Below are 122,467 nucleotides of genomic sequence, written 5' to 3'. Positions count from 1 at the left end.
GCAGCTATTTTTTCTCCCCTTCCAATAGTGTTACTTTGTTCATGGAGGAGTGTCAAAGCCGTCAAGGAAAATATTTTCATATGATGGAATATAGAACTTGGCTAGTGATGCGGCACTTAATGCACAACATCTGTTCGAGCTCTTTGCTTTCCCCATTAACTTATTTTCCTTCACAGAGGTCACTTTATTGGTTACTGGTGCTTTCAGAATTGAAAAAGAGACCACCCCTGGATATGTTACTTTTATGATTTGCTGCAGAATAGAGCCGACCACTGAAAGACTCCCTGCTTTATTCTCTCTCTCTCTCTCTCTCTCTCTCTCTCTCTCTCTCTCTCTCTCTCTCTCTCCTGTGTCCTGTGTACCTAAAGTAAAACACACATTGTGGGGGGGCCACCTAGAGACCCTTTAATGACCTGATGTGAACCTGCTGGTCAAGACTGACATTCAGAGCCTCTCTCTGATTTGAACAGCCGAGTTTATTTATAGAGTGAAGACAGTACTGTATGTGTGTGTGTGTGTGTGTGTGTGTGTGTGTGTGTGTGTGTGTGTGTGTGTGTGTGTGTGTGTGTGTGTGTGTGTGTGTGTGTGTGTGTGTGTGTGTGTGTGTGTCTGTGTGTGTGTGTGTGTCTGTGCGTGTGTGTGGGGAGGGGGGGTTCTCTGCTACACATGTGCCCCTGAACCACAAGACTGGTGCGGGGGTCACCTCAAGGTTAGCCCCTTCAAAGAGCTGTCTCCATTGGCCCACCGTAACAAGGGAGTGAAACTGGAAACGCTCGCCCCACCCTCCCCAAATAACACACCAGACTTTGCAGGCCGGCCTTGCCCCCCCCCCCCCCCCCTGCTCTCCCACAGCCATTGTCAACTGCGACCCGGCCGTCTGCTAGCCTTCTGAGTCAGGTCAGCCAGAGGGGGGGGCAACCCAGACACACACACACAAACATACAACCCATGCCCCATCCCTACTCTGATGATGCCTTCATGTCCTCCTAGTACAACTCTATATCCTAGTTGTAAATATGTATGTCAATGCACATTCAGGTGCTTTTAATGACAGTATGGACCTTACAATAACAGTACATTCATTTTGGTAAACTTTAACTTTAAAAATAATTGATGCTTTTATTCATTCTGCAGGGAAACAGTACACGCTATGGCTTAAACCTTTTGTTTTCATTGAGATTTGAAGCTGCTTCAAGCAATAATAATAATAAAATAACGGTGATAGACAGTTGCAGCCCTATCAGTTGTATAAATTGCAATTGTACGAATAGTCAGGCAGTAAAATAGCCAATTAATGCAATCTGCAACTAATTTATGCAAGGGCCTCATGAATATTTACTACTCTCTCCAGACAGCACCACAACAAACTTGACTGAAACGGGCCCCCTGCACAAACAAAAACAGTATTTTACTCATTTAAAGACAGTAACTTGTTGTGATTTGCTAAACCCTGTTTTTTGGTGAGTTAATTTAAGCCTCCATAACAACAATATTTGTTACATTTTGTATGAGATATTCCTATAGTATATCCACAATAATTAATTTATTAAATGCTAAAATGTTGGATCTCTATTTGCATCATCCAACCCATATTTCCCCTTTAATGTTAACAACAAAAATGTATTTATGTGTTCCATCAACTCTCAGAAGGCATTTACACGCCCTGTCACATGATGCCTGTATTTGAAATCAAGACACTTCCAGTTTATATTTTCTGTCAGTCTGAGATTAAAGCCTATTTGGTATTTCATAAAAATGGTCACCGGTTTAGAATTGCTGTATTTCTGTCCGCTCCTGAAGGCAGCACGTCTCTTTCCCCCTGTCTGTGCCTCCTCTGAAGCCCTCTGATTGGCCAGAGTGTCAGTCTGTCAGTGTGTGGGCGCCGCCTCAGCCCGCTGTGTGCTCTGCTGTAGTAGAGGAAGGACAGCTGCTCTCGGCGGCGGAGGAAGGAACGGAAAATACTCTACAATGCGTTAGCCCGTGGCAATGGCAATGGCCCGTCCCCAAATCTCCTTCTAATTCACTCTGTGAGCCGCTTCGAGTCCAACATGGCGTGAGAATAACCGTGGAAAATAAGTGCGAAACTGTCGGGAGTTACTGTAGCGGCGGACTGTGCTGCCGCTGCCGGGAAGTTTTTTGTTGTTTTCCAGTCGTGGGGCCCCGACGGTGGCGGCGGCGGCGGCTCTCTCTCCGGAGCGGTGTCCCGGTCCGCCCAGCCCCATGCAAAACCTAACGGCCCCTGGCGGCCCCGGCAACTCCAATGTCACCTGCTCCTGCAACTGCACCGCTTCCCAGCCACAGGGAATGGAGATATGTGAGTAACATTTGTTGCGTTTCTCCTCAACGTGAAAAAGATACCAGGACTCTTGAGTGCCTAATCCCTGTTATACAGTGTAGCAGAACAAGGACCCCTATCAGACAGAAGTTACTCTGCCGCTGACTCGCTGCTGGCCGTACCCTCCACGCACTGATAGGCTTTTCCTTATGAAAAGTAGCCTATTCGTCTAATACTACTGTATGTTTGCTGTCTAATATAAACTTCATGGTGACATGAGAGTACTAACTCGTGTTTATAGTCTCTTTTCTTGTTTTTATTTCACTTAATGCCCTACAATAATGACTTTATAGTTGTTATCAAACTTAATTGTTGAGCTCTTTTAATTGGCTAGCCATTAACATTGGTCTAGTACTCCTGCATGTCTATGTCGATGTCAAAATCATAGAGCATTAACATTGCACATACAGCTACTTGCATGATTTACTCTTTCATTGCTAGTTTCCTTTATTATTTCTTCCTACTTTAAGTTTTCTGCTTTTTTCTACCAGTGGTTTTCTGCCAAATGTTGTATTAAAACTTGGGGATTCAGCCTTGTAGGCCTGCTGGGCTGTGCATATGCTCTGGGAGATCACCACAGAGGGTTAAATAGTTTGCCTGTCAGCATAGACAGGAAACGCTGGAATGCTATGTTATGTCTGTCTGCCTTGTGAGCAGCCCAGAGAGAAACTATCATTATCAGCTCTGCTCTAACGCTGCTGTCTGCTCGATCCACTGCAGATGTTCTTCTTTATGACTGAGGCACAGACAGACGCACACAAGAGTAGGCACAGACAGACAGACAGACAGACAGACAGACAGACAGACAGACAGACAGACAGACAGACAAAAATGCAGAGGACAGACAGACAGTGTATCCCGTCTGATATAAATGCAGACAGACACATCAGAAGCTAGACAGGCAGACATATTGACAGACAGACATGCAGACACACAGAGCAGCTACAGACGGACGGACAGAGTTACAGTGATGTGTAATTTCTATTGGGGCCGAGGCCAGGCCTGGGCAAATTGAGGTGAACGCAGGATATTAGATGTAGATTTGGCAGCAGAGTGTGGTTGCGCTGATGCCACATTGTATCCAAGAAGTGTATGTGTTTTTCTGGCTCACTGGCTGGTGTCCTACGATTCGTTTTCAGCAAGGAAAAACATATGGTCAGGCATGAACCGGTACATCTACAGACACACTGATACAGCAGGGAGCCTAATTGGATAATCCAGTTGAATTGACTGAGACTTCTTAACTTAGCTGCAAAAAGTCATGCAATTGTGTGGATAAATACTAGCAGTGCACACACTAAACAGTAAAGCGAATTTAAGAGGTATCTGTGTGTGGTACTATAAATGCTGGCCTGGTATGTTTCACTGCATTTCTCATCATCTGAACTAGTTGGAGGGAGCTCAATTCACAAGTGGTCTGAAATAGCTGTGTCCTACTGTAGTGGCCGTCTGGTTTGAAAAGAGCTCTTGTTTGTCGGCTGTGTTGTCATGCAGACTCGGCAAGGCTGAATAATGTAGCTCATGCTTTGATGATTTCTCTGGCTGGAGAAAAGAGCTACAGTCTGCCGTTTTTTTTTTTTAAAGCAGAGCGGGCGGTCTCACTGGTGTGTTTCCTCTTTATTCAGAGGAAGAGGAAAATTGAAAGGGACTACGAACATAGAGGGATCACAGTTCAGACAGTGTGTCACAGCCAGGAATCGAACCTCTGCCTACACACTGGAATTCATGCTTGAATTTGTGTTAGTCTCTAGCCATTGCTGTTCTTGGATTCATTGAGTGGTTATCTCATATGTAGGTGTAGTATTATAAAGTCCGAAACTGAAACGGCTTCATGTAGACTTGCTCTGTTTGAGCATATTCTTAAGCCTACAGTTAGCAGTCAGAAACATGTTTAACCCACAGTGATAAGCCATGATGCATGTAATTGCAAATGAAATGTTATAGGAGGTTAGACTTGAAGATGAAGTCCCTGCAGGGTGACACCATGTTTCCTCTGCAAACATGTTCCACTCTTAAGTCATTTATTCCATCATGACTTTTATCAGTCCTGTCTTTCTTTAACAAGTGGGGAAATACCATGTTCCTGCTGCACCAGGTCATTACACTTGTACCTAATGCAAATAAACTGTGGGCTTTCCATTCAAGAGACCTCATGATAGTGCTGGTTGTTTTGTCATATGGATTCCAGAAGATTCTTTCACAAAGTCAATGTGAACCGACAATAAGGAACATTTCCAGGTAAAAAAAACAAAACAAGAGAAGATCAAAAAGATTTTAAATGATATAGTATTTAGTTTAATGTGTAGACACTCCCAAAAAATATTCCTTTTATTTTTCAAATCATGCCTGAAAATAAAAATAACGATTATATGTATAACCAAAATGTATCTATAGCGCTGAGCACATTAAACGAAAAAGTACAGAAAACTGGCATTTAAAGTTTGTTAGCCAATCTCAACAAATATCAAGCTGTTTAAATATGTCTCAAGGGACCAGAACGAACAACGTGTAGAATATATTATCATAGAGAATATCCTCTATCATCCTCCCGGTTCTGTAGGGGTGCATATAGCTCATGCACTTGGCCTCTGGAAAAGGTCTGTGTGTGTGTGTGTGTGTGTGTGTGTGTGTGTGTGTGTGTGTGTGTGTGTGTGTGTGTGTGTGTGTGTGTGTGTGTGTGTGTGTGTGTGTGTGTGTGTGTGTGTGTGTGTGTGTGTGTGTGTGTGTGACAGTGAGCCTGCAGCGGGGGCCGGCCAGCCAGACGGATGTAAACGGCCTGATCTGTAATCCTGTGTGTGAGTGCTGTTAGTGTGTAGGTGGTAGCAGGGTCATCTGTCAACTACCTCAGGCCAAACACACACACGCTCACTTGTTGACTCTCAATCAGACACATACACAAAGATGTACACATAGGCACACACATTTACACCTAGCTATAGGTTCACATACAGAGACACACACACACACATACACACAGACACACAGACAGACAGGCACTCTCAGGCTCAGCCAATATTTACCCTGCAGTCTCCCGCCAGACAGCCAATCCAATCTCTCACTAAGCTCTTTGTTGTTTGTTTGGGGTTGGTTTTTGCCTCTTTTTTTTGTTTGTAGAGGTGTTGTTCATTTGGAATTAGTTTGTTTTTTATTTAGTTTTATTATTAATGGATTTCAATAATGAGCCCTGGAATAAAAGAGACTTCAAACTCCGAGTCTGAGATGTGAAACGCAGAGACCTTGGGGAGGGGAGTGGCAGAGACAACCAAACAAGGTTTAAAGAAAAAAGGGCGTTTTGGGTTTTTCCTCCCAGACAGATTTATTCTGCGATCACTACTCCTATAATTAATTTCTGAGGGAATTTATACACTTGGTTAGTGTGTCTCAGTGGAGCCTTATGTAGTCTGCCACCTCTCCTGAGCGGAGGGTTATGGCGGTGAACAGTGGTGCTCAACATGCGGGGGTTAAGAAAGGGCTCCTTGTTTCAGTCAGAGGGTCCCAAGACCCTGTTTTTACACTGTGGAGCTGAACTGTTCACGCACTCTGCGGGCGCCAGCAACTTCAGCACATGTTCTAGAGTGCTGCAAAAATATCCAGATTGTAAAGTCATCTGAGAGGATATTGGTTTTCTCAGTAACATTAATATAGCAGACCCAGGAATCAGAAATCTTTTATTAGTCCCGCAGCGGGGACATACTACTACAGACTACTTCAACTCCGGATGCTGAAATATTTAACTAGCCAAAACTATGTCAGTGTAAGTGAGTATTAATTTTGCACCAACAATCCAACCACCCAAAATAAAATCTATTTACTATTGCACAGTGAGGACATATTCACATAGGGGAAGATGGGACCAGTTCATTTGTCAAATGTTTAATTTAACTATTAATTAAATGGTGAATCAATTCAATTATCAGCCAATTTAGTTTCTATCAATTATCTAATTGATTATTTTGGAATCTCTATATTGGAATATTTTAATAACGATTATATGTCCATTAAATAGAAACATTCTAGAGGTGTAATTCATCATTTTACACCCAAAATTCAGCCTTACAGCCTTTTTAAAACTTTGTTTATTCCACCAGAAAATAAACAACATGTACTGATGTAAACACTGTTGGGTCAATGAGGTTAACATTACCTTAAGATAAATGAAAAAAGGAAAGAAAGATCATCTAAGGATTGTGGTAGTCATTGTGTTTTGACAGATTTTAATTTTTTATTTAATGTGAGCAAAAACTTAATTGACAGGTTTTCATGGAATCATTTTGATTACCTTTTAGTGCTATGGGCCAATGTTTTGGGAGTAGTTCTTGTTTGTTTCTTAGTGATCATCCTGAGGCCTGTATGACGAAGCCAGTCCAACAGACCCTGGATATCTCTGAGTTATCTGGCTTAACTAAACCTATCAACCGAGATCTCGCTAAGCGGTCCTACGACGCTGGTTATCAACTCAGTCAACCCAGGGTTTCTCTCTCCGGCTGAGAGCGTGTTCACGTAAAAGGGGCGGGGTTAGCAACATTTTACCATCACAAACCTGGAGAAGCCTACTGACAGCGGAGCGTCAAACTTCATGAAGTATGACTATGTAAATAATGTCCTGCCTTATATTTTGCTAACCCCAATAGTGCTTTCTTGTCCGACTGATTATTTATGTTCATAGTCCAACTGTATATATCTGTACATACAGCCCTGGAAAAAATGAAGAGACCACAGCATTATCATTTGCTCTTGTTTTATTATTTATAGGTATGTCTTTGAGTTAAATGATTTTTTTTGTTGTTATTGTGTTCTATAAACTACTGACAACATTTCTCTGTGTTGGAATTCAACAGACTCTGGAGTGGCTGCCATACATGTAGAGATACAGATTTAAGAAACATTTGGAGTGGTCTCTTTATTTTTTCCGGAGCTGTATATACATATAATACTGGTACATTTTTATTTCTATTTCTTCTTTATGTTAATACTTTAGAATTGTTTATTTCTTATTTTATTGTTTACTTGTACAATGAGTTGTATTGTATTATGCTGTTGCAACACAAACATTTCCCAGTCTGGGATGAATAAAGTAATTCTTATCTTATCCCGAGACACAAGTGGATCTGACTTTAATTACACTTGAATGTTTCCTCAACTTAATGTGTTGTTTTCAATAATACTTCTGCATACAGTATGGTACAATTTAAGTGTTGCACAGCCAGATCTGGCTCGAGACACAGATCAGGAAATAAATAATATTTAATGATCTGATTGATGATGTGATATGAATGATAAGTGTGACTGTATCGGCGTCTGTACTCGCAGTACCGTGGACTGAACGCAATGCTCTGAGTTACTTTGCTTCGGTTACTTATGTTGTGGCAGATATTTCAGTAAACTTGCTAACTGCAAAGGCAATAATAGTCAGACTACTCTGAAGATGGGCAACTATAAATGTTGATGTTCACACAGTCTGTGATTTTTGCCGGCCGTCTTTCCTGCAGACGGCAGTTTAAACTGTATTTCCTTTATCCTGTAATATGACTTGATAGCTTTAAACTCCGCACACAGAGCTCTGATTGGTCAACAGGTGGTAAGCTCTTATTGGTCAGCAGGCGGGGCTTTCACTGAGTTGATTTCTTATCTGGAACTTAACTGGCCCCGGAGCAGGTTAGGTGTTCAGCATAAGTTACCATGGAGATTTACTCCGGTAAGAAGTGAACAATCGTTGTAGGACCGAAAACCCAGAGTTCACCCTGAAGTGACCTCGCTAACCCCAATGCTGCTCTGTCGTACAGGCTTCTGCTCTGTTTTTTTTATCATGTTTGTTGGGCTTGTGGGATACTGGCAGTGCGGTTTGTGTGTAGCTCTGACATTTGTTTACTTACAAGAATCACCCAAGGGCCCTTTAAAATGAATATTTCTGTTGTGCAGAGCAGATAGCAGGTGTGGAGTTGGTGTTTTTTTTGTGCTGAAGGTGTCTCTGTCTCTGACCCTCACACCTGTCTGCTATATATCCTGTTTTATGGCTTTGGATAAAAGCGTCTAACAAGTAATGATAGCACAACGGGATATTTTTTCCTGTCCTTCCTGGTATACTTTTGTTTGTTTTGTTTTTGTTGAATCATCATCATCATCATCATCATCATCATCATCATCATCATCATCATCATCATCATCATCATTCATCCTCTTTCCCCTCACATTCTTATACTGTGGCCGTGCAGCACTGTGTTCTGAGGCTCCAAGCATTGTGGGAAATTCAACCCAGAGCAGGTCAAGTTCAGGCAGCGACTTCAGAACTCCAAAGCAGCACAAAGGTCAATGCTCGTCCTTCCACTTGTCCTGACAGCACCTTCACTGTTCAGCGCTGCACTCCCCCCCCAGCAGCATTCACAACCTCCTCACTAGCGACTGGGGCTCCCTTTGTGTCTAGATATTGCACCCCCAACACCGACACACACAACCACATTAGACCTCCTCCATTGGTTCCCAAAATGCCCTTGGGACCAGGACAGATTTGTAGTCCTAGTGTGTTTTAGACAGGCCATCCGTCAAGTGTGTGTGTGTGTGTGTGTGTGTGTGTGTGTGTGAATGGTGGTGGCAGGGGTGGTTCGGCTGTCTCGGTCAACATGTATTTACACACAGTTTGAGATGGTACAGAGTTCCAGTGAGTGAATGAGGCGCACAGTGTGCTGCGTCTCATGACTGCAGGTCTGCAGACATGGACGGGACGTATTCAGTCAGACAAACAAACTGTCTTTTGGGCGTTGCAGCAGGTTTGTTTTTCCCAGCATTCAGACAAATAAAATGCTTGGCATGTTTATTACCCTTTGTGAGCCCAGCCTCTCTGTACGTCTCGTCTCTCCTTACATGAAACAAAGCAGCGGTTATTGCTTTGAAATTACAAATGCTGTTTTGCGTCCTATGAAACAAAACGGGGAAAAAACAAGGCAGAAACACGGAGCCGCCCGCTGCCCGTCAGTATTTGGGTAATCCATTTGTTTGTGTGTGCAGGAACACCCAGACAGTGGAATAATGACATGTCTCTTCAAGTGGTGTGCAGGATTTTCCTTGGATTTTTGAAGAGGCTTATTTCAAAGGGGTGTCACTGGTGTGGGCGTTATAGATGCCGCTACAAGATTACTTCAGTGGGGGGGGGGGACTTTAGTGCCTAAGTTGCTTTTATAATCCCTACTGTAAAAAAATAAATGTTGTCATTACCATTTTCATTCAATATCACACAAAGAAAGATATTTTCTCACAAGCAGAAGAAAAGAGAGAATGGAGTTTTAGTTTCAGGAGGTGTATAGGTGTTCACTCACTCTGCATACAAATGTAAAATAAGTTCATTAGAGCTAATGTGTCTCCAGAGGAAGCTGTTTGGAGCCTGATGAAGTGCCACAGGCAGGGTCTGTTAGGGCTTCTAGAGGCATGAGTCGTCCTAGCAGTGTAATGCTAGTCAGTGCAGGAGGGTGGATTTAAACTCTTTCTGCATGTGCATTGTGTTATCCAAATTAACATGAGTTATAACTAAACTCCCATCTTACCTGTAGCATCACATCCCCACCCCCCCACTATCTTTTCAAAGGGGCCTGGCTGTGCTCTGCGTCCCACCTTCTCACAGGAAGTTGGAAGGACTGCACTTTTTAAAAAACTTTTTGGGATTGTGAATGCAGGACTCTTACATTGCTCCTTTTTGCTAAGGTTCAATATCTTCTACCTCTTCCAGCCCTGCATCGAGGGGCCAACCTCTTCTCCCACAGTGTGTGATTTTATATGAAGCCCCCCCCCCCGTTGATATGTATCATATTCGAGCAGTACCGTCTGGCGGTACCGCAGCATCCGGACCAAGACCACCAGACTCAGAGACAGTTTTATACCACAGGCTATAAGACTGCTGAACTCCTGAGCTCTGTGAATGTCTACTCACATCTGTTTATAGTACTCATATCTATATATTATACATATCTGCCATATACATCTGTTATACGTAATATATGCATCTGTCCATACCTCCTCATTCAACAGTGTAAAGTATTTAAATACTTCAATGTATTCCACATATGTATATATTTCACATCCTCAAATCTTTATTGTTGTTATTGTAAATATTCTTCTCTCTTTTTGCACTATTTTATTTATCTTATTCGCACCATGTATGTTGAGTTGTTGGAGGAGCATGGGATATAAGATTTCCATTGCCAACATATACGCTGTATCTGCTGTGCATATGACCAATAAAACCTTGAAACCTTGAAACCTTGAAACCAGTAGGCTTTTGAACATTGTGCAGTGAGCAGTGCTGTCTGCTCTTTACATTTTAACCCAGTTTAACCTCACAGCCTGGAGTCAAGTAGTAAAGGAAGTGTGTGGGTGTCAGATCCTCTTCCTCCTCTCCTCTTCCTCCTCTCCTCACTGCTCCATGGTGTTTGCTGATGATTCAGAGTGCTCTCTGATTTTTAGTCGCTCTCTCTCTCTTTCAATCCAGACACACGAGTCAGACAGTGGTGTCTGATACCTACCTCCCCCCCACCCCAACCTGCCGCCCCTCCTCCCCTTCCCTCGGCACCCACCAGCTGACCCCAATCAGGCACAGGGGCTGCTCTATTGTCTGGCTGGGGAGAGGACACACACACACACACACACACACACACACACACACACACATCCATAGACTCAGACAGGGGGTCAGGGGGAGATAGAGGATGTCTGGTCTGGTCTGCCTCTGACTCCCACCCCCCAACCATAACACAGCATCTTTCCTCTCCTCTCCCCTCCTCCTCCTCCTCCTCCTCCTCCTCCTCCGCCTGCAGACTCTGGCAGGCCCAGATGTATGCAGTGTGTTTAGGATTGGCATTGTCTTGCTCACTAAGTCATCGAGCGACAGTATCTGAATGAATGAGTCTGCAGGGTGAGCGGTGCAGACATATGGCATGCAGTTGTGTTTTGGTCAAAGAAATAACATTTTAAAAGCAAAGGTTGTGGGCCCATGAAAGAGCAAGGGGTCCCCATGTGTGTGTCCAGGGCCGAGACCTGTTGGTGATCAGGCAGACTTCCTCCCCATGCTGACAGCTCCTCTCCATCTATTGCAAACTGCTTCCTGCTGAAATGTGTTTGCTGTGGGGGGGGGGGCCCTCAGGGTAGAGGATGTGCTAGTTATTGCAACTTTATTTTAATACGGACATTATGTGCAACGCCCCGCTCGCTCACCAGAGTAACGGTAGTTTGTGAATGCGTTCATTGACCTATCAGAGGTCCTTCAGTGTTGGGGCTATTACTCATAGCGTAACCAATCAGATGAGATCATAGCATTGAGCGAGACCACAGAGCGGTTACTTGGGACACAGGCGGCTGCTTTAGAGCGCAATTAGGAATTAGTTTGTTTCATTAGCAATCTGATATATATATTTTTAAAAAAGGTATTTTGTGTGCCATAGAGCTCCATTCTTTTCCAAAAAGTACCATTAAACACATCACTGAGCTACACTGTTGCACTATGGGTGACCCTGAGCTCTCGCTCTGTGTACTGTTATTTGATGAAAGTCTTCTAAAAATCTAAAGAGACTTGTCTATAACGTAAGTGTTTTTATATCTTTAGTATGATGGGCTTGCTGTTGAGTGCCAACATACAGCTCCGGAAAAAATGAAGAGACCACTCCAAATGTTTCTTAAACCTTTATCTCTACATGTATGGCAGCCATTCCAGTGTCTGTTGAATTCCAACACAGAGAAACATTGTCAGTTGTTTATAGAATACAATAAAGAAAAAATAAATCATTTAACTCAAAGACATACCTATAAGTAATAAAATAAAAGAAACTGATAATGCTGAAGTAGTCTTTTCATTTTTTCCGCAGCTGTATTTACTGCAACACAACCCTTATGCTCTAATGTACTTTGATCAAATTTACAGAGCTTTTTTTTATAAAATCTGTTTCTACAGACAGATGTTCACCAGACTTCTGTGCTGGAATTTATACAGTAAACTGGTTAGTCTGGTCTCTTTGCTAACTTAACTATGGATGTCAAAGTATTTTAAATCACAAAGCTCACTAAATTGCTCCTATTAAACTTAAAATGATGTTTAGATAAACGGACGGACAGAGAAATCTGAAGAGGTGAATGCATCATGTCGGCTAACTGAAAGTATCTGACTCATGACGTACATATTATGACAGATTGAAAAGCCACTGGCCATTTGTTTTAACTTTTATAAGTTCAGCCACTCACCACACACAGCCTCACTATATTTAGGAGGTTTTTTGGTTTGAATCGAGATGATCACATGGATGGCACGCTCTCCACCTGTCCCCCTCTCTGATCTTCATGCTTGGCGTTCTGCTGGAAGCTAGCGTGGCTCCTGGCTAGCGTTGGTAATGATGATTAGGGCTCCTTCTCATGCATCATGGAGATCCTGCATGTGAATTATTAATATAGGTCATAGTCACAGCATCCGGCTCGGCCCTGCCCAGTGCCGTCCCAACACTATCACAGTACATGGCCCCTGCTTACCCACAGCCGCCCCATCTGTCACACAGATTAACCCCCCCGGATCAGCTGCACCCAGGTCTGCACCAGGTGAAACAGCATGAAAAGGCCCCACCAAAAATCAGCCACATCATTCAGAAAATATCACTTCCTAATCCTTCAAAGCAGTCGAGCATTCTGTGCAGTTGCGCTCATGATGCCTCCATAAACACGCAGCCCCCCAGCAGTGAAGTGGCACCTGCTGCTCATTTACAGCCATTATATTTTCATGAGACAGGAGTTTTAATGGGAAGAGTTTATAGTTTCTCATATCTCCTTTCTTCCCATGACGACTGGCATCTCTTTATGTGTGTGAGTAATTGTTGGGGAGTCCCATTTTTAGAAGCAAATTGCTTTCCCTCAGTTAATATGTGACTGTTGCTGCGTTGAATGCCTGCTGAATGTCTAGGAGCTGGAGCAGTGTGTGTGTGTGTGTGTGTGTGTGTGTGTGTCTGTCTGTCTGTCTGTCTGTCTGTCTGTCTGTCTGTCTGTCTCTCTGTCTCTGTCTCTGTCTCTGTATGCGTATGTGTGCCCTAAACAGAGACAGACATGCCCTCTCAGCTGTTTTTGGTCTGCAGAAGCACACACACAGACTGCAGCTCCAGCACTGAATGTCAGTGAATCAGCCTCAATATTTTCTGATCCTTCTTAAAAAGACTCGTTTTTTTTTACACAACTTCTGCCCTCTAAAAAGAAAGAGTTAGCACAATAACTACTGAAAAGATTACTCAAAAGCTATAAAGTGTGCGTGGGTGTTGCTTAGTTGTCGATATCCGTGGTTACACTCCGTCGCCCAAAAGAGTTCTACCTCGTCGAGTCAGAAGCTGCTTTTCATTCTGCAGTACTCCCCGTCAGCTGAACTCCCCAAGTGCTGCTTCTACAGAGAGACGGAGAAGAAAAGGAAGGAAGAAGTCAGTGTGGGTGGAAAAAATAAGTGTGAGAGAGAACACAAGAAAGGTATAAAAAAGGGAGGAAAGAAAGAGAATGAAGGAGATGTGAAGTTAGTGTTGTTTTAGTAAAATTACTTCTAATCCAATCAAACTTTGTCCAAGTGTTTTATCGTCTTGACAGGCTTGAATTCCTCCTGAAGCAGTCAGAGTGAAGGAGAGGCTGCTGCAGTATCCGGCTACTCCTGCCCAGAGCATTTCTTTATCGTTAAGACACAAGCATCTCTCCACATTTAACTATCCTCCCCTCTGTTTGAACCCCCCACCCCCGCTGCCCCAGGTCTATTTTTACTTCCTTCCCTCTCTCAGCAAGCCTAAAACATCCTGGTCATCTCCAAAACACCACCACTATTACTTAGAGAAAGATGCTCCGCACTCCGCCTGCCTGCTTCTTCTTCAGCTTCTTTCCTTTTTTGTCGTTTCCTCTGTGCTCTGCAGCTGTTGCTCAGCACCGCTCTGAAGTTCAGCCCGCGGTCACGGCCAAGTGTTCTAGGGAGGAAAAAAGTTTTTTTGATAGGGCTTTTTTTTCTCCACGCACTTCCCTTTATCTTGCAGATTTCACTTCATGTACAAATCGTCCCCTGACGTTGCACCCCCCCCCCCCCCTCTCCTGCATCCTTTATCACTGATACACTTTCCCTGTCTTTTTTCTCTCTGTCTCCATCTCTCTTTCCTGTGTAATCCTGCCTGCCAGGCATTTCTTCATGGGGAGGGGGGATTTGCTCTGTTAGGAGCACCCATTTGGAAGGTACGTTAACAGCTCATAATGTGAGAATCAGAGGGAGTGGGAGGGAAGGTGGGAGACAGAATGAGGTGGGACAAGAGAGAGGGAGGCAGACATGACTAGAGTATATTTGGTATAGTAAAAAAGAAGAGGTGGAGGTTGAAATTTCAATAAATAATGAAAGAAAAAGCATGGATTAAAAATGAGAAGGATGAATAGAGACTGGAGGAGAGTGAGAGGAGGAGACGTAATGAGAGAGAAACATAGAGAAGGAGCCGGTCCATGGAGCGACAGCAGCTCCAGCACTGAGTCATAGCAGAAGAAAACGCCACGCAAGCATATGCTGCTGTGGAGGAGCCATCTTTCTCAAAATGGAAACCAGTTATGATTTGCAGGAAGAGATGAAAGTGAGTTACACAAACAGAAGGGGTGTAATTACACACCAGAGGAGGAGGCAGTTGGTCTCTGCCGCTTTGTGTCCTAATGTTTTCATTTATATGTTTTATGGGTACCACCGAATGAGATCTGGTGACGTGTGAAAAGGGAGTGCAACTTCTGCTGCTCATATGTCCATTTTTATCAGCTAATTTTTGGTCATAAGAATGGTAAACATTTCCCAGAAAGTTTGACATGTCTCTTTAGTTAGTTTAAGTAAGAGAAATGTAAGTGTACCTGCATGCAACTTAAAATATATGACGACCATTATTTTCTATATCTGCCAATCTGCACAGGATTTCATTTGTTTCATCAAATGATAAAAAAACTGAATGAATACTATTTACATAATCCCCAATGGTGTGTGTGTGTGTGTGTGTGTGTGTGTGTGTGTGTGTGTGTGTGTGTGTGTGTGTGTGTGTGTGTGTGTGTGTGTGTGTGTGTGTGTGTGTGTGTGTGTGTGTGTGTGTGTGTGTGTGTGTGTGTGTGTGTGTGTGTGTGTGTGTGTGTGTGTGTGTGTGTCAGAGCTTCCTGTGTCCCCCCCCCCCCCCCCCCCCCCCCACTGTCCCTACTCCATTCACTTATGAGCCTGACCCCACTGTTGTTGAAACCATACTTTACAGTTGCATGGTGGAGTGGCCTCTCTTGGTGAGGGGTGAAGGGGGGGGGGGCTGGCTGTGCTATCAAATGAACATGTGCCAGGCAGAATGCAGACAGACAGAAGCCCTCTCATTTCCTCCTCTCTCTCTGTCCTGTGTTGTTGTTCAGTCTCAGAGATGATACGCAGACGCCACACTTTGTAGTTTGTCTCCCTGAAACATCTGTCTGCCTTTACCACGCTCTCCCCGAACCTATCTCCCCCTCTCCTGACTCCTCTCCCCTCCTCCGTCCTTCCCCCGTCTTATCTTTGTTCCTCCCTGTGTCCAATGTCTCTTTTTTCAGCCGGAGCTTTATTTTCTTTCCTTCCCTCAGCTCTGTGCTTCTTCGTTCTTATCCCTTATCTCCCTTGTTTTGTTCAGCTAGACCTCAGCATGACTTTACCTTTTTCAGCCTCCTGTGATGTTGACCTAAAACAAAATGAGCACTGCAGGATAATTTTTATAACCCCCCCCCCTCATTTTTAGTTAACAAAGACCTATGTGTCTGTGATGCAGGCAGAGAGGCTGGTAGGAGCCAGCGTGGTGAGATGTGTTCATGTGCATGTCCATTAATGTCGGCTTTATTTATTGTCTTGTTTTCCTTCTGTTCAGTTGAGCTCGCAGTGGATTTTGCTATGTAAGTTCCTCACTGCCAACAACATGTGGAACATGTATTCAAGTATTTTATTGGTTGTATAAACTATATTTGTCATATTGTCATACCTCTCCACGTTCTGATCTTCTCATGGTTAGTTGACGCTAAGGAAAACATTGCGGGACCTGTCCTTTAGTATTGTGTAGACTGTCAGGATGATGTGCTGTGCGTCAGTAGAACCTTATCTTTCCCCCCGGTTGTATTTGTGTGTCTCCTCTGACAGGGGTTGGACAGCTTGATGATGATGATGTCATTGATGATGTGTATGTTAGCAATGTTGCTAACGAAGCCCAATGCTGCCAGTCGCTGTTCAAGCTTGGCTTCAGGTTAAAAGACACTAGTACATTTTATTATGGTCTGTAGGACATCTGCCTGCCAACCCAACCAATTGTTAGTATTATTAGTTCATAAAATGTAGCCCTCTGTGGATATGGAATTACAAAGTTTTTCAGGGCATAAGCAAGGATCTGTTACCTTTATGACTATGTACGCACAAACACACACACACACACACCACACACACACCCCTGTATTGAGCAGCATGCTAAGCACAGGCTGAATTCTAGTTAAGAGAAAATGTACCTCTACCCCCTCCACACCCTCAAACTTATTCACATGCTGACCCTGGCTGACCCCAGTCAACATGTATACACACACATGCACACACTCACTTTAACCCTGACATTACTGACCCTGGACTCTGGTTCAATCACTCAGAGAGTGTAGTCAGTCTTGCTTTAGGCAGGGGGAGGGAGGGGGAGGGGTGTCTAGACGCTATCCTGTCTGTCTGGCTCCGATAAGTACACACACACACACACCTGAGGGACTGCAGACCAGCTCTGACAGCAGGACTGTGAGTGTGACAATGTTGAGCCACCTCTTCACTGCATAGTTAAACACTGCTACCCTCTGCTTTACTGCGCTCCATGAATAGTGCATCATTGGAATATTGATAATATTGGACTAAATTGTAATATTTATGATCTGTTATCACGAGCGCGGCGCTACTCGTTTCCTCGTTCATGTTATATTCATGCAGATGGAGATGATATGGCTACATGTAGAGAAGTGGGGATTTATTGCTCTCTCACCAGTGGGTCCCATCATTATGGACTACCTCAGCAATAATGAGACTTTATCTATGATCAAAGAAAAAGGTAAAAGGAAGTGAAGGGGTAATGCATATGCCTTTAGAGTCAGGATAACACTGAGAAACAACCCGTCTAATATCATAGAGAAGGTCATCAAGTGAACACAGACTGAGGGCATACATCATGTTTGCATCGAGTCAAACATATAGCAGCACTCTTCTGTCCTTCTACAGCACATACACATCATTTTTCAAAATCTTTAAAAAACAATATTTGCAGACATGGCACTTTCAGCACATTAAACAAAGTACGGAACAATTTGTCTGTTAAGAGAGAATAATTAAAAAACATCCCCTACCTCCCACCCCTACCCCATTAGGTCTTAAGATTACTGCAAGTTCACAATAATAAAGTAAAATAATAAATAACTAAATAAGGATTAAGACAGGGGAGAACAATAAAGGATATACAAAGTAATGCTCATTATGTGTATTATATATTAACATGAACATTAGTAAGGGGTTCCAAGTGTCATGGAAGTGTTTTAAGGATTCTTTCAGCGAGAACCTTAGATGAATGCAGTTCAGAAGTTCCTGTATCCACCTAGAAGCATGTTTCCATTTGAGAAATATGGAACGTCTGGCCAGCAGGGTCGTGAAGGCAATGACACGTGGAGTCGCAGAGGGAATACCCTGAGTTGGGGAGGACACCGAACAGAGCAGTCAAGGGATTAAGGGCTATAGGTGTGTTGAGGGCCTGTACATGCACATAATTAAAATAAAGCCTGAAAAACTCAGAGTCTTATTTATTTAGTATTGTTGTAAACACATCATCGTACTCGATATGTTTTGACCGCTGAATATGAGTGTGATGACATCACTGAAAGTCCAAGAGTTCTTCGCTGTTGAGACACCTGCGATCCAAGTTCTACACTCCATAATGACACCGTAGTTGTGTATATGTTATGACACTAAACCTTTGAATCTTGAATCTTGAAAAGAGCTTCGAGTGGATTTAACCAGACCCTATGTTATTCTAACTCAGTGGTGTCCAAACTACGCCCCGGGGGCCAAATGCGGCCCTCAGCAATTTCTAAAAGTATAATGGAATATGGCCCACACATTAAACTAGTGCTTGTCTTATATTGTATGTTAACATTTATTCATATGTTCATAAATTCAGTCAAAATAAGTTGAAAACATATTTTTTAACAAATCTAAGTTGATTAAAGAATGCCAAATCACTTATTTACATAAGAAGCTTAAAATATAGCCTTCATATTTCCTCTTATTTTAAGCAATCTGAGGCTTCAGTTTTAAGGAAGGAGCTGCCAACTAAATAAATGAACCCCTACGGAGAGCTGTGTAGGCTGCTTTTTTCTTAAAGCATATTCAATTATCAATAATAATTTACCTACATTTGATTAATTTTGCTATATCATAACTTCACTTATGAGGCAATGTACCTCTCCTCTAGTGAGGGGCCTAGCTTTTCTATATTTTTCTGTATGTGGCCCTCTGGGAAAAAAGTTTGGACACCCCTGGTCTAACTATAAGGAACAGAAAATAAATGCAAGATTATATTTGTACAGGCCGTCTCCCTGGTTCTTACTGAGCTGCTGTGTTATATTATATATATTATAACCCACGGGGTAGCGATGAAGCCTCGCAGAATGTCCTGTCCCAGCGGCCAGGTTAGAAGTAGCCATCCTGTGTGAGTCCTGCTCTAAAACCCCATTTAGTCACTGCTGTGAAACACAGACAGGCTGTCTGCTGTTTGAGCTAGAGAAGAAGGGGGAGATGGATGGAGAGAAAAGAGAGGCAGAGGAGAGGAGAGACAGAGCTGTAATTGTTTGTTCTCTTGTTGTTGCCCTGAGTCCCCATAGCTTGTCTGGCACCTCTCTCTCTCGCTCACTCTCACTCTGTCTCCCTCCATCTCTGGTACTCGTCACACCCCCCACTCCCCTCTCCTTCTTTATCCCTCTCTTCCACTTTCTTTCTTGTACTCATCCCTGTCTCCGTGTCTGTCCTGACCCAGAGGTACCTGTGTGATGGGCTATGTACACGCACACACACAAACAGACAGACATACACACACACACACACACACACACACACACACACACACACACACACACACACACACACACACACACACACACTAAAAGGCTAAACTAGTTCATTTATTTCCACGGAGAGACTGTAATAGAGGGAGGGTAGGCTATAACTAGGTTCATATCCACTACATGTCACACACACACACACACACACACACACACACACACACACACACACACACACACACACACACACACACACACACACACACACACACACACACAGTGGGGTTACGAGAGACTGTAGCTGCCAGGCTAATGCAGCCGTCTAGACGTTACAGTGCACTTCTCCTAAGGGAGGTAGAGGTGTGTGTGTGTGTGTGTGTGTGTGTGTGTGTGTGTGTGTGTCTCTCTCTCTTTCTGTCCCTTCATCACTAAACTCTTTCTCTTCCTTCTGTGTGTGTGTGTGTGTGTGTGTGTGTGTGTGTGTGTGTGTGTGTGTGTGTGTGTGTGTGTGTGTGTGTGTGTGTGTGTGTATATGCGTGTGTGCGCATGCCAACCAGGTCCCTGCAATGCCGCCCCAGCAGCTTCGGGCCTTGTTGATCACGGCACTGTGCCCAAGGGTTACCATAGCAACGGCAGTGGCAGCAGACAGGGCTCTATGCGTTTGTGTGTGTCGAAGGGTGTGTGTGTGTGTGTGTGTGTGTGTGTGTGTGTCTGCCCTGTGTGGAGGGCAGCAGGCCTGTAGCTGTGCAGGAGCTCTCTGGGCCGCAGGAGGATGAGCAGAGAGAAGATGGACCATTATTTTGGTGGTTCTGTCACGTTACTGATATCACTGTCACTGTGACTGAAGGGAGCAGCTCTTCCTCACTCAGTCGAGTAGGGAGAGCTTCATTTCCAAGTAAAGTGCAGTTTGGATTGCCAGCTGTCACTGTGGGAATGCTAATTTCTCCTGGCTGAGAGGTCGCTGTGCATTGCAGCAGGACACAGTTAGAGCCCGCAGAGGGAAAGTCCTCTGGAGGGTATTTGGAGCCCAGTTAAAGGTTAAAAAAAGCACTGTGCTGCCTCCATGTTTTGCCAAACATTTAGGTGTTTGGGACATGCAATTAGTGGTTTCACTGTCATGTCAGTGTCCTACTTTCCTGTCCTTCACCACAGCAGCTCCCAGTCCGGCTGTGTGTTCATAATTGCAGCGATTCCATAAACTGCTGCTGTAGCTCTTTGTGCTGCTTGGCTGCAAGATAGGATTCCTAACAGCTGAAGCTCAGGGTCTCTAGTCTGAGAGGAAAGGCATTTCCCCTGCTGGTGGGATCAGCTCTCCCACTCTGAATTAGCAAGCAGCTAGCGAGCCGTTCCCTGCACGCTCACGCTCCACTGTCAGCATACATCCACTTTCAAACCTGAGCCTAGAATACATTGTGGTGCTTTTGGACAGGCTTTGCTCCTTTGTGCAAACTAAAGCAGACAGGCCTGGTTTTCTCACAGAACCGTCTAAGGTCACCTGAGCTCAAATGTTAAGTATATTGAGCAATAACAATGTTAGAGGCCCCGGCTGAGTGTAAGTAGTCTCTATGGATAGTCATTAGCCTGATTTTTATAGAGCCAAACAGAGTAAGCCTGTACTCTCATCTGCAGAAGTGAGCTTCTCCCAGCATGAGTTATTTCGTGTTGCTGTAAGAATGACTTTCTGCTGTGTGAGTCGGTCCAAGGTAATGTGCACTTAAACATGCTGTTGCTAAGCTAGCAAAGAACAGAAGACAGACAGATAGTTTTAAGCATGTTAGAAAGCTGACTAAGAAAGTGTTGTACTTTTTCAATGAATACACTACCTGACAGACGTGTGTTATAATCACAGTTAGCATGTGTCCTCAGTGTGTGCTGTGACCACGGCTGCTGGGTCTGACAGCTTCTTTTCTCTGGCATGTCCACTGAACTGTATGAACTCACATTGGCCTCTCACTCACACACACAGTCAAATGTCCGTCATTGGGTCACTGTGTGTGCATGCTGTGTTCTCTCTCTTTGAGTGTTTGGATTTTTCCATGGACATTGGGACAAACTCCTGCTGGTTGGGTTGGGTAAGGCTAGGTATCAAACCTCAGGATATTTCAGTAATGATCAAAATGCTGTATAGACAAAAAAGACACAAGCATTCCTCAAAGGTATGACGAATGTTTTTCCTGGTCTCAAAACTGAAGTATTATATCAACACAACTTTCATATTATACCCAGCCTAGTCTCTAACAACAATAATATGATGTTAGTACTTCTACTTTTACACTGTGGCTGAATAAGGGAGACGCGCTATACAAAGGAGAGGAAAGAGCCTGTTCACTGGTATTTAGCCTATTATTGGCGGGAAACACAATTTGCATCCATCCAATAGATAAAAAGTAGTTTGCTTGGGCAGGAGGCCAACTCTTCTGGGAACACTGCTTTTAAAAAAGGTTCATGTAAACTTGTAAGCGATGTCTGTACAGATGCCTGAAAGAGTGATGCTCCGGTGCTTTGCGGACGGTCACGTTCACATGATTGAAACAAACTCAGTGGCCTCTCTTCAGCAGAGCGCAGCGATGGGACGGCTGGCTGCGATGCAAATGATTCATCCTGCTGAAGGAGTAAGGGTGCTGCAGACGCCAGGCTCATAGTGTTTAGACAAGTGGATTACTGTTGTAATAACATCAGCCTGGTGCTGGTAATGCAGACTGCAGGCACACACTGATCTGTGGCCTGTGTGAGAGTCAGAGCTGTACACTGTGTTCTGGAGCCTGGGTTCATTCCTCCCGTCTCAACTCCTCCTCTCGTTTCCTTCCTCCCTCATGTTCTGACCAGAGGCTTGCAGCCTTTTCTTTTCTTTAGCTTCAACTGTAAAAACAGCCCCGCCTGCGCTTCAGAAGACAGCTCTGAGCCCGCTGTCTGGTTGGTGAGGCTCTCACAACAGCAGTTTGTGGTATTTACTGTATAAGGTAGGCTTATACAGTGGCCTGGTTGACTTGGTTTCCCAGAAGGCTGTTCTCTGAATGAAATCCTCCCCCCTGTCCCCTCCCTGTGGCGGCTGTGGTGAGCGAACAGGCCTGAGCTGGTTGTGGCTCAAGCTCCCAAATAAGACGGTAAGCTTAGCAACGTAGCTAGCAGAATGACTCTCAGGATGTCAGTGTTTCCACCAGTCTTAGGTCCAGAAAGGAATAAAGGAGTATCAGCGCCGGTGTAAAACTGAAGTTCTATACATTTTACAGATCAACTAAAGAACCACCTCCTATTCATATTTTACGATCACCAGAGGGATATGTAGACGTTTACCATTTGAAATCATAATAACATCACATCTGCTATTCTAAAACCTGTGGTTGGTTGGTTTGCCGTCCCACCTCAAACCCTCCGCAGTAGAGTCCACCTGCAGGAGGACACCTGTTCAGTTCATTGGTCAGCAACAGGGTTTCTATTGATAACGTTAACACCTTCACAACTGATCTGTGCTAGCCGGGCTAACAGACCTGAACCAGGACTCTTAATAGGGTCATGAGAGGGCTTTGCTTGGCTTTAAGGGTTCACCAGACACACAGTTAGGGGACCAGTGATATGGGGCTCCAGCAGACCTGAAGGAAACCATGTGTAAGGGCTTTCCAGAAGCCTGGTTCCTGGAATGTAACTTTACCTCAGCCCCTCTCCCTCACGGCGTGTTGGAGGATCATGGCTCTCCTAGCTTGCTGCTTTTCTCCAGAACATTCTACTTCTTTGCTATTATGTGTGTGTGATGACATTGCCAGTGCCGTTTGGATTCTTCATCTTCACTTTCAGCATTTTGTTCCCTCATTTCGCATTAGGTGAGTCATTTTGTGATGAATAGCTTTACAACTCCATCCCAAAGTCTGGGGAGATCATACTGCTTTGTTGCTTCACTTCTGATACAGTCATTATTACGGTGGGCTTCAGTTATTTGTTTAACACTTCACTCATCGTCTTCCAAAAGTGAGGTCTCTGAGTGTGCCAGTGTTGTTTTTCACCTTGCTCTTGTGTCGGTTGGTTTTACTGGCTTGGGTTTCGTTCTTAGCAGCGTTTTTTTTTTTACGCCTCCCTGTGGTTTGTGCTAGTTGGCCCTCTTGCTCTCAGTCTTACCCCACCCCTCCCCCTGTGGCGGCTGTGGTGTGGGCAGAGGCAGGTTTGGGTGGGTTTACGTTTCAGCTCAGGCTCCACATTAACCCACCCTAATACTGATGAATAAGCCAGGGAGGATTACTGAGGCTGGGAACACTGGGAGAGGTTGGGATTTACTGGACTGGGCTGGTCTCTGCTTTAACTTTTGGTGTGTTTCCTCAGCTGTCGGTTCAAATCCATACGTTACTTACTTTGAATTATTATTAAGGTACTTTTTCCGGGGGTAATCGAATCTCTGTCAGTTTCTTCTTTTAGTTTTTGGAAATTTCCCATGCGGTTTTCTTGTCTTAACCTGATCCCTCCCCTGCTGTTTCAAAAACTGCCAAAGTGGATTGTGGGTAGTAAACTCTAAAAATTGTGATTTGTGGAGGATCTTTCCGCCAGAATGGAGGCATTGTAGCTGAAATAGCTGAGTGTACATTGTGTCATTGTTCTAACAGAGCTACACACAAGAACACAAACTGTATACACACACACACACACACACACACACACACACACACACACACACACACACACACACACACACACACACACACACACACACACACACACACACGTAAGTAAGTGAGTGTCCAGCAGTGAGTAAGATGTGAGTCAGAGGTCCGACTGGGTGCCAGCACCAGCCAAGGTCAAGACTTCTGCTCAGAAAGAGTCAGACTGCAGACAGGGACCAAGAGGAAGGAGGGATGCCAGAGGACGAGAGAAACTGAAAGTGGGAGACAATGGATGATAAGGAACACAGAGAAGGAATGACAGCGGGTGAGGGAGGAATGCAAGAAGAAAGACTGATAAAGGCAGACTACAGGACGAGGGTTGTTGTTCAGAAGGAGGAAGGGCGAGAGTTAGTGGAAAGATGGAGAGAGCGATAGGAGTCAAGGAAGGGAAGAAAGAAACAGAGTGGGAGGAGAAAAAAAAAGATGAAACAATGAACAAGAGACAGACGTGACTGTTAGGCAGCGATCACTGTCTCCCAGCTGTGTGTGTGTGTGTGTGTGTGTGTGTGTGTGTGTGTGTGTGTGTGTGTGTGTGTGTGTGTGTGTGTGTGTGTGTGTGTGTGTGTGTGTGTGTGTGTGTGCGTGTGTGCGTGTGCGTGTGCGTGTGTGTTTCTCCACAAAGACACCACTGTACACTGGGACAGTCGACACTCTTCTCCTGTGTTTTGAAGCTTTTCTTTGTGGAATGCTTCAGGACTTTGCCCTTTGCTGCCCTCTGCTGGGGAGCTCAGGTTATAACAGGTGGTGCTCAGTCGGAATCTGTAAACACCTGCAGGTACATCTTTAAACATTGTTTATTACCGCTCCTAAACAGCTGCTGTTTTGGAGCGTTTGCAGCATTATTTTCTGGGATTTGTGGTCGCACTTTTCTCTTTTTTTAAGTGTACTGTATGTTGCATCGTGGAGGAGCATGGGATTTGGGGATTTTCATTGCCAACTTCTTGCTGTAGCAATATTGTTCATATGATGATCAATTGAATTGAATCACATGATTTTCATTAGCTCATGGACTTTTCACTGTTTATATATTTTGAATACGTTTAAGCTTTTGGGGAAATATTGAATATACATGTCACTATTCTAAACTGGAAAAAAGTAGAAAAAGCTCCCTTAGCAGAAAGAGCTGCGAGGAATGCATTATATTCGAATTGCAAACTCCCACTTGAACAAAACCTTAGTACATCGTGTGAATAATGCGTCTTAAACGTTTACTGCATGGTTTAAATAGTTTTACTGTTAAAACTTAACATTTTCAATAGCCTCCTTCTTCTACCAAGTCCTATAGCAACATTCCAAGTAAAAACATTGGGATAAAAGTAAAGCAAGAGGAGGATGTCGCTCCTGTCAAACAAACTCAAGTGTCATAAACAAGTACACTAAATTGATAAATGTATTCCCAAATAGTTGCTTTAACTAACTGCTGATTCCAGGGAAGTCCAGAAGAGGTTAGTTATAGCGTTAGCATATCCAGCATCCATGCAATGTTAGTTTATCCAGAGTCTATGTAATGGTGGTATATCCACTGCAGAGACTTGTAGGACTCAGTCTGTAGAGCCTTGAACTATAAAGGACCCTTTTCAAACGTTATTAATATTGAAGTCCAAGCTGCACTAACATCGACTGTGCACATCCTTGCGTCCACCGAAATAACATCTGCAGCTGAGAGGTACATGGGGGACATAGTCACATAGCCACAGATGGACATTCCTTGCTTAACAGTTGGATGTAATAGATGTTAATTTAATGGTCTGAAGTTATTTTGAACCGTGTCTGTTTGTATATGTTGGATGCTAACCCCTCTTTCCCCTTCTGTGTGTTGGTGCAGCTGAACTGGAGTTTGTTCAGATCGTCATCATCATCGTGGTGATGACAGTCATGGTGGTGGTGATCATCTGCCTGCTCAACCACTACAAGCTCTCCACCTGGTCCTTCATCACGAGGCAGAGCCAGGCCCGCAGGCATGAGCACGCCCTGCAGCAGGTCAGTACCACGCAGCTGCTGTCAGAGGCTCTCTGGTTAATACAACCTTACAAGATGTTTGGATCTATTATGCAACATGAAATACGTCAGTAAATACCCCACCGGGCTGCCTCAAAACAGCTGTTGCTAACAAGTGGCTAAATGAGACAACTAAATGTCCTCCGTTAGCTTAGCAGCGGAACTGCACAGCCATGCGCCATTCCTGCATAGCCTGACGTTAGCTTTTTACTTCTAGCAATCACGTTTATGCTTCACCTTTAATAAAAGTTGAGATTACCCTGCTGAGCAAAAGGTGTAAGTATCATAAAGGTGTGTGCCACCAAGAGTATTGTGTGCAATAATCCATCCCTTTTTGTCCGGTGAGCCTTTGCTGTGCTAACTTTCAGGCCAGCCTACAAACATGTCCTCACTGCACCACTCTGGTGGGTTGTATTAAGTTGCTCTGGCAGTGCTGTACTTTCAGCATCCATGCCAGTAGCATTTTGATCCGAACTGATAGTGTGTGTGTGTGTGTGTGTGTGTGTGTGTGTGTGTGTGTGTGTGTGTGTGTGTGTGTGTGTGTGTGTGTGTGTGTGTGTGTGTGTGTGTGTGTGTGTGTGTGTGTGTGTGTGTGTGTGTGTGTGTGTGTGTGTGTGTGTGTCTGGCCGTTCATCTGTTCTCGCTGAATGTCCCAGCATAGTCATTGTGACAGTACATTTCTTACAGAGCTCACCAGTTTGTTCCCAGTTTGTCTGCACTGAGCTCAATGACTGTTAGTCTCGGCCTGGTCTGCGCTCCAGTTTCACTCAGCTACCCGCCCGCTCTGTCTGTGAGGGGAACTTGCTGAATTGGATTCTTGGGAGCCAGACTATGTCAGGCCTTGATGTTTAATTCACTACAGTGCCGTCTAGACAGCTCTGCCCCCATGCTGACATGCCGACATTCTGGCACAAACACACACTCGCATACAAACCTGCCTTTACGCACATCATAGGAATGGACCCATAGAAGTTGGCATAGTGCAGAATTATAGGTCCATTGATATTTTCAGCACTAGATCAGTATCTGAAAATCAGATAAAAGCTTTTGCATGCCTCGGTGTCCCATTACTGATTACTCATTTTCCAGTAATAACCTCTCATCTTGTCTGTTTCATCTCTGCTCTCTGTGTGCGCTCCGATGAAAATAAAGATTATGCAAACAGAAGCGGACACATAGCAAAGAGATGCCATTAATGCAGCCTCAGAGAGCAGACCATGAACCAGCAGAATGTGCATTCTGCTCTGCCTTTTCATGTTTCTGTTTTTCTAAATATCTGAAAGTATCATAGATATAAAAAAAATCTAAATAAATCTCCCACATGAAATAGCTTACAGGCTTCAGAGGAGTGCGTAACATTATCAAACCCAAATCTTACTCTTCGTGTTTTCTTGTGTTTGTCCCGATGTGTAGGAGGGGTGTCTGTGGCCTTCAGAAAGCAGCTCTCGACAAGGTGCCTCAGAGGTAAGCCCCCCACACTGACCCCTATTAAACCCAAGCCAGCCACACCCTGTTACTGTGAGGGGCCGATGGAGGTGGACTTCACATTACAGCCAATGAAATATTGTATCTAGGGTCAGATCTCTAGGACAGCTGTCCTTTACTGCTCTCATTGTGGTGACCGTCTCTTTCCAAATACTGATGGAGAAAAAATGAGTATGCCATACGTCTGCCCGGTTAACGTTGTGCCACGTGGAGCCTAACAGGATGTGTTGGAACTATCTAAGGATTTATGTTATTTGGTAATTCAACATTTATTTTCTAGCTGTTTTTGTTTGTATTATATAAATCCTTATTAATCATAGTTACTTTTGTTTCAGTAATTCTTTATACTTTTATTTTGAAGGAGGTTTTGGGCACTGGGTTAGTTGGGCACCTGGTGATTAGTGTATGTATTGGACACAGGTGGTGGGGGCATTTGTACCGGATGAGCAATGTTTTTTTGACCAGGAGAAACACAGCAGGAGAGTCCGCATGAAAGCTTTGTTCATGTTTGTATCTTTGGAATACAACCAAATAAAAGAACGAAACGGTATTCCTGGACATTGGACATTATTTCTGCGTATGATTCGCTTTCTGGTGCCCCAGCGGCAGATCAGTTTGAAGTTTTCCATTTTATGTCTTTGTTTAGCCGTTGTGATTGCATTTAGCACACTAAAAACAAAACAAATACTCTTAGTAAGTTGTCTCTAGATCTGGTTATTGATGAGTCAACATCATTCATGTAATGTAAGAGAGGAACTTCAAACGATGCAACGCTTTATTTACATCGATATGTTGCCACACACACACACACACACACACACACACACACACACAAACACTCACTCAAATGACCACCACTGAGCATTAGAGACTCTGAAAAAGGCTTGGTGAGTAAATGCTGGATGTGAGGAGAAAGAATAGTTTATAATCTCTTATTTTTGAAGTGGCTGTCCTCTAAACTCCCCCAGACATAAGGACTCAGACAGACCCCTGACCGTGGACCCCATAGACATCTAAATCAGACTGCATCGCTGAGAGCTCCCCAATTCCATGTCATTTCTATTCAAAGCCAGCAAGTGTGTGTGTGTGTGTGTGTGTGTGTGTGTGTGTGTGTGTGTGTGTGTGTGTGTGTGTGTGTGTGTGTGTGTGTGTGTGTGTGTGTGTGTGTGTGTGTGTGTGTGTGTGTGTGTGTGTGTGTGTGTGTGTGTGTGTGTGTGTGTGTGTGTGTGTGTGTGTGTGTGTGTTTCCAGACAAAGACCCTGACACTTGTAACTTTATCATCCAGGAATTGGAGCTTGTATGTTTCAAATGCTATGACTGGCACGACACACACATACATGTGGCATGTTTTCAAAGAACTTATAATACAGGACCCACAACTAGAGCCAGCCTTCTCCCTGTCGTCCCTTCTGCTGGATTGATGGTGATCCTGCCAGGTGGAGGTGGGGGGAGAAGCACTGGGGAAAAAGTAGAAACACACAACTAGAAAATACTTTGAAACACAACCAATCCCGTGAAAGGATTGATAACTAGCGCATGGTATATTTCTGTGTGAGAAGTGCACTAAACATGTCTCCATTATCCTGCTGAAAGTGTTGTGTGTAAACAGAAAGGATAAGAGGGAGAAACTGAATGAGAGGTGGAGGGATGGGATGGGAGGTAAAAGCAGAGTCAGCACCCCGAGAGCTGTAGAGAAAAGGAAAGGCCATGGAGAGACACACACAGGGACACACAGCACTGAGTGTGGGAGGCTGATAGATGCAGGGGAGGGGGCTGAGTGTGTGTGAGGCGGGGGGGGGGGGGGGGGGTTTGGTGCGTCATTAATCAGCAACACCTCCCCTGACACTGTCTAGACAGCCGTCTGAGAGCTGCCCTGCTCTGCTGGCTCTCTCTATCAGCTGTACACCTCCCCCCCCTCTCTCTGTCTGACTTCATACTTTCTCTCTCTTCCATTTCTTTCTGCCATTATCGTCCTAGCTCTCCTTCCTCTCATTATCTGCACGGCTCTTTCTTCCTCTGTCCTCTCGTCTCCTCTCTCCTTATCTCAGCAGCTTTCTGTTTAATCCTTTCACTTCACTCTCTCTGTCTCTCCCCCCATTTCAATTGCCATGATCCCCCCCCAGGGTTTTTCCACTGAGACTGCCTTCTTAGTGAGGGTTGACTATTAGAGCCACAGCCACTAATTGAAACGAGTCCTCTCTGATAATGCCACAGTAGAGAGGTGTTGCACTGGACAGAGACGAAGAAATGGATCATAGAGTCACAGTCTGAAGAGTTAATGGAGGTGAAGATCTCCTGACAAAAGCTTGGGGGGGGCATGTTTTTTATCAGACACTTTGGTTCTTTTTGATCCGTCACTCTCATTACATGGTTATGTCTTTAATCATGAAATGTATAAAACATTGGTGAGGGCTGCAACAGGATGAAGTGTTTGCTTTAGACTGGTTAACTTTATTTCTATACATATATATATATATATATATATATATATATATATATATATATATGCCTGTAATATTACAGGCATATGGATGACAAATGAATGTCATTGATTCTAGTCAGAGTTCTTGTGATCCTCGGGCACATATTGTAATAACCTGATGGCAGCAGCTGTCTCCATACAAAAGCACACTGAGGCCAGGCAGGAAGTTATTGATCATTAAAAAGAAGGTTAATTTTTTTACTTGATTCATCTTTCACTGGTTTTGTCCTCTGCTGATATGTTTGTTTTAGTAGACAAAGCCTTATTGTTGTTATTGTTATTCTGATCAACATGAATCCCACTTCATCAGTTGGGTTTTATATCCATCTGCCGTACTGTGGTACATATATCAGATAAATAACAGTTTTCTCTTTCCTCCCTCAACCCCCCCTTCTCTCAGGTGTTATACGCCCCCCAGGCCAGGGACCGCTTCACTGCTCCCTCCTTCATGCAGCGCGACCGCTTCAGTCGCTTCCAGCCCACCTACCCCTACCTGCAGCACCAGATCGACCTGCCACCCACCATCTCGCTGTCGGACGGCGAGGAGCCCCCACCGTACCAGGGGCCCTGCACCCTGCAGCTCCGGGACCCCGAGCAGCAGATGGAGCTGAACCGTGAGTCGGTGAGGGCCCCGCCCAATCGGACCATCTACGACAGTGACTTGATCGACATGGGAGGAGGGGGGGGCCTGGGAGGGGTTGGGGGAATAGGGGGAGGAATGGGAGGGGGCGGGCCGAGGCCCCCCAGCAGTAACTCGGGCATCAGCGCGGCCAACTCCAGCAGCCATGGGCGCATGGAGGGGCCCCCGCCGGCGTACAGCGAGGTGATGGGCCACTACCCCGGCTCAGCGTTCTTTCTACACCAGCACAGCAATAACCAGAGGGTGGGGGGGCTGGGGGGCAGGACGATCCAGCAGCAGAGCCAATCAGAAAGCACAATAGTACCTGCCAAGGCCAAGGATGGCCAACCGGAGGACCTGGTGTGAAGAAAAGGGCAGCGGCAGGGGGCCACACACGCCGGACTGAACGCTGTCTGTCTTCTCCACCTGGTCCCTGTAAGCAGTGATCTCTGTCACTCTGTCTCATGTCCTCTCCACACTCCCATGCACAAAGAATATCACCCTGAGCTCGAGAGAGGAACCCTGAGTCCCTTCCTTCCTGTGAGTGGCAGTGAGCAGCGAGCAGGATGTATGCACTGCGTGGAGACTTCCTGTCCTCTACATGAAAAAACACTGCTAGCACAGATTGGAAGGATATGCTTTTTTGTCCCCTCAGGAGACGGCGCTATCCCTGGGAACTGAGGGCGATGTTTTCCTTTTTTTGTTTCTTTTTTTCGGACCGGGATCTGTGCACAAAGCGAGAACTGAGAATCAAGGACCTACAGAGAACACAACAAAACAAGAGACTTACAAACCCAAGTCTTAGTGCCAAGGTTCAAGAGGAAGCAAAGCAGAGGGGGACAAACAGCTCGTTCTAACATTCAACACACAAAAAAGAAATGTTATCTAAAAGTTGCACTATCTTTTGTTGTAAAGAGAAGAGGGGAATGATGCTATGTTGATGATGATGATGATGATGATGATGATGATGTGTTTGTTTTTCTGTTTTCTTCTTCTGTTGTCCTTTTCATGAATGGACTGATTGACTGAACCTTGCCTCCAAAGTTCTTTAAACAGTTGGGAGCAAAACAAGTATTATAAGCTTATGTCCTTCCTTTTTTGAAAACAGCTTGAAATACTCGTACCCAGCCTACAACATGTGCTTACCCACAGTGAGACAGCAACAAGTAACCTGTGACCAGCGGCTGGGCGGACCACACCTGTCCTACTTTACTAGTGTGTTACAGGATGGACGTAGTAGCAGCAGCAGCATGCTCCATGCTCACTGAAGCTGGTTTGATATCAAGCAAACCCAGCATCACATTATTCCGTAATGAAAAGACATATCCAGTCTCCGTCCAGCCGCCTGGTCACAGCAGTTTCTCCACTTCTCACCTCTGAGCACCTGACACTGACTCTTTCCTGTTTCCTGCGTCCATACCCCCCACCCTTAACCTTTCCCCCCCCTCACCGCTCATCTTTACATGCACAGTTCATTCTGCCAACAGCCATACTGAACACCAACCCCGCCAATGAAAACACAAAACAAAAAAAAACCAAGGCTCGGCTCTCCGTCTTCACGTTTCTAAAGCCACAAAAAAACAGGACGACACAAAATGAAGATTCATGTCTGCATCCGCCAGCACAGCGATCAGGTTTAATGAAGACTGTCTGTGGTCGAAGTCAAAGGGCTATGGGAGGGTCCTTTTTGTAAAAGAAAACCTTTTTGAAAATTGAGCCTTTTACTCTGCTCATTGTTGCCTTCTCCTCAGCTCTTGCGCTTCCTGTCTCTTTATCTTGTTTGCTCTCAACACCAGTGCCCCCCCCCCCCGACCCCCCGCCCCAGTGTGTTTACAGTGTCTCTGCTAAACACTGTTCATCATACATCCCTCCATCTGTGTGCAGAAACATGTGTTCAAATGATGCAGAGTCCGCCAAGCCCTTTAAAGTGGAGTCTGGAGTGGAGCCCTTGTTAGTGTGTGTGTGTGTGTGTGTGTGTGTGTGTGTGTGTGTGTGTGTGTGTGTGTGTGTGTGTGTGTGTGTGTGTGTGTGTGTGTGTGTGTGTGTGTGTGTGTGTGTGTGTGTGTGTGTGTGTGTGTGTGTGTGTGTGTGTGTGTGTGTGTGTGTGTGTGTGTGTGTGTGTGTGTGTGTGTGTGTGTGTGTGTGTGTGTGTGTGTGTGTGTGTGTGTGTGTCCTTCAATGCAATGCACCAGGAAATGCTTTTTGTTTCAAAATATGAACACAAATAGAAGATCTGACCAAACAAAATATATCTCTTACTAACTCTTTTAAAAAGTGCTTTGTCTCTGATGAGGTCCCAGGAGGAGGCTGGTGTTATTCAATCATCTTTTTACGTCAACAAATCTCGTACAAAAACCAAACTACAGGGTACCTGACCATTTGGTAGTGTTTCCTGTCTTTGGCACAAGCGTCCCGGTCTCGAACCCCACCTGTAGTCACAGGATGTCTTTAATATGAGGGACAGTTAGTTGATCCTGGGTCATTTTATTCTTTCATTGCCACAGAAAAGCTAACATGTGAGCGGGTTACTTTTCTAGATGATAGTCAATCATTTGATAAAACAGCTGTGCAATATAATTTTTAGCAGAGGGGAGGAAGTTTAGCATTTACAGCAGTTAATTAATCAATATATATGTTATGTGTGGGGGTGAAATGAACTACAGTGTTTGTGTTCACAGTAGGGAAGGTGGTACATCAGGGTGGCTCGCTGATGTCACAGAGGGAAGGCAGTCCAGCTCTAACGCACACGCTGTGGTTTTTTCTGTGGGATTTGTTGGCGAAAACAGAAATATCACCAGCCTTATTTTTGAATCAGCTGTGGCATTCCAAAGTCTCATTTGGAGCTGTTCACATTTTAAATGAGTTACTGTTCAAACAGAGCTGCACACCTTCAGAAGTGATGAAGGAGGGGGGCTATTGGTCAGTTTGTACGAAGGCGTTGTGATTGCATCGGTGTGTTTGAATGTATTTGTGTGTGTGCGTGTGCGTGCGTGCGCGTGCATGTTACTACATCGCTGCTGCTATTGCTGTTGCTGCTAATATTGTTGCTACTGCTGCTTCTCATGCACCCCCTCCCACCCCCATGTCTTCTGTCCATCCACTCATACAAAAACCTACCAGGAGAGAAATCTGACTCTCTGCAGTCAAAAGCACAAGTATTGAGACAAAGCGGGGTCTTGTTTCCTGTGAGACCCACTTTAAATGTTCATGTTGTTCCACACCCCCCTGGGTGAGTCCGAGGTGAGAGGATTGTCCCAACACTTCAGCCTTTGACTGACCCGCTCCAAACGGCGTTTCCTTCCTCTCTCTTCCTCCTCTCTGTTGTTTTCTCGCCTTGTTCTGTCTGCGCAGTCAGCTTGTAAATTGAGGATATAAAGATGAATTTTATGTTTTCTACAAGGAGGTTTGCATGTTACTATTATGTGAGTAAATAAGGTGCCTAATGTTCATGTTTGAGCAGACCACACCTCAGTCAAACTGCTGCTCGGGACCCCCCCAGCTGCTCCATCTCCCAAAGACTCCTGACTGGCTCAGTGGAACAGGAAGCTGTGGGAAAGTTAGCGAGGTTAGCCCGAAAATCATCCTGGTGGACAGATGTCACAGTGGTGATCCAGGCCTCAGACTGAATCTGATCTATACATTTGGTGACACGCTTCCATTGTGCCAGACAGATGTGGTCACTCGTGAGAACCCAGCTGGAGCCGTTCCAACCAGCCATTTGTCCAGCGTGTGGAGCAGACATAGGAACCCACTTGCACTCAAAAAGCTCCCACCTTCGTTGTGCCTCACTTCCAACGGTGCTTTTTTCAGTAGTCTGTCTTTCTTTGTTTGTTTGTAAGGTGCTGTATATAACTTGAATATATTATGCACATATCCTACCCAATGGGTAGAAACCACAAAAAATGTTGTGAATAATGTAATATAATGTATAGACAATATAAGAATTTTAAGAAGGCAGCATCAAATTTGTAAATGGCCTACAGTTTAAAATGTGCTTTGTCTTTTTTTATGAGAAAACATGGTTTGCAAATATGCTTACAATATGGTTGCAACACAAATACAAATTACTACTTATAATATTTTGCTATAAATAATAGTCTGTTATGAAAAGGATGAGATAACCTCTGTATAAGGAACAGTTGAGATGGATATTATTCACTTGTTTATTGGATTACTCCTCTAAGAACAAGCTCTCATGTCTCTCCATCATGTGGGATCAGCCGATGCTTTGCTTCACCCCTTACAAGCGTCCGGCTGATCCACAGGTCTTACAGAGACACTCATCAGTCTCTGTTTATGCCACGACTTCAGCCGGGCTCTGGTTGAATTTCTACTCGATTTGTAAATTGATGAACAAAAACCTGAGGCTCTCTGGTTTAGGATCACATGACCAATGCACATGAGAGTAGTCAGCACTTCAGATGTGGAAGAATACTCATAGATGTTAACTACTCTTTAGTTCAGCTGTCATTTTGTATATCTGCCAAATAAATCTGTGGAGCACACTGTGGCTCCGGTTCAAGCATTTCAGCTCCGTTACAGGAGGCCCCTGACTTCAGATGGTGAGCAGGAGGAGTGTGGAACATTCAAGGAGAACTGGTCATTCCTTTTTCACTCGAGATTGGGAGTGTTGCACCAGTGCTAGATGAGTGAAAATGCCGTTATTTATCTTTTTTTCTCTTTTATTATTTGTTTTATTTTCTACATTACAATGTTATATGTGGCACAGTATATTGAAACGAAGGTCATGTTTAATCTGTAGTCATTTATTTACAGTTTGTACTGAAAATAACTCCACTGTACAATAACCGCAGAGCATGTTCATTCTTATCTATAGACGATGTACATAGCAACGCGCCATCCTCTCAAAGCACCAGGTCAGTGGCAGTGTGCAGGTTCATCTGGAAAAGTCTCTATTGTACCTTCGGCTGGAGCCCCGCTCGGCTTTCTTAACACACTTTTCATTTCCTGCACTAGCTTGAAGAACTAACTGGGGCTCAGACCCCCCCCCCCCCCACACACACACACACACACACACACACAGCGTGCTCCCTCTTTCCACTTATCAGAAGTCTGTACGCAACTGCTGACAACAAGTAGCTGTTTCTAATAATAATAATACTCACATGATAACGTCTCAACAGTTGGGTATTCTCTGTCTCAACAGTTACCATAGGACTGCTTCCATCATGGGTTTTGTAACATCCGTTTGCTTTATTTACAAAATGAATCCTTCTTGTTGCCCCCCCTCCCCTCTGTGTTCAAATGGAGATATATATGACTGTATCCAGTAACCATACAGTGTATATATGTCTAAACACCGAGGTTAAAATCGTTGTGTATTTTTGCCTCTTTTTATTTAAGCAATTGTGATGTAATAGGTTTTAGGCCTAAGGTCTGTTATTGCAATACTTTTACAGAAAAGAAGAAAAAAAATCAAAAAATGTTGCTCTAAGTGCTGTTGTAGTCAAAGATTTTATGCTTGTACTTATGCTGTAGTCAAACTGCAGCGTAATGAATAAACTTTAAAAGTGATTACTCTGGTGTTCTCTCTCTCCCCCCGCCTTATATAGATAATGAGTTTGTGTAATGTGATTAGAGCTGGTGCCACTCAGCTCCTTATCCTCCCTGCTGCTGGTAAATGGCTGATCTGTGTATTATACAGACCACCAGGACAGGAGACCCTCACCTGCATTTAGTGAGTCGAAACGATGGTTTTTAACAAGTGGCTGAATGTTGTCGAACACGTAAATACCCCCATTAAGTTTGTTTTCCCCTGTTCTGCTTGAAATACTTCTAGTTAAATTCAGTGTGGCTAATAGGAAAAGCTTTGTTAAAATATGCAAGCGCACGAAAGTCATTTGAAAGGATCTTAAGTTGGCGGGACGTTGAAGTCGTGCGACCCTGCTGTACTCTTAGTTTGTTTATAGCATAACGTTAGCATTTTGCTTCTGGAGATTAGATTTATGATTAGAAAATGATAAAAGTAGGTTAGACGTGGAGATTATCCGGCTGAACAAAACGTGCATTTTTCCACAGATCTTATTTTATACAATATTCCAAAAGCCTAACGAGAAATCGCATTGCTTTTTGTCAAGGGAACACATGTGCAGCTTACTTCCGGGTCGTGCTACAAAAATATGTCATCCCTGTGGCGCTCTATTGGCATGGTCTCAGCGGGGGTTCTGGGGCAAAGACAAGTTCATAATGTTACGATTTATTGGCTAAAGCGCTCGCTCATTAGGTTGAGTTAATGTAACCCAGCGTTCTAGTCGGACCCCAGCGGTACACTGACCGGCTGAAGCGTGCAAAACAACAACATCTCCGCACAGAGGCTGTTCCCTTTTTACTTCAAGCAAGATTCAAACCTAGATGCTGAGAGACTAAACATCAGAAGAAACGCAGGATGTTGTTCCTGTAATGTGAGAGAAGAAGAAACCTCAGCCTGGGATGCACAGACCCTGGTGTACAGAGGAGACTGGAGTGATCCTAATATTCAGTGTAGCAGCAACTGATTATGTGATTTAATATTAACTTAGTTACTAAAACAAGTTCTGTAAATGAAACGAATAACAAATAACTTTTACTTAATGTTACAGAAACAAATACCAATTATTGTGTTTTATGTTTATTCCACGCAATTACTTTACTGTCTTAACCCGTGTTTATTGTGCCCCTCTCGATAAAATAACTGGCCCCAGCCTGCCCCCCCCCCCTCCCCCCCATGGGTGCCGCCAGGGGGGGGAGGTTAGGACTATTCTAAGGGCCCAGCACTGACAGGGGCCCTTTGAGGGCTATCAATATTATTTTAATAGTATTGTCTTGTTTAAGTTTTTGAAATGAAATAAATCATTTGTGATTTGCTATAAAAAAAAATCCTCGAATTATGTATGATATTATCATTTCACCCCTCTCCCTTTTTACTGAATGGTATAGTCTGATTCTGGCAGCGGGACACGCGAAATGTGTATGCTCTGCCTCCGTGAATGAACAGATTGGTTCAAATGCGGTGCCGTGCAGTGTAGAAGTTTAGAAGTGCAGTCCAGTAAATGATGAAGTCCGGCTATCAAAAACGAAAGGAGAAAGAGCATTTTCATTTTAAGTCTATTCAATGTAATTCAGACAGTTGTGGATTTTTTTTTTGTGGAGGGGGGCCTAAATTGAAATCTTTCATGGGGCCCAAGATTTCTGGCGGCGCCCCTGCCCCCCCCCCACACCAGTAATATTGGTCTAGAACTGCCACTGCATGCTCTGCTGCTCGTCACATCAGAGCTGAGGCTGATGTGATGTCCTCAGCTCTGCAGGTGATGTGGTGATGGAGCTGGAGGAAAAGTCAGAGGACCACTAAAGCGATGAGTCATCGTGAGTGGATTGTGGAATATAATGGCAGTCCATGTTACTGAGATATCCTGCCGTGTCCACACATTCTCGTATACTGCAATGATGTTCATTTCACTGAGCCATTCAGTTTGCAGTGTAAAGTAATGGTTCGGGTTCTACACACAGCTTTGACTGACCTGTGTCCGTTTACATCCTCAGACTCCTGTGTGATGATGTGAACACTGTTAAACAGTAACTTCAATATGACAAGTGCAGCCCTACGAATCAAGCTCATCATTAGACCCTGTCTTTCTGGTAAATACCCCTAGCTCTGTGCACAGTTTGTTAATAATGTATTTTTGGCAAAATATTATAAAAACTAAACTGAGATAACTGGTTTCGAAAAACACAGAGAATCTCCTCCACGCTTTTGGAGACATTAAAAAACGTATTTTAATGTGAAATAATACAAATGATTAACCTGAGTGTGCCCTTGATCTAATCGAACGTTGCCATTTGAAACGTTCTCAGTCTACTGTGGAGAAAATAACTGTTCTAAAAGTTGTAACTCCTCTTTCAGAGAAACAGAGAATAGGCAACATCACATCCTGTGTTCATTCAGTCCGTTCCTTCCTTCATGTGTGAGAGATAGCTCTCCGGTGGGCTTCAGCTGAGGTGTTAACCCGCGTTCATCAGATGGAGCTTCCTCTTGTTCCAGCACCAGGTCAGATCCAGGTCGCTCAGAACTTCTCCCTCGTCCGCCTTTGATTCTTTGTGAAACAGTAGTTGGCAAAGATCGTCCTGAGCCAGAAGCAAATGACTCACCCAGCCCCGTAAAGTAATGGAATGTATAAAACATAATATTCTGTCTTTTTCAGAAGACCGTTTATTTATAGACAGACCCCATCTGGCAAGATGTCATAACATTCACCGGAGTGAAACCAAGCTAATGTTCAAAGCACTTAGCCTCACAAGAGCTGCTGTCCTCCCCGTGAACTCCTGCTGACTCACTGTGTTCACACGCACGCACGCACGCACGCACACACACACACGCACACACACACACACTAGCTGCAGTCTGTTCAGAGATGAGACACGGTGCAGTCTGAACCTCTGCATGTCAGACAGGAAACAGAAGAGGAGGAAGTACTTCCTCGTTTGATCAGGAAGCAGTGCAAAAAATGATGACTCGTGTTTGAAAACTGGTTTGAAGGAAATGTAAACATTTAACAGCTGTAACTGAGGCAACAACCTCACTTTGAAATCAGATCTAACAGATGTGTATTAGTGAGCTGCTCGACATGGAGTCCCTGTTTACTGAGTGGAGAAACGAAGCACATACATGAGACAGACATGAGCTCCACAGAATAGCCTATATATATATATTATATATAATGTATCACTTTTTTCATATTTTTAGAAATACTATGAATGTTTTACAATATTATTTGACAGACTATATTATGTATTTTTCATATTTTAAACGGCTTATATTATTTATTTTTATCAATTTTTGTGGAAAAGAACGCTACACACCTATTTTTTTCATACTTTACTGTGACTTTGTTCATGATATTTTCAACGTATCATACTATGATTTGTTTCCACATTTTTCAACATACAATCCTATCAAGTTTTCCAGATAATAAACATATTATACTCTTACTTTTTGCATATTTAATGAGGTACAAAAGGTTTTCTTTAAATATCAACATATGACTTCCTGTTATATATTTAGACATACTATACTATGACTTGGTTCACATTTAAACAAATAATACACTATGACCTTTATTTAAAATTTGATTTGCTATGGTATGACTTCTTCCTAATTTGTTTTACTTGGAGCGCAGCCTGTGGAGGACATGATGAAGATACACTGATCTTCCTCTTGAGGAAGTTGGCACTGTATCTGCCTTAATTACTGGAGTCTCTGAGATGTGAGCCTTTATCTTTTGTTGATGAAGATGAAAGAAAATGACATTAAGATGGGACTAAGGTGGTCCCAGTACAACCTCCGGGCAGTCAGATTGTTTAATTAACAAGGAGTCACGATAAATCATTAACCAATTCAAATCATTGGTTCTCCCTCCATGCATTTCATTATTGAGCAAAGCTCTACACTCCGGTCCCTTCAGGACAACTTGGCCAACGGACCATGAAGAGAGACCATGGGAATAAAAAATAAAAAAAGTAATAAATGTTTGGTAAAACGTTTGTTTCTAATGTGACAATTTTGATGTTGTTGCTTACTGACTACATGATCTGAAAACAACTTGAGCTTTGTCCCATTCAAAGAACCAAACTCCTGTGACCTCCAACATTTTGCACAGTCTGTCAGCTACATCACAGATCCAGCCTGACCTTTGTAAAAACATGTAAAGTGGAGAAAATCCCAGACTTTGGACAACTCGGACAGCTTTCCTCCTGACCCGCGCTTCACCCCAGGCTTCACAGAGGCATCTTGACACTTGAGTCGTGTTTGGCACCCGACTCACACCTGAGGAACACAGATTGTCGTTACACTGAAATGATTTCAGGACTCACATCCCCCTGTCCTCTGTGTCATCGTCCCTTTGGGAGAACAGACAGGTGTGTGTGTGTGTGTGTGTGTGTGTGTGTGTGTGTGTGTGTGTGTGTGTGTGTGTGTGTGTGTGTGAGAGAGTGTGTGAGAGAGAGAGAGAGAGAGAGAGGCTGTGGACTGCATAAACAGTAGTTCATTAGTTTGGACAGCAGAGGTCCTTGTATCTCACACAGAGCAACACTTTCATATTTACATAGATTATTTAATCGTTTCCTTATGTGAAAAAATAAAGAATGTTGGTAATGGAAATTGTCAACGAGGGAAGGGCGATGCACAGGTGGAGAACAATTATTTAACATTAATTAACAACCTTTACATTCAATCAGCTGATTGAGGCAGTGATTCTCTCTGCTGGGATAAACAAGTCCTTATATAAGGCAAGTGTATATACTGTATATATATATATAAACTCACCTTGGGTCTATTGTTTGTTCTTTTGGTTTCAAGATGCACCTTTTTTTGACCGTTGTGCAAAGTAAAAGTACATTTAAATTGTTTTTTTTATTTCACTTCACTGTCTGCCTGAGCCAACATCATCTGCTTCATTTGTCTGTAAAAAAGAGAACTGTAAATAAAGGAGTTTTACCGAAAAAAGCTAAATAAAATTGAGGTAACAAAGAAAATAATATGCGTGTAAGCCCTTCAGCCCAGGCGCACAACAGAGGACAAGAAGGGGCTTGGAGAAATTACGGATTAACTGTTCAGTACTGTGACGGAAAAGCATGGGGTGTCTTTTAAAACTACATCTGAAGGTCGAGCGTTTGATAAGCCTTTAGATGCTAATTATTAAACAAGAGAGGTGGGAAGCTCGATTACTGTACCTACTCAGCTACATTTAAGGGATCATTATTCCACTTTACTTTACCTTTTTATGGACAGAAGTATAGTCAAAATAATTGTTGATCTGTTCCATCAACACAGGGGTCAGAGCGGGGGGCTCTAAGTGGTGTTCTTTAGATTCCTCCGTCCAAAGGGGAAATGGTCCCGACTTCATCAAACCCACAAATGTGAGAGCCAGAATATGGGATAATCCCTGCATGTATCCGACAGCTATTCAGAATATGGTTTAGCCCAATATATCACTACGATTAGCTTAGTATTAGTTATGATCCACTTAATCTACCCAGCAACATTTGAAAGTGTTCAACCTATCCTCAAAACCATTTGTATGATATCTTATAAAAATATATGTCTTTTCCCTCACCTGTCGAGGAAAGTTTTGAGCACTATAACTTTGAATATTGTAAAGCTGCAGGCAGTTGTTTTGAGCACTCAGGGGCAGAATTTAAACTGACATCACACACATCTGTCCTACTGTACTATGTCACAGTGGAACATTCACTTTCCATTTGGTTCTGGTCTCTCGAGTTAAATGACTTGGTCTTCAGCTGCTAAATGCTCCACTGTGTTCACCACAGCTAATCGCTAACTTTCTCTGATGAAAAACTGCTACAGCTGGAAAATACACTGATGAAAGCAGGACGAGTGAACCAAAAGGAATGTCCAGGGATGCGAAACCAAAACTTGGAGCAAAAACACTAAAAGCTGCAGCTGCAGTGGTATCTGTCATTATCACACGACGTAGAAAAAGCTGCGTACAAACTGTGATGATTTGCTTTTCACTTTATTCAGTGGTGATTTTAACCAGACTTTTATTTGAACCTCGGACGAGAACACGTGCATTAATACCCTAGACATCTCACGGCACACTGACAACACCTCTGCCCAGCTGTCACAGTGAGCTGCTGCTGTACATGTGTACATGACGGAGAGCTCATGACGTGTGCTGTTGGAGGAGAAGCTCTCAGGTTCATACACATATTTCAGTTAACACTTGAAATGACAGACACCTCAATTATATAATATATTAGCTTGGACTATGGGATAAAAAGACATTAGAAAAACTTAATTTATTTCTAATTACATTAGAAAAGAATGTAGCATTGCTGGGAGTCTGCGGTCTAGACTTACAGTGCCGTGTGGCAGCGTTTGGACAATTAGGGACTGAATAAGACATTTAAAGAGACACCATCTGATAACTGGGATGTGTGAGGGGGTATTTTAGGACAAGGATAGTGCAAGTCTCTCTCTTCTCACTGATTACTTTTGAAATCAAAAATGGATCATTTATTTAAAAAAGATGCAGTCTGTATACGGGACACACTAATCGTTTTTCTTTCTAAAAAATGATTTTCGTTCCGAGACTCTGTCTTTGGTTTCTTGCAGTTTCTCAGAAAACTTGTCCTTGGTTTCTTCCATTTTCTCAGAGAAACGCTCTTTTGTTTCCTCCATTCTCTCAGAAAATCTCTCTTTTGTCTCTTCCATCTTTTCCGACAGTTTGTCCTTTGTCTCTTCCATTTTGTCCTGGATGTAGTCTTTAACTGGCGGTGGTGTGGACAAATAGCCATGCTTGCGGAGATACTGAACAGATAGTGACGTGCCGCCTAGAGTCACTGTATATCTGGCAGGGGTTGCAATCTGTGCAGAACAAAGGAAACAATGATAAATCACTTACTGGATATCATGTGTATGCTTTTGACTGAGAAAATTAGACTTATGCTGGGGTTCAGTAGACGTGTTTAATGCTGATCAATGAGTACAGGTGTTTAATGTTTTTAATTTCAATAAGAACCCAGAGGATGCCAGGTTGAATTACCTTGTACATGGCATATGCAGTCAGAGCATATCCACTCGTAGAGCCTCTTAAAAGGCCAACTATTTTCTCTGGTAGACCAATCATCTCCAGGAAGGGCACTACATTCACACCTCTGAGGAGAAGGTAGACACAGGGAAGATTCTTATTAGCTGCCAACAAACTGTGCTCTGTTAAATCAGCATGACATTTATAACCATGATTTGTTAACTTTGAGGATAAATCAAATCATTTTAACAAACTCAGAACCCCACGACTCACTTCATAGCAGCGTAATAGAAGGTTCCAAACCAGACGGAGGACGTCAGGAGATGCACAGGGATCATCACCTTCCCGTACTGTTTGAAGGTCCTCTTAAACCTCTGCACCAGACCAATGGACTTGTCCTGCAGGGGGTCCAGGTCTACAGCATCTGCAGCTTCCTGTGTTTGAGGTGTGGAGCTGGCCTGTGGCTCCTCCTGGTGTTTGGGCTGATGTGCTGCATGGCTGGCAGCCGAGGTGGACAGCCAGCAGTGGGCTGTGGGGGGTTGAAGTGACAGGCGGAGGACACAGCAACAAGGTGCTACTGGTGTCGGATGCGCGGTGACGCCCAGCAGGAAGTGGCGTGCTGCTGCCACCCGACGCAGTGTACCACGAAGGAGAAGGCTCTGCATTATCATCCTGCTTCTCTCTCTGCGATGAGACAACACAGACTACAGGAGGAGACCAGACAGAAACGGTTACCTCCACTTCTATGCAGTGACACATTCCATTCAATTCTTGTTTAGTGCGGCAACCAACAGTTCTCCCAATTATTGGATTAAGGTAATCAGTTTCTGATTAACTTTGTAAAACGGAGGAACAATACAAAATGTCCATCATAAAGTCTATGCATCTAAGGTAACATGTTTAAATTATTTGGACCACGAAGCTCCACCTAAAACCTTAAAATACTGAGGTTATCAAAGTCTTACTGCCAACAGACTAACTGTTTAAGCTGTATTAACCTTCCTTATTCACTCTGATTAAAGTCTGTGGAACAAGACCAAATGAGCCATGATGAGTATGACATAATCATTGAACTATTTTTCCATTTTTCTCTCAAATTTGACATTAATGTGGCAAAAATAAATGGAATTGAAATGCACACTTTCATTTGTATAAACTCCTAACATTGATCTTCCCTGCATGGATAACCTGCAGGATATCCATTTTGATTTGTGCTACAAAATGTTATCCTTAGAATACATTTGACATATCTGCAGTCCATTCTGTGGACACTGGACATTGTGTGACCTCATCAACTGGCTTTACACTGTACATAAGTTACTATTCCATAGTAAAGTTAACTTTTAGATGAATATATATTATGATAAAAAGCCCTGACACCAAGACAACTCCAATATTCAGGAAAGAACCAGACATTCCCTACATTTCCCCCTGCTTTACTATGACGTTATCTCGTTGCTTTAAGTGATTAAACAGGTTTAATGGAGGATTACAGTTCCAGGACATACCTGTGTTAGGATTGCACAACCATAAATTAGCTCCTGAAGCAAATAAACGAGTGGGTGAGTTTCAGGAACAAAGTCCCAGAATGTTCATCACACAGACCCAACTCCATCTCAACTATTGATTAAATAAATGTAAACGTTGGCCGATCCGCCTGTTGCTATACAAGGTACGGTTTACAAGGGGACTAAACTTCTGGTTAAAACTACAAGCAGCTAACATTAGCAAAACTTTGAGCTAGTGCTAGGCAAAGTTTTCCACAACATGACCGGAAGTGCTTGGATGTATCTTCACAATAAAAGTGCTGAAATCGACAAGGGGGGGAGAAGGCAGTCGGCATTTGTCCTGGCCAATTATGGAAGTTCCGACCGGATGTATATACCTACACTCCTGTTAGCTTTACAGAGAGAGCTATCCTAGGCTAGTTGACATTGGCCAGTGTTGTCTGGAGGACAGGAGGAGCCACGTTTTACTTCCTAGATTGCCAGGGCACTTTTTAGCAGGAGGAAATGTAGAGAGCCTTTTCTAATTAAAGCAGACAGAGTTTATTCTTTAGACACGGACTAACGGGCGGCCTTGTTAAGGCCAGACTCTGAACAGCTGCCAACTTTGGCTTCTGACGCCCAACGTTAGCTTGTTAGCTGTTAGCTAGCTGCACTGCTAACCATCACGGGAAGAACACAAGTGGTCACTTTATAAGTATAACATGCTGAAGCAGAGGACAGAGAACAGTCTACACTTACGTGTAAAGGTCAACACCAAACTGTACTCTTAATCCTGAGGGCCATGAAAATGTTCCTGGGCTATGAGTCGTCCAAGAACCACATTTCTCACCGCCACAGAACAGACTGCGTGAATAGCAGCACGCAAAGAGCCATGGGAAATGTAGTTGTAATTGGTCCGAACGTAAAACGCTGCAGAGACGAGCTAGAACTTCATTTCCCAGACTGCCTAGAGCAAAGTCACCTTCTCTGGCTTTCAATGTGCCCTTTACAACCTTTACATTTGTTTGATTTTCCAATAAATAATTAGATAGCATTCACTTTTATTTCGTTTTATTTTAAAGGTTAAATGCAGATGTCAATTTTACTCAACAACACCAAAGAAGGCCAAATGTACAATGCAAATTTACTGGCTACCATGTTCAATAGACAGCAATACATATTTGGATTTAACATGGCTTGTGTACTTCCGCCATTCTCATTACTAACAAGATAACACTGGCCTTCTTTTTTTACACAGCCACACAAGTGCAGTACATGGGTTCCATCAGCAGAGGGCAATGTGCTCACATTCTTAAAGTAAGACTACTTTCAGTACTGGGCTATAAAAGGTGCTGTATAGAGCTCCTGCAGATGATGTCATATATGCTGGTCACGTGACGAGATACGACAGGGGCAGCCATTTTGGCAGTCATCGCGGCAGTAAATTGACAGGCACTGGCAGACTGTCAAGGATGGTGGATAACTGCTGTGCACCAGGTTGCACAAATAGGCGTGGGAAAAAGAAAGGTGTATCGTATTATCGCATTCCTAAAGACGCGGAGAGGAGGGAGAAGTGGATTGGAGCGATTAAAAGAGCCAGGAGCCTTCAGAAAAAGACTGAAAGATGGGACCCCCCGGCCGTTGGCTTTCGCTTATGCAGTGATCACTTCATATCAGGTGGGTGAAGGAATACAGTACAATGCTACAAAAAGTTTCTGGTCAGTTTAATTAAATTTAATTAGTTTAATTTAAGAAGTAGCACCCAGTTATTATAGCTAACGGACACTGTGATGTCCCTTTTTAACTCAACAAGTGTGGCTCTGGCGCAGCCTAGCCAGTTAGCAAGTTAGCTTGTAGCAAGCTAGTGGTAAACAAACCCGTGTTGAAATATTCCTTCTTATTTTGTAGGGAGAAAGAGTGATAATCTCTCGCACTGCAGTAGCTATCCAAGCTAAAAAACATGCTAACGTGACACTTCCGTAGCTAGCCAAGCTAATAAACAAACAATGCTAACGTGACACTGCCTATCAAACTGGAATAATTTAATACTTACCCTTGCAGTGATGATGCCGAAGTTTTTGGATGTAAGACTCCACAGTTGAATGTTGTTTACGAAGCCGGACTGACACCATTTGTAAGCCTCCAAGCTTTTGTACGCTCTGAGGGAGTCTCCTGAGTACACTGATGGAAAGCTTACAAGATAGCTGTGGATGTCTGCGTAGCGCAAGTCGGGTACATCGTCTTCAGAGCAGGAGGTTATGCTCTTGAAAAGCACACCGGGTGAATTATATGGGTCGCTTATATTTAATCTCTCTAATTTTGTACTATAAAGCCGAATTTCACTTGAATTAAAATGAGAAGTATACTCGCTCGGTAAGAAAACACTGGCACCGGTGGTCATGTTGACTGCCAAAATGGTGGCTCCCAACCAAAAGTCACGTGACCGCAGGAGCTCTATACCACCGTTGCTATACAAAGTTAAAATGTTCATTGCATTGTGTTTTAATAAAAAACACTTATTTTTTAGATCATTATGAAACTTGTATGACAGATCTTCCCTGAAGCTGAGCAGATTGAGATCCATGGTCAGGTTCTTTGGATGCTCAGAGGGTACATTCTGACAGAGGGGTTCAAACCAAACCCTCTAGTTAACGAAGGGCCTGCTAAACCTTCATGAAATTCTGTTCCGCCATTCCTCTTAATGTTGGTCTGCACACGTTTGTATAAATATGAATCTGTAACAGAGCTCCATCCACACCCAAGACCTGGCATACAGCAGACCTGTTTGAGACTCACCAGCACAGCTCAACGTTGATCTATTGACAGGTTAATCCAACCTGAGTACAGATCAGATCAATCCTGAATGACAGTTTTGAATTCCATCGATGAAACACATTGCAATGTCGGTTTTGATCTTATACATGATGTTTCCATGGAACATGAAAACATTAAGGCTCTCTCAATATAGCTTACCTATTCAAAACAGGGACAGGATGTATCAACTGAATACAAAAAATGACAGAAAGTAGTTATAACCAGGATACTAGCGTACATGTAAACACTCTGTGATGTTTGTGTTTGTGTCAACTGTGTTGATTATGAACATTCACAGTGCTGGTGGAAAATGTGAACCCCTTGTATGTATAACTTGTCGAACTTTCTTTGGCAGCAATAGCCTCAAACAAACACTTCAGTAACTCAGGATCAGACCTGCACAACGTTAAGGAGAAACTTTGGATCGCTGTTCCTCACAGAACTGCTTCAGCTCAGCTATATTCTCAGGATGTCTGGCGGCTCTCTTGAGGTCATTCCACAGCTTCTCTATTGGGATATGGTCTGGGCTCTGACTGAACTACTCTAATTTTTCTTTGTAGTAAGCCATTCTGTATTACATTTACCTCTAGGTGTAGGGCCATTGTCCTTCTGTATCACCCAACCTGACAGTCACTCTGACATTATCCTTAGGATATCTAAATAATGATGGTAGCAGGCTGTCCAGGCGGCCAGACAGCAAAGTAGCCCCAAATCATGATGCTCCGTCCACTGTACTTCATCGATGACATGAGGTTTTGATACTGGTAGGCAGTGCTGTTTTTATGCCATTTAAAGTGCTTTGTGTTATTCCAATATAGTTCAACCTTAGCTTCATCAGTTGACAAAACAATTGTGCGGTATTATAGATTCAGATTCAAGATTCAACTTTTATTGTCATTGCACAGAGTACAAGTACTAGGACAACGAAATGTGGTCTCTGCATTTGACCCATCCTAGTGTTAGGAGCAGTGGGCTGCCATTATGTACGGCGCCCGGGGAGCAGTGTAGGTAACCAGTGTCTTGCTCAGGGACACCACGGTGGCACTTGGTCTTTCGGGGACTTGAACTGGTGACCTTCCAGTTCCCAGGCCAAGCCCCTATGGACTTTGCCACCACCGCCCCTATAGTGGAGTGTTGAGGTGCTCTTCAGGCGCACTGTGGTGGGATTTTGGAGATTTAATGTTCTGCCATAGACACCAAGCCTGATCCATGTTTTATGTGTAGTACACAGAGGTGGAAGAAGTACTCAGATCTTGTACTTGAGTAAAGTAGAAGTACTCAGGTCTTGTACTTGAGTAAAGTAGAAGTACCAGAGTGTAGGAATACTCTGTCACAGTAAAAGTATTCTAAATGTTCCTCCAGTAAAAGTAGAAAGTACTCTCATCTAAATGTACTTAAAGTAGCGACAGTAAAAGTAGTCATTGTTTGATTGGTCCATTTCAGAATAATATCTCTGATATGTTTTATAATTATTGATCATTAAAGTGTTCTCAGAGCTGGTAAAGGTGCAGCTAGTTTGAATGGCTTTGTATACTGCAGGGTAGCTGCTGGATTTACTCCAGGTGAACTACAGTCTGATTTAAGGGCTGATTATATTTACCATCATTAATCCAGATCTGTAAAGAAACTAAAGGGATTAAATACATGTAGTGGAGTAAAAGTACACCATTTACCTCTGAATTGTAGTTAAAATACTCAAGTAATGTACAAGTACCTCAAAATTGTATTTAAATAACGTACTTGAGTAAATCTACTATACTTTACACCACTGGTGGTAGAATCCTGAACTGAGATGTTAACTGGTTCCATTGACACATACATGCAGATACAGCTGTTTCTCTAAAGTCCTTTTTTACCTCATTGACCTCAAACTGTTGACTGATGAACATCTAAACTCTTGGAGATTACTTTGTAACCCTCTCAAGCTTTAAGCAAATCAACAATTCTAGAGAGATCCTTTTTTTTGCAAGGCACGGTTCACATCAGAAGATGCCTCTCTGCAGTCTAATGGGTTACAGTCAGTGGTTAATTTGAGCCGGATCCTGCCGGAACAGGATCCGGCACCTCTTCATTTTGGCCACCCTGTGTTCCGGCACCTATTTGGGCAGATCCGGTACCTCTCACAAAAAATAAAAATAAAAAAAATGGTTAAAATGAAAAAAAATATACAGATATTAATTTACAGAAAAAAATCCCAAGAATTTCATGTCGTTTATTAAGATTAAGATTTGAAAGAGTCGGAGATCTGTGTTGACGCACTGAAAAGCTGGACCAACGGACAAACGCGTTCACTTTTGAAATTCGCCACATGAGGAGCACTTCGCAGAGAGGAAGAAACTAATTAAATGCAAGCATGTCAAAAAGACAGTTAAATTTACTGTCTTTCTTCAAAAAGAAGGAAGAGGTAATAGACACTTCAAAACGAGTCAGAAAAGCCTCCACAAGCAGCGACGAGGGCAGCTGCAGCGGTCATGTTGATGGTCAAAACCAGGAGGAGGTTAGCGCCGCAACAGCTAGCCAGCTAGCTAACCGACAGCTAGCCAAGCCCGGGCAGGAGGCTGGCACCGTGTCAGCAGCGGGTCAGGTTCACCGCCAGCCGGAGCAGGAGCCAGCTACCGTCGGCCAGGTGGACCACCAACAGCAACCGGTGGGTACCCTGGCATCAACTAGCCCGGTACAACAGCTGGAGCAGGCAAGTGGAACCGCGACATCAGGCTTACAGCAGGAAGAGTCAGTAGGAGAGGAGAGCGTAGAGGAGTGTGGGACGTCCAGCGACAGGTCAGGGATGGGATGCACAACTGCTTGGACAGAAGCTCAGCTAAAAGTGAAGCAGACTTACTATCCCTGGCTTTTTAGGGGAAAATCAGGTTTGGGTTGCACAACGTGTAAGGCGGTGGGGACTTTGGGGGCAGAGAAGACGTCGGGGATGAAACTGGCAAAAGAGTGGGTTTTATGCACAGTAACCTCATCTGCTTCAGATATTATAAAACAGCAACGCGCACTTAGAAAAAAGGTATTTGAACATGCCCGTACCAAGGCTCACCTAGCAGCAGCAAACATTCTCGAAAAGGCAAAAGTGGACACTTTAGGACAATCTATAATTAATAGTCAGTCTGAACAGATGGCCACTACAGCTCGCGTATTTCGCATGGCGTACAAGGAGGCTAAACGCCACCGTCCCGCATATGGCTTCGAACAGTGAGATTGATTGCCAAGAATTAAATGGACTCGATATGGGGAGAATTTTACATTCCAATGTTGCATGTGGAAACATACAGAAACATATTTCTGAAGAAATGAAAAGAAAACTGTTTGAAAAAATAGTACAGTGCACTCCTAAAATCAGTGTAATGCTGGATGAGTCAACCAGTTTAAGCAAAAAGAGCTGCTTGATAATATACATTAGGGCTCAGTTGCCCGATATGGACAAGCCTACAAACATTTTTACTGAACTCGTAGAGCTAGATGATCTAACTGCTCAAGGTATTGTCCACAAACTGTTGTCTGCTCTGGAGCGCCTGCATTTGACACAGGATTTTCTCTCTAAGACCCTCATTGGAGTAACTTGTGATGGTGCTTCGGTTATGTTAGGGCGTAAAAGCGGAGTGGCGAGTCGGCTCCAGGCCATGTTTCCCAACATTACTGTGTGGCACTGCTCAGCCCACAGGCTTGAGCTTGCAGTCGCAGACGTAGTGAAAGAGATGGGTGCTATAAATCACTTTAAAATATTGATGGACAAGATATATGCACTGTATAGCACATCTAACAAAAATCGAATGGAGCTGAGAGAGTCAGCTGAGAGCTTGGATGTCCAGCTATGCAAAATAGGTCGTATTTTAGACGCTAGATGGGTGGCATCAAGTTTTAGAACCGTTGAAGCAGTGTGGAAGAACTACCCAGCACTTTACAAGCATTTCAAAACTGCATCAGAAGATCCCTCCCGTAACAGTGTCACAAAGCAAACATACAGTGGGCTTGCTATGCGCTTATCTTCGCATGCGTTTGTGAACAATTTAGGCATAATGTGCGATGCATTGCAAGAATTATCTGAGCTCTCAGTCGAGCTTCAAAAACGAGACATTACCATCATTTCAGCACACAAGTCAATTTGTCGGGAAATCAGGGTACTTGAGGCCATGTCGGATCGGCCAGGTCGCTACACTGAACTGAGCCAAAGGGGAATTGAGGAAAACTCTTTCCATGGCATCACGCTGAATGGAGGAAAATCAAGCGACAGATCACTCGACCCCAAGCAGTTTTTTCTAACTGTGGCCAAGAACTTGGAGGACCGTATGTTATCTCAAGGAGGCCGGATGCCAGATAAAACTGGATATAACAAGTTCATTGAGGAGTTGAAGGTGCAGGGGCGTAGCCAGGACATTATTTCTGGGGGGGCCAGCTCTGGCCAGTCTTTTATTTGGGGTGGCACTTGATTGTCAAAAACTACTATTTTAAAACTCACGCACTGCATCACTCAGAGCAGCAGTTTTTCTAACAGCTCATCTAGCCATAAACAATGGATTGAACCTTCTTATGGACACTAATGATGTCTTACTGTTAGTGATAATCCCATGTTATTGGAATGGGTGCTTAGATAATGTGCGAGTGCGATGTGTCATGATTATGTGAGGGGGTTCAGGACTTTAACATGAGAAGGGGAAGCTTTTAGTGCAAATGACAGAAAGACACGATATGAATTGTCATTTTAGGCGATCATTTATTAAAGTAAACTGTAGCCTTTTAAGTGCAATATTCATTTTATTTGCGATAATAAACATATGTATATATAAAGAGTAAAAAATAAACGTCACACACACACATGTCCCATAAAACATAAAGAAAAACAAATATCAACAATGTGTAAAATGTACATTGAATTGTGTGTGTGTGTGTGTGTGTGTGTGTGTGTGTGTGTGTGTGTGTGTGTGTGTGTGTGTGTGTGTGTGTGTGTGTGTGTGTGTGTGTGTGTGTGTGTGTGTGTGTGTGTGAGTGTGAGTGAGTGAGTGAGTGAGTGAGTGAGTGAGTGAGTGAGTGAGTGAGTGAGTGAGTGAGTGAGTGAGTGAGTGAGTGAGTGAGTGAGTGAGTGAGTGAGTGAGTGAGTGAGTGAGTGAGTGTAGATCCATGTAAATAATTTGACAATTGTATTTTTTTGTAATTCTTGAGAACATATCTGAGAGTGTCTGTCTGGGAAGCTGACCAGATAAGTCTAAATAGAACAGACATGTACTAACATTGCAATACCCATGTCACATAATACACTTTAGGAAAAACAAAAGAATGTTGGGGCTGTTAATGATGCAGAATTGGCAGGTATAACAGACAGATGCTGGTTACTTAGCTGTTAGTTTACAGCAGCTGTATTCTTCGGTTGTGATGATTTCTAGCAAATCGATCAACAAACTCATCTAAATTTAAAGACGCTGCCCTCCTGTGTTCTATGCTCAACACCCCTAGATCACTCAGCCTATCCTCTCCCATTGTAGTTCTCAGGTGTGTTTTGACAAGCTTCAAGCAGGAAAAACTGCGTTCACAAGCAGCTGTGCTGACAGGTATTGCCAATGCAATTTTACAAAGCCTGGAGAAAACATCAAAGACATCCTGGTATGGTTCAATAAAAGCTGCCAGCTCTACAATTGTAGGTGGTCTCTGCATCCCTTGCTTTATCTTACGATCTAAAACTCTTTTAATTTGGTAGAGCTCATGCTCAAGGTCCACAAGGTCACACCCATACAATTTGGCAAATGCAAAAAGGCTATCTTTGTCACAGAAGCTTCTGCTACTTGGATTTAAAGCTTGTATTCCACGCATTATGTCACAATTCTGATTGGAGAATCTGTTCCTGAGCTCAATGAGCATCCGGTCCAATACCAGATTAAAGATTCCTGTCCTGTAATAATCTTTGCCATCGCCTGTTTCTTGTCTGCCCACAGTAGACAGAACATGGTATCCCTGTAGCTTTGAACTTAGTGTTCTCTTACGTTTTGGAGCAGTGTCTACAGAGACATCACATTGCTTTGCAAGCTCCAAAACAGTGTCCCACAAATCACCAAACACCTGCTGCTCACTCCTGTAAGATTCAAAAGTACTAATAAGTGCCTCCACAAGATCCACTGCTTTGGCCAAATCAAGAGAGGAAGACTGGAGCATGTCTGACAGTAATTTTGCATCTCCCAGAAGTTTCTTAAATATGGCAAGAAACACAATGAACTGGAAATCAATCTGAGGCAAAAGGCCTCTGGCACCTACTGACCTCTCGCCACTGTTCTCATCACCCAGTTCCTCAAGAACTTTCACAACTGCTGGCAACCTATCCCACAAATTACGGCAAGCATAATATCTGGAGGCCCACCGTGTGTCACTCAACATTTGCAACTCTCTGGGTGCACCTGCATACATCTCCTGTTGCACCTGTAACCATTTGGGATGCACTGCCGATCCAGACATGTAGACGTACAGCTGTTTTAATAAGGAAAAGAAGCAATCAGCCTCTGGGATCCCTCTCACAGTGTCCACCAGCACCAGATTAAGGCAATGCGCATTACAGTGAACGTAGAAAGCCAGCTTCGCTACTTCCTTAATTCGGGCCTGCACACCACTGTGCTTGCCACTCATGACTGCAGCCCCGTCATAAGACTGCCCAACAAGGTTAGTCTTATATTCTAGACCATATTTGGACAAGAGGTGAATTATTTTTATTGTCAAGCTCTCCGCATCTAGCTTCTCTGCTACCTCGAATTCCAGAAAACTTTCAAGGATTTCACCATTGTAATAGTATCTCAAAACAAAAGACATTTGTTCCATTTTTTTTTTTGTCTTTAGTCTCATCCACAAGTATGCTAAAAGCACCACTTTCCTTGACTTCTTTGATTATTGATGTGCGCACCATCTCTGCTAAGCATGACAAAATCTCATTTTGTATGTCAGGACTTGTATATTTAGCATTCCTGGGACCATCCATCTTTTTCAAAATCTTGTCGTCATGGTTTGCTATGATATTCAACATACCCAAAAAGTTCCCTTTCCTGCTTGAGGCCTCAGATTCACGATGCCCTCGCAGAGCAATGTTCTCGGTTGCACAATGAAGAACCACTTCAGCAAGAGTTTTGATGTACCCCCTGTTCTCTTCAACAGTTTTGTTGTACTCTTTATTTAATTGCCCCATTAGAGATCCCTGATTTTTTTCTGCAATTTGGTATTCTTTCCATGCTAGCATGGCATTCTTGTGATGCTCAGATCTACTATGTGCAGCATACCCTCCGTCTGTATAGGTAGCTTTCTTCCAGTTTTTGAAACCGGAACCTGAATTAAACGTAGACTCATGGCCAGGTAAGCTGAAATGCCTGCAGGCAAAGCAAAAGGTGGAGTCTTCACATATTGAGTACTCCAACCAGGGGTGAACTTCATACCACTCACCCTTGAAGCTCCTGCTTCTGTCTCCCTGGAGTGTCTTGGGGAAATTAACTTTAGGTTGAGCTGGAGCTTCACCCCTGGACTTGGAAATGTCTGTAAAACACCAAAGAATCCCATTAATATCAGCTTTTAACATAAATGCTATCCACTTCCAATTACATGTTGTTCTTTAGTTGTTTTTTAAGACTAAACATGCAATCATTAACATTTTACAGATTTAATAAATACATGTTTATTATATGGCCAGCCTTTAAATTATTGTTGTTTGCCATAACCCGACCGAACATGTCCCATTATTCAGCTACTGATAACCACTCACCTGGAGGGCAGACTTTGTAATTAAATTCTCTTCTCCTAGTATCAGTCTCCTCCTCCTGCTCTGTCTCTGTCAACTTGTCTGCTGAATATTCACTGCCACTTGCTTCCCTTTCTGTACTTGTCATGCTTTCGCAACTAGCTCCTTCTGTTTCCCTTTCTCTGTCTGCAACATTCTCTGTCGTGCTAGCTTGCTGGTCTCTGGTGCTGGCAAAAAAAGCGCTGATTTTTCTGTCTCCCCCTGAGGCACTTATCCTTTTCATTGTGTCCTTTTTAAAGAAAAGTTTTACACAACATTAACTTTAGATTGCTTTTATTCCATTTCAAGTGTAAACTAGCGACAGTGCGTTATCTATGACTTAGTGACACCTGGGAATGGACTTAAGCTAACTAGCTAGCGATAGCTCGCTAGCCATAGATCATTTTACAAGTTTGCAAAAATAACAGCAGCAGCCTTACTCAACTCACTCTGCCACAAATCCTTAATGTCGAGACATCATGACACATTTAATTGAGTGTGAAGATAACTAAATGATCTTATCATTTCAATGATCCTTTCAAGTATCACCAACTTACTCACCTGTTAGTTACAGTGGTATATCCAGCGCGTTCGTCTCCAGTGCTAGTCTCTCCACTGAAGCGCTGTCAGAATGCAGGCACGTTGGAGGGGGCGTGGCCCAACATGTTGCGAATATGGGGCTTGTAGCAGAAGTGACGAATGACAATATAAAACGACTTGATAAAAAAAAAATACTAATGCATTTATTTCAGCTTTATACCATTTCTGTTCATGAGGGTTTGTTGTATTTTTTTTTTTTTTTTCGTGCCGTGAGGTTGGGGGGGCCGGCAGGGTGGCCATACTCTGACCAATGGTGGCCGTGGCCCCCCCTGGCCACCACGTGGCCACGCCCCTGTGAAGGTGCTTTACGCACAATACTGGCCCGAGGACGCAGGTGCGCTGTATGGAGAGACTGAGGTCGAGTCACTGTGTCAGCGCTTCAACATTGCCAACCCGCGCGCAGTCATACGGGCCTACAGAAGGTACAGAGACTCAGATGGCAAAGACCCCCCCGATGAGCTGATGGAGTTACTTGTTGCTGTCAACAGCATTCCAATTGCAAGTGCTGAATGTGAGCGCGGATTTTCACAAATGAACTTGATTTGCACTCCCAACCGTAGCTCTTTGCTCACATCCACCATGTCATCTTTACTCTTCCTAAATCTTGTTGGACCCCCCCTGGCTAAATTCAATCCAGTCCCGTACGTGAGGTCCTGGGTGGCCAAAGGACACAGAACTGCCACAGACACACGCAGTAAAAGTAGAAAAAAAGAGATGGAGGACAATCCGGACATGCTCGTGATGTGGGGTGTTTTAAACAACTAAATATGGTGAGCAAACATACTGTCTATTAATAGGCCGCCGTGCCAATCTTTGAATAATACATATTTTTTTTACACGTTAAACCTGTTGAGAAATTGATTGCTGGCTGTATACTGAAGTCCCACCTGTGGTGATGTGTTGTTGTTGTGCGTTGTGCGTACTATCCTAAAATAATTGTAAATTATCGTCATAACATTTATACCATGGATACTATTTGAAATCGAGGCTTGTATGTCCCACAGCGTTGCAAGTGGACATGTTCATGTTGTTTTCAGCACCTTTTATGTATACGTTCCGGGACCTGTACGCGTCTCGTCATCCCTGAGCTGTCATGTACTTTGCGTTCCGGCACCTTATGATTTACAAATTAAGCACTGGTTACAGTTCAGTGAAGACCAAGGATACGCTGTGTGTTTGTCAAAGTCAAAGAGTGTTCTGATTCATCTGTGACATGAGCGTCAGCAGCATTAGCAGGCAGAGTGTGAGCGGCACAGAGAATGGGCGAACCCAGATATTAAAAATATTTCTTGATTAATGTCTTCACATCACTAGCATGTAGCCTGGCATTGACTTCAGCAGCACAATACAATTATTTCTCTGCCATGAATGTCATATAAAAGTCATGTTTTGTGCTTTAGCAAGCAGAGAATACTACATTGTGCAACAATTACACAAGTAGAACACCTGTAAAAAAAAACTTGCAAGGCATGTGGGTGGCAGCAGGGAAAGGAACAAAGGAATAACAAGAATAGTTCATTTGAAGAAGTGACCATAAATAAGCTAAAGAGGTAGGCAGGTTCAGAAGGCTCAATAGCAAAACTCAAAGCAACATTGACCAGGCCGGAAGTGATTGGATATAGGCCAGTAATATATTCTTCTGCAATGCTAATGAAGGGAAAGTTAAAACAGGGCAGCAGGTGGGTCGAAGTAAGGGTCAGGGAACGTGTCAACGTTCAACGAGAATGGTAATGCATTAGGCTGGGGAATGACTCTTCTCTCAGTCCCACCATTGTGTTACTGACCGGCCAACATATTGTAGCATCAGCCAGATCCAACTAGAGTTCAACAAATAAACAGCGCTGCTCCATAAACTGTCAATTCTGCAATCATGTCAGATGTTCTTAATTTCAGCCAGGTTTTGTTGATTGAATACAAACATATATTTTTAGTGTTAGTGACATGGGTTCCTCTGTAGTTTCAACATTTTGATGGTGGGGGGCATGGGGGCTTAGCAAAGAGTCAATTTACTGATGGATTAAAGCTTTTCAAAGATATTTGATGATGTATCCTGCTTTATATTTTATTGTCCGGCTTTATATTTTATATCCTGCTTTATAATTTTTTTTTTTTTTCCTGCATTATATTTTATATTTTGTATTTTGTATTTTCTGTACATTTTTTGTCTTAAATGTATATTTTTTACTTTGTTTTTAAATGCTATTTTATTGTAATTACATTGCCTTGTTTTTATTTTATGTTGCTGCAACGAAAAACAAAATTAAGTAATTCTATCTATCTATCTTTGTCCCGATCCATGTATTAGAAACTGAAAACTGCTGTTCATTCCTACAAAGCTCCACAGTCTTTGGAAAACTCAGGTAAACATAGTAAATTAATAAGTGAAAAGATTATAAAACTGATGGCAACAATAAATGATGGAAAAATTATAAATATTGGCCAAGTATTATGGCCTTTAATATTCGTAAATAAACCATGTTCAACAATTTTACAAAGCTGGGCTGAGCCTAAACCTAAACTGAAACATTTCTTAAGTGGAAGATTGTACTTTTTCCATCATCAAATTTAAGCAAACAAAATCCAGTCTTTTTTTTCAAGTTGTTTACAGATGCAGTTGGACATCACAACGAGCTATAACACAACATTAACATATCAGCCCAGAGTAAGGATGAGTGTGCAGACTGTTGTCAATGTTCTGGTGCTGCAGACACACAGCAACATTGGCATTCATTTGGAAATTTGTGTTTTTAATGGGGCAAGTAGTTTGAAATAAATCTAATCAGTAAGCAGGGAGGGTCTAACAAAAAACCCACATGCTGGGAACCGCTCAGTACAGGATTTTTGGAGATTGACCCATACTGGGGACTTAAAATTCTACATTTTATCATTTATAACATTTATACATTTGAATTTTTTTTCTTCAAATCTGTCTCTCACAAGCCCCAAATATAAAAAACTACAATATAGATCTCAAAATGACCAAGAAGAGGATTAATTGGGTCAATTTTTTAAAATAGATTTTTGTAGTTGGAATAGAACTGCTCCATCACATTGAAAGGAATCAGTTTTTGTTTTGGTGCCTCCTGTGGACGCACATGCCAACAAGCTGTAGGAATTTGATATCCGATTTGTCCTGGAAACACCTTGTTATTCTGCAGGAAGAGCTGGAGAACATAGTTGTGCAGAGAAATGTCAGGGCCACCTTATTAAGCCTGCTGAAATACAGACTCACGTACGTACGGCAGCAGATGGATGGATGATGGACAGACTAGTATCTAGCTTCTAGTTGTGGTACTGCATGTTCTTGCTTTGCATTTGGGATCAGTAACCAGTGAAGCAAGGTCAGCTGCAGCACACTCAAGAGATACCTGGAGCTGTAAGTGGGTAGGTTATGGCTGAGGAGTGATGTGATGTACAACTTGAAATTGAAAAGGATCTATGTGAATGGCAGTCTATTGTATCTCAGACGAGTCTTTTAGTCTCATTTTATGTGCACATTGTTGTCGAGGTTGTTCAGGCAGCAGTATGCAGACAACAATGCACAATAGGGCCAATATTGGTCTGTGAGGAGCCCTCCACCTCATTTAATACAAACTGCAGCGGGCCTGCGTATGCCACATTTGTCTGAGATCAAATTCAGAATTGAAGATGGCTTATTTGCTGATATTAACCCATAAGAATTCAGGAGTTTTCATGGTTATTCACTGACACAGCAAGCTGCAGTTTAGGATTGGAATACAATTTGTTTTCACTTTTATTATTCAGTTTGTCTGATTCCCTGCTGGATCAGGCTTCTGCCTTCAGTGTGTTTATAAGTACCACTATAACCCAGACTGGCCTTTAAAAGGTGTGAATGATCACTAGGTCCATCGTCACTTTAACCTGAACAATTTCAGTCTGACAGCGTTGATTCCTCCACTAAGTGTCATTATCACTGTGGACCCCCCCGTTGCTCCCCCCTCCTCTGTTTTGTATGTAAATAGAAGTCTCAGGATGCTCTAACAGACCCGTGTTCTCGTTTTGAAGATCATTTATGAGAACAGACTGAAAATAAATCTCCACACATACAATATAAACATAAACTGAATCAGTCTCAAACTATGCCATACCAACAAGTGATTCTGTTCAATGCAGCAGTGAGACACAAGCTGTTTCCATGGTGATCACAACAGCTTCAGGGGCTGACTCATTATTTTCTGATATTTCTGTCCCGTAAAGTTCTATGGCTCACAGTTGCCTGTAAACACATCCTTCAGACAAATAAACATAAGCATTATTTGGAGTCATGGTACATATTCCCTCTCCTTTTATCTTTCCTCCTGCAACTCCTGAGAAGAATATCTGACATTTTAGCTGCTAAATGTGCACATATGCTCTTCTCTAGCTGTGGGTAATGTGCAGTGGCTTTCTCAGAGCTATTTCATTGAAAACCGCTGCGACTGCTGCTGGAGTTGGCACTGATGAGTGAGAGCAAAGGAGCAGCCAGAGCATCAGGTGTGGGGAAACAAAAGGGGAGTGGTCTCAGCTCTTTGGAGTTCCCAAGGGCCAGCCCGACTCTGGCCTTACCCAGAGTTCACAGGGTTTTACTGTGGAGGGTGCCGGTACATGGACAAAGTTAAATGCATGATTCTGTTGCACCTTGAGAAGAAAACAAAAAGTTAAGATTTAACTTCTTGCTTTTGTAAACAATTCAATCATAACACATTCGGTTTGCAGTCCCGAAAGGCAAAAATATCAACTTCCAAAAAGTATGATAAATGAAACAGGGGGTTTCAAAACTGGCAGGCCTACAGACAGGCAGTCATGCCAGGAGCAGGCACCCCATTCCTTCCCCACAGATAGAGCAGTGAGCAAGTTGCTTCTGTAGAACCAAAACAATTCAAACAAAAATAAATAGAAGAGCAGAGGGGAACTAAGTTGTATTCTCTCGAGTTTGTCATCAGCCAACCAGACAAGTTGCAGCATGATTCTATTCCTTAAACACTTGTATCTAGAGAACGCATTCTTGAGTTATGGCTAAAAACCTTTTTTGTGAGGTCAGAGTGACCCTAAAAATGTAATTGGTTAATCTCTGAGAAGAGAACATTTGTGCTGAATTTAAAGAAATGACCTTTTCTGGAATAACTCGTTCATGCCCCCTGGCCTTTTGGCAACCAAAATCTAAGTGGATGTTTCTGCCCTGAAGGCATACAGTGTCCTTTGTCCACCGAATTGAAATAGGTTCATTATTGAGTAAAGTGGAATTTCCTCAATGGATCCTGAGTCACTGTCAGCTGGACCGCCCACAGGAAGCTCTGGGTTGCTGTGCAGAGGAAACTCTGGGCAGGATGGTGACAGCTGGTGGCTAAAAGACTGGGTTATGGCAGGCCGAGGAGCAGACAGAAAGCTAGCAGGCTGGATGCTAGCATGGCGAAGCCCAGGGTGGAATCCTGCTGGCTAGTGGCCAGGTGCTTGGTCTCTGGGACAGTATAGCATGTTGGTACCATGGCCCAGAGAAACAGTGGGTTATTCTTCACTAAACAAGACAGGCATTCAGGGTGGGGGTATGGTTGAAAAAGTAACAGCAACAAAAGAAAACACTGTAAATGATGCAAGCATTGATAACAAAGCACAAGAAAACCTCAAAATAATAATGTTTAAAACCAGTATACCTGTATCCAAACAGAGTTCATCAACCTTAACATCTACATCAAGCAAGCCTAAAGAAAACTTGCATAAAGTCAAATACTATCAGTGGTACCAATGTTCCGAACATCATAAATATTGGTGAGAAAATGTGGGCCTGTCAAGAGCACAACAGTTGCTTGAGTACAAAACCCAGCCCAGCCACAGCCTGTAGCTCTGGAAAATGATCAGAAGGATCCACTGCCATACATCAGATCACAGGGCAGCTTCTTACCCTAGCCTTTAAAACTCATAAACTCACCATCTTCATAAAATATAAAATAACAGTTGTTTTTCTTGATTGTAATGGCTTGCACAACACTGTGTTGCACAATGACAGTAAATTCACCATGAGTCCTTGGAAGACCCTTGTGATGTGAGGATGATTGCTGTTTTTCACTCCTGAAAATCGACCTTTCATCATGGGAGCATACTTTTCATTTCATGTTCATTAGTTTCTAATGTCAGCTGAAAGCATTAGTAATTTCACAGTGTAACAAAATGTTCTGTGAATAAAAGGCTCAATGATTCCTTGTTTAAGCTCTGATTTCTCCTAAGTCACAAGAGATATAATGCATTATGTATGTCATTTGGAGAATTGTGTGGTATGTAGTGCTTCTGATGAAACTGGATTTTTTCTTACTTTGTACCAATACCAGAGGTGGAAAGTAACTAAGTACATTTACTGAAGTACTCTACTTAAATTTTGAGATACTTGTACTTTACTTGAGTATTTTCATTTTATGCTACAGTTAAGAGGTAAATGGTGTACTTTTGTTCCGCTATAATTCAGAGGTAAATGGTGTACTTTAACTCCACTACATGTATTTAATCCCTTTAGTTACTTTACAGATCTGGATTAATGATGGTAAATATAATCAGCCCTTAAATCAGACTTTAGTTCACCTGGAGTAAAGTCAGCAGCTACCCTGCAGTATACAAAGCCATTCAAACTAGCTGCACCTTTACCAGCTCTGATTTAGTTGAGGGGGAAGATAGCAGAGTAATTTATGTCATGACACTTTTAGATGTGCCGGATGGAGTAGTGAAGGAAATAGATAGGTTAGTAAGTGAGTTTATACGGGATGGGAGGTGGGTTAGCATAGCTAAGGAAGTTTTAGAAAATGAGTATAGGGACAGGGGTTTGAATCAAATTAATATAACAAGGAACATTAAAGCAATGGTAAGGTACCTGAAGAATAAATAAGACCGACTTTGGAAGGTTTTCTTGACGGATCAAATAAAGAAATTTGCAGGTTGTGGTGAAAGTGTCATTTTCATGGTATTGAAAAGGGGGATGAATGGGAGCAGCCACTCTTCCTTAACCCTAAGATCACTCAAGAGCAGTGTTCCTTATTCAGTATGTCGATGTGGAGGGCAGGGATGAAGAGGGTTAGGGTTTGTACCGGCGTTTATGAGGGCACAGTTGATAGTTGATGAGGTTATGTGGTTAGGGAAAACTGAAAGTATGATTGAGAAAGTTCATGAGGGAATGCAGAGTGGTTAAAATCTATTGAGAGTGAGATTTAATAGAGGGGGAGAGTATGGTTGAGAGGCATGTGGGAGAAGGGGAAGCGAGGGTTAAAATAGAGAATGTTAAAACGAAAAGTATATTTAAATGTTTGAGAGGGAGTGTTATTAGGAGGCCTGCATCTGAGAAAGTGTGGATGAGTGTAGTGAGCACATTGAGTGGCAGGAGGATGTGGGTGAATGTGAAGACACTATTGTACTTTTACTCAATGTAAGATCTGAGTACTTCTACTTTTACTCAAGTACAAGATCTGAGTACTTATACTTTTACTCAAGTACAAGATCTGAGTACTTCTTCTTTTACTCAATATAAGATCTGAGTACTTCTACTTTTACTCAAGTACAAGATCTGAGTACTTATTCCACCTCTGACCATTACATTTTTGTCATGGCTTTCAATCCTCTCTAGCCTGCACTCCCCCCCCCCCCCCCTGTGTGTGTGTGTGTGTGTGTGTGTGTGTGTGTGTGTGTGTGTGTGTGTGTGTGTGTGTGTGTGTGTGTGTGTGTGTGTGTGTGTGTGTGTGTGTGTGTGTGTGTGTGTGTGTGTGTGTGTGTGTGTGTGTGTGTGTGTGTGTGTGTGTGTGTGTATGTGTGTGTGTAGGTGTGTGTGTGTGTGTGTGTGTGTGTGTGCGTGTGTGTGTGTGTGTGTGTGTGTGTGTGTGTGTGTGTGTGTCTGATTGCAGAAGTGAAGACAGGTGAGCAGGAGCCAGGCTGCCAACTGCAAACAATCCAATCTACTCTGCCAAAAAACTCCAGTCCTGACTCCTCCACAGCGCCAGATCTTAGACTCTGTTAACACAGTCAGTTATTACCTACCTGTTATTCCGTGTACTATAGTCCTCTGCCGCTGCCTTCACTGCTCCCTTGCTACCCTCTGCCCTGACCCCCCAGCAGTTCTACTCTCTTGATTAAACGTATTATTTACCAGCATTTTGCCTCCTGTCTCTGCTCTGCACCTGGGTTCTAAGCCTTAACAATCTTAGTTGTATTAGTAGAAGGGTTTGCAAACCATTTCAAACCAATTAACTTGCATTGAAGGTATGTTCTAATTAATTGATAAATGTCTCAAACAAAAGACAATGAAGTGTTAAGACAACAATGGTAGAATGGGATGGTTGTCAGTTTAGATGCTGCAGTTCTCTCTGAACTGGAGAGTTCTTAATTGAAAGAAGAACTGCACAGCACGCTGTTCTCCAGGGAAAACGGGTTTTGGTTTTCTCCAAACTACCTCTGGCAAGAGTTTGATTTACCGACTGGCTCTGCCTGTAGGGAAAACTTTCGGATTGCTAGTTGAAATCAGCCTGTAATTCAAATATAGTTCATCCAATCACCTGCCAAGTACTTTTGCCATTTTCTGTGTCACTGCTGTACATCTGCAAGGCAACCCTTGGGATCTGAGATAATGAGAACCTCTAAGTGTCGTCAAGATATGCAGCCAAGTCGGAGCTTCCTAAGCCATGGTGAGATGAGCATGACATGACATGCTTTGTGTTGCTGATTCCCTGGACAACCTCTTCATGCCCCATGAAGTGCTTCATCAAGTGGCAGGTGCTCTACAGACACAAACTTACGCATCGGAGTTTGAGCGCTGCAGGGTTTTGAATAAGCACTGAGTGAGAGAGATTTTCTTTTGATTATATTTGGCATCACCCTCAATATATATCCAAACAACTACTTACACCAACAATAACTTTAATGACATTTGCCATACATTCAAAAACACATGGATTCATTTCATCACACCATTAACCAGTGACCGACCAGTCAGCCCAGCCTGAATAATGATGCAGTGCTTTAATGAGTGTGAGACGTGCAGGAGTGTACGGTCACACTCTGTCCTTTCCCACATACTGTTGTCTCTACTCTCCTCTTCCTCCTAACTCTGCTGACAAAAAAGACATCAGCTTTCAAATCATTTCATCTTTTAGTGAAATTCAATGTGAACAGTAAGGTAAACTTTTTTAAATGACCAGTAATATCCAGTTGAGAAACAGAGGAAAATATAAAGATAACGATTTAACACTAATTACCATATATTTTTCTTTTACCTGCAACAATCTAGCTGAGTCTGATTGTAGCTATGTTTTCCTCTGTCTGTCTCTTGCTCACTTGTCCCTCTGTCATCCAGACTCATAGACAGTGCAAATGATGAGTTAAGGTGGTCCTCAATGGACTCCTAATCAACAGTGGTGAAAAAAGAAAAAGATCCACATTTGAAGGACAAGTTGTGACTCACATCACATGAACCGCTTTTCCATTATCTAAATCCTACAGTGGCTTTCAGTTCATGTGATGTACTTACAAGTAACTCATGACCACCTAAAGGCAAACGTCCTGCAAATGTTGAGAATGATTATCCATGCATCATGCATCTGAGCTACCAGCACTCAGTAGATTGTGGCATTTACAGTTTTGTTCGTGAATGCAATGTTAAAAAGAGCATCAGGGATAACACAAGCAAGTCTCAAGGGTTTTCCCATTCCGGTGCTGATTGTAATAACATGGCGTTGAGATGTGTGGACCTCGTGCTAAGACATAATCTTCCTTATACTAAAAGTGGTCCATTAAATGCACTCTGTTAACACACGTGTTTAACTGTGGCCTTTAATGCGTTGCCTTAAACGTAACAGGTATTCTGGTAATCGCTATTAATAACCCTATTACCTTATTTCATGTTGCACCTAAATATCTGAATTAACTTTAACCCAACAAACTACTCATTCTTACCAACTCCAGATTTCCTACAGAGCGGTGTCACTCTGACGCACAGCAGGCCAGTTTAGCATGAATTGGATTATCCTGTTCTCTTGTATCAAGACCTTCAACCCTCTCATTCATTTATTTTTGGAGACATGAAGTTTTATCTTCCATAGCTCGGGAAAACCACAGTACCAGGATGTGCTAGCATAATCTAAGTAGCATTGGATTTGACTGAATTGCATCAACCCTCTGACTTTCCGTCTCCAGGAAAGTCAGAAAGTTGTACCATCCATGGATTTTAAGATCTGCAACGGATACACTGTTTATGGTGACCTAAGGCGGATGCATGTGTTCCTCATCCTTAACTCTTGACTTCAGTAAATGATGCCCTGGAGCTTAAAAGCCCCCAATACTTAATTGAGACAAAGAACAGTGCTCAAAAATAAAAGAACCAACATTCCCACACAAACTCACACAGAGCCGGACACAGCAAAGTACAGTGGTCAGGCATTGGTGACTCTCCCAGACACATTGAAACATTGAAAGGACATAAGTAACAGATAAACATCAATGTCAGTAAGTCAAATGGAGTGCCTTTAGCTCAAAATGAGTAATTACCACCATATTTAACCTGCTCACAATTAGGGCTTACTCCTGAGAGCAGTCCAGGTTACCAATAGAAACGTGCTGGAGGAATAGAGACATTTTAAATGTTATTAGATTATTAGCCAAGCTGAGTCCTGAGGGCAGCTAAGGGAAGGGAAGCCTTAGTTGGATCAGGTAGCAAGCAGCCCCAGCTTAATTCCTGGACCAAGATGAGGTCTTTCTCTGGATCAAGTGGCTACTATTACATGCAGATCCTGTTCTGGGTCTTCACAGAGCTCCTTTAACCAAACTCAAACAGAAGGGGATTTTGAGACAGCTAATTAGCACTTCGGAAACATCTGTGTTCATTCACCTGCGGAGCTGCTGAGGACAGATTTGCAGCAGCAGTGGTTGGCCTTCACAGGGGCGTTGCAATGGGGTAGGTAAACTAGGCAATTGCCTAGGGCGCCGAGCGGGAAGGGGGCCCCCAAAGAAGGTTGATTACATTGGTCCACAGCAACGGAAACATTGAAATGGCTATGTAAAACTCACTGCAATGACATCTCCAGCACCCCCCTAAAAGAGTCCCTTTGCTACTTGGGTATCATTGGTAGACAGCAGCGACAACATGAAACCACCTTAAATTCCTTGCCATGAAGAAACACTGCAATGACACATCGGGAATCCCCCTAAAGGGGGCCCCATGCTACGAGCGCACTGTCAAATGCTTCGTAATTTCAGCGCGGCCTGAAGATGAGGAGAAATTACCCTTCAGGGCATAATAAAAGAAAACAGAAGCAAGAGGAAGAGTAAAAGAAAAAACGCGACTGTGGTAAGTGAGAATATGTTACACTGAATACATTTGTTATGCTAATGTTTTCATTTGTCCCATTAAGCATCAGAAAAGTTGGTTCTCATTAAATTGTTAACAACAGCCAGCTAACCAGCTAACCAGTAAACGCATTTACTGTGTCTAAAAGCATGCTGTATCTCTCAGAATGTGTTGGTACAGGTATATAAAAGGTAAACAAAAGCTATTTTGTTGCAGCCAGTGACTACAAAGAATAAGTTAGTAAGTGATTCCTTTCCCCGATTAGCAGAATAATCAATTGCTAACAATACAACAACAACAACAACAACAACAACAACAACAACAACAACAACAACAACAACAATGCTTACAACAGTTTGGCTACTCTGTCAGTAGACTAGCTTGTTCGGTCCAAACTGTTAAGACATTATATATCTCCTTGAATTTGCTTGTAAAAGTGTTACAGTATATAACAGAAGCCGAAGTGATGTCAACAGCTGTGAATGATTTCATATAGATCTTAAGTAATGGGTGTTTGTGCACTTTGTTTGATTGAAATTGTTCTGCCCTCTACCCCCAACGCCCTGCCAGGGTCGACAGATGCTTTCAAAGGCCAACTTGAAGTTGGAGATCATGTAAACGAGAAGAGTGCGGAGCACCCTGCTTTCCGATCCAGTGTTAGTCAGTGTAACGATAACTGAGTCCAAAGTGTATGACGTCATCAAGACGGACGTATTTCCGAAACACTACCAACCTTCTCCGCTAGATAGCATTAGTGGACCATTAATAAACCTAAAACATGAAATTACATTTGGGGACACGGGAAAATACGTGTAACAGAACACTCTCTGCCTGATACCCAGTAAAGTGGGTTTCACCTTTCTTTTTTTTCTTTTTTGTCTTTACATATCGTTTTTCAACATTAATAAGTCTGTTTTAAGCATTCATTCATGTTGTCTGATATTCAAAGATTTTCTAATCAAATACATTCAAACCATTGCAGAATTATTTATCTGGGAAAATGAGCAACACTATTTCATGAACGGGTCTGAGAAGCACTTTTACTCCGTCCTTTCTGGAAACTCTCAGTTGAACTTTCCGCACCGTCCGTCTTTGCTGGGGTAAACATCTGTGATGATACCTAGGGGCCAGTCATTCCTTTTGCACTGAGTGTCCCTGAGAAGTACCACACTTCCCTCCTTAAGATTGGGCTGGTCGGATGACCACTTCCTGCGGGGTTGCAGTGTCGCCGGGTACTGTTTGCGCCACCTGTCCCAGAATGTGTTGGACAGGCTTTTTACTCTGCGCCACTGCTGTGGCTGAGTACTTCGTCTAATTCTTTGAACACGTTTACTCACGTTCATGTAGAATCTACTTTTCTCATCGAAAATGTACCTGAGCACAATCTTGCTGTCCGTGTAGAATGTAACTGCATCAAAAGTGATGTCTATTTCAGACATGATGGCCTCTGCCAGATCACCGCCATAGCTGCTCCACACATCTCCAGATTGGGTATGGTGTGTTCTGGGTGTGGAGCGAGTCTGGCTTTGCTTGAGATCAGTCCTGTGAAGCATGTTCCATCTAGATCGACAGTCTTTAAATAGGCAACGCAGCGACTGCCCTCTCTGATGCGTCTGAGAAGACACATAGTTCAGTTCGTTCAGCTACAGACAATGACTCACCTGTGTAAGCCCTGGGGATTCTTAGGTTTTGCAGTTCCTGAAGAGAATCTCTCTCGCTGTCCCACAACTTATCCTTTTCTGCAGGCAGCGGGGCGTCCCAGGCAGGAGAGTCACTGGTGAGTTTTCGGAGGAGTGTTTTACCTTGGACTGTCACGAGAGAGATGAATCCGAGTGGATCATACAAGCTGTTCACTGTGGAGAGGACTCCTCGTCGTGTGAACGGCTTCCTATCATCCTCATCCATTCTTCTCAAACCGTCTGAGTCCAGGTCCCAGTGTAGCCCCAGGCTCTGCTGTACTGGTAGGCTGTCAGCAGCAAAGTCCAGGTCTTTTAGGTCTGTGGCGCGGTCTTCACAGGGGAAGGCCTCCATAACCTCTTTGCTGTTGGAGACCAGGTTGTGCAGCCTGAGGTTGGAGCACGCCAGCATGTTTTGAGTCCTTTTAAGCAGATTGATCACCTGCTCTGCTGCAGGGAGGGACTTCATCCCATCGTCCACATACAAATCATGTGCCACAAACTGTTGCGCATCCTCTCCATACTCACTCGGAGGGGCTATTTCCAAAGACATGGACATTCATGCGATACTCGGATATCCCTTTCTCTGGGTCGTTATCCTTAAACCAAAGGAATCTGAGGAAGTTGCGATCCTCTGGCTTGACCTTGAAGCAGTGGAACATTTGTTGTATGTCTACATAGAAAGCGACAAGTTATTTTCTGAAACGGAGGAGGACCCCCATGAGGCTGTTGTTGAGGTCCGGTCCGGTTAACAGCACTTGGTTCAGAGACAGTCCCTTGTGCTGTGCATGGGAGTAAAAAATGACTCTTATCTGAGTGGGCTTTTTCGGGTGATACACACCAAAGCAAGGTAAGTACCAGTGTTCCTCTCCAGGATTCAGTGTGGGGGCTCCCTCAGCGTGTCCAGATATGTTCCATGAATGTGATGAACTGTTCTTTCATTTCAGGCTGCCTTCTGAAAGCGCAAACCAGTGAGTTGAGGTGTTCCATTGCTTGTGCGCGGTTGTTGGACAGCCGTGGCCGGTGAGCTCTGAAGGGCAGGGGAGCCACCCAGCTGTTTCCCTCTTCATTGTAGACTCCACAGTCCATGATGCTTAGAAACTGCATGTCCTCAATGGAAGGAGCCTCTTTGTCGTCATCCTTTGTTGTCTGAAAAAAATCACAGTTCAAAGTTTAGTATAGACTTTTCTCTAAACCCACGGCATTTCTGGAGGGGGTGAGCTTTGTTGTGCTGCAGGTAATGTTTCGCTGGATCCTCTTTGTTGGTGAACTTACTTGTAGCTGGGAAGTCAGACGGTGTGGGTGAGGTGTTGGGAGACACACCGGTCTTGAGAACGGCCACTGCCCTCTGACTGTCAGATTTAAAGATTGGCTTGCTATTAACAGGATATTCATTACTGGACGCTGCCAGCATAAAGCCAGGATCATTTCGCCTTCTTGCATGCTGGCATACAAAGTTCACAAAGAAACTGAATGGGGGATAGGGGATTCTATGTTCTTATTTAAATGTAAACCCTAGTGTGAGCCACTTTTCCTGCATGTAAAAAGGCAGTCTCTGTACGATAGGGTTAACCCCACGGGGTGTGTCTAAGTAACTAAGTCCAAGCAGGTCCCCATCAACCTTAGCCGCTTGTATTTCCAGAAGTAAGTCCCCTAGTAGTGTTGTCATGATACCAACATTTTCGTTTCGATACTGATAACCAAGTCAAGAATTGCGATTTCGATACTTTCTCGATACTCTTCTTTAAAAAAGGGAAACCGTCTTAATGTCATTATTGTGCTTTATTTCGAACCTGGGGAAAAAATCAATCAAAAACTACCTATAGTAGATGAACTACACTATTCAAAAGTTTACATTAACTTTGGATAATGACACAGGAGAAATAAATAAAGTGCTCTCTTTTCCCCTCTCCCTCTCCTGACAGCCAGTCGTATCCGTCTCATGCAGCTCAATGATCCAGTAATGAGTGACTCGACAGTGAAGAATAACCATATATTCATAACTAGTTTAGCTAGTTCCAGATGTCGATAAGATAGTTAAGTGTGTTAGGTCTTTAACTTGAAGTACGTGTTTTGCTCGCACCGGTCCCGTCACAACCGGCGGAGCTGCAACGGTTATCATAGAGCTGCGTGTTTTCAGTCAGCAGAGATGTAACCAAAATATTTCCAACTTTTGTTTCTTGCGTCTTTTTTGTAAACAAGCCGAGGCGCATCGGCAATAGCACTTGCAGCAGTGTTGTAGTCAAGTCACTATGCCTTGAGTCCAAGTCCAGGTTCAAGTCTCCAGTGTTCAAGTCCGAGTGAAGTCCAAGTCATTAAAAAAATGTCCAAGTCGAGTCCACTACTCATCCAAGTCAAGTCCGAGTCAAGTCCCTATTGATCAAGTCCGAGTCCAAGTCCAGCACTAAAGTAAGCATATGTATGTTGTTAAACTTTTAAAAAACACAACTGTGGTCCCGCAGCTCATAGGCGTGTCCTAATGGCGGGCGCTTTGAGCTTTCATATGCATTTTAGCGTTTAATGCACTCTAGTGCTCATAACTACACTCCTGTCGTCTTGACAATAACACTCACAAAAATGTAACTCTAATGTGTTTTATTTGCACATACATAACCATGTATTTAATCATGAATAGCTTATTTACAAAAAGGCTGGCAGCACCAATGTTAAGCATAGATCTTGTTAAACTTGAAAAACATAACACTCACAGAAATGCAAAACTCTAATGCGCTTTATTTAATGTACTTTTAACACAAATAAAGCAGGAAAAATAAGTATTGAACGCATCAATTTAACATGCAACTAGTTTATCCATGTAAGAGTGAGAGACAGTAAGTGTAAGCGAGAGAGACAGCAGCTGACAAAGAGAGACAGTTAGTGTAAGAGAGAAAGACAGCAGGTGACAAAGAGAGACAGTTAGTGTAAGAGAGAAAGACAGCAGGTGACAGGGAGAGACAGTAAGTGTAAGAGAGAGAGACAGTAAGTGTAAGAGAGAGACAGCAAGTGACAGAGACAGTAAGTGTAAGAGAGAGAGAGACAGTAAGTGTAAGAGAGAGAGACAGTAAGTGTAAGCGAGAGAGACAGTTAGTGTAAGAGTGAGAGACAGCAGGTGACAGAGGCAGTAAGTGTAAGAGAGAGAGACAGTAAGTGTAAGCGAGAGAGACAGTAAGTGTAAGAGAGAGAGACGGTAAGTGTAAGAGAGAGAGACGGTAAGTGTAAGAGAGAGAGACAGTAAGTGTAAGCGAGAGAGACAGTAAGTGTAAGAGAGAGAGACGGTAAGTGTAAGAGAGAGAGACAGTAAGTGTAAGAGAGAGAGACAGTAAGTGTAAGCGAGAGAGACAGTAAGTGTAAGAGAGAGAGACGGTTAGTGTAAGAGAGAGAGTGTCGGTAAGTGTAAGACAGAGAGAGACAGTAAGTGTAAGAGAGAGAGACAGTAAGTGTAAGAGAGAGAGATACAATAAGTGTAAGAGAGAGAGACAGTAAGTGTAAGAGAGAGAGATACAGTAAGTGTAAGAGAGAGAGAGACAGTACGTGTAAGAGAGAGAGAGAGACAGTAAGTGTTAGAGAGAGAGAGAGACAGTAAGTGTAAGAGAGAGAGAAAGTAAGTGTAAGAGAGAGAGACAGTAAGTGTAAGCGAGAGAGAGAGACAGTAAGTGTAAGAGAGAGAGAAAGTAAGTGTAAGAGAGAGACAGTAAGTGTAAGAGAGAGAGAAAGTAAGTGTAAGAGAGAGACAGTAAGTGTAAGCGAGAGAGAGAGCAGTTGACAGAGAGAGACAGTAAGTGTAAGAGAGAGAGACAGTAAGTGTAAGAGAGAGAGACAGTAAGTGTAACAGAGAAAGACAGTAAGTGTAAGAGAGAGAGACAGTAAGTGTAAGAGAGAGAGAAAGTAAGTGTAAGAGAGAGAGACAGTAAGTGTAAGAGAGAGAGACAGCAGGTGTAAGAGAGAGAGACAGTAAGTGTAAGAGAGAGAGAGACAGTAAGTGTAAGAGAGAGAGTCAGTAAGTGTAAGAGAGAGAGAAACAGTAAGTGTAAGAGAGAGAGACAGTAAGTGTAAGAGACAGTAAGTGTAAGAGAGAGAGAGAAACAGTAAGTGTAAGAGAGAGAAACAGTAAGTGTAAGCGAGAGAGAGCAGTTGACCGAGAGAGACAGTAAGTGTAAGAGAGAGAGACAGTAAGTGTAAGAGAGAGAAACAGTAAGTGTAAGCGAGAGAGAGCAGTTGACAGAGAGAGACAGTAAGTGTAAGAGAGAGAGACAGTAAGTGTAAGAGAGAGAGAGACAGTAAGTGTAAGAGAGAGAGTCAGTAAGTGTAAGAGAGAGAGACAGTAAGTGTAAGAGAGAGAGACAGTGAGTGTAAGAGAAAGAGACAGTAAGTGTAAGAGAGAGAGAGAAACAGTAAGTGTAAGCGAGAGAGAGAGCAGTTGACAGAGAGAGACAGTAAGTGTAAGAGAGAGAGACAGTAAGTGTAAGAGAGAGAGACAGCAGGTTGAAATTCGAGGTAGTCCCCGCTGTCTCCTCAATCGACTTCGAGGGAACATTTTGCGTTCCATTTTTTGCCATGGCACGTGAAGTCTTTGAACGCTAAACGAACAATCTCCGGGGCATTGGGTCATTGTTGTTCGCGGTTAAACTTGAGTTCATGTTAGTTTCTTTTTTTAATGAGAACATGACATGACGTCATGTGCGATGTATGAAATGGAAGCAGAAAAACGTTCCCTTGCACCAGAGCTAGAGGGCAAAAGAGAGAGCTCGACACACACATCATTCACAAAGATGTATGTGTCAAGCTCTATTATTGGCCCCCTAGCTCTGGCTGTGAATCACGCGGGAGAATGCATCGGACAAGAAGAGTCTACCGATTCCGGCAACATTTCTACACCATATTATGGCATAAATGTTAATAGAAACGTATCGAAAACATTGCCAAAATGCACCGGCGTGTTCGTTGACCTCAGGGTTTTAATGACAATGTTGAGTTCTTTGGAGTCATCGCGAGTCCGAATGCATGAGTCCAAGTCCGAGTTCAAGTCATTAGTGCTCGAGTTGGACTCGAGTCCGGGAACACTGACTTGCAGCCATGCTCTCGTTTTGTCACATGATATGACAGCTAGAGCGTGCATGAGAGAGGGAAGGCACTGCACGCGCTGAACACACACAGGAAATACGGCTCTTATTAAAACAATGTCATTCTTAAAGTACTGATACTAATGAAATGGGGGAATCGTTGCGTTTTTAACGGCAGGGTATCGCGATACCTTTCTAGTACCGGTGCACCTTGCAACACTAACCCCTATTTCTCTCAACTTACGTCCATCTTTGTTCTGGATCTTGGGGAAGTTCTCTAGCCTCTTGAACATCGAAGCTCTCGATGACCTCTGGTGCACCGTAGTACTCGTTAAGCTGGTCCCATATAGCTCTGAGTCCATGTTCTGGATAATTGACATGCACAGTCCTTATCCGTTTGGCGCGTTCAGATGAGTCTTTGCCTAACTATTTCAGAAGGAGGTCGACTTGCTCGCTAGCTGAGAGGTTAAGATCCCTGATAGAGTTCATGAAAGATGCTCTCCAAGCCTTAAAGCATTCAGGGCGGTCATTAAACTGCATAAGTGGAGATTAGCTCACGCCGAGCCATGAATCTGACAAGGTCTGTCATGCCTCAGTTGTCATCTGCATCACGACTATGCACAGGGCCATTCTAGTGGTAAGCAGCATCAGGTGGCACATTGGGGTTGCCTGACAGTCTGTTATAATCAGCGCCGCTGTAGCCTTTGCCTAAATGCTGTACAAAGTCAGTGTGTGGTAGGGTTTGGGGGCATGTAATCAGTGTGGCGTTGCACAAACTGCTCTATATAATGTCTCCCTCCATAGCCAGATGTTGGGTTGGGGTGTGCTGTGCATATGGGGTTTCAGAGTGCTGTTGAGGGGGTAATTTACCTGCGTCGTGTAGCTTGTATGGTAAGAGGCGATGGTGTGGTTATATTCAGAGGTCTCTCCCTCTGGAATGCGAACAGGAGCATGTTCAATGTTCGTGGTCGGAGTGCGCCGAATGACTCCTTCACAACGTAGTATAGATGGCAAATCCGGATCTTTTTACGGACTCAAGGTCTTCTACGTCAGTCATTGAAGAGATCCGGATCGTATGAGTCCTTTGAGTCATTTGAGTCAGCATCACCAAGAGCGTACAAATCCTACCGGTGAAACAGGGAGCCAGTCAGTGTTTTCTGTCTTAATGCTTGTTTATTGTTTGTTTATTATATATTATTATTTGGCTTCTCACACTTGACTGGGTGAAATTGTTAAATTATCTGTGCAAAGTATGCATCTACGTTATCATAAACAGAGCTGACACTCACTGAAAACCAAGACGAGTCCGACCGACGAGTTTGCTGTTTCGAGCGGTGTGGAATAGTCCACTCATTCAGTACGCTCACCGAATCTGTGTCTGTGAAGTTCCGCTGACTCACTCGTAGGCTACTGTTCTGGATCATTGATCTGGATCCACGGATCCCGCGAGTCCACTATGTTTCCGGCTCTAAAGGAAGTTTAAGTGTGGATCTCTGGATCTGCTATGGTTAGGGCTCTGAGTCTGACGAGTCTGCAGGAAGTGTGTCTGATCCGCTTCCCCTGAGCCAAGCGATGACTTGTGGTGGCAAGTGGATCCAAACCCTTATCTATGATAAACTATGGACCTTCTGTTCTGGTAGCTACTTGCTAAAGGCTAGGCATTTGGATGGGGATATGTTGTAATGTGGTTTTACATGTTATAGGGAGCATACTGAATGACGCAATTTATAGTTTTAATTTGTATGTCACCAGGTGTAGGACTCAAAGTATTCAGGTTAATGGAGAGGGGAGACTTGTGACTCCCGGGTCCTTATTAGGATCCGGGTTAATGATCCGGAGGAATCAGGACTCGTCCATCTCTACAACGTAGTTCTTTGCAGAGGTGGGACCAAGTCATTGTTTTGCAAGTCACAAGTTAGTCTCAAGTCTTTGCTTTCAAGTCCCGAGTCAAGACAAGCAAGTCTCGAGTCAAGTCCCAAGTCACGACCGACAAGTCTCAAGTCAAGTCCCAAGTCCTACCGTTTGAGTTTCAAGTCCTTTCGAGTCCTTTTAACAGCGGAGAAATAATATTTACACAGATCGTGTATGCTTTTAAGATCTGTATATATTTATCAAACCAAGAACATTGTTCAAACACATTTGAAATAAACAAAGGCAAATGTAATTTCCACAGAAAGTGCTGACATTGTATTTCCATTGCTTATTGCACTATAACTGTCTCAAAAGATCCTCATTTTTGCAAAACACTCTTCACCTTAAAACTTCAATCTAGCCTTGAACTAAAAAACATGTCTTCACCCTCAAACAGGTATTTGGGGGATCACATATCAGTTGAATGTAACTTTTCCAAATGTGTTACCACTTTATAAACAATATTTTCAGTCTTTTTAACTCATTTCAAAACCTAAGTGTAACCTTAACCTTTTCAAACATGTCACCACTTTATACAAGATATGCTCACTCCCAAAAAAGTGTGTGTGTGTATGTGTGTGTGTGTGTGTCTATGCGTGCATGTGTGTGTGTGTGCGTGTGTGTGTGTGTGTGTGTGTGTGTGTGTGTGTGTGTGTGTGTGTGTGTGTGTGTGTGTGTGTGTGTGTGTGTGTGTGTGTGTGTGTGTGTGTGTGTGCGTGCATGCGTGTGTGTGTGTGTGTGTCTGGAAGGGGACTAGATGTGAAGTGTCATGAACATGACAATTGAACAGAGTTGTGCTTTTCTATGTCAGGGCCCTATGCTGCATTGCATTTGCAAAAGATCAAATTGGCCAAAAGTCTGTCAGTCATTTGTGCACGATGGGGACGTAGTATGATGCCACCATGGCTGAAAACTCGCTCCACTGGAGCACTAGAGGCAGCCACTGCCAAGACTCTGGTGGCCACTCGGAAGAGTGAAGGAAGAGACTTCATGTTCAGTGCCCAGAACAAAAGGGCCTTCTGTCCTTCGGCTGTGTCTAGGTAGTGACTTAGCTGTAGTGCTGGAGTGGTCCCAACATCCTTCTTCTGCCTCTTATGGTATGCAGCAAACAGCCCTTCTCCTTGTCCAAGGTCCTCTTGCTCTTTTTCATCAACCAGAGGCACAGGTTGCTCAGTCTCTGCAGCATCTTGCAGGATCAATTCTGGAAAAACTGAAAAATGCAATTACTGATGCTGTCAATAAGATCAGACTACGAGAAAAAAAGTTGCATTGAAGTCAATAATATTTACCTTTAACTTGTTGTGCCACCTCTGCCTTGATGTCACGATTGACCAGTACATGGTGCTCCACCCACAGCAGAGAAAAGACTGGATCCAAGGCGGCTGCTTTGAGGTAGACTGGGTCTGAAAAGGGGGCAGTGATCCCATCTTGAGTCCCGGCCATTTTCACGTTAATGAAGATCCCAAGAAATCTTTTGTTCAGGGATGCCTGGAGACTTCCGACCAGGCCGCTCAGGAAACGAACTTGAGGCTTCAGCTTGTCAAGGTGATGATTGAGGGACAAGACGGATGGAACAACTGCACTGATTGTGAAGACCTTCTCTCCCTGTGTCAAATCAGTTGCTTCTCCAAACTTCTCCTTCAACAGATTCCACTCTTGTGGTGTGAATGACAACTTCTTCTTATTATTGGATAAGTTCACTATTTTGCACTTTGAGCCCCATTTCTGGTTTGTCTAGGATGAAATAGTGTGTTTGACACCGACATTTTAACGATTGGTCCCCCATGCTTCATGTACAGGCATTCATAAAGCGGTCCTTTAATCAACCTTAAACGTTCGTTTTCAAAGATGTGCAGCTCACCGAGTGGTCACTGGTTAGTGGTGATGCTCCAAAACGAGTGTCTTAGCGAAATACAGTTTCTGTCGTGTTTAATTTGCCATTTTGTATTCCAAATATCAAGCGGAAGTTAATAGCCTACTCAGCGAGGTATCTGAAAACATAGCTAGTTCCACAATAGTAAATAACAGGATGGAAACCAAATATTTCGCCGATATATTTTTTTTAAAACAACTACGAACACCACTTACCACTCGGTGAGTTGCTCATCTTTGAAAGCGAATGTTTAGGGTTGTTTTAAGGACAATGTTATGAATGCCTGTAGCCAACCATTCTGAAGCAGGGGGTGATTCCAAATTAGCCAAAAGCTGGAGACTGGACCAATCGTCATTACATTTCTATTTCATCCAAGACGACCCAGAAAGGGGGCTCAAAGTGCAAAATAGTGAACTTGTCCATTAATGAACCCACAGGAGATACCGTTTAGCGTGTTCGTAAGCTAAGGTGACGTTTACAGTCTCATTGATATGTAGCTAGCTAGCAATTAGCCAGTAAGCTAGTGTGGGCTTTCATTCAAAACTTACAATTCTTTGTGCAACTTCAAATGTCCAACGAAGTTGGAAGTTGTAGCGTCTCCGTCTGTTATCTTTGTCCCGCATGTTTTACAGACTGCAGTTCTTTTTTTGTTGACCACCTCAAAGTTTTTAAATCCAAACGAAACTACCCGTGGTATCATTGTTGCCTACTTGGCGCCTTATAGTTTGTTCCGCCTCATTGGTTGTCCAGTACTTTGATTGGTTGGATGCTGTCCGATCAAAACAACGTGGATCTAATACACACACATACGTTACGCACACAGATGCACACAGGTGCAAAGAGAGATAGCGCGGTCCATGTCAACATACTTTTTAATCTTTGGGTTTGGGGAAAGTAGCAAGTCTTTTCGAGTCAAAAGGGGCAAGTCCAAGTCCAAATGCGAGTCACTGATGTTAAAGTCCAAATTAAAGTGCAAGTCTTTTTAGATTTTGTCAAGTCTAAAGTCATCAAATTCATGACTCAAGTCTGACTCGAGTCCAAGTCATGTGACTCGATTCCACAACTCTGGTATTTAATAAAAGGATGCAGTAGTAGGTTTTACAAAAGTTTCACAGCTGTGGCTCAATAGCCCAGAACTGCCGCTGAATGAGTGGAGCTCATCAGTAGTTACTGTCTGGCGGTCCCGAACAAAACACAGATCGATTTCACAATACAAACATGTTTTATAGAACCACCCCTTTCCGGTCAAAAAAATAAACAACTTCAAAATAAGATGTGCTCGGGTCTCGTACGCTCATTGGTTGGTAGCGGGGGGCTGGATCCTATTGGCCGCTTGTCGTCACATGGGGTTCTCCGGACCCTTGTATTGGCTGACGTCGTCGGGGGCGGGTCCTCCTATGACATCACCATCGCCATCTTTTTAACGTAGTCATGAAGCTCTCACCTACGATATTCTATTATGAAATCCTGAAGTTTATCAGTTATTAAACACGCAATAGTATCATTGCAGCATCAATGAGTGAGAGGTAGAGGCGGTGTGTTTAGTATGTAACTCCACGCGCCCTCCCTCTACTCATATATACAATACAATATTAGCTGTATGCTATCTGAGGCTAAAAACAACATCCGGTTACAAAATAAACAGTTTCAAAGTAAAACGGTTTTCAGAAGACAGTGTTGGAGTTACACATAATATTGATTATTATTTCTTACAATTCCATCCTTACACACCTTTTAAGGTGTGTAAACAATACTACAATCAATATGTTCTTTATCCGAACCTTGCATAATACATAAACCTATGGAAAAATTATACATGATCATACAATCCTTTATTATTGAATACTTGTGGTTGAGATCCCGGAATGGCACCTAGGAAAATAGCAGCAATTTCCTAAATGCGTAAAATCTTCAATTCCCTCCTTTCACATCTTTTTATGAGGTAAACAAATCATTTAGGATTCTAGTCCTGTGTAAAGGCACTTATTAAATATGATCATGTAACCATAAATGAACTGTGTGTAAAATCATAACAGAAATCAACTCTATAATAATACCAAGTTGTATCAAGAGGCACTTCCTTTAGACAAACTCATCTTCCTCATGGTCTGAATAAGGGATCAAAACATCTTTCATCAGTGGTTCTACCTGTTCCTTTAAAAGGAATTGACCTTGAACAAACTCCTTGCAGTCTAAAGTTAATTTTTTAATTGTATTTTGGCTGGTTGGTTACTGTCTCTTATTACTCTCCTTAGGTCAAATGTGTCTATAATATATTATAATAATATACATTTTTATTGAGTTATAGCCCTGCAATTTTGATTATATCATGTAATACCATTGCATACTTTCACAGTACCAAACACACACTCTGTCATTTACCCTTTTCTCTTATTTCATGTTTTTCAGGAAACAACACATTCTCTTACCCAACATTGTAACTGCAAGCTTTCTCTTCTTTGTATCCTATCCAGTTACATAATCAACATACTTTGACTTTCACCACTTACTCAAACCATCCTCTGGATCGTTGAAACGACCTGTATGTTTCTTATCTGTTTCAAAACACTAAATAATTAAATTATGAATGTTATCCTCATCATTTCCAATCCCCATCTAGTATTATCTGTTATGCAACATTTGTTCCTGTCATTGAAAAACCCCTTATGGTCTGACGTAGCTTCAAAATGTTATTAATTGGCTTGTGCCATAATTACATTCAAGATGAAACTCCAACTTCTTTTGGTAAATGATGTTACATATTTCAATTAGCTTTGAATTTCCAATGAGTATCTAAGTTATTCCTACATTTTAAAATCCCTATTTAAAGTCAAAATGTACTAGTTAACAACCGCTCTCATTTCTGGAGAAGGAAACATTGACTGTGTAGATAGAATAAAACCAGTGAAACCCAGTGGCGGCTGGTGAACATTTTTTTGGGGGGGGCGCAGTTGGGCGGCACGGTTTAAATAGCACTTTTTTAGAGGTTTAGCTTAAGACAGTTGGTTAGGTGGCTGCGGCCACATTCGTGCTTCTTACATTTTTGTGTGAAGTGCTTTAGATCCTTCATCCCGGTTGTAGTCCGTAGCAAAGTGTTTCAGTCCCAGGACTTTGAAATAACAGACAAGGGAAACAAAAAAAGGCATTGCTCACTGTACAACCAGCTAACCAATTCCGCTTAGCATACAAGTTTGAGGAGAAAGTCCGAGTGTAGGTTCTCCCGCGATCAGTGGTCGTCTGTTGAATGTTTAAATCCGGACGCTCGGGTCCCAAGTCTTTCAATTTCTTCTTTTCGACATCTGATAGTCGATGAAACGGTGTTTTAAGTAGAGCTTGCACGGAGTTCTCAGCCATCGATGTCGCCATATTCACTCAATCTAAGTTTCAGCTAGCTACGGTGCTGCTCTTTACGCTTGTGGTTAGGGAATGATAACGATGCTGATTCGCCGAAATAGTCCAATCGCGTATCTAAGAATGTCACATTGAACTAAGAAACAATGCCATTGGCTGTGGGCGCAAAGATTTGCGCCCACAGATCTAAGTTTCATCCTCCAATGAAAAGCTATCCTTGCTAAAATGACTGAGAAAAGTATAAGCTCTCCTATAGACTCCCATGTTATCGGCGCCCACGGACGGTAGCCGACCTGCCTATTCTCAGAAAAGGCGAATGGCAATATATTATGTCCGGACACATTTTAGCGGTTCTTGACAGTGGTCTCCCATACACATTTAACCCATAAACACGGTACATTTCTTATTTCAATTATGTTGTATATATAAAGTTTTTTAACTCAAAAAGTCAGGGTGGGCGGCGCCCAAGCGCCCACTATTGACGCACCGCCACTGGTGAAACCATGATGCAGGCAGAATGAGTGAATTTCCTGGCTGTTGTTCCTGAAAAGGTGTGCATGAAAAATACTTCTGGATCAGAATCAATTAACCAAGTCTTCCCTTCCTGCCAATCACATAACCTCCTTAGATGTAACTGTAATGACTCTTCTGGGATTTGGTAAACAGTTTTCGCCGTGTGGCAACTGCTTTCTGTTGTGCCAAACTCCATTCAACAACCCCATGTCAATCTCTGCCTGAATCGTGTGCAGAAATCCCTCCTTAAGCACCAGACAAAAATGCTTCCACCTGTTAGTGTTTAGAAGTCAGAGAGCTGGAACAGGAATTCAGAATTCCAACATAATGTCATCACATTTTTCCTAGGAACTTAGATTACTTCTGTGAAATTATTGTTGTGTTTATCACCCTCCTTATACTCATAATCTCCAACTGTCTGTAGTTGACCCTTACCTTTTCTCCACTATTTTATTCATCTTATTTGCACCATGTATATCGAGTTGTTGAAGGAGCCTGGGATATAAGATTTACATTGCCAACATTTACTCTGCATCTGCTGTGCATATGACAAATAAAACCTCTGAACCTTTGATACTTCTCAGTCTCTACTAGAGAAAGGGCGCTGACTAACTTAGCTCCCGTTTCATCACATACTATTACATACTTAACTTTAACTGTTCTTATTATCTCCACACTTACTAACCCCAGGTATTATATCTGTTAAAAAACCCATTTACAAATTCAATATCATTATCACAGGTGAACTTCTTTCATGATTCCACTCTGGAATTAGATATATATATCTCTCTCAGCAGCCGCAACTGATTCTGCCTTTCCTGTAAAGAATGTAAAGAAAATGCAAACCATATCATCATTTAAAAAAAATGGAATTGTTAATTATGGAATTTTATTATGGAATTTTAATTTGAGCAAACATGTTGCCACTCCCCCTTTTTACACATCTTAACAAAAATGTGTAAGAAAAACCTGTTCAAGAAAAAGAACTTCAGTTAAGCAAAGGTTAAAAAACACATCAATCATTATTCAGACACTTCAAATCATTATTGTCTAGACATCAAACGCTCCAGTTAAAGAGTGTCTCTCTCCTTCCTTCAGTCCTGGAAGAAACGAAATCTCTGGATTTAGCTTGTGTTAGTTCAGAACATGCTCAGTTATTCTCTGTTCCTCTCTAAACTCATGCAATTGCATTGATCAGATGCAAACATTCATTCTCACTCACACAGTCGGGTCTGGTCGGGTTCAACCCAGAGTCAGTCATCAACAGTGCTGTTGTAAAATAACACTGTCAGTCCAGGTCAAAGGTCATTTGGTCTCAGTCTTATGGTCACGTCATGCTCTGCAGAGTCTTTAATTATTCCGTCATACCCTTCATTTACAAAAAGAGTGTCATCACATGTTTCCTTTTAATTACTACTATTTTAAAAATATGTCTAATCATTCTATTAGGACAGTATCGTGGTTATATAGAGAGATGTCCCGGACGTACGCACATTCCAATCTACATAAATTAACCTGTCCAATGAACATATGCCAGATGTGTAGGTCACTGCCTTTTGACCTTCTAAGGCGTCAGTTTTATTCCCACAATATACAGTGGGGCAAAAAAGTATTTAGTCAGCCACCAATTGTGCAAGTTCTCCCATTTAAAAAGATGAGAGAGGCCTGTAATTTTTATCATAGGTACACTTCAACTATGAGAGACAGAATGAGAAAAGAAAATCCAGGAAATCACATTGTAGGATTTTTAATGAATTTATTTTCAAATGATTGTGGAAAATAAGTATTTGGTCAATAACAAAAGTTCATCTCAATACTTTGTTATATACCCTTTGTTGGCAATGACAGAGGTCAAACGTTTTCTGTAAGTCTTCACAAGGTTTTCACACACTGTTGCTGGTATTTTGGCCCATTCCTCCATGCAGATCTCCTCTAAAGCAGTGATGTTTTGGGGCTGTCGCTGGTCAACACGGACTTTCAACTCCCTCCAAAGATTTTCTATGGGGTTGAGATCTGGACACTGGCTAGGCCACTCCAGGACCTTGAAATGCTTCTTACGAAGCCACTCCTTCGTTGCCCTGGCGGTGTGTTTGGGATCATTGTCATGCTGAAAGACCCAGCCACGCTTCATCTTCAGTGCCCTTGCTGATGGAAGGAGGTTTTCACTCAAAATCTCACGACACATGGCCCCATTCATTCTTTCCTTTACACAGATCAGTCGTCCTGGTCCCTTTGCAGAAAAACAGCCCCAAAGCATGATGTGTCCACCCCCATGCTTCACAGTAGGTATGGTGTTCTTTGGATGCAACTCTGCATTCTTTCTCCTCCAAACACGACGAGTTGAGTTTTTACCAAAAAGTTCTATTTTGGTTTCATCTGACCATATGACATTCTCCCAATCCTCTTCTGGATCATCCAAATGCCCTCTAGCAAACTTCAGACGGGCCTGGACATGTACTGGCTTAAGCAGGGGGACACGTCTGGAACTGCAGGATTGAAGTCCCTGGCGGCGTAGTGTGTTACTGATGGTAGCCTCTGTTACTTTGGTCCCAGCTCTCTGCAGGTCATTCACTAGGTCCCCCCGTGTGGTTCTGGCATTTTTGCTCACCGTTCTTGTGATCATTTTGATCCCACGGGGTGAGATCTTGCGTGGAGCCCCAGATCGAGGGAGATTAGCAGTGGTCTTGTATGTCTTCCATTTTCTAATAATTGCTCCCACAGTTGATTTCTTCACACCAGGCTGCTTACCTATTGCAGATTCAGTTTTCCCAGCCTGGTGCAGGTCTACAATTTTGTCTCTGGTCTCCTTTGACAGCTCTTTGGTCTTGGCCATAGTGGAGTTTGGAGTATGACTGTTTGAGGTTGTGGACAGGTGTCTTTTATACTGATAACGAGTTCAAAAAGGTGCCATTAATACAGGTAACGAGTGGAGGACAGAGGAGCCTCTTAAAGAAGAAGTTACAGGTGTGTGAGAGCCAGAAATCTTGCTTGTTTGTAGGTGACCAAATACTTATTTTACCGAGGAATTTACCAATTAATTCATTAAAAATCCTACAATGTGATTTCCTGGATTTTCTTTTCTCATTCTGTCTCTCATAGTTGAGGTATACCTATGATAAAAATTACAGGCCTCTCTCATCTTTTTAAATGGGAGAACTTGCACAATTGGTGGCTGACTAAATACTTTTTTGCCCCACTGTATAATGTCAAAACTGTCGAGATATTGCACACATCTGGTGTCGCCCCTTGTGTGAAACCTTCTAAAGAATCTCAGTCCCTTCCTACTTCTATATACTTTACTTAGATTGCATTAACAAAAACTGCTTCCCTCATGTTAAATTAAATAATTATAAAGATATCACTTTGTTTTTCTCCCACTGGAGTTTTATCACCCCCTAATTCATACCAAAATATCTAATAGATCTTATTTCCAATACTTTTCACATACTCACTATCTTAAATCAGAACATTATTAGGATCTGTATGACTCTGCTCGATTCTCTTAATATACTTCATTATTTATTATCAATTCTAGTCTTCTTGAAAAATATTTCAAGTCTTTAATCGGGAAAATAATGTGTGAAACTATGAGACCTCTGACATGTTATAATTACACCTTCAATCAATCCTAATTTTTAAAACAGGAGTGACTTTAATAATGGTTTCCATCCATGTGGTTAATTATATTTGACATGGTCTGTTATCTAATGTTGGAGTTATCACTATGACAAGTTTGTTTCAATTAAGTATCATATCTGAGATCAAGTGTGTACTGAATCTCTCCCTCCTTCTGTAGATCAAAACTCCCACAATTTAACTTTACCAAAGTCACACCCCAATACGGGCTCTGAAATAATAATAGGTTAACATGATTAAAATGTTCCTACCCTGTTCTCCTGACTCCTGAACAGGTTCTACCAAAAGTGTAGTGGATCTTGCTTATCTCTATAATTTCCCCCTATAATAATGTGTTTCAGATTTATTTACTCCTTCACTTTAATAACTTCCCTTTTTTAATTATCATTTACTAATCAATAAAACCTTGTGTAACAAAACATTTTTATATTTGATCTTAAATTTAAAAAGTCAATTCAAATTCTTTAATGTGTTCCACTTATGTGTTTACGTGAGTGAATGTGTTTTCACAAACTCACCCATTCCAGCTCCCCTTCCTGCCACCTCTGCTCTTTAGCTTGATGACCCCGACCTCCTCACATTCTGCCTATTGACCTTTTCGCCCCTTCCTCTGCATGTGGTTATTGACAGCCTTTGACTTTTTGAACCCGCATTCCACATTAAGCTTCTCTCCTTGTACTGATTTTCATTTCAGCTTTAGTCTGCTCAATCACCGTCTCTGGATGTCTTTCATGGGAGACGGAACCCCGTTTTCATGTGTCTCATTATTGTCCATCAGAATCTGTGCTCTGAATCAAACCTGGTTGCTCTGGATCTCTGTGCTCTTATCAGAGGGACTGGTGATGAGTTGATCTCTGTCAGTCAGCATGATGCGTGTTTGTAGCTGACCCAGGTGGAGATGCAGACGAATGCAGTTCTAGACAAAGCCCTGCTTTTGCCTTCCATCTCTGTTGAATAGTGAGGAAATCGCTGCGGGGGTTGGCCTTTCGCATTGCTCAGGGGGGTCGGGGGTCAGTCACCAGATTGCAGAGGGACAGTCCAGGTTGCAGCTCACTTTAACCTATGAATCTCAACACACTGGTTAAATAAATCCACTTAATTTTCACTTTTTCAACTAAACATGTGTTCTGTCTTGCATATTAAATGCCATCTACTGTAATCAACTAAATTAATGTCTTCTAATAACATATCTCTCAAATGCATTTAAATTAACTCCTTTAGGGAACTATTTTCTCCCATAATTTAAATATTCACGCCCAAAAACCATATTCCCACACTTATTATCTTATTACGGCCTCTGTTTTCTCTATTTTCTTTTCCTCTACAATAAGAACATTCCAATGTTTTCTTCAAAAAGATAAAATCCCTGTAACTTAACCTGTACAACCCAGCAGAGCATGTTAGCAGATCACTAACATGTAAATTGACTCAAGTCTAGTGATATGATTCACTCTTGTATGTATTTTTATAATTACTAGTGTTAACACTTTTATATATATTAATAATCGCTAAACTTCTTTTAACAGCACTTTCTTATAAGTAATCCCTGTTCTTTAAACTGTTTCTCTTCTCTTGTTTAATGCTTATAGACAGATGACTCCTGAGTCTCCTCTCTGTGTGTGAGAAACATCAAAGTTAATTTACATGATAATATCATTTGGGCTCACAAGATGTCTCCCCATTCACAAAACTCACACAGGAACAATTGGGTGTCGCCTGCACCACCCTATGCAGTTTACTTCCTTTTCCCCCTTTATTGTCTTAACCCCCTCCCTTACTTATACAGGCTTTATCTTTATGGTTATTACTTAAACTACTTCACCCCATGTTCTGTCCTCTCTCTTATTTGAGAGCTGTCTCTCTTCTCTGTTGTCTTAGTATCCTTTCATCCTTTAACCTCTGGCAACCCCCCACCATCTGCTTCTTGTTTGTAGGGAATTCACTATTCCTCGACCAACTGCTATGCACTGCACCGACGGCGTAGTCCGACGCGTCAGTGGTAATGGAAATCGGGGCAGTGGATGACGGATGCGCCAAAAGGGTCGCCTGAGCCAGCGCCATCTCGACCTCCTTGAAGGCAACCTCAGCTTCCGCCGTCCAGCTGATCTCCTGGTTGGGGCCTTACCCTTCAATGCCTCGTACAGTGGCCGCATAATGTGGACAGCCCGGGCGATGAAACGGTGGTAAAAGGTCACCATACCGAGGAACTCACGGAGCGACCGGGCCATGTGCGGGCGAGGAAAAGCTGCCACAGCTTCAACCTTTGACGGCAGGAGTGCCGCGCCGGCCTTGGTGACGCGGTGCCCAAGGAAGTCAATTTCGCAAACAGACACTTTACAGCGTGGATTATCAACCCGTGTTGGCTGAGCCTTGTTTAAAGGGTTCGGAGGTGGGACAGGTGTTCTTCTGCTGAAGTGCTGGCGACCAGTATATCGTCCAGGTAGACGAACAGAAATTGCAAGTCTCGCAGCTCTGAATCCATCAGGTGCTGCAATGATTAAGCAGCGTTCTTGAGCCCGAACGGCATCCACAGGAACTCAAACAACAGTCCAGAGGATGTATGGGCACCTGGTGGTAACCACGTACCAGGTACACCTTAGCAAACACGACCTTACCCGCCAGGTGCGCCGAAAAGTCCTGAATGTGCAGAACCGGGTAGCGGTCAGGTAGCATTGCATCGTTGAGGCGGCGGTAGTCCCCACACGGGCAACAACCACCATTTGGCTTGGGGACTATGTGCAGACTGTCAGACCGGCGGATGATACCCAGGCGTTTCATGGTCGAAAACTCTGCCTACGCTACTGCGAGTTTGGAAGGGTTCGACCGCCGGTCCCTGGCGTAGACTGGCGTCAACTATATGTGCTTAGGTAACTTTAAGCGTATATATTCATGTTTGTAATGTGTAAAGTGTAAGTGAACTGGCCCTTTGTTTAGCGTAAATTAAAGAGCGTAATGCAAGAATAGGTAAACAATGAAAGTGGGTTGAAACATGTCTTTATTTTGTATTTTTCAGTTTCACAAAATTCTACTGTGTCAAGTAAACGCTCTGAAAGCCTCATCAGACTCCTCGACCAGTTTGTTTAGCTCGCTGTCTAGGCTGTGTAGTGCCACATAGCTGAGGGCAGAAGAGTGAAAAGATTAGTCAACACATCAAGTTATTCACCAAGAGCTACATCTCTAACCAGTCAAGATGTCCGATGCAGATAACACCCCTTCCATCTCCCAATTGGAAGTTAGGTCAGAGTGTGGATCAGCCAAAACGTCAGCTTCACACCGGTCAAGCAAGTCAAGTGCAAGCCTGGCTGCAGTCTGAGCACGGGCTGTAGCTGAAGCTGCCCGCGCCAAAGCCGAGTTTGCCAAACGCCAAATCGATATTGAGGTTGAGAAGGCACGGATTGAAGCAAGGCTGAATGCTGTAAAGCAGAAGGGGGAGGCTGAAGCAGCCCTCGCTGCAGCAAGAGTCCTTGAGGCGGCAGCTGAAGGCCCAGATGACCGCAAATTGACCACTCCAGCTATCCCAGTAACAACGCATGAGCCAGTCAAACGCGTTGCAGAATACATCAAAACTCACTTTAAAGATGAGCCTGAACCTGAGATGGAAGAAAGGCCTAGGTACAGTGTGCCACAACCAGTGACTCAGTACACACCTGGGTGGGCTACAGGGACCCCAGCTGGATGGCATCCTTATCGAGCCCCACCTGTCTTTAACATAGGTACCAGAACAGACAACACACATTCACAAAGCAGATCAATGTCCAGAACAACAGAAATCTCAGATCTCGCCACTTACCTTGCACGCCGTGATCTTCTAACCACTGGGTTCAAGGTCTTTGACAACAAACCAGAGACTTATATGTCTTGGAAGTCTATGTTTTGCAATGGCATCGAAGGACTAAACCTCAAAGCCAGCGAGGAGCTCAATCTACTCACAAAGTGGCTTGACGGGGAGTCGCTTCAACATGCCCTGAGGATTAGAGCAGTTCATGTGAACAATCCAGAGACAGGCCTCTGGCATCTGTGGCAGCGGCTGGACAAGAATTACGGCTCATCAGAAGCCATTGAGGCGTCCCTGTTTAAGCATCTGGAAAGTTTCCCCCGGATCTTCTACAAACACAACCACCTACTGCAAGAGCTCGCTGACCTCCTTCTTGAGCTACAAGAACGAAGGCTAACTACCAGGCCTCAGTTTTCTTGATACGTCGAGAGGAATAAACTAGTTGAAAAGCTACCGAATAATATCCAAGAGGCTTGGATCAAGCAAGGAACAAGATATAAGAAAGAACATAATGCTTTATATCCACCCTTTTCTTATTTTGTTGAGTTTCTGAACAGTCATGCTGAAATTAAAACAGACCCCAGCTTTATGTTACAAAGCTACAACACGCCACATCCCAAAGCAGAAAAAACACTAGTGAAGCAGACAAAGATTAGAACACCCATCACAGCAAACAAAACAGAAATTGACACGCCTAATGCAAATGCTAATACACCACCTCTTGATCCAGATAAACAATGTCCCATTCATAAGAAGCCACATTCTCTTTCTAAATGTTGGAGCTTTAAAATGAAGACGTTGGACGAGAGAAAAGGTTTACTCAAAGAGCATTCCATCTGCTACAAATGTTGCATATCGACAAGGCACAGGGCCAAAGACTGCAAAGCAGTGATTCACTGTTCAGAGTGCAACAGCAACAGTCACGTGTCAGCACTGCATGCTGGCCCACTGCCCTGGTCAGTGAAAGATTCAAAGACACCTACAGAGGGTCAAGGCAGGGAGCCAGACAACCCAAACTCCATTGAAACCTCGTCCAGTTGCACAGAGGTATGTGGAAAGGGGCTACAGGGAAAGTCATGCTCGAAGATTTGCCTGGTCTATGTTTATCCAACCAAGTTCCCTGAAAAGAAGAAGAAAATGTATGCAATGTTAGATGACCAGAGCAATGTATCACTGGCAAGGTCTTCCTTTTTTGATATGTTTGACGTACAAAGTGAAGCTCTACCATATACATGAAGACATGCTCTGGCATAACGAACACCAGCGGAAGAAGAGTCAACGGCTTCACCATTGAGGGGATGGATGGGAAAACATCCATGGCATTACCGACACTCACTGAATGTAACCAGATTCCTGATAATAGGAAAGAAATACCTACTCCTGAGGCTGCAGCTCATCACCCTCATCTGAAGTCCATCGCGTCTCTGATACCTCCACTGGATCCCTCTGCAGAGATCCTTCTCCTCCTAGGCAGGGATATCATCAGGGCACACAACGGCCCACATGACGCACCTTACGCTCAATATCTTGATCTAGGGTGGGTGATCATAGGGGACGTTTGGCTCAGAGGAGCTCACAAACCCACTGTGAGTTCTTTCAAGACAAGCATACTTGAAAATGGGCGCCTCAGTTTTCTCACCCCCTGTGATAGCAGAATTCACGTCAGGGAGAGGTACACAGACACCTGCCCCCTACGTGAAAAGACGCAGACCAAGGAGGATGTAGATAAACACATATTCGAGCAAACAGTAGATGATGATAAACTGGCACTTTCTGTAGAAGACCAGACATTTCTGGATATCATGAACAGAGAATTCCACAAAGATGAGGCAAATAGTTGGATGGCTCCACTCCCCTTTCGTTCCACTCGACAGCGCCTGCCCAACAACAGAGGTCAAGCTGTCCATCGTCTAATGTCCCTCCATCGGACGCTGAAAAAGAACACAGAGATGAAAGATCATTTTGTGGAGTTTATGGAGAAGATGTTTAAGAAGAACCATGCAGAACACGCTCCTCCCATTAGTGCTGATCAAGAATGCTGGTATCTCCTGAGCTTTGGCATTTACCATCCGCAAAAGCCTGGAAAAATCTGGATAGTCTTCGACTCCAGCGCTCAATGCAATAACGTATCCCTTAATGATGTGCTGCTCAAGGGCCCAGATTTCAACAACACCTTGGTCGGTGTGCTCATCCGATTCAGACTCGAACCTTATGCAGTGATAGCAGATGTGGAGCAAATGTTCCACAACTTCATCGTCAAAGAGGAACACCGGGATTACCTTCGGTTCTTGTGGTTTCAGAACCACGACCTGGATGGAGACATTGCAGAGTTTCGAATGAGGGTCCATGTATTTGGAAATTGTCCATCACCATCAGTCGCCATCTATGGGCTAAAAAGGACAGCCATCGAAGGCGAGGAAAGACTATGGATGTGATGCAAGGATGTTCATCGAACGCCATTTCTATGTGGATGATGGATTGAAATCCTTCTCTTCAGAGACCGAGGCTATTGATGTGCTGCGCAGAACTCAGAAAATGCTGGCACAATCAAATATACGCCTGCACAAGATCTCATCCAACAGTTCGACTATCACAAGCGCCTTTCCAGATGAAGATCTGGCCACCGGGCTACAGGGCCTGGATCTTGGACAAAGTACACCATCTGTGCAGCGTACCCTAGGATTAGGATGGGACTTGTCCACAGACCTGTTCATGTTTCAGGTGACCACCAATGAGAAGCCATTTACAAAGCGTGGAGTGCTATCAGTCATCAACAGCCTGTTTGACCCCCTCGGCTTTGCGGTGCCTGTCAGCATTGAAGGTCGTGTCATTCTGAGAGACATCTCTTATGATGTCTGTGACTGGGACGAACAGCTGCCAGAAGAAAAGCAGGGTATGTGGGAAAGATGGAAAGATTCTTTAAAACACTTACAGCAGCTGAGCATCCCAAGGATGTACACCTCAATCCCTTCGTCCGCAGCACAGAGGAAAGAGGTAATCATTTTCTGTGATGCATCCATAAAAGCAGTGGGTGCTGTTGCTTATTTGAAGCTTACCAACGCTGATGGTGACAGTGAAATGGGCTTCCTCTTCGGTAGAGCGAAACTCGCTCCAAAACCAGACATCACCATCCCGAGACTGGAGCTCTGCGCTGCAGTGCTGGCTGTGGAAGTAGCAGAATTAGTTCAAGAAGAGCTATACATTGATTTGGATGAAGTGAACTTTTTTACAGATTCAAAAGTGGTGCTGGGCTACATCTTTAATGAGAAGAGACGGTTTTATGTCTATGTCCATAACCGAGTAGAACGTATCAGGCGATCCACACAGGTGCGCCGGTGGCATTTTGTGCCAACTCATCTGAAACCAGCTGATCATGCGACGAGAGCACTACCTGCTGAACAGCTCTCTCTCTCTACATGGCTGAGTGGAACTGCTTTCCTCACAAGCCCGAGGCAAAGTCAAAGACAGGGGGAGCCCTTCAGCCTTGTCGAACCTGACGTGGATCCAGAACTGCGACCAGATGTTGTGACCTGTACCACCATTCTGTCAGAAGGAAGACATCATGTGACTGAGCTAATAGTCAGGCACTTCCATGAAAAAGTGTACCACCAGGGCAGACATTTCACTGAAGGGGCGGTTAGAGCCGCTGGATTTTGGATTGTGGGAGGAAAGAGAGTGGTGAGCAGCACAATCTTCAATTGTGTCACATGCCGCAGGCTAAGAGGCAAGCAAGAAGAGCAGCTCATGGCTGACCTGCCTAAAGACAGACTACGTTCAGACCCTCCATTCACATATGTGGGTCTGGATGTGTTCGGGCCATGGACCGTCACAGCAAGGAAGACAAGGGGAGGTTACGCGGAGGCCAAAAGATGGGCGGTCATCTTCGCTTGTATGAGTTTACGTACCATACATATTGAAATCATAGAATCAATGGACACATCATCATTCATAAATGCTCTGCGCCGGTTCTTAGCGATCAGAGGTGCTGCGAAGCTGCTCAGATCTGATTGTGGAACCAACTTTGTGAGCGCCTGCAAAGAGATTGACAAGAACGGATGCCACAACAAAAACATTGACACTTACCTTGAAGACAACGGTTGCCAGTGGCTGTTTAATCCTCCTCATGCGTCACACATGGCCGGATCCTGGGAACGCATGATTGGAGTTGCCCGCAGAATCCTGGATGCGATGCTACTGCAACATGGGCATGCAAAGCTAACTCAGGAGGTGTTAGTAACATTCATGGCTGAAGTAACAGCAATAGTGAACGCAAGGCCCCTTACGACAGTTTCCACAGATCCAGAGCACCCTGTGATTCTCACCCCTGCCATGCTTCTCACACAAAAGTATGGCACGCAACCAGTACCACCAGGCCAGTTTGAAAGCCGTGACCTCTTCAGAGGGCAGTGGCGGCGCGTGCAGTACATGGCTGAGGTCTTCTGGGCACGATGGCGAAAAGATTACATCAGTGGGCTCCAAGACCGACGGAAATGGCGGACACCGAGACCGAACCTACAAGAAGGAGACGTGGTCCTGCTGAAGGATGGTCAGGAGAAGAGGAATGACTGGCCCATCGCACTCGTCAACAAAACCTTTTCCAGTGAGGATGGCAGAGTCAGGAAAATAGAGGTCAAAGTCATTCGGATGGGCGAACAGAGACTCTTCCTACGGCCTATAAGTGAAGTCGTCCTTCTGGTTTCTAAGGACACTGCTTAAGAGACTGTGGACTAATTTGATATCCTTTTCAAATATTTTACATAAGTTTGTTTGGGTGACATCCTGAAGATGTCAGGCGGGGAGTATTCTGTCCCTAGGTTTGTTGCTAACATCACCTTTTATGTGGTAACATACTGCCATCTAGTGGCCAAGTTAGGTATCGTTTTTAATTGTCAGTAAGTTACGTTCTGTGTAGTCAGTGTGCAAACGGTAAAAGAGGGAAAAAGACGTGCTGTTTCTGTTGCTCGCGTATGCACTTGATACAGGACAATCTGTAAGTAGTTATCTTGCAACTAGGTCAACTATATGTGCTTAGGTAACTTTAAGCGTATATTTTCATGTTTGTAATGTGTAAAGTGTAATTGTGCATTTAGTTTGAAACATGTTGTGCTAGCTTGCAATTCTGTGAAGCTTAGCATTGAACTGGCCCTTTGTTTAGCGTAAATTAAATAGCGTAATGCAAGAATAGGTAAACAATGAAAGTGGGTTGAAACATGTCTTTATTTTGTATTTTTCAGTTTCACAAAATTCTACTGTGTCAAGTAAACGCTCTGAAAGCCTCTTCAGACTCCTCGACCAGCTTGTTTAGCTCGCTGTCTAGGCTGTGTAGCGCCACATAGCTGAGGGCAGAAGAGGCAAGGTAAGTCCTTAGGCTGAATATACATCAAGCCAGGTGTTTGTGGCGGTTAGTGCAGGGTAGTGCTGTGATGTGAAAGTGTCATCGGCCTGTTTAAGTTACATTCAATTGAATTGACTCATTTTATTTGAAAGGCACATTGATTCGTTCTACTAGTTCCTCGTTGGGGGATCTGCAGTGATTGCCACCATTCAGTGCTCACCCTCCCATGGGTTCAAGCACATCTCCTCTCAGCAAGAGGGATTTCTGTTGCCAACCCCAAACTACAAACTGCTTCTTTTTTTTTTGTTGTCCTACTGGTTATTCCCAGAGGATGGAACATCTTACACACAGTTGCACCTGGAATCCCCTGCAGCCGATCCTACCTGGGTATAGCCAGGTCCCTCTGTCCCTGCTTTGATAGATCAAGTGTCAGGGTTGGGTGACAGGACCCAAGCGCAGAGTGAACAAAGGGAGGCAGGTATGGGGGTTTGAACTAAAAGCGAGCTTTATTAAATAAAAGCTGTTAACAAACACAACAAAGGCAACGTACCAAAAATAGAAAAGTAGCAAAAGAAAACTATGATGAACCAATGAGAAGAGACAAAAGGGGAACAAACATTAAATATACAAGGGTAATCACAAGACAAGACACAGCTGCAGAGGGAAGGAGAAACATAGGGGCAACAGGTGAACACAATGACACGATCAGGCACAGGAATGAAACGCAGACAGGAAGTGAATCTAAACATGACACAAGAGGGGAAAACATCTCAAAATAAAACATGAAACAGAAACAAAACAAAGATCAAGACACCAAGTTCTGGTTCTAGGTGGCTTTTCGTCCCAAGGCCTCTTCATACCTGATTCCCAAGGGATTGTCCGCTCAGTTAGGAGGATTTTCTTCGCCTCCAGAAAATCCACTATATCAGTTGACACATCGAGCTGGAGAGAAAATGTCCATCTTGTAACACTAATATAGAATATCTGCACACCCTTTAAGCAGCAAAGATATTGATTATATTCTTGAATTCACTAGGCTGTATTTGTAGTCCCAACAGATACTTTACTTCACTCTTTGAAAGATTTCTTGTGTTTAGCAAACTTGACTGGTGCAAAAAGATGCTGTCATAGCAGCCGGACCCTGGGTGTTGTTCCTGTTAAAAATGGACTGCGACTAACTGAGCATTTTACTTTCACCTTTGCAGTAAGTAGTGCCCCTACTTTGTAAAGGGCATATTGTCCTTGTTTGGTAAGGCCACACTCACATTACATTGGCCAGACACATTTTTATTTTAATGAAAACAAATAATCCATCTTCCAGTCTAAATGAAAGTGATACACACAAAGTAAAACCAAACCACTCAGGCACTCTTAAACTCAGTAATAACCAATCATGTCTGGTTTGTTTAATCCATAACGAAGTGTAAAAGGAGAAGTTGTGGTTGTACAATGTGTGCTGGATAAATGATTCGCTCTGAGTACTTGCCCATGAAGTCTTTGATTGGGCGGTGGTGGCAAAGTGGTTAGGGGCTTGGCCTGGGAACTGGAAAGTCCCTGAAAAACCAAGTGCTACCGTGGTGTCCCTGAGCAAGGCACCGTTCCATACACTGCTCCCCAGGTGCTGTACATATGGCAGCCCACTGCTCCTAACATTAGGATGGGTCAAATGTGGAATTCTCAAATTTCCCCACAGGGATTAATAAAAGTACATCTTTCTTTTTTATTTTCTTTCTTTGTTGTTGTTCAACTTAAGGTGGAGTTATTGTGTACTCTTAGACTGAGACAGTTTCCCCCTCTTTCTTTAAGCTAAGCTTTGCAATATCCCCATGTAACTCTGGGGAAAACAAGAATATTACCAACAGTTTGGAACTCTTTCTTTAAATGCATACTATGTCCTCATTGGAATTTCAAACCCTCTTTCCTAAACTTTAAAGATTACATTTAAAATGCCTCTTCACAGGAAGCTGTGATTGTAATGGAGAGGAGTTTTCACAAGTGATCAAAAGAAATGTCGGGTGAGAGCGAGAAAGGTATGTTAAGGACAAGAGGGATTTACAGAGACGTTTGAAAAAAAGCAATGGCTAAGATTAAACTGTCATTACTGGTACTGTGCAACATGATGCAGATGTGCTGATTTGATTTTGTTTCTGTGATACAAAATGCAAAGAGAAAATTAGGTTTGATCGCAAACTGAAAAGCCTGAGGAAAAAAGAAAAACATTAACAGTTCTTCACTATTAGATAATGAAATTGCTCCAGTGGTTCTTTGGAGCTTGAAGTAATTAAAAAAATAAACAGATTAGTGGGAGGTCTGCCTGAAGACTGCTTTCACATCCTCTGCTTTGATTGCCACCCAAAGTGCTCCTTAATACTTAATGTATTCTCCAATGAGAATCTTTTAAATGCCATTTTTATTTGGTATAATGAATTTGAGTCTGGAACTCACACGCTATTTTACTATTACTAACCACAGAAGCTCTTTAATATCATTGTGACGTCACCATCGACATTGACTATTCATTGTTCAAGCCTCATTTCCCGCTAATGCTGTGAGGGTAAATGAATGAGAAAGGGGTGTGTGCTGCAGAAACTGTTCTTTACATAATGTGTTGTTATTCAAAAGACCTTCTGCAAGACGTTGAAGGTTAGAGATTAAGTAATTCTAAGATGGAATGGACATCGTGCCATAATTATTATTTTTATGAGTGGCAAAAGTATCAATATCCCAAAACAAGATTCAAGATTCAAGAAGCTTTATTAATCCCGAGGGAAATTGAGGTGCAACAGTTCAATACAAAGAAGGAAGGAGAAATATACACTAAATATAACTAAATATAAACTAGAATAAATACAATAGGCCTGCTTACTACTCCAACAGTATATTACAAATTACAGCCTAATAATAACAGCTTTATGTGACCTTCTCTATATCGCTCGTTCACACATTAAATCAACAATACAAATACAACTACGGATTCTACAAGCATTTCGTTCACATGCGATTTAAACGGTAAATGCTGATATATTTTACACATCATATGAAACATAGACTACATTTATTACTGAGTTTATGTCCGAGCGAACAGAGAGATACGCAAAATGCACCTCATTTAGTACGACACAAACTTCTGCTGTGTATTTTCAAAAATAAAATACAGTAAAACTCTGGTTGCAGGCCCAAGTTTAACAAGAATTTAACAATAAACTCAAGGTAATTATTTACACTGTTACATTTACAAATAGCATTGTTTACTCACTCATACACTGCGTGTCTCTGTTGCTACCTAATGGGAGGAATGGTGCTGCTTGTGCTGAGACATCAGTGAAACAATGTCTGGATCCAAACTGGAGAGTTTTAGTCTCATATCACAGTCCACATTGATCCTGTTACGCTGCTTTGTTTTCAGACCAACAAGTGTAGAAAAACCAACTTCACAGTTGTAGGTGGTTGGAAACGGCATCAACAGTTTCAGAGCAGCGTCAGCCAGCTCTGGGTGCTCAGGCTGGACGTGGACCCAAAAGTCCGTCAAGCTTTTCTCTCTGAAAGTCGTCCTCAGTGTCCCATCAGATGCGATGTCCACAAGGCTGTCAACCTGTCTTGATGGGAGCTTGGAACTGACGTGTTCGATGTGCGTTTTGTCCCCAAATGGATTCCTGATCCACTCATAGCCTGCATCTTGTTCTGGGAAATACTTTCCCAGCTGAAAGTGAAGGGGTTGCAGATGTTCCTTGAAGGCTGCAACTGTGCCGCTGTCCAGCTCTTCATCTGCAGCGAGGAGAAAATCCACAAGCGCCGGAAAACAGTCAAACTCCTGGCGATCCAGACGGACACACCACAATTCCACCTTGAGGCATGCTGCTTTAATTTTGTCCTGCACATTGAAGGCGGTGACGGCTTTTCCCTGCAGCGCTAAGTTCAAAGCATTGAGTGCGCTAAAGACGTCGGCCAGGTATGCCAATTTTGAGAGCCACTGGAAATCATGCAGTCTGTCATACAGTTCATCAGTATGATGCAAGAATAACATCACCTCATCGCGCAGTTCAAAGAGACGGGTGAGAACTTTCCCACGCCAGCGAACTTCAGTATGGAAAAGCAGTTTTGTGTGTTCACTTCCCATTTCATCACACAGAGCTTTAAAAAGACGTGTGTTCAGTGCTTTGGTTTTTATTGTATTAACAATTTTCACAGACTCGTCCAGTACTGATTTGAGGCATGGTGGCATTTTTTTCACAGCCAGCTGTTCTCTGTGAATGCAACAGTGTGTTGCTGTGGCGCAAGGTGCAACTGCGCGTTCGCGCGCTGCCAGTCCCTTGCGTTTCCCAGTCATTGCAGTTGCACCATCTGTGCAAATACCAACACATCGTGTCCAGTCGATATTATTCTGCAGGATGAAATCGTTGACTGAGTCAAAAATGGCTTCCCCTGTGGTGTTGGTCGGCAGGGAACGACAAAACAGAAATTCATCCTGCACACCGCCATCATAAATGTACCTTACAAAACACAGCAGATTTGCCTCATTCACGATATCAGTTGACTCGTCCAGTTGCAGTGTGAAAAACTGGCTTTGGCGTAAACGTGTGATCAGCTGATCTTTCACATTTTCGGCCATGGCTGTTATTCACCGCTGGACCGTATCATTGGAGAGGGGGACCCTGTTAATTTCGTCGCTTGCTTTCTCCCCAAACAATACATTAGCCATAACCTTAGCAGCTGGTTTGACTAAATTCTCACCTATTGAATGAGGTTTCCCTGTTTTTGCGATGAGAAGGGATACCCTGTATGATGCCTCTAGCCTTCGCATTTTCCCCCGTCGCAAAAAAAATGTGAGGGCGCCTTCGTCATGTGTTTTTTAAGTTCATCACGTTTTCTCTCAAACAATGCTAAAGGTTTCCCGATGTAATCCTTGTGTTTGCTCTTAAAATGACGCTTGAGCTTGGCGGGTTTCATAGCCTCGTAGCACAAACCACAGTGTGGATTGGGATCCTCTTCATCTCTAGTCCAGAAAAATCCGAATTTTATGTAGTCGCTGTGATATTTTCTCTTCACTTTAGCGCTGGACTTTCCGCGATCAAGCCAAGTTTCACAGCTTTCAGCCGGGTGGTGGTTAGACAGGGAACCGCTCTCCTGGGACTCAGTAACGCACACAAAATCACTTGTCGCTGCGGCTGAACCACTTGTAGTTGCTGGATCTCCTGCATCAGGACGATGCACCTTGACTGTCACGTCAGATTTGTCATTTAATTTTCTTTTAACTGACCCTGTCTTTAGCCATCGATCCATCTTGTCAGTTGACAGCTCAAATTGACCGCGCAAATCATTTATGACGTAAGTTCGTAACCTATGTAGCTACGCTACATCTATGCTACACTCTATACTAGTCATTTTAAGACAGTTTGAGAAACACTTTAAACTTATAATATATTAATTTCAAATGTGACATTTTACCAAAGTACTCACGGACCACCAGTGGACCACTCTTTGAGAAAGACTGCTCTATAGTCATTGCGGGGGAAGTAATTATGGAAAAAGCACTCAAGTGATCGAAGTGATTAAGCAACACACTTTTATAATATTCAATGTCAACCTTTGTCATCCTGAGACTCGCATAATGCAGGCCAGCAGGGTTCTTCTTGGTGTTTCTGTAACTGTGTCATTTATGTATCTTCAAGGGACTTTTTGTTCCACGAAATGTTCTGACTTAAAGCCAACCTCAGGCTGCTTCTTGGAGATACATATGTAGAAACTGCATAAAGACAGAGCAGATTTTCATCAGGCTATAATGTCGGCACTGTGTGTGAAACCAGTTAGCCTTGCGGCAATGCAAATATTTACTGGAGACCCTGACTGTCACGTTAAAGCAAATATAGAAAGCACAAAGAGATCTAAGATAAAAGGAAACAAAGGCGGAGGTAAAGCAGAAAAAGTCTGATGTATTGAGCCGGATCTCAGCTCCTGGATTGATGAGAACAAGGAACACTTTTACATTTACTCTCAGCTGAAATGCTAGACATGTGAACAATAAATGCAGCATGTCCTAAAAGCAGAGAACATGTGAAAGGGACTGGAATAGAACTGTGTTTTTGCTAAATTCTTATCACATCGTTGCCTCTTTGTTCTTATATTTAAAGCCCGTTTGCTGCACTTGGAAGATAAAAATTGTCTTTGGTGTAAAAGTTATAAAAAGCAGAGCACAGTCAAGCTAAATGCCTCTGAGACATCATTCCAAACCTCAGTTTGTAGGTTCATGAGTTTATAGTGAAGCAATCATTTATTTCTTTGAACTTAGGTATTGACTATCTGAACAGACTATTGCTCTGGCAGGTTCGCTGTGAATTATAACCTATTTAGATGGTATGTTGACCGCTTCCACAATCCAAAGCTGGACAGGTTGGTTGTGTATGAAGGTAATATAGTGTAGTTTTACTACCTTGGTATTACTGTGGGGGAGGGGGGCACAAGGATTACATTCTGGTTTTGTTTTACTAAGGCACAAAAAAACACTGCCGCTCAAAGATTCCCTCTTATCTGTTTGAAACACCAGGGTTAGTTAACTTGCCACAGGGAGAACTCCTCAGCTCCTCTTGGCTGTGTAAGAGGCGAGAAAATAACCTGAGGGATGTGATTGTGATTTCATCAGTTATCTTGGTTTTCGCTCACATTCAGATTTATAAATTACAAAGTGAGTGTTTGCAGTTTGATAGACAGAGTGGAAAGCGTTGACTAAAATGATGCTGTCAAATTCTATCATGGAAATTGTTTGCTTGGTTTCTATGGACTAAGAGTCAAGGTAACTTGGCCTCGATTGCATTCATTTGGAACAGTCTTGCATTAACGTCTGTTATGAGTCCCCCACCTTGATGTTAGAGGGTTATCTTTACATATAAAAAAATATTGAAATTGACATAACATTGGCTTAACTAGTATTCCCACCTGGTGTTTTTACAGGGAGAGAGGGATGAGATGTGGGTAAGTTGAAGCATCCCCTGTATCTAGGGAACTGTGCACAACTGTTGTCATTTGTCAAATGAAGGAAGCAGAAATGAAAACAGTTCAATGGAACAGCAGAGACTGAGAGGGTCTACACACAGGAGAGAGAAGGAGCTTCAGACCAGATAAAAAAAACTGGCCGACCAGTTCCATGGCTTTACTCCAGAGAAATGCTGGGAACTGGCCTTTGACAGACAGAAGCAACATTCCTGAACCAAACACCTCAGGTTTAATCTTGAAAAAGTAAATTGGTCACTTTACCCCTTGAAGCGGATCAATTTACCCCTTAGAAGGGGCAAATTAAAACACAAGACCACTTTTTTTCATATTTTCATGGCCCTTTGTGATAGATGCATTATTTTCATTTTGATTGACAGAAGACATCCTGAAGTAAAGGTTGTTGTTGTCATTTGACTTTTATCTCATTCTGCCTTCCCTAGAGACACAACATAGGTAAAATTTGCTCATCTTACCCCACTCTCCCCTAATACCATTTATCTACCTTAAACCAAGGTTGGTTAAAATCCAACTTAACTATTTTACTAAACGTGTGTGGTTTTCCATTAAGAATACAGTAGGTCATTCAACCTTTTTCACCCTCTAAGCCATTGGCTTCATCAACATGTTCTGTGACCCCACTGAAAAAAATTCTACATCTCCCATAGACACTACACATTAGATAAACATAAGCATAACATATTATTAAATATTATATATGTCAGATTAATGAAGACATGTGATATCATTGTGTCCTTCCTGATACTCTGCACCCTGAACCTTACACATTCCTTTCACTCTTTTACACATTTCTGCTCACTGACACCTCTTTGAAACGGCACATTATCTTCCCTTTTTAAAGTCATATAAACTGTATATCAAGCAAAATCTCAAGCAGACAAAGGGTTTAGTTGAGTCTTTAATCGAAAAAGGCAAAAGAATATAGGTAAAATCAATATGAAACAGTTTTTTACATAGCCAGTCCGGCTAAAGTCACCAGGATGTACATCGACCGTTGAAGCAGATTTTTGGAATGACCATTGTGGCCAAACACTTATACTACACTCCCGTTGTAGTTTGCGACATCATTTTGACCCAAAAGTACTTTTCCCATTGACTCACATTGGGAAAGGAATGTTTGTAAATCAGTGTATCGATTTTTTGAGCTAAATAAACTAGCCAGCCTAAACATTTTAACAGCCCTATGATCGGTACTTTCTGAACACAGTCGCTTCAATTTGGGCTTCATGCGCCACTGATCCACTTTCATAGGAATAAATGGTGCTGGCTTCCGATGCTGTATCCAGTTCTCTTTATACATCCATGGTCTGGCAGTGTGTGTATGTTAATGGATGTCAGGCTAGCTTATTGCCGCAGCTTTGCACTGCCCGGGTGACCAGGTGCCAACCAGCGACATGTGGGACATAGAGTGCGTTTGTTTGGGGAAATGCAGGACTTGTTACTGCAATGATAAAAGATAGTTTGATTTAAATTATGTCCACCCAATCCTTCAAAATAAATACTTCTATTGAAACCCTTAGCTTAATATTAACAATGGTTTACTATAACAGTTTGCACAAACTATGCAAGTAAAGGACTTATATTTGCCCCCACTCACCCCCTACCAACCCTAACGGTCCCTCAGATCCACTTCAGCCGGTCTGCTATCCATCCCGAAATCTCATCCACGCAGCTTCAGGGACAGAGCCTTTTCTGTGGCAGCTGTAAGGCTCTGGAATTCCCTTCCCCAAGATATCCTCGACTCCGAGTTCCTCAAACTGTTCCAGTCCCGCCTAAAAACTCATCTCTTCTCCTCTCCCTACCCATGCCCCCCCCCCCCCTTATCAATCCATGCCCATTGATCGTCTTTGTTTTTCCTTGTTTTGTTTGTATTCCCTCCACCCCAACACTCCCTTATATTGTGAAGGGACTTTGAGTCTGAGAAAAGCGCTATCGAAATATATATATGTATTATTATCATTAGTAGCCTACTATCCACAAACACATCCATATTATATATGAGCCTGCCACTCCACCCACACGTTGCTACATTTCTTTGATGATTGATTGACATCTGACAAAGATAATGGTGAAAGCCCTCTCTTTCTGTACAGCTTGCGGGAAAAAACCGAATATTTTCAAGATATTAAAGGTGCCATAGAATGGAAAACTGTATTTACCTCGGCATAGTCGAATAAGGGGAGTTCGGTACATTGGACTGACATACCGTGAACCTCAAACACCATTGGTTCCTCCTTCACGTGCAAATCATGAATATGCATATCACAGCGGGAAAACGGGCAAATTACAACAATCCCTGTGTGTGATGTCACACACGGTAGTCCAGTCCCAACATTTGCATACAGCAGCTGCTGGAAACACTAACGCTAACACTTACCACTCCGTAACGTTGCTCTCCAATCTCCGACCAAATGGCTGTTCTTCAAATTCATTGGTCTCCTCCTCCGATAAAGTCTCCAACATGTAAGGTTGGATGCCAATAGCCTCCATAGTGCATCTCTCAAAGTTTCGCATACTTCACTTACTTCTGTGGACTCTGAGGCAGCCATGGATTGCTCCTTATAAACCAGCCAATCAGAGCAGAGTATGTCATCATTATTTAAATGAGCCCCAAATAAGGCAATTCAGCTTGTCTCATTCTAGGACCAAATCATAGGGTTGTAAATGGGCCTGTAAAACAGCATCTGTACATCTTTTAGATCAACCAAAGTTATATACCTTCTTTGTAGACATCAGAGAACACTTTAGAATACCAGATAGATGCTTTCTATGGCCATTTTAAGCACTGATTCATAAGTTTTAGACGAGTGACTCTCAGTCAAACTAACTCCCTTAGCTGGTAGCCGCCACAACTATGTTAAGTAACATGCTGGTTTAAAAATAGAAATGCAATTAACAACAACACTGTTATACTTTTTGGGGGAAATATCCTTTAACTAACAGCCTTATTTGACAGTGAGGCATTGAGTAGTTTTTGTTCAAAACAATCGTTGAAACCAGTCGTAATGTTGTCTTCAGTCAGGTAGCCTAGCTGCATGTATGTATGTATATACAGCATCTCAGAGTCTTTGGGACCAAACAAAATCACATTAGAAAGTCTATGGAGTTGTCTTACAATATCTGTTATTCATCTTGTTGCTCTTTCTATTTTTCACTGCAGGGTATGCAGTTTATGCACAACTTCACATGTAACAGCTACATTTTTAAGGTGGAGTTTCTCAAAGCCGGAGTGTTTTCAACAGGAGAAACAGAAGCTCTGCTCTTTTGGCTTCAGCTTCCTTCAGCCGATATGAGGGGGTGGTTAAAAATCGCTGGCAGTAGCTGCATGTCGTGTCCACACTGTCAGATCTGAGGAGGGAGTTCCTCTCCCTCCCTCCATTTCTCTCCCCCTCTCTCTCTCTCCTTCTCTCTCTCTCTCTCTCTCTCTCTCTCTCTCTCTCTCTCTCTCTCTCTCTCTCTCTCTCTCTGTCTGTCTCTCTCCCTTGATGCATGCACCGGTCTGATGCTCCTACGAGGCTTCATCCAGTCCATCTGAGCCACTTGTGGGAAAGATTTGAGTCACAGCTCCTACGAGAGGTGAGTCATTCTTTTTCTCCATCTCCCTACTCATGATAAATTTCACAATTTCACCACCTCTTTGCGTTGTTACATTGATTGTGGTAAAAACTGTAACTAATAGAAAAGCTGGTATTAATGGCCAGACTTCAATATTGTGTGTGTTACTGTAAAGTGTAACGATCATTATTCATTATCGTTTTTGTCCCCATGATATTTGTATAGAAACTCCATGTTTCTCTCTGTTATTAAAACAGAGTTTGTATTGAATTTACAGTTAGGGTCACATGGATGACATTCATGGGTGTTTTACAATGCAATGGATTTTCTACTTGTAGTTTTTTTTTAATGCACTTTCAATTTATTTGCTCATACTAATAATAATTGAAGATTAACAACTGACAGATTTTTCAAAAAATATAAATCATATTAATATTATTATATCAATATTTGAATGTAAACGTTTAAATCCTAAATCGTCTGTTGAGAATAAGATCAACTGGACAACCAACAGTTTTTTGCTCAGAACCAATGATGTCTACTGAATAAAAGGATATTTTATGTGTTACGAAACTGTTTTAATATAAGTGTTTATACAGGAGCTGTGTAGAATGTATTGTATCTGAAACATTTTTACCTTTATCATCAGTCTTGACGCGTGTTAAGAAATGAGGTCACCATGGTAATATGCATGCATTATGCTTCTGAAGATATGATTTCACACTGCAGTTAGAGAGAGCCCCGATCAGGGAGAGCCTCCCTCTGAGCCGCTCTGCTACTTCGTCTGGAAACACAAACACAGAGTTACTGATGCTGCACACTGTGGCTCACAAACTGAGCAGAGCAAAAGCTGATCACACATCACACATTTAACAGATTTTACCCCAATTTTGCAGAAATGCTCTTCTTGCTCAGTGAAGTGTCTCTCTGATAATAGTCTGGAGAAAATTACAGTATGCTTCTTCAATATAATTGTCACTATAATGATAGCCTGGAGAAAAGGAGTGAAAACAGCAGCTGTGAGTATCACAGTGAGAGAGGAGCTAGTTCCTGATGAACACATCTCCTGCTGAGGGAACATTAAAGTGGCAACATTTTTGCTTTTATCATTAGCAGCATTTAGATCTCACAGCTTATTTCCAATGGAAAATAAAAAATGTAGCTATCCAGGGGTAGAGTTAAAACCACAGGAATATTAACAACGGAGGGCCCGTTAAAGGAGGAGGCAAAACAGGCAAAGAGGGAGAGTGATTTAAAAAAAACAACGCAGTGTGTCTGCTGTTGTGAAAGAGATCCTAAAGCGGACACTACAAAAAGACCTCTTGGTGGGGGGAAATAAATCAGTTGGTGCTTTAACATAATTTAAAAAATAATAATAATACTGTGATATAAAATGTTCTTTAATTCATCTTGTGATTTAGTTTTAAAATAAAATACAAATATTATTTCCTGCTGTTTTGCATGATTGGTCTCTGATATGATACAATGTAGAGTTCAGTATCACAGGCTGACACTAGGTTTACTACAATTCAAATCAATGTATTATTTATTTCTGTGATGATTTCCAGTGAAATATTGGCAACTATTCTACAACCTATTTGAATAAACCTGCAGGTGAATCTTTTGGTGGAAAAGAGAACGCTTGAATGGTGATTTTGCTTATTTTTGGGGTGTCTGGGAGGCCATGAGACACTGTTTGTCATGAGTTGTCATGGCAACCTTTGAAGAGCTGCTCATGACCATAATTATTTGCTATCTTCCATGTCATTTTATTGGACTCAGTCACATCAGGAGATCAGCTGCAGATAGAGATCTTCTTCTGGTGCTAAACACGCAGGTCTGCTGAGAGGAGGCTGAGCAGCAGCATGCAGGCATTCAGCAGGACTGCTACAGTGCACACTGAGGACATATGCACACTGAGGACAGATGCACACTGAGGACATATGCACACTGAGGACATATGCACACTGAGGACATATGCACACTGAGGACATATGCACACTGAGGACAGATGCACACTGAGGACATATGCACACTGAGGACATATGCACACTGAGGACATATGCACACTGAGGACATATGCACACTGAGGACATATGCACACTGAGGACAGATGCACACTGAGGACAGATGCACACTGAGGACATATGCACACTGAGGACAGATGCACACTGAGGACATATGCACACTGAGGACATATGCACACTGAGGACATATGCACACTGAGGACAGAAGATGCACACTGAGGACAGAATCACACTGAGGACAGAAGATGCACACTGAGGACAGATGCACACTGAGGACAGAAGAGGCACACTGAGGACAGATGCACACTGAGGACAGAAGAGGCACACTGAGGACAGAAGAGGCACACTGAGGACATATGCACACTGAGGACAGATGCACACTGAGGACAGATGCACACTGAGGACAGAAGAGGCACACTGAGGACAGATGCACTAGATACTTTACCTGGTTATCAGAACAATTGTCATAAAGTATTAGTTAAACAAATAAGTGTGTGTGACAGTGTGTGTGTAGGGATTGAATATGCACACGATCATTTGCTATAATTCTTACTGTTGCAGTTAAGGCACGTAAATACTGTTTCACTAGCAGGGACCATGCCACAACGATGGTATGTTTGTAGGTGTATTGAAAATAGTGACAGTGAATTGATATGGGGGGAGGTGAGGGTGATATGATTATGATCGATGCCGCTTGTTGGTCTGGTCTGGGAGGACGTGCTGTGTTGTCCGTGCAGATGGAGACTCAGGGTGGGGGATCCGTCTCCAGCACGGTTCCGCTCGGGATGAGTACGCCCCCCCCCCCCAGATGATTCCTAGAATTAGAAGTAGAAATTATACACAAGTTAAATATGGATGGAGACAGGCAGATGATGGGGGGATGTAGGGATAAAGGGAGGCGGGATGAAGGGATGTAAGGATATAGGGGTTTATCGTCAAACGGGGTCGATGGATGAAAAGATGAAGGAGTGTTTCTAATGTTTCAAGTGCTAAAGCTGCTGTTGAAAGTGTTTGTAAAGTGTCCATGATGAATAGTACACGTACTGACTAGCCTAGCAGTGTAGCTAGCTGAAAGGGCTTGGGGTCAGTGTTTATATTTGATTAATGAAATGTAATAGCTATTCATGTATTCAACCGCTTCCCACAATGTAAGCCCTTGCGGTATCAGTATCTTACATTAGCTCATGCAACCAAATAGGCTTCCTTTGATCACTCATTTTAACAGTTAAGAGCTAAAAACATGTCCTATCTTGCTTATAGTCTGCATCCATGGTGGGGATTTGAGTTCAGAAATCATTAGCCGTCAAAATCTTCAACATGAATCTATTCATTCTAGGTGTTGGAATTGCATTCCTTGTTGTGACACATAGTTGATGTCAATAAATAATCCTCTGGGGTTGAAGGAAGATGGAGTGTACCTGAGAAACAACACAGGGATTAAAGGATCACAGCTGTGCATTGACAGAGGAGTCGCAAAGGAACTACAGATATCAGTATGTCAGCACACCACATCAGAGAACGCAGGGGGCTACAGCCCGCACATAAACCAAAGGTATAGGTATTGTGTGGGTTATCCTATTTTAAGGCTCGTCCAGTCAGCCTGGGCCCTGCTGTTGACTTTCTAATACCAAAAATGTTGAAGTATGGTTTTCCTTATGCAGCATCATACAAAACTTGATCCAAACTTTCTAAAAGTCTAACTTCCAGAACCTAGATCTCGAAATGAATTGGTGGGGAAGACACTTTTAGAATGAGACCTCTTGACATCTGCCACCATGCTCTGATGAGTCATATGAATGTGAAATGTCAAAAATGTTAATGGAGGGGATTCATAGATTACTTTGATATTTTAGCATGAGCAAGTCTGAATAAAAGATGGGAATTGGGAACAGCAGAAGCAGAGTTGTGTTGCTCTTAGTCAGCATGTTTGACATTTTGCTGGATAATTTCCTCCGTGTTTGAGCTGCAGACTGGATTTTGTAATCAATTTAAAGCTCAATGTTTCCTTGGTGCTGATGTGCAAACCTTAACTAAATAGATGAAGTTGTAGTCACTTTGAGTAAATTAGTGTGAGGGTGCATATTTTGTAAGAAAGAAAAGAGTTGTCAGTGAACATTAAACTCAAACATTCAGTGATATTTAACACAACGGCAGATAACTATTTTCTCCATAGTCTCTCCTGGATAACTGGACTTAAACTCACATTTATATTCAATGTAATATTCCATTCCTTACACACTTAATGTATATATAATATCCTGCTTTATATTTTGTGTACATTTTTATTCCAACATGTATATTTTCTACTTTTTTTAATGCTATTTTATTTCTATTGAGATGTTTACATTTGGAATTGTTTATTTCTAGTCTTTAAATTTGACTGTGTACAATGCCTTGCCTTTTTACGCTGCTGCAATGCAAACATTTCCCAAACTGGGATCAATAAAGAACTTGTCTGTCTGTCTGTCTGTCTTGTCTGTCTGTCTGTCTTGTCTGTCTGTCTGTCTGTCTGTCTGTCTGTCTGTCTGTCTGTCTGTCTGTCTGTCTGTCTGTCTGTCTGTCTGTCTGTCTGTCTGTCTGTCTGTCTGTCTGTCTGTCTGTCAATCTATCACCATTAATATTAATTCACAAATTCCTCACAGTATTAAAGATAGTGTAACTTGTGAGGAGTGTTTAATGTACTAATGCCTTTCCCTAGAATTTCAGAACCAGTGCTGTTGACGCAACACAGTAGCTGCTGTGATTTATGCCGACTCATATCTCAATCTGACACCTCTTGATATAACAATTTGAAGAAAGTCTTTAGAGATGTTTATAAATACCTTGGATAACAGAGTGCATATAGGCATGCTTGTAAACTAACGTAGCATCTAAATAAATCATTGTGCTCATTAACCAATTTTGTCAAAGCAAATATTCTTGATATCTCATGCAGTCCGACCCCTGCCACAATGTTCGCACTTTGTTCCTTTTTGTAAAACAGAGAGCATCAAATGGTTTGAATGTGTGTGCTTGCTGCTTTGAATGTGAGATATAGAGCCAACCTAAATATATTTTCATCAGTGTGTGAAAGTATGACAACGGTGAAATGTGATATTCTTTCATTCATATATGGAAACCAACAAAGGGTAGGATTTAATTATAGACACTTCAGTCATGACAACAGGACAGATCTTTTTGCAAGTTCTGCATATTTGAGATTATCCCATGATACTGATATGAATTGAAAATAAACAAGTGTGAGAAAATGGAAACGGAAAGACAGCTATAAATTGAATGACTGAAATAGAATTGCTCCAGTGACTGGGAATTGCTTGACATTTGCACTTATAAATAGTTTGAACAATTATTACTGGTAAAATGTAATTCCAAGTAGATTGATAAAATGTGAATTACCTTCAATTACTGTGTTCTAACAGCAATAAAATCAAACTTAACTGGCATGGTTTTTTCATTTAGCCAAGCAGCAGAGATGAATTGTGTCGTTGTGTTCTGTTGTTATGGGATTTGAATAATTAGCATTCTGCTCAAATGAGTCAGACTGCAGTCCACACAGAGGCTACGATAGGCACAATGGAGCATTAAGTTTATCTCTTAACTAAGCTGAAATGGCTTTGTTTTCCCACCAGTGTGTTTGCTTTCTGTGTACACCTTTTTCAGGGTCCATACTTTTCTGTGGGGTGTGGTTTGAGGGGGGGGGGGTTCCAGTCAGATCTCATCACTTATAATCAGCTGAAACAGGATGAGGCTCTGTGTCTCAGTCACAGTGTGATGGCAGGGCCCCTCATCTCTTCCCTTTCATAACCTCCAGGGCTCCTCTGTCTTAATTTTAGCTGAGATTACATCCCATTATGGCCAAACTGTCTCACTGATGTACAGATGGGATCTAATTAGAATGCCCTGTTTAGATTATTGTGACTGTATGAAATAATTTCACTTTGCGCTTTAACCAGAAAACAAATCCTCAACCATCTCAACCAATTTACTGAAGCACTTATTATTTGAGGCTGACTGATTTATATTTTTAACAGGAAACAATTGAATCATCTTAAGAGTAACCCAGTACATGTTTAGTCTTAAAGGAACAGAGAAGAAGACTTATCTATTCCATGTTTGTAATGTAAATAGAGTATGCATGTTACATTCAGCAGGAGCTGGGCTTAAACAGGGGGAAATATGTAGGCTGCTTCTATTTAAGGTAACAGAGTATGACTTCCAGCACCTCTGAGTCACATTAACACTTTACAATGAGACAGTATGTGTGACAGTGAGGTTGCTCTGTCCACAGTTCTGAAGAAGTCCTAAAGCTTGGTGTGAAGGCCCTGTAGTTATCCTCCTGTATGTGTATTTGATTTACTGCTTGATGGCACAATCCCTAACGTTTCTTCTCTTCAGTACTGTGGTTGATCTTCAATACTTTTAAATAATGTTCCTAAGACATTAAGAGCATTAAGAGAAACACATTATAAAATGGCATTTAAAAACACAGGTATGAATAATGCAGGTACAAGATACCAGAATAAGAGTTACAGTGCAGTGTGAGATATGAAGAGTTCAATTAAAAGCAGTGGCAAAATTAAAAGTCTTCAGCCTGGAGTCAAAGTGTAGCCGCAGACCTGCAGGGTTCTGGTAGTTTGTTCCAGATATTTGGAGCATAATAACTGAACTTCTCCTTGTTTAGTTCTGAATCTGGGGACAGAAAGCAGACCCCAGAACACCTGAGAGTTCTGGATGGTTCATGGTTTAGCAGGGGATCAGAATAAACCATTCAGTGCTTTATAAACCAGCTGCAGAACTTTGAAGTCTCTGAAAGGAAGCCAGAGTAAAGACTTCAGAACTGGAGTGATGTGATCCACTCTCTCAGTGTTAGTGAGGATTCGACCCGCAGCGTTCTGAATCAGCTGCAGCTTTCTAATGGATTTCTTAGTGAGACCTGTAAAGACACCGTTACAGTAGTCCACTCTACTGAAGATAAAAGCATGGACACGTTTTTCCAGATCCTGCTGAGACATTAGTCCTTTAATCCTAGATATGTTCTTCAGGTGATAGTAGGCGGACTTAGTAACTGTTTTAATGTGACTGTTGAGGTTCAGGTCAGAGTCCAGGACTACACCTAGATTTCTGGCGTTATCTGTTGTTCTAGTGCCGACTGAAGCTCATCGCTCACTTTTATTCCTTCCTCCTGGGCACCTGAAGGTCACTAGTTTGAACTGCTTATGACACAAACACTTTAATCAAAGTTGCTTCAAGGGAAAACAATTCCATTTGGGCGTTTTAACAAAAGAAAAAACATATAGGCCTTTATACACATATATGTAAAGTGAAAACGCTGAACACATCGCACTGTGAACATTGTGACATTGTCCTTTGCAGCCTGCTTGGAAAATGTCCCCCACAAAACAGCAGCAATGATCTGGAGCAGAGCCGCAGCAGGCATGAATCTGTCTGATGAGTCCTCCTACCAAGAGGAGGAGATGCTGGGCAACTCCTCCTGGGGTTACTCCTATTATCACCAGAACTACACCCTGCCCCCCCCACTGCTACAAGGCAAGACCAGCACCTCCAAACCTGCAGCCTGTGAGCAGGTCCACATCGCAGTAGAGGTATGGACAGCGGGTGCTACTGAACACCATTATGCTTTTTTTGATCTACACTATTTAATTCATCCTCTGGGGAACATGACTATCAGTGTTTCCTTAACTTTTTTGGCATGAAAGTGTTTTCGCTGACACGTGAATTCATTTTAATATGTTCCGATGAGGTGAACACTCCTAATTTTTTTTTTTTGCGTATTGGCATTTTTCCGTACTCTGCTGTTTCCTCTTTTTTTTTTTTTTTGCTTTTCTGCAACTACTCTAACATCCCTCTCTGTTACACTGTATTCTACTCTCATCAGGTCTTCCTGATCCTGGGTATCATCTCCCTGCTGGAAAACATCCTGGTCATCACAGCCATAGTAAAGAACAAGAACCTTCACTCACCCATGTACTTCTTCGTCTGCAGGTGAATGTTTCAGTACATCAAAACCTTCTTTTTTTTTTACATGTGCCAGGTCTTCATCATTATACTAGGTAGACTATTCAATGTGCACCATTCTCCAGTGTTTGGATAAACATTTGAATAGAGAAATTGTTTCATGAATTCAAATGGGTTCTCAGCAGTGCTATGCTCTTATGTGGGCGCCGATAAATCCATGAAATGTTTGATCTTTCAACAGTAGCCTTAGTTTGTTTGTGTTTATCCTCTCTGAAGCTTTTGCATAGTTAAATAAATCATTAAACAGTTTCACTTCTTCTGGTGCCTGACATGATTTGGGTCAACGGGAAAAATCATCTGTTTCCCCCGAGTGAACCCCTGCTTTTCGATCACTTTTGAATTGTTTTGTAATACACCGATATCAATAAAAATGTATATACAATGAGAGAACAACACAAAGTGAGACAATGAGGGTCTTAAATTAAACCCTAACTCATTGAACATTGGGTAATATGTGGGAGTTCCTTCAGACCATGATCATTTCAGAAGTATTGAATGTACATGGTGATTTTTCATCTTTTCTTTATTGCCAATACTTTTCAGTGGGCAGTGTTGAAGCTCAGTCTGTCAGTCAGTCACTTGGTCTGTAACGTCTCACTAACTGTTCAATAGTCTGCTTTGACATTTTGTAGCAATATAGGAAGTATAGGGAGCATAAATATAAATATCTTGAGCCCTTGCAGTTTCCTCTAGCGCACCAGCACGCCAATTAAACGTGCCCAATACTTTGATTTGTTACGAAATACAAACAAATAGATACATATCCCATCAGCCTCATCTGTTGCCACTTAATTCCGCTGTTGTGGATTTGTAATTTCAAGAGAGCTGCACGAAGGTAGAAGCTGTGCCTTGTTACTCTTGATAACGAGTCAACGTTTAAAACCACCTTTTTATGTTGAAGACCTGAATGAAAACTTGAAATATTAAAATAGATAACTCAATAACAAAATAAAGTGTTGAGTCTCAAGCTTAACAGAAGCAGATTTCTCAAATAAATTGTGAGGAAGGATCTGTCCATTAGTTCTCACAATGTCACACATTGTGATGCAAGAGGAAACACGTTACATCCTGAAACTGACATGAACCACATTTTTAGAATGTAGTACAGACAGTCATTTTCCACTAGAGGATGAATCTTTTAAAAGAAATCGGCATTCTGCTTTAATTTGACCTAGTCCGACACAAATTATGGAATGTTGGCATGCTATCATGGCATAGCTTGTTTCCTCACCGCAAGAAAGTTCAAAAATTCCATCTGCCAGCCGTTGTTCTATTATTTTAGGTATGTTCAAAGATGTGCTGGAGAAGTCCAAACAGCTGGACAGCACATGCTTTGAGGCTGACACCTTCATTCACATTGACTGAATGGTGTCTGTGAGGTTCTATTCACCTGCCATGTTGTGCAGCAGGTGTGCAGTGTGATGGACGTCGTACTGTTGTCTGTGAGACTTGATGTGGGGTTAAAAACAGCTGGCGGAGTGTTGTTAATGGAGGAACGCTAGTAGAGGTAAGATCGGGTTTTTGTTCCAGATTCTATTGTAGCTTTCTGCTGAATCCTCTTCTTCAGCTCTCGCTGTACTTCAGTATCCGCATAGAAGTTTACGTTCCCTTTTATGAAGTCTCTGAGATCATGTTGTACTGTGTCAGCGTGGTTTCAGCTTAGATCACATGTCCACACAGCTTGTGATAACCGCAAGGTCAGAGGTTCTGCAGTGGAATGCATTTCTGTTTAAGATTTTGCAAGCAGCTTTTACCATGAAATGCATTTTCTAGTTAAGTTGTTGTTTTACACTCTGAAATGAATATGTTGACACGAAGGGGGCAACTATGACTTCTACGCTGCAGGCTCCTGGATTCATGTGCATCTTTAAAAACATCTATGCTTCCATGTTCTTCTAAACTTAAGCTACCCTGTTTGGTTGTTGCAGTCTGGCAGTAGCGGACATGCTGGTGAGTGTCTCCAACGCCTCGGAGACCATCATCATTTACCTCCTCAACAACAGACAGCTGGTGGTGGAGGATCACTTCATCCGGCAGATGGACAATGTGTTTGACTCCATGATCTGCATCTCTGTGGTGGCCTCAATGTGCAGCCTGCTGGCCATCGCTGTAGACAGGTAATGATGGAAAGAATCAAGCACTTTTATTTCATGAATAACACAAGTCCTTGTGCGTAATTACTTTACTCTGCTTTTTCCAAAACAAGTCACTCTTCTTTAGTTCAGTTAATAAATGTGTTTTATAAGAAAGTCAGTAGATCTTTTGGTATATTTCAGTCATTAACATTTTATGAGCTCTTTGTTTTGCTGAGACACTCCAGGAAATCATCAACCTCTCTCTAATTTCTGCCCAATATGTAATTACTGATCCTGTTAGTGGAGTTCAGGGAGTAAAAGTCAGAATATCCTTGCTAGGAGGAGCTGCAATACCCAGTTCCTGGAGTAGATCTTTAAAACTGAAATACATATATTACATACTATGTGTAAGGTTGTTTCACAAAAAGCTTATAGCAAATGATACAGATTAACCATAAAAGCAATCAAAATAAATGTCCATCATTAGTTTATTCAAAATCTCAGTGGCTTAAAGGTTCTCAATTTGAAATTCAAAGCATTGCAAGGCAGCAAACACATGTGTTCTATGTTAGGATAGTGGAGTAGCAGAGAAACATATTCAGGTGTATCTGCTTTTCTCATGCTAGCATTACATTCATTTTACATGAAGCTTGTGAGTCTGTGTGAGTGTGTCTAGCTAACAGTTATATCGCGTTTACCGCTGACAAAGCAGAAGGCCTACCCTCTGACAGCATTGTCACAGATATTGTAATGGTATCCCTTCTGTTCTGGATCACACTGTTAGCTTTGTAAGCACTGTTAGCAGCTAGCAGTCGGCTAAGCTGTCGCTACGTTGAAAGTTCTATGAAGGTAATACCGCTGTTCTGAATTTGGCATGACAAAGGTTTCTAGGAAATCGTAGGTGACTTGGTTGTGGTTTATAATCTACAGGTATGTCACTATTTTCTATGCACTGAGATACCACAACATCATGACAGTGAGGAGAGCTGGCTGCATCATCGGGGGAATCTGGACCTTCTGCACGGGCTGCGGGATCGTCTTCATCATCTACTCAGACACAACCCCGGTCATCATCTGCCTGGTCTCCATGTTCTTTGCTATGCTGGTCATCATGGCCTCACTCTACAGCCACATGTTCATGTTGGCACGTTCACATGTGAAACGCATCGCTGCGCTCCCTGGCTACAATTCTATCCACCAGCGGGCCAGCATGAAGGGGGCCATCACGCTCACCATCCTGTTGGGGATCTTCATCGTCTGCTGGGCTCCCTTCTTCCTCCACCTGATCCTGATGATCTCATGTCCACGGAACCTCTACTGCGTGTGCTTTATGTCCCACTTCAACATGTACCTCATCCTCATCATGTGCAACTCTGTGATTGACCCACTGATCTATGCCTTCAGGAGTCAGGAGATGAGGAAGACTTTTAAAGAAATAATCTGTTGTTACAGCCTGAAAAACGCCTGCACCAACATCTGCGCTCTAACAGGTAAGTACTGAGGGACACAGACTAAGAAACCAATGACAGGATTTGTAGGATGAACTGCTGAGTCTGACACTGGAGCATAACCATACGAGAGTATCAAAAATACACTTTGTGAAATGGTTCATTGCACTTCTCAGAAAGTACAGTCTTTGATGAAGACCATTTTTGTTTTCTCTCAGGATTACCTGGAGATGGGTCCCTCACAGTAGGAAGGCTACACTACTTTCTAATATATCCTCCATGTAAACAAAGAGTTGCCATTTCAGTATTTGAACATACACAGCAGGACCATTTGAAATGAGGATTTCTGGAAACTGCATTACAAAAAAACAGTTTGTGTCCTACATTTCATTTTAGAGGAAATGTACTATCACAAGTAAACCCTACCGTAATTGCTGTTGTATAGGACAAGTGCGTAGGATATGCTGGCTTTTAATTACTGTATGTATTCATTGGGGGATTTAGGAAACTATTGGAAACGTTTTGTAGGGAATAATAATAGTTAGTTGCCTCAGGAGATGTCGCCTGGGTCAGCGTAAGCCGAGGATAATTCATTTGAGTTGGGGGGATGTGGCTGGAGGTAATTCAAAACAAATTGCTAAATATACAGTGGGGCAAAAAAGTATTTAGTCAGCCACCAATTGTGCAAGTTCTCCCATTTAAAAAGATGAGAGAGGCCTGTAATTCTTATCATAGGTATACCTCAACTATGAGAGACAGAATGAGAAAAAAAAATCCAGAAAATCACATTGTAGGATTTTTAAAGAATTTATTTTCAAATGATTGTGGAAAATAAGTATTTGGTCAATAACAAAAGTTCATCTCAATACTTTGTTATATACCCTTTGTTGGCAATGACAGAGGTCAAACGTTTTCTGTAAGTCTTCACAAGGTTTTCACACACTGTTGCTGGTATGTTGGCCCATTCCTCCATGCAGATCTCCTCTAAAGCAGTGATGTTTTGGGGCTGTCGCTGGGCAACACGGACTTTCAACTCCCTCCAAAGATTTTCTATGGGGTTGAGATCTGGAGACTGGCTAGGCCACTCCAGGACCTTGAAATGCTTCTTACGAAGCCACTCCTTCGTTGCCCTGGCGGTGTGTTTGGGATCATTGTCATGCTGAAAGACCCAGCCACGCTTCATCTTCAGTGCCCTTGCTGATGGAAGGAGGTTTTCACTCAAAATCTCACGATACATGGCCCCATTCATTCTTTCCTTTACACGGATCAGTCGTCCTGGTCCCTTTGCAGAAAAACAGCCCCAAAGCATGATGTTTCCACCCCCATGCTTCACAGTAGGTATGGTGTTCTTTGGATGCAACTCTGCATTCTTTCTCTTCCAAACACGACGAGTTGAGTTTTTACCAAAAAGTTCTATTTTGGTTTCATCTGACCATATGACATTCTCCCAATCCTCTTCTGGATCATCCAAATGCCCTCTAGCAAACTTCAGACGGGCCTGGACATGTACTGGCTTAAGCAGGGGGACACGTCTGGAACTGCAGGATTTAAGTCCCTGGCGGCGTAGTGTGTTACTGATGGTAGCCTCTGTTACTTTGATCCCAGCTCTCTGCAGGTCATTCACTAGGTCCCCCCGTGTGGTTCTGGGATTTTTGCTCACCGTTCTTGTGATCATTTTGACCCCACGGGGTGAGATCTTGCGTGGAGCCCCAGATCGAGGGAGATTAGCAGTGGTCTTGTATGTCTTCCATTTTCTAATAATTGCTCCCACAGTTGATTTCTTCACACCAAGCTGCTTACCTATTGCAGATTCAGTTTTCCCAGCCTGGTGCAGGTCTACAATTTTGTCTCTGGTCTCCTTTGACAGCTCTTTGGTCTTGGCCATAGTGGAGTTTGGAGTATGACTGTTTGAGGTTGTGGACAGGTGTCTTTTATACTGATAACGAGTTCAAAAAGGTGCCATTAATACAGGTAACGAGTGGGGGACAGAGGAGCCTCTTGAAGAAGAAGTTCTGTCTGTGAGAGCCAGAAATCTTGCTTGTTTGTAGGTGACCAAATACTTATTTTACCGAGGAATTTACCAATTAATTCATTAAAAATCCTACAATGTGATTTCCTGGATTGTTTCCCTCATTCTGTCTCTCATAGTTGAAGTGTACATGTGATAAAAATTACAGGCCTCTCTCATCTTTTTAAATGGGAGAACTTGCACAATTGGTGGCTGACTAAATACTTTTTTGCCCCACTGTATCTGTATGGATGAGGCTTACTTGGTCAGTGGTGAAAAGTCATGTGCTGTTGAACCTTTGGATGTTATCGCCTGTCAACAGATAGTATGCTGAACTACATTTGTCCTGCCTCCACCTGCTGCTGAATAAACTCAGAGTTAATGAACAACTTCCTTAAATCTGCTAACGCTCATATTAGAACAGCCATTTTCTGCTATGATTATGTGGATGCTCTTCTGCATATATCTTGTATCTTCATATTATTTATAGCTGCTATATTCTGTCAGTGTGCCGCCTATGATCTCTTCATGACACATTCCTGCCTTTGATTGTATGAAACAATGTAACATGTCATAAGTTTACACTTTAAATGTCGACTGTTTGTAGCTTCAAAGTGCTATCTGTAAGTGTTTGTAAGTCGCGCCCACCACCCAACTAAGAAGCTAAATAGATCTTTGCTATGAAATGCAACCTTCTGAAACTGCTTTTCATGACAAAAGATAAGCATCTCCTGTAAGTGCTAGAAGCTAAACATTTCTTTAGTGTTTTATTGTAATTTGTATTCCAAAAAGAGCAAGCCATTTGTATTAGTTGTGTCTTTGATTGATCTGTGGCATATCTTAGAGTATGCATAAAGGCTGTGGGACAAGAAATGTTTTTGCATCAAAATCATGTTGTAATGGTCTTACTGTATTCCCCATGCATTGTAGTTGTGAGATCTAAAGAATTGCATATGAATATGCAAACAGCTGTACACGCCCACAGGATGAAGTGCTTTTATTAGAACCCAATGATATCATCATTCATCATTTGGTTATCTGTAGGAGAAAAGCAGAGATTGTTGCATTTTGCTTCTCGACATGACATATATTTGGAATGATTCAAAATGATTTATTGTTATTTTTCATTGGGAAGTAGTTATTTGGCCCGACAGAAACAGCAGCAAGAACACTGAATGTAATATTACATTAGACAGAGGTGAAGCCCACTTAGTAAGTGCATGATCAGTCCTATGTTATGTACAGTGAGAGCATATAACAGTTACATCAGTCATGTAAGATATGGTAAATTCATGGCATGCAAAAATATAAATGTGAACTGCAAGAGAAACGACTGATGTCAGTGTTGGCGATGTTGCTTAACATGATGTATTTTATTATTGTGTGAATAAAAGCAAAAGGTAAAGTTATATAATTGTTTGCATCCACTGTGGTACATCGTGGTTATGTGAATGATGGAAACCTCCAGATTATGATCTTTGTGAAAAAATAATAACGTGATCTTTGAAAATGGTATCTGGGAAATACATTATTTATAAGTTTGACACTTGGTTTAAAATGCGAGTACATCCATTTCAGAAAACGAGTGGAGTAGTAGATAATCAGCAAGGCAGAGTGAAGATAGCTGGATGGTATGTAATTAAAAAATACATACACAGAAATACTTAAGACACTCAACGCATAGATTGAATGTCACATGTGCACATTTAAACACAAAATGAATTAATGAATCACCTATATTTAAGAACCAGGTGTAAAAGCCTTCTGCTGCAGAATGGCTCTGACTGTCCTCATTCTCAGTGGCAGTGTGTATTGTTAATGTATGTAGTTGACCTACATGCTGCCGTACCCTGCTTGTAGTTTCATTGCTATTCAAAAAAATTGCAACATTACATGATTGTCTATGGACAGGAAGTGGTTGTGCAGCATTGAATTTTTTCACCAAAAAGACCAGAGGGCATCACTTCACACACAGTACAGATTAAACGAGATTAAAACTACCAAAGGTTGTGAAATAGGCAATTATACCATTAAGAAAAAGTGAATGCTGATTGGTGACATAAACTCTCAACACTATTGATCAGTTAGCTAAACAGATAAGTGCGGACCAGCAAACGTTGTTTAAATGTTAGCTGCGCTAGCTTAGCTCAAAAGGTAGAGGAAATGTTAACATTAACACTGATTTAAGTACAGTACATTTCACAGTTTAAAGTTCAGAAACAACAAGGGAAATTGCTCATTTGTACTCTTAAATGCTATTTTATAATATCTGAAGACAAATTTGGCAATTTGCCACTTTACAATCCATACAAAAAGTATAAATCAACACAACGGTAACATACCGCATCAAACACTAACAGCAACTTTGAACACTTACCAACATAAGGTTGTATAAGGCTGCGTTACATTTAACTAACCCAAAATATATGAATTACTGTAGTGTAACGCAAGAATGAATGGTGTAGGAAAGAGTCCTAAAACCTGGAAATTAGTTAGCATTTCACAACATCCTGTTTCAGATTGTAAAATATGTTTTTGGTAAGACGCCTGAAATAATCTCTTTGGTTAATAAAAACTAAAGAGATTTTTCCTTTTGTGTTCTACGGCATTAAACACATCAGTTAATACCCCACTGATGAATGTCCGAAGCTATGGGTGTTAAACACAGCAGTTGCTAAAAAGTGATGAAACCATTGAATGTCATCACGAAAAACAGTCCACCTTCAGCTCAGCATCATGTCACCGGGATGTAGTTTGATTATAATCATATTTGAGCTTTTTACTTCTGGATTGCATTTCTGCTACAAAAATCATCAAGCGGTGTCTGTTGAGTTTCTGATATTATTATGTGGAAGTATCCTAAAGGCCATCTTAGTTCTGCAATATTCCAAAATACAAGGAAAAAATGCCATGCTATTTGTCCAAAGATTTTGCAATGCTAACTTCTGGGTCGGCCTAAATATACATCATCACTGCACCACTCTTTAGGCTACCATGGACAGATCCCACAGATTAGGGTGAAAAAACGAAAATAGAGCATCGTCTGCAAAATATACGCCCAACTATGAGTATCTTCCTTACTGAAATGTTTTTGGGTTTTTTTGCCTATGGTTCTTTTGCTCATTACTTTTAATTAAAATCAATATGTTGGTAGATAAATACAATGATAACAAAAGCTTCTTATAACTGGACCCATACAGTATGTGATTGCTAATGTTCCTTCCTTGAACAACAACTCATTATGGGATGTCACATTTATCAGAATCCAGTTCATTGCCAAGTACGTTTACACATACAAGGAATTTGATTTGGTGTCTTTTGGTGCAAACATAAACAATCTAAAAAAATAAGTTCTAAAAGTAAGTAAAAAATATACATAATAACTATTAACTAAGACAAGTATTTATTATTTTATATCCAAGTGTATTTGATATAATCGAAGTTAATTACAACAGAAATTATATTTGCACGGTGATTCAACTAGTTACATTACAATTTTGCTATTTTTGGTGCATTTAACTATTTTGGACCATAAACAGAAATAAATTGTACTTATCTTTTTACCATTCATCTATAGGTCAACTGTGAAAAAATAAAATGAATGACCTGTGAACAATGCACTTTTTGTTATACACTCAATCAATTTAATTTAGATTTGTTTAAAGGGTTCTTTAGTGAGCCAAACTTTATTTTTCTAGGGGTTGCATCTTACAATTGATTTATTTAATTTGTTATCTTAATAGTTATTAGTATATCAAACAGTATTTAATTGTATTTCACTGTAAAATATGTAATCTTTAACCTTCATTCTGTTATTCTATATTTAATTATATTTACATGTTCATACAATCCTGCATTACTTGACCACTTTCAACATTCCATGCATAATTTATTGTATTTATTTATTTTTCTAACAAGTATATACTTCATCTGCACTACTTACTGACTGGGCTACCAAACTACCTGCACTATTTTAATCTAATTTATCCTACTCTGTTTCATTTTGCCCTATCTTTTTGTTTCATTTTATTATCTTTATTTTTATTGTTT

General features: G+C 42.5%; 4 protein-coding genes and 1 long non-coding RNA gene across 7 annotated transcripts in view; 2 read left to right on the top strand and 3 right to left on the bottom strand.

Annotated features, from left to right (window-relative positions):
- The first annotated feature begins 1,922 nt into the window (after window positions 1-1,922).
- On the top strand, window positions 1,923-36,167 carry LOC134862192 (low-density lipoprotein receptor class A domain-containing protein 4-like). Of its 2 annotated transcripts, XM_063879950.1 has the most exons (4): window positions 1,923-2,314; window positions 25,874-26,028; window positions 27,460-27,510; window positions 30,414-36,167. In XM_063879950.1, the coding sequence occupies exons 1-4, from the start codon at window positions 2,221-2,223 to the stop codon at window positions 30,996-30,998; spliced, it is 885 nt and encodes a 294-aa protein (XP_063736020.1). In that variant the 5' UTR covers window positions 1,923-2,220; the 3' UTR covers window positions 30,999-36,167. The 2 variants fall into 2 exon arrangements, with proteins under 2 accessions (XP_063736020.1, XP_063736021.1); XM_063879951.1 differs by lacking the exon at window positions 27,460-27,510.
- On the bottom strand, window positions 12,626-13,983 carry LOC134862464 (uncharacterized). The gene is made up of 3 exons (XR_010165515.1): window positions 13,876-13,983; window positions 13,659-13,727; window positions 12,626-12,737 (listed from the first exon to the last, which is right to left on the bottom strand). It is a non-coding gene; the product is annotated as an uncharacterized LOC134862464 (long non-coding RNA).
- A 5,977-nt stretch (window positions 36,168-42,144) lies between the features above and the next one.
- Window positions 42,145-45,564, bottom strand: fam210ab (family with sequence similarity 210 member Ab). 2 transcript variants are annotated; one of them, XM_063880290.1, is made up of 4 exons: window positions 45,424-45,564; window positions 43,451-43,881; window positions 43,193-43,304; window positions 42,145-43,014 (listed from the first exon to the last, which is right to left on the bottom strand). In XM_063880290.1, the coding sequence occupies exons 2-4, from the start codon at window positions 43,846-43,848 to the stop codon at window positions 42,700-42,702; spliced, it is 825 nt and encodes a 274-aa protein (XP_063736360.1). In that variant the 5' UTR covers window positions 43,849-43,881; window positions 45,424-45,564; the 3' UTR covers window positions 42,145-42,699. The 2 variants fall into 2 exon arrangements, with proteins under 2 accessions (XP_063736360.1, XP_063736361.1); XM_063880291.1 differs by lacking the exon at window positions 45,424-45,564 and adding an exon at window positions 44,686-45,379.
- A 59,239-nt stretch (window positions 45,565-104,803) lies between these two features.
- On the top strand, window positions 104,804-117,078 carry LOC134862218 (melanocortin receptor 5-like). The gene is made up of 5 exons (XM_063879986.1): window positions 104,804-104,844; window positions 112,224-112,453; window positions 112,747-112,853; window positions 114,815-115,003; window positions 115,892-117,078. The coding sequence occupies exons 2-5, from the start codon at window positions 112,259-112,261 to the stop codon at window positions 116,460-116,462; spliced, it is 1,062 nt and encodes a 353-aa protein (XP_063736056.1). The 5' UTR covers window positions 104,804-104,844; window positions 112,224-112,258; the 3' UTR covers window positions 116,463-117,078.
- Window positions 117,079-119,406: 2,328 nt separating this feature from the next.
- The window catches only part of mc2r (melanocortin 2 receptor), a 4,868-nt gene continuing 1,807 nt past the window's right edge, over window positions 119,407-122,467 (bottom strand). The window contains exon 2 of the mRNA XM_063879985.1: window positions 119,407-122,467. This exon is cut by the window's right edge and continues 714 nt beyond it. The gene's annotated coding sequence lies outside the window, so the exon portion shown is untranslated.

The sequence above is a fragment of the Eleginops maclovinus genome, chromosome 3 (assembly GCF_036324505.1).
Source record: "Eleginops maclovinus isolate JMC-PN-2008 ecotype Puerto Natales chromosome 3, JC_Emac_rtc_rv5, whole genome shotgun sequence".
Taxonomy (NCBI): Eukaryota; Metazoa; Chordata; class Actinopteri; order Perciformes; family Eleginopidae; genus Eleginops; species Eleginops maclovinus.
Note: the sequence above shows the minus strand (reverse complement) of the source record. Positions and strands in the feature narration are given on the sequence as shown.

Bases quoted from the DNA above. Each gene is read 5' to 3' on its own strand.
- LOC134862192 (XM_063879950.1), top strand. From the start codon at position 2,221: ATGCAAAACCTAACGGCCCCTGGCGGCCCCGGCAACTCCAATGTCACC. The intron at 2,315-25,873 runs GTGAGTAACATT...GTGTTGGTGCAG, and splicing joins GCCACAGGGAATGGAGATAT to CTGAACTGGAGTTTGTTCAG. The intron at 26,029-27,459 runs GTCAGTACCACG...CCCGATGTGTAG, and splicing joins ATGAGCACGCCCTGCAGCAG to GAGGGGTGTCTGTGGCCTTC.
- fam210ab (XM_063880290.1), bottom strand. From the start codon at position 43,848: ATGATAATGCAGAGCCTTCTCCTTCGTGGTACACTGCGTCGGGTGGCA. The intron at 43,305-43,450 runs GTGAGTCGTGGG...CCTTCTCCTCAG, and splicing joins TTCTATTACGCTGCTATGAA to AGGTGTGAATGTAGTGCCCT. The intron at 43,015-43,192 runs GTAATTCAACCT...TGTTCTGCACAG, and splicing joins CTGCATATGCCATGTACAAG to ATTGCAACCCCTGCCAGATA.
- LOC134862218 (XM_063879986.1), top strand. From the start codon at position 112,259: ATGATCTGGAGCAGAGCCGCAGCAGGCATGAATCTGTCTGATGAGTCC. The intron at 112,454-112,746 runs GTATGGACAGCG...TACTCTCATCAG, and splicing joins AGGTCCACATCGCAGTAGAG to GTCTTCCTGATCCTGGGTAT. The intron at 115,004-115,891 runs GTAATGATGGAA...TATAATCTACAG, and splicing joins CTGGCCATCGCTGTAGACAG to GTATGTCACTATTTTCTATG.